This window comes from Acanthopagrus latus, chromosome 3 (genome assembly GCF_904848185.1).
Source record: "Acanthopagrus latus isolate v.2019 chromosome 3, fAcaLat1.1, whole genome shotgun sequence".
NCBI classification, from domain to species: domain Eukaryota; kingdom Metazoa; phylum Chordata; class Actinopteri; order Spariformes; family Sparidae; genus Acanthopagrus; species Acanthopagrus latus.
The window spans coordinates 1,742,128-1,884,696 of NC_051041.1; the positions used below are offsets into that span (position 1 = coordinate 1,742,128).

The 142,569-nt window shown below is 43.3% G+C and overlaps 6 protein-coding genes and 2 long non-coding RNA genes across 14 annotated transcripts in view; 6 read left to right on the forward strand and 2 right to left on the reverse strand.

The window, feature by feature from the left end:
- Positions 1–3,034, reverse strand: part of LOC119017450 (DEP domain-containing mTOR-interacting protein-like) — a 5,779-nt gene extending 2,745 nt beyond the window's left edge. Inside the window, exons 1-3 of the mRNA XM_037094183.1 lie at positions 2,707–3,034; positions 161–283; positions 1–56 (exon numbers count right to left, since the gene is read on the reverse strand). The exon at positions 1–56 is cut by the window's left edge and continues 15 nt beyond it. Coding sequence (XP_036950078.1) covers positions 1–56; positions 161–283; positions 2,707–2,725 — 198 coding nt within the window. The 5' untranslated portion in view covers positions 2,726–3,034. The remainder of the gene's footprint in view (positions 57–160; positions 284–2,706) is intronic.
- Positions 3,035–12,124: 9,090 nt separating this feature from the next.
- LOC119017197 (ectonucleotide pyrophosphatase/phosphodiesterase family member 2) lies at positions 12,125–41,935 on the forward strand. 2 transcript variants are annotated; one of them, XM_037093702.1, is made up of 26 exons: positions 12,169–12,260; positions 12,310–12,454; positions 15,075–15,177; positions 15,645–15,794; positions 16,418–16,543; positions 16,640–16,700; positions 16,872–16,969; positions 17,065–17,144; positions 17,230–17,349; positions 17,782–17,837; positions 18,863–18,928; positions 20,002–20,074; positions 20,151–20,259; positions 20,605–20,730; positions 20,820–20,851; positions 20,932–21,059; positions 21,242–21,320; positions 21,465–21,552; positions 22,097–22,269; positions 22,351–22,411; positions 22,546–22,685; positions 24,330–24,471; positions 24,585–24,662; positions 26,634–26,766; positions 27,008–27,164; positions 41,283–41,935. In XM_037093702.1, the coding sequence occupies exons 1-26, from the start codon at positions 12,184–12,186 to the stop codon at positions 41,451–41,453; spliced, it is 2,772 nt and encodes a 923-aa protein (XP_036949597.1). In that variant the 5' UTR covers positions 12,169–12,183; the 3' UTR covers positions 41,454–41,935. The 2 variants fall into 2 exon arrangements, with proteins under 2 accessions (XP_036949596.1, XP_036949597.1); XM_037093701.1 differs by having other exon boundaries at positions 12,125–12,459.
- A 3,223-nt stretch (positions 41,936–45,158) lies between these two features.
- Positions 45,159–78,568, forward strand: LOC119016472 (venom phosphodiesterase 1). 2 transcript variants are annotated; one of them, XM_037092289.1, is made up of 25 exons: positions 45,159–45,314; positions 46,589–46,658; positions 49,914–50,069; positions 50,159–50,284; positions 50,659–50,719; positions 51,289–51,386; positions 52,441–52,520; positions 53,004–53,123; positions 53,895–54,004; positions 55,835–55,900; positions 55,988–56,060; positions 59,012–59,120; positions 63,009–63,131; positions 64,143–64,174; positions 64,308–64,435; positions 65,160–65,229; positions 65,874–65,961; positions 66,042–66,217; positions 71,634–71,679; positions 71,819–71,973; positions 72,569–72,704; positions 74,535–74,612; positions 74,693–74,825; positions 76,449–76,605; positions 77,706–78,568. In XM_037092289.1, exons 1-25 carry the CDS (start codon positions 45,276–45,278, stop codon positions 77,877–77,879), a joined length of 2,604 nt encoding a protein of 867 aa, XP_036948184.1. In that variant the 5' UTR covers positions 45,159–45,275; the 3' UTR covers positions 77,880–78,568. The 2 variants fall into 2 exon arrangements, 1 of the variants encoding a protein (XP_036948184.1); XR_005074169.1 differs by lacking the exons at positions 45,159–45,314; positions 46,589–46,658; positions 49,914–50,069; ... (18 more) ...; positions 76,449–76,605; positions 77,706–78,568 and having other exon boundaries at positions 59,134–63,131; positions 64,143–64,169.
- A 4,129-nt stretch (positions 78,569–82,697) lies between these two features.
- On the forward strand, positions 82,698–84,705 carry LOC119016474. Its single transcript, XR_005074170.1, has 3 exons — positions 82,698–82,803; positions 83,408–83,835; positions 83,979–84,705. It is a non-coding gene; the product is annotated as an uncharacterized LOC119016474 (long non-coding RNA).
- A 4,871-nt stretch (positions 84,706–89,576) lies between these two features.
- On the forward strand, positions 89,577–93,932 carry LOC119016473 (tumor necrosis factor receptor superfamily member 6B-like). Of its 2 annotated transcripts, none has more exons than XM_037092290.1 (4): positions 89,577–89,722; positions 90,083–90,488; positions 91,937–92,110; positions 92,905–93,932. In XM_037092290.1, exons 1-4 carry the CDS (start codon positions 89,717–89,719, stop codon positions 93,252–93,254), a joined length of 936 nt encoding a protein of 311 aa, XP_036948185.1. In that variant the 5' UTR covers positions 89,577–89,716; the 3' UTR covers positions 93,255–93,932. The 2 variants fall into 2 exon arrangements, with proteins under 2 accessions (XP_036948185.1, XP_036948186.1); XM_037092291.1 differs by lacking the exon at positions 89,577–89,722 and adding an exon at positions 89,754–89,968.
- An 18,685-nt stretch (positions 93,933–112,617) lies between these two features.
- Positions 112,618–139,185, forward strand: LOC119016714 (F-actin-uncapping protein LRRC16A). 4 transcript variants are annotated; one of them, XM_037092876.1, is made up of 38 exons: positions 112,618–112,913; positions 116,858–116,955; positions 121,227–121,277; positions 125,941–126,000; positions 126,375–126,496; positions 126,599–126,696; positions 126,778–126,848; positions 127,144–127,217; positions 127,341–127,416; positions 127,621–127,709; positions 128,016–128,110; positions 128,472–128,558; positions 128,643–128,746; positions 128,851–128,928; positions 129,374–129,450; positions 129,636–129,740; positions 129,950–130,019; positions 130,157–130,238; positions 130,331–130,430; positions 130,508–130,562; positions 130,725–130,897; positions 131,110–131,178; positions 131,269–131,362; positions 131,485–131,583; positions 131,836–131,964; positions 132,136–132,258; positions 132,368–132,543; positions 133,623–133,710; positions 133,801–133,944; positions 134,061–134,127; positions 134,327–134,580; positions 134,883–134,998; positions 135,260–135,740; positions 135,891–135,933; positions 136,140–136,346; positions 136,525–136,653; positions 137,705–137,860; positions 138,342–139,185. In XM_037092876.1, the coding sequence occupies exons 1-38, from the start codon at positions 112,877–112,879 to the stop codon at positions 138,464–138,466; spliced, it is 4,302 nt and encodes a 1,433-aa protein (XP_036948771.1). In that variant the 5' UTR covers positions 112,618–112,876; the 3' UTR covers positions 138,467–139,185. The 4 variants fall into 4 exon arrangements, with proteins under 4 accessions (XP_036948771.1, XP_036948772.1, XP_036948773.1 ...); XM_037092877.1 differs by lacking the exons at positions 112,618–112,913; positions 116,858–116,955; positions 121,227–121,277 and adding an exon at positions 121,546–121,572; XM_037092878.1 differs by lacking the exons at positions 112,618–112,913; positions 116,858–116,955; positions 121,227–121,277; positions 125,941–126,000 and having other exon boundaries at positions 126,386–126,500.
- On the reverse strand, positions 128,200–128,846 carry LOC119016716. The gene is made up of 2 exons (XR_005074243.1): positions 128,705–128,846; positions 128,200–128,552 (listed from the first exon to the last, which is right to left on the reverse strand). It is a non-coding gene; the product is annotated as an uncharacterized LOC119016716 (long non-coding RNA).
- Positions 139,186–141,155: 1,970 nt separating the features above from the next.
- Positions 141,156–142,569, forward strand: part of LOC119016856 (secretagogin-like) — a 4,070-nt gene continuing 2,656 nt past the window's right edge. The window contains exons 1-2 of the mRNA XM_037093177.1: positions 141,156–141,406; positions 142,560–142,569. The exon at positions 142,560–142,569 is cut by the window's right edge and continues 61 nt beyond it. Coding sequence (XP_036949072.1) covers positions 141,337–141,406; positions 142,560–142,569 — 80 coding nt within the window. The 5' untranslated portion in view covers positions 141,156–141,336. The remainder of the gene's footprint in view (positions 141,407–142,559) is intronic.

Here is a 142,569-nt window from a genome sequence, read left to right on the forward strand (position 1 = left end):
GATGTAGGGTCCTCCGGGTCGCTGCAGCTCCTCGGTGCTCACCGGTCTCTTCAAGACTGAATATCAAAACAAAGGTGCGATAAGGAGTTAGACTGAGAATGAACCAGACGAAAAGATATTTGCATCTGTTTCCCTCCCTGTACAGACATTTGTGTTTCACCTGATTTTGGGTTGGACAGCATGGGCGAGGAGGAGGAGTTGTCTCTCCTGCTGTATCTGCTGCCGTCGCTGCAGCTCCTCAGTCGGCCTCCTGCGGCCGACTTCACCTCCTTCGAATGAGCCACTGACGGAGAGAGACGACAGTGTTTGTGTTTGCTGATGTGATTATAAGGTGCTCCATTACAGTAATCAACATCAGCACTGACCCAGATTTGTGTCCAACTTCCTCAATTCAGCTTCCAACAAGTCTGTTTAAACACTGCTCGATAAGAGCGGCGCTTCCTTAAACAGCAGAGATAAAGACGACACTGAGGTCACGGTGTCAAGTGAAGTCCCTCTTTCATTCTGTTATATTATCTTCCTGAATGTCCTGGAGAACCAGCTTGACCAGAACCAGAACTTTCCTAATCCCAACTCCAGCCATATCTTAATCCTGACCTTCACCACTGAGCCCAAAGTAACTGCTCTTGAATCTGAACAATGTTCCTGAAACAAGACTGAGTGAGAAACACACAGACAGACATGAATCTCCACCGGCAGGCCTGATTTCATATCTCCAGTGTAAACACAGCAGCAGCTGATAAGATGATTAAATGTGTGTTCAACGTAAGTAAATATGAACATCTTCAGCTGCTTCTGAGAAACCAGCAGCAGCTCGTGTCATCGCTCAGAGGGAAGAAACACTACCAAGAAACATCCCGTCGATTCCAATAAAGTCTGGATGCTGTAAAACAAATACAACAGAGCAAAGAACAAAACCTTCATAGATTTTTCTGTAAATATACGCTCATTCTGATTTAACACAATTGGAACAAGTTTGGACCGGAGCGACAACAGCCTGCGAAAGTTGTGAAATGATCCAGAAACATCTGTTTGTGTCGGTCCACAGGTTCACCGGTGAACAGGTGTAAGTGTCCTGACTGAAAGACTCAGTTACAGCTGAGGATGGAGCGAGGGTCCACACTTTGAGAAACACTTTGATCAGATAAAGGACGTTACTACGTGAGCTCAGGAATATCTGTCTCCTCCCAACTTATTTACATTTTACTCAGCGTCACAAAATGATCTCTTGAGAAGAAAGAAACAGTAACAAATCTGCCAAACTGCTCACTGGTTTCCAATTTTTAAAAGAAAATGTAAGAATTTAACGTTTCTGCCAACCCATACGTCCAAGGCTGACGTTTGTACCAAATCATGTTCACATCATATGTTTATCAGATGACTTTCACATCAGGACGTGGAGGAGATGAAGGTGGAGTTGTTTCAGCCAACAAGGCTGCCAAACAGCCGGCTGCAGGTTGAGTCACAGCAGTGGAAATTTTTAAGGACGCCTGGAGACTTTTACAACGTCAAAACGTTTGTTTTTTACAGGAAGTCAGACTGTCCTGAACTGTGGTTGTGGCGACCAAAACAAGAATTTTAAGCCAAACCAGGATGTGTTTTTGTGCCTAAACCCAACCAGGTCACTGATAGGAGGAGAGTAGAGAATTGAATGTAAACTCATGTAGTTTTGCAGAATAAGTTGTTTTTTGCAGTTTTGCCAACTCATTAGCTAACAACGACACTGGTGATCAGGTCACTTGCTCTGTCTCTTCTGTTGACAGTAGATCTACATGTTTGTAGATAATGTGTGTGTATGTGTGTGGGTGTGTGTGTGTGTGTGTGTGTGTGTGTGTGTGTGTGTGTGTGTGTGTGTGGTTGTGTATCTCCTCTACACACACATCATTATATGGCTCATATTCTAACAGAATGACACAGTGACTCAGAGACCTCTGACACACACCCAGGTAAGAAAATAATGATAAAATGATAACGTTCATTTTGTTTACTGTGGGATGAAACATGTCACGGCCTTTGTCTCATCGTAAAAATAAAAACACTTCCTATTCGGGATAATAATTAATCCACTGCTTCCTCTCGCAGCCGTGACGACTGTACCTGCTCGATCCCCTCACCTCCCTGTATGACACTTATTCCAGGCATTTTTACATTTTATATTTTTTCGGCCATTTATGAGACACTTTTGTCCATGGCATGGCTGCCATGCACGGTGCCGACCAGCACATCAGGAGCAGCTTGGGGTTTAGTATCTTCAACATGCAGACCAGGGGAATCAAACCAGTGACCTTCCAATAAGAAGACGCTGGATTTTACCCCTGAGCCCATATGAATCTATCTGTGTGTCTTCAGGACACTGTGATCACAGCAGATGAGCTGTGTGGAGCCATTTTCATATTTATTTGGTTGTTTCTCTGTTTTAAATCAAGTCTCAGCTGCTTCAGTTATTTAGCTGAACGCTGCAACTCTGTTTTGCTGTGAAGCTCCAGAACTGTTCTGTGGACTACGACACTTCACCTGAGTTTATATCAGCGTGGAGATAAAGACGGAATCCTCATTTTTAGGTGAGTGATTTTTAGGTAGTCACATTTAACTATTTGAATATCTGTAGAGTGCACACAGGCTGTGAGCCCTGAGATTCTGGTGATGCTGATAATCTGCACTGAAGCATTTCTAGCGGTCAGGATGTAAAACTGAAGCAGCTCTTACCTGCTGTTCGAGGTCCCATCTCTCCTCAGTCGCCTATCCAGTCACTAAAGAAGAAAAGCTGCTGAGGTTGAATCCTTTAAGTGCTCATACAACAGACAAAGAGACAGACTCTGTCCCTCTGACAGCTACTGTACCAACGTTGTCTTCATCAGCTGCTCAGTTAAATCTGTCGGTGTTGACAGATCTGAAAGCGAGCGTAGTTGTCCGCTGAACAAAAAGAAAGGTGAGTGTGTGAGCTAAATATTAAACCCCTGAACAAACAGAGTGACCCTCAGCAGGAGGGAGGAGGAGACACGTCAAACACATTTCTTTCTTCTCTTAAATAGCCGAGTAACATGAACATTACGCCACAGTATGTGCAACACTTTTTCAAACAAGAATTAATAAAGTGTTTCAAAACTCGACTTGTGTGAACTGAGCTTTATTTAACGGACAGTCAGCCTTTGCTTTCATGGTCAAACCAAAAGATGCTGCATGTGAGAAATCATTTGTCGAGACTGTAAAGGACTGTAGGGTTTATAAAGTAACATTCAAAAACTGTTTTTAATGAATTGCTTGCAAAAAGAATGGTGCATAATAAAGACTCAAAGTTCAACCAGTCCTCCAGGCTGTTAGTTCGACTTGCAAAACCATTTCCTCACTTTCAACTGTGAAGCAAGACAACGAGTCGAGGATGTTTCTATTTTTAACATATGAACAAGAACTGACTGTTCAGACGAGGCTGAATCGTATCAATAATATCTGTGTTTGACATTCTGCTCCATCAGTTTCTGTGAGCTACAGTCTGTGATTCCTGCTGATAAGACAGGTTTACAGATTTCTCCATAAAAATCTTGCATTGAGCAACCAAATGTTTGAGTACACAGGTGAACGTGTTAAGTCTGAAGGAGAGCTGCTGGTTCTGAATGTACCTGAGCGGCTGCCTGGTTGCCATGCAGGCTGTAGGAGGCTGCAGGTGGAGAGGAAAAGGAAGCACAAAGATCGTTTCTGCTCCAACGGATGAAGAGAAATCAGGATAAAGAGCAGCGGAGATTTCCACCAGTCAATACGCTGCAGATATATGAGTACATCTGTTTTAAAAGCCTCATGTTCAGTCAGAAAGTTCCAGATGTTAAGGAAAGGTGTTCAAAGAAGAAAAGCGTACTCTGGGTCTATTAAATATATGATATACAGTGTTTTGATGCATGTCTGAACCGTCAGCTGAGTCATCTGGACGACGTGGCTGAGAATGACAACAACAACAACAACAGCAGCAGCGGCACACTCATGGATCCACATTCTGTTCTGTCTGCAGGATGAACATTCCTGAGCCGTTACATCAGAGCTGATCAGGGATCAATCAGTGCTGCTGTTTCAGGTCCTGATCATGAGTCAGGCTGTCAACATGGCCTCTTCAAACTGAAGATAACAGCACAGAGATACAAAGACAGACGACGACAACAGGATCCAGGAACTAGACAAAGAACCACAACAGTTCTTAGTTCTCACCGACGCCAACAAACAGCTACACATTGTTCATCATTGAGTGTCTGTGTTCATATATCAGGAGTCTTTAACATGAGAGAGTCTGGGTCATGATCAATTCAACCAACAGACCACAGTTCAAACAAACTGCAGTCTTCACCTTTGACACAGTGATCCCAGAGCTCTGGAGGTCGCGTGACACACCAGCTCCTCAGAGCCAGCTCGTATATTTGTTTGCTTGCCTCTGAGAAGCAGTTATAAACTGTATGACTTTATAACAGGTGCTGCAATTATTGTCATCAATAAACTGAATGTGTTTCTGTCAGGAGGTGACATCTTCCCTGCTTGGACACCCTGCTGCTTAAACTGCATCAAGTCTTTTTCACATGATTCACATTTTTCTTGTCATTAAATAAAAAGAAAGTATCCTCCTGTTGAACAATTCTGCTGGCTTATCGCCAAAGCTCGATAGATCATACTCAAGTGAAAGGTAAAGGTGTTCAGGTTGAGGTGGTAGATGATTGAGTGCCAGGGATCATGCCAGCTGCATGTGTTGGGGCACCAGCACACAGTTACAAACCCTGGTTACAGTTTGATTATGTGACAGACCTAGTATTATTATGACACCTCTGGAATAAAAACACCCAGGAAACTATTTACTATCTGACCATTTTAAATCACGGCTGGAGTTTTGGATTATGTCCATTGTGTCCCGGTCTTTAGAGCCAGAAGTGACCATATTTGGACGAGAAGGCGGAGACGAGGTGGACGTCCTAATCAGATCTGACTGACAACCAGACGACATTACCATGATATCCAACACATTCACCCCTCTAGCGTGTGTTTTTCAAATGACCTGAAACTAGAGACTCAGACCATGAACACATTATGAAACATTTAACTGAGGTAATAAATCGGGTGGGAAGCAGGGTCACTAATTAATCACCAGATTAATTGTTTTATTACCTGGTCATATAAAGTTTATTGAGCTGAACTGAGCTAAAGCTGTTAACCTTCCAGTAGAGCTGCTACTTCAACAAGATATCTGATCCACGGCTGACAGTGAAGTCGGAGTGATTCTGAGGATTTGCTCGAACACTTTTAATCACTGATGATGTCAGATTTTTCTTGGTTTGATGGTGTCTCATTGATTTCATGGATCAATGAGCTCACAGGCAGCTGGACAGTGAGCAGCACAGTCAATACACACAGCATTAAACTGAACCTTCAAAATGATCTCTGTGTTTCATCATCGATTGGGTGTTTTTGTTTAATACACCTGGATGTCTTCAGTAGTACGTTATGAAGTCATAAGTTACAGTTGTTTAAAGACATGTATGAACTCTGAAAGCTTTCTGTTACTTCTGTAAACTTTAATTTTGTTCCTGACTCGTCTTCTCCAGCTCTCACTCCCTGATTACTGTTACAGAGAAGATACTACCCTCTGCTGGAGTAAAGCTGCTGTCACATTCAATGTTGAGATTTTGTCTTTCCTCCCAAACTTTGTCGTCTGGTTCTTCGGTCAGTTTGTCTTCCAGAACTTTAACACAAATGTAACTGTGGTGCAGGAATTTAAAAAAGCAATCGTAAACTTGTGTGATACTAGAATATGTAAACTTCTTGGAAGTTAAAGCTGTTTAAAGACATGTATGACCTCTGAAAGCTCTCTGGTTCCTCTGTAAACTTTTGTCATGCTCATGAATCTTCATCTCCAGCTCTCACTTCCTGTTTACTGTAACAGAGATGATGCTGCCCTCTGCAGGAGTAAAGCTGCTGTCACAGTCAATGTTGAGAGTTTGTCTGTCCTCACAAACTTCTTGTTCTTCAGTCAGTTTGTCTTCCAGAGCTTTAACACAAATGTAACTGTGGTGCAGGAATTTAAAAAAACAATCATGTACTTGTCTGATACTAGAATATGTGAACTCCCTGGAAGTTATAGCTGTCTAAACACATGTATGAACTCTGAAACCTTTCTGTTGAATCTTCATCCTCAGCTCTCACTTCTTGTTTACTGTAACAGAGAAGATGCTGCCCTCTGCTGGAGTAAAGCTGCTGTCACACTCAATGTTGAGACTTTGTCTTTCCTCACAAACTTCTTTTTCCTTGGTCAGTTTGTCTCTAGAGCTTTAATACAAATGTAACAGTGGTGCAAAAATTGAAACAGCAATCATAAACCTGTGTGATACTAGAATATGTGAGCTCCCTGGATGGAGAGATATCAGTGGTTACTGCAGAGCCAAACAACAGACCCCAGAGGAGGAAGTCTGGAAGATAGAAACACTGAAACAATATCATATAATCACTGACCATATATCAACAGGCAGTCAGACTGTTGTGAAGTTTTAGTACCGGTGGTTACCAACAGGAAGCGCCAGTGTTCAGGTGGTCAAATGGCCTTTTTGTGCTCCAGATAAAAGTTCATCAACTGTACCTTCAGTGTTTGTGACTGTGAGGTCAGCCCACCTACTGTATACTGATGCACCAAGATAAGATTCACCACGAAGGACTTATCTAAGACATTAAAGTTCTGCTGGGCTTAATAGATAAAAGTTGAGCTTTTTTCATGTTCTCCACATGAAGGTCAAGAACAACTTCTTCGTTCTTTCCTGAACCAGGCTTCTCTATGAAGGCAGACAGCGCTTGCAGCAAGAGATTGTACATCCTGCGTCACCCGTCCACTCCCTTCATCAAGGACAAAAGACAAGAGGAATCAAAACAGTGATAAGACGTAACACAACACAACAGAAACCTTGAAGGAGATTCTACTCAGTCCCTCTGTGAGCAGAGAGCAGAGACAAGAGAGGGATTCTCCACCCAACGCGATAACTGTGAGGACTTTCCTTCTTTCTCCTTGATCCTCACTAGAATAAATACAAGACATGAAAGTTACTATACATTCTCATTACATTTCTATGAGTTGATTATCATGCCAGAAGGACGAAACCGCTGTTTGAGACTGAGTTTCAGCATCTCTAAGCATAAATCACCAGATATGCCAGATCAAGCCGAGATCTGGACTGAACATTTCTTTGCGTTGCGACTTTATGGTTTTCATGGTTTGGATTAAAATGCCTGTCGGTCGCCACTCTAAAGGGTCGAGATGCTCCAACTTCCTGTGAAAGTATAGCCGGTTTTGGTTGCCACAAAAAGAGAATGAGAATGTCTCTTAATGTGTTGAGACTAGTTGCATAGTTGATTCCCAAACCAGGTTGGTTTCAGGGTTAGAAATGAGAGGACTTGTTTTTTTGGTATTTTATTGAAGAGTTGAGACAAAATCAAAACAAATGATCTGAAATTAAAAAATGTATTTTGTAGAAAATTTCATCATGTGCACAAATGTTTCACTGTGTGGGAGATTAATGTTAATTGAGACACGTGAACACAGGAACACGCTGTCCGTGTGTGTGTGTGTGTGTGTGTGTGTGTGTGTGTGTGTGTGTGTGTGTGGTGTGTGTCAGTGTGTGTCATTGTGGGTGTGTGTGTGAGTGTGGGTGTGTGTTTGAGACAAATATTAACTTTGTCCAAAGTACATTACAGCTCCTGAATTACGATGCACAAATGTCAGCAGAGTTAATGTACTTGAGCGTTATCCTACTCTGAACTTCAAACTGTCTGCAGGAGAATGTGCGTATGTGTGTGTGTGTGTGTGTGTAATACCATCTGGAGCAACAATCAGCGTTGTTAAAGGCACATTTCACGGCAGAATTCTGCATTTATCAGGTTGTGCGTGAGAGAATCTGACTGAAACAGTTTACTGGTGGAGGCAGAGAGAATAATGGACGTACGCTCATCAGACATATGAAGATGTTTCCTTCTTACTGCTTGTGGGGTTTTTGCACAGTTTCTACACCGTTTATTTTAAATCAGAGACCCAACATTTCTTTTCAACACACTTTCGATCTGATGATTCAACTTTAATTTGAACCATAGCGGGTTTCAAGAGAACTGCCCCTGAAACTGTCGTAACAGTAAGAAGAAAAGGAGGAACCAGATGGTTTTATTTCACAACACTGCCTGAAAAATACAACGCTAGATACTCTGGAAAAGGGAAGGAACTTTGTAAAAATACTTGATGGTGACTGATTAAGTAAAAAGTCTCCCTCTGAAGGACATTTGTGGTCAAAGCTAACTGAAGCTCACGTCATATTAATAGAATTCAATGCCTATTAAAGTTAAAGGTAGAATCAGCAGGATTTGTCCCAGCTGTTCCTGAACGCACCACAGGACGTCAAATAGACACATGTTGGGTTGGTAAAGCGTCCCGAGCAGCAACAAAGAGAGAAAATCAGAAACTCTCTGCAGATACGAGACACTAACACGCCTTTTCTCCACATTCCAGCCTCCCTCTCTGTCTGTTTACGGCTTCTTACGTCTTTTACGTCTTTGTCTCGTCTCGCTGCATCTGCCGGGCGTGATGAGCTCTGATTGGCCGATGTCAGCCTGATGACATTCAAACGCATCAAACTAAAGTAACGAGACTGTTTGGAAGCTGTGAGGAGGAGAAAGTTCAGATATTCGTGTCCGGTGTAGAAAGGGAAAGTCACAGATACCTGAAACATCTACTGACCATCTGTTACTGAATAACTTCAACCAATCAGATGGACAGTATGAGAGCTCCACCACCAGCAGATGGTTAATCAAACTCTTACCGAAGTCAGGTGACAAATGAGCCAAAACACCTTTTCCATCGAGAGGGAGACAATCGCTGCTCATCTTTTATCGAGCAGGTTTGTTGCTGGTTCAGTACAAAACTCTGCACATGTAAGCACTCAGCAGCCGCCTGTCAGTTATTACATCATTGTTGTTTCTGCTTTTTTACAGGCTTTCGAGGTTTCATCAGGAAGTAACAAACTGTACGGTGAGCTGACGAAGGGGAATTTCATCCAGGGAGGGAAAAGATCAACACAAAACATTTGTGATTTCGTCAGAGACACAAATGCGTCGCCACAGTTCAGTGATTTAGTGCTAAGATTTGTTTGTTTGTGCAAAACACGACACTGGGCACACGTTGTACTTCAATCCAGTAAAACTACAGAGAACAACTTGTTTGTATCCTTGTAAAAACTGAGTAAAGATGTTTTTTTTTCCCCAGGCTGCTTCAGGATTTCTAAAATCTCCTTTTGCCAAGTTTTCACCGGCCAAAAACTGAGCTGTTGTGATGTCAGCCTGGTCTGGAGGCTTAGCGTCTGTGTAAGCTCATCCTCCGGCGCTGAAGCTTGAATCTGCTCGGTGTCGAGACTTTGATCCACCATCAGGTCATCGTGATAGACAGAGTGTGAACAAAGCAACATGAAACACAAACTGACAACAAAACCACGTCTCCATACAGCCCCTCAAGTCTCCAGGATCCCTGAGGTCTGATTTAAAAATACCTTATTTACACTCTTTTAAAGCCAAAAACTATCTGCGAGCTTTAAGCTTCAGCTTACTAAACCTGCACGTCTGGACACTTGACAAGCTGTCTGGAGCCATTTTATGTTTGTTGTTTCATATTTTAAAACAAGTTGGCATCAGCTTCACTTGTTTAGGAGGATGACACAACTTCACCCAGCTCACAAGCCAACAAGCTTCCAAACAGCCGGCTGCAGTTTGAGTCCGCTGGATATTTTCTTTAAGGACCTGTGGGGACAAATCAAACTGTAGAGGCTCTGATCGTCTCCAAAACGGGTATTTGAAGACAAACCTTGATGTTTTTCTAACACTAACCAGGTGGTTTTCAGCCTGAACTTGATCAGAGCAGAAGCACAGCGTTGTAACGACAAATTTGCAACATAAATATAGAGAAATAGAGAGAAATTTCATTTCGGTGGTCGGGTCGGACTCTCCACAGACGTGGATGTGAGTGGATGATGTCTGGATTTAGATTTTGGGGGTGAAGTTATCCTTTAGAGAGTGAAACTGCTGGTGAACGTTACCTGTCCACAGAGTCCAGGTGCGCTGAAACTCAAGCCGCAGCCCGACTTCCTGCCAGGATCAGTCGGCTAAGCGTGGCCTCAGGTGATGAGGGGGCACGCCGGCCAATCAGATTGTTTTGTGGCTTATGCAAGGTAATCTGTGCCAGGGGCGGTGTGTGTGTGTGTGTGTGTGTGTGTGTGTGTGTGTGTGTGCAGCCCAATGAATCTCTTGAAATCTCTTGTGTTTTGTGCTCGTGTCTATGAATACACTCCGTCCTGTGTGCGTGAGTGTAGCCTGACACATGTGAATGTTTATATACGTGTGTGGTCTTTGAAAGACGAGGATGTTTCCCGAGGTGATGGATGTACAGATCACTTTCAAAGCTCAGAGATTTGTCCACTCCCCCCTCCTGCACCAACCCCCCATGAACAAAATGTTCCCGGCAGAGCGCAGCCTTTCAGAAAAACCCTGATGTGTTTTGATAACAGCGCTGAGAAAAGAAGCTGTGGCTTTCAGCAGTGTTCACCCAAAATCACAGAGAAGACAAACATGAATGGAGGACTGATAGCCGCCTCGCGGAGAGCTCTCACTGATGTATTTATGTGCTGCAGAGACAACTTTGAACAGGAGAGCTCTGCTCGCAGCGGGACGTCTTTGTCTCCGTGTCGACGGAGGAAAACAGAGCGATGTTCACATGTGTCTCACAGCTCGGCTCACTGAGCGCTCGCAGCAGGCTGCAGGTATCGTTCACCTCAGAGAAGTTACAGAGTGTTTTCAGTGATTTCACGCCCTACTAACCTGCAGCTCTACCTTTTTTTTCTTTGTTCCATTTCCGCTCTTGTCTCTGAACTTCCCGTCCCACAACACAGTACAATAGTGTCACCAGAATAAGTGGTGGCACAGAGAAGCTGCAGTTTCTGATTGTGCTCTGATTACAGTCGTGCATAAAACCCACTTGGTTCTGGTTCTGAAAACATCGTGGTTTGGCTGAAAATGCTTCTGTTGGTCACCACAGACTTGGCTGGAGACGACCAGATGTCCACTGGAAAATATCTGGTTTTGGTTGCAGAAAACGAGGCCTGCGTAAAATCCAGTTAATGTTCCTGCAAACCACAGACACGTAACAGGTTGACATGTGCACCAAACATGTTGTATCAGGTTCACATCATGCGATTATTAGTTGACGTTCACATCTGAAGGTGGAGGAGACAGTGGTGGTGTTTCAGAAACCTCCTCTGGTCAGACTTCCTGTGAGAATCCAGTTTTACTGTCTGTGGACACGACTGGAACTGTCCCGAGGTCGTCTTAAAGACACCAGGTATTGTTGCCACACAGACGGTTGAAACGTCCTCAGCTGCTGTAAGAAAATCCAGAGATGTGACGCTTACAAATGCCACAGTTGGAAACTGCAGTCCGAGTCTCGATGCTGGATGTGTTTTGAGGACATCTGGAGACATTTCCAGCCAGAACTGGGCATTTTTCAAGGGCAGTCAGAACATCTCCACCTGTGATCATGGCGATGTGACGAGAGAGAAACACGAAATCCACCGAAAAGAAACAGATTTCTAATCTGTGGTTCTGCAGGAAAGTACCTAGCTAGCATTTATTCTTGCGATGCGTTTGAACATTTTCTCTGGATCGTCTGTTTTTCTGCAGCGTCAGTCATCAGTGTTGCATCAGAGAGCGTACGGCCCGGTTCTGTCAGCGCTGACGCTCACTGCCGCTGCAACGTTCCTCGGAAACAATTAAAAACAGTTCTTGTGATGAAATGTTCTGACATCTTTGCTCAATATCAGATGTGTGTGTTTGTGTGTGTGTGTGTGCAGAGTTTCAGTTTTGCATTTTGCTCATAAACACATCAAACCTTTACAACACTCAGAGGTCAGTGTGTTCTGATGGTTCTGGACAAGTTTCCCCCAAAATGCTCCTTTAAGACAGGCTGAACATTGGACATTATACAACCCCTCTGCTCCCTCACAGAGCCCCTCTCCTCCCCTCTCCTCCCCCCTCTCTCCCCCTCTGGGTGAGCGGTTCAGTGCTGCTGACTGTGTTGGACTCCGGAGCGTCACCCCGACCCGACGCACTCTTGTACCAGAGCGCAGCTGTCACCATTACTTCATGCGTATTGGCCCGAGACCGAGAGAGGCAGAGGCAAAGCAAAGGCAAACAACTGGAGAGGGAGAGAGAGAGAGAGAGTGTGGGATAGAGAGAGAGAGAGAGAGAGAGAGAGAGAGAGAGAGAGAGTTGGACCCGCTGCTCCATCGATCCGCAGAGGCGCACAGCGGAGACTCTACCGGACGTTTTGGCCACAATTTCTGCGCTTTCGGTTTTTTTCAGGTGGAATGCCAAAAGTGGATTCGCTGCTTGGAACATGCAACTGGGAAATTTGGTACGGTAAGACCGCGGTGTTGTGTCTCTGGTGTGTTTTTTATCCCCTCCTGTCTCTCTCGTGTCGCTTTTAGCGATCATTTTGGTGTTTCCCAGCTCTCCCCCTCTTCCTCCCCCTCCTCCTCCTCCTCTTGCAGAATAGGTGTATCGACCTGTGAGGGAGAGAAAACTGCACTTTGACTCGCATCAATACGAGTCACGAAATCTGGAAGCTTTACCTTCTTAAGAGAGAGAGAGAGAGAGAGAGAGAGAGAGGGAGAGAGAGAGAGAGAGGGAGAGAGATTACATAAGACTGTGTGAATTATAGAGGAAGATGATGATGATGATGATGATGATGATGAAGATGATGATTCACACTCAGGTTTGTTTACCTGGGGGAGTTGAAGGGAAGCAAAAGGTTGTAGGTCAATGCTCACACTGTCATCATCATCATCATCATCATCATCATCATCATCATCACACCTGTCTGTCACCTCTGATAAATCAAATGTTTAATGTCGTCATCATCCAAAAGTCTCCATGATTCATCTCTAAATTTATATCCAGTCATCGTCTCCACATCCGAGCAGCGCAGCAGGATTCTGCTGAGCATCTGGAGAAGCTGGAGACTTGATTTAAAACGTGTCCAGATCGCTTCTGATCTCAAACTGATTTTATAAAAGACGTTATTCACACCCTCAACACTTTTATCTCCACAGCTACAGTCGAGATTTAAGCTTTAAAAAAGGTGTAAATGACGTCTTTTTGAATGAGACTTGGATTAAACCAGTTTGGGTTTTTGCTCAGTGTTTTATATACATTATTAAAGTTACTCGAGTCGTTTAGCAGAATGTGAAGCTCCACAAATGTTTTATGGACGACGAGACTTCACCTGACCTGAGATAATGCCTGAATTTTCATTTTTGGGTGAAGTGTCCCTTTAAAGCTGGAGGCTGAAGCTTTTTTATCACGAAGACATTATTAGGACATTTATCTCCGTGGCCTCGATGATACAGAGCAGCAGACCGGCGCTCTGCTGCAGCTGATCAGGACGGTGATGATGCTCAGAGTGTCACCAAAACATTTCAGGGTGAACTTCTCCTTTAATACGACAGTGGCTGCAGTGAACATGCAGCTTTCTGGACCCAGAATCATGTAAAAGTTAAACCTTCATGTCAGAATGTTTCTCACCGAGATGTTCAGAAACAAAACCTTCAGATTACAGATTAAAACTGAAGGTTTGCAGCATGTAGGAGCTGCAGGAGCAGAGATGTCTGACTCATTTTGAGCAAATAAAGATAATTATCGCAAAGTTTAGACTAAAAATGTTGAACAGGAAAAAAAGTCTAACTTTAAAATACCACCGTGAAACTTTTGCATCACAAGTTATCTGATATTTTACGTTTAAATCTAATTATATATATCAGTAAATTGTCATAAATGTCCACAACAAAAACCTAAATGTCTTATTCTTTTTGGGACGACGACGACTTCTTTCTGCAGAGTCTGAAAGGAAACGAGTTACGGAAGCAAAATGTTAAAGTCTTTAGTCTGTGGCAAACAAATACGTGAGCAGCTACAAAGGAACCAGTTAATGAAGTGTTAATTAGCACTTCCTGAATCTCTGTGATTAAAGAGCTGAAGCAGATAACGACGAGTCTTCTCCTCCATCACGAGTGTTTGTGAATGGCGGTGAAGTGATCATGATGCACTGAGGGAACTACTCAGTATGATGTGTGACAACAACAAGAGGAACTAATGATTAACTGTGAGTCAAGCAAACTAGTAACGACTCATTCATTTATAATTACTTCATCAGGAGCGACTTGTGAAGAACGTGGCGGATATTTATCGTGTAACCAGCCGGTTTGATCTCATCGTGCTCGGCATCACAAACAGCTTCATCTACTTTAACTCAAGAGAAAGAAACTTGATCTTCATCTCTTAAGTTGTTTTTCAAGCTCAAATGTCCAAAGTTTTCAGCTTGTCTCTGTTTCATTTACTTGTAAATTGAACTTCTTTTATTAATTTGATATCTTGCTGTACATGAGAAACATTAAACTGAAAAAGAAAACTATGAAGTTCACCTGCGATGAACTTCTGCCTCCGTCAGGACTCGCTGTGAGCTCAGCTGCAGATCATCTCTGATTTCTGTTCGATCGCATCCTTGAATGTGTAGAAAGGTTCAGATTCAGCCGTCGGATCTGAACATGTGACTCTGTGAGGCTGGAAATCTTTGTTACTGATTAAATCGGATTATTTTCCACTTTCTTCTGATCTCTTCTACATGTGACGTCGACCTCAGAAACGATTCTTCCTGATTTTTGCGTACAGGTTTGTTTCTGTGTCGCAGCTCTGTGCAGCACGTGTTGTGCGACCTGAACGTTAATCTGCAGTCGGATCATGGCGAGATATAAAAGAGACGCGACACACTCGGGTCCTGCTGACCTCTGACCTCTCTGCTGAGATGGGAACATGAATGTGTCCTTGTTAGGGCAGCACAGCGTCGTAGTTGTTCTGGTCAGACTGACGCTGTCCTCGCCTCAGAGCTGCTGCTGAGCCCGACCTTCGACCTGCAGAGGATTTATGGATCCTTAAACAGAGACGATAGATATTCTTTAACGCGTGTTTCTGTCCTGCAGGTAGTGCTTGTGTTCTGTCTGTGGAGTACTGATGTCAGCAGAGCTTATGTTTTTCAAGCCAGTCGACCAGACGGAGGAGACAACCCACCGGTTCACACCAAAGGTGAGATCAGACGCATTTTCTCTTGTCTTGTTGGTTCTGACCCGAACGCCTGGAAGCATCTGTCGTTGCTGTGGTAATAAACGTCCAAACCTCTTTAAAGAAAGTGAGAAGTGGAACAGTTTCTTCTCTGTGTGCACAAAATGCTGATGAATGTCATGATCCAGGCCATGATGTCGGTTTTGTTCCGGTCACTGTTTGAACTATAATCTGCAGAGACTCTGAACCATCACGGTGACATTTAGATGTTTTATTTAATGATCTTATCATCACATGTGAGCAGGAACCATGTTAATGTATTCACAAGTGCTCTGAGGTCTCAGGATGAAGAGTATCTGACAGAAAACTTCATCATTAGTGAGACATGTTGACTGAATGTGGTTGTGTCACGTGTTGAACCAGCAGTGAACTCTGAACGTCGTCTTGCAGTTGTGAGTTTTGTCTGACTGCGGCTCTCTCCTCCCCTGCAGTCGTCTCAGAGTGGGTCAGCTCAGCGGGCTCCTGCAAGGGGAGGTGCTTCGAGCTGGAGGAGGCCAAACCTCCAGGATGCAGGTGTGACAATCTGTGCAAAACCTACTACAGCTGCTGCTCCGACTTCGACGAGCACTGCCTGAAAACAGGTCAGTGTGACGTCGGCCTGCGTCTCTTCTCCTGGTTTCATGTGATTATCTAACTAAAAGCTGCATTTTCTGTCCTTGAAAATGTCTTTAGTGGATCAGAAGGGACAATTTGTGACTATTTTCACGCTCATTTACACATTTTGTCCGTGTATTACTGCTGTCACTCTGGATATATCAGTAACAGTAATCAGCCGCAGAGTTATATATCGTTTATTTATTTTATCTGGCGCTGTACACAGCAGCAGTAGCTTCAAAAACCTCGAGGGTGAACTTTACGACACGATAATGGCTTTCTGCTGGAGCACAGATGCCTCAGAGGCAAAATGCTGATTTCCATCTGATGCTGATTTAGACCTTGGCCCGGCTGAAGAGAGCGCAGTCGCAGCTTCAGCTTGAAAACATTAAGCAAAGAACACCGGGACATTATCCAAAGTCTGATGAGTGTAGATCATGAGCGCTGCCACCGGGAGCTGCTCCAAGGATTATTTTACAAGGTCGGGACAGACTGTAGGGGCCGGCCGTGTTTAGAGATATCAGTTCCTGATGTTTTCATGTTGTTGCCAGCCTCATTAACAGGTTTTTCTTACTGAATTAAACTGATAAATTCTCCTGCGTGTGGTCAGCGGGAGGCTTTGAGTGCACTCAGGATCGCTGTGGGGAGGAGAGGAACGATGACCACGCCTGCCACTGCTCAGAGGACTGCCTGGAGAGAGGAGACTGCTGCTCCAACTACAAGTCGCTCTGCAAAGGTGCTTATCCTTTTATTCTGTATTACACAACAATCAGACGTGGAGAATGAACGTGGAGCGTTACGTAACACCTGTGTGCTGCTGTCTCCACGTCAGGTGAGACGTCATGGGTGCAGGGAGACTGTGAGGAGATCCAGAGCGCCGAGTGTCCTGCAGGGTGAGTCTGAAACCAACAACCTGCCAACAACACCAGTGTGAAGGAAATCTCCAGTCGTTTCATGCTTACAAATGTTGAAACACAGCTGTGAACAGTGGTCAGTGGCTTCGACATCGCCAACCCTCGACGTGAACGTGACTCGATGTGTGTTTTTGATATCTGATCTCGCAGCTTCATCCGTCCTCCTCTCATCATGCTGTCAGTCGACGGCTTCAGAGCCTCCTACCTGAAGAAGGGCAAGTCCGTCATCCCCAACATACATAAACTCAGTACGTCTTCTTTACCTTCTCTTCTCTTTTATTCCCTAAATTCAGTTGTTATGGTCCTGATCTGTGTTGTGACGTCTGATCTTGTTTCCTCTCAGGAACGTGTGGTACGTCCGCTCCGTACATGCGACCCGTCTACCCGACAAAGACCTTCCCAAACTTGTACACACTCGCCACAGTAAGTGATCAACGACGCTGTTTATATGTTTCTCACCACTGCAGAGGGAATAACCGGAGGGATGTTGCTCTCTCTCTCCCTGCAGGGTCTGTACCCGGAGTCCCATGGGATTGTGGGTAACACCATGCACGACCCGGTGTTCAACGCCACCTTCAGCCTGCGAACCAGAGAGAAGCTGAACCATCGCTGGTGGGGCGGACAGCCTGTGAGTCCACTGACCCGTCGCATCCTGACATTAAGCTTATCTTTTCAAAAAATGCTCTTATCTCACATCTTTCTCAGTGGCATTGTGGGTAATGTAGGCATCGACTGTATTGAATAAAACAGTTGATATCTCTGTATTGATTCTGATCATCTGTTCATAATGAGTCCAACAATGCTGCTCTGCCTACATTACCCACAATGCAACTTTTCCAATAGATGATATCACTTTTTTCACACCTGCTTCACTTTTAACCCTCCAAAGTTGCAGTTTTCCATCAGTTTCAGCTCATTATTGCATCATTTCCTGTCACAACAGTAAAGAATATGTCGTCGGCAACAGTATGACCTCAGGAGCAAAGGTGAAGCGTTGCATTGTGGGATCTTGTGTGCCACCGTCTACTTGTGATGACGTTGCTTCTCTCCTGTGTTTCAGATCTGGGTCACAGCGGAGGAACAAGGAGTGAAAGCTGCCACTTTCTTCTGGCCTTGGTACTTAAGTTAGTACTGGAATATTTCTCATTAGCTTCAGACACTGAACGCAGCGCAGCGGTAACTTCAGATGCCTGTGAGGCCGAGCGGAGACCATGAAGGCAACAATCAGGGTCACTGTGTGTTTGTGTTGCTGGTTGTTTGGGTCAAACGTTTGTATGACAACTTGTATGATAAATCCTGACGACACGTGAGCTTAACATTCAAACAGTCAGAGATTGTAAGTGTTACACAGACGATCACAGAATTCAGGACAAAATTCAGACTAAACTGACCAACGTACGGGAGCTACACGCGTCTTTAACTTCACTCTGTGTGTTTGTAAAACAGACGTACAGCTGCGAGAGACAAACTAAACTTCAGGTCATGTTTACACTGACGAGGCCGAGTTGGACAAATGTTCCAGTTTTCAGTCCACTGAAGCGTTTTCAGGCTGTTCTGTGAAATCTGAAACAACAAATAGAAAACTTCAAACATATCTGATGAAAATCTATATCATGTACAACAAAATATTCATTAAGATCCGTAATTTATCTGATCTTATTATCACAGAATCATTTTAAAGATTTGGATTTAACTGGCAGACGGATCAGTTTCAGCAAACATCTGCACGTCCATGACATAATGATCACGAGTGGAAAGAGAGGCTGAGCGCTCGTCACATCCTGAGACTGACTGACAATGGCCTCACACACACACACACACACACACACACACACACACACACACACACACACACACAGAAGACAATAGGCCGACACACTCGGTCAGAACAGAGAGCATTGACAACTCACAGCGGCTGAAACTCCGACCTGAGCATGAAAATATTTAAATAGAGAAACAAAATCTTTATAAACTGATTTCTTGATTCTGATTGGTTTATATTGTGAGTTAAATATGTTGAACACACACACACACGGTCAGCTTTACGTTCTCAGGTGGTTCTTTTAACCCAGAAATGAATTATTTGTGTCGTGCAGCTCATTTCCATTCCTCCGTCTTGAATGATGCTGTTGTGTTTCCAGGGTGATTCCTCTGGAGAGGAGGATTCTGACCATCCTGCGCTGGCTGCACCTGCCCGACGCCGAGAGGTGAGTCTTTCTCTTCAGACGTTTCCTGACAGGCAGGAACTTTGACTTTTAGTCGCAGGGATGAGTTTCTCTTACAGAGCATCAAAGTCGCTCAGGTTCATCTTCCTCCTCCTCTGCTGCTTTATTTTCTTCGAGGTCACCTGAGGCCTCCTTCATCCTCTGACAGGTGACTGAAGTGTTGTGACAGTTGAGTTTGAACAGGTGAGAAGTGAGTGAGACCAGTTAGTGATCAGCGTGCAGCAGTTTGAGGGTTTCTCCAGTTGAGCAAAGCGTCTCAGAGTTTTGCAGAAATGTGATTTATAGTTTTGTTTTTGTTCTGTGTGAGTGGTTCTAGTGTTTGTGTGCACACTGTGGAGAAAACCTGGAAATATCAGATTACATTAAATATCATCGATGTAGAGAAATGAAACTTGAATCCAGACGTAGTTTAACTTTTCATACGTTGCTGAGAACTTATTTTCTGGACTGTCGGACTCGTGAGGAGGTCTCAGTGACTTCTGAGAGCTGCGATGTCTCGATGCATCCACACGTTCATGTCTCCTGCAGCTTTAACTTAAATTATACTGTCACTCCTGCATGGGCTTGTAAGAAGCTCCGTGTGTTTAATATTTAGTCTGTGAGCTGGTTGAGAGTCTCTTGAGGACTTGGAGATAAAAGCTGTTTTTAGTGCTGAGCAGCAGCCGGGTCAGTGAAGGGGTCACGAGCTGATAAGTGTTTTTACAGAGAAGCTCGGAAGCTTTTTAACATTCCTCAGTTCTCTGTGGGTCGAAGTGAGACGCTCTCTGCCCGAAACAACAAACTCAGCTGAGGGTTTCATCATCATGATGACCTCAAAATGCTCCCAAACCTGACGGATCAGAGGAGACTCGACAGGGGAAATGTACATTTTGCTGGTCTGTCTTCTGTCCTTGTTCAGATTTCTGTTCTGGACGTTCAGCAAATCAGAGCAATTTTTAATTACACACCCTCATAAAATATCAGAAAATGTTCTGTCTTAATGATCAGCTGATAATTATAAGTGAAATGTTATATTCAGCTGTACTTTCTCTGTCCTCGTTGGCGTCTGTCTTCAGGCCGTACGTCTACGCTGTCCACTCAGAGCAGCCCGACACCTTCGGACATCGTCTGGGACCTCTCAGCAGTGAGGTGAGTGTGAGGACGTCCTTCATCACGTCAGCCAGTCGTTCATGTTTCCTGATGTTTCTCGTCCTTCTGTCTGCAGCTGGACAACCCGCTGAGGGAGATCGATAACATCATCGGTCAGCTGATGAACGGTCTGAAGCAGATGAACCTGCATCGCTGCATCAACGTCATCATCGTAGGAGACCACGGTACGACCGCCGTATACTCCGTAACGCTTTGTGTTTCCTTTAGTTAGATATGGCCACAAACCAACAAAGAGACAAACAACATAACCTCTTTAAAAGACGACAAGTGTTTATCTGTGTGCAGTTGACGCTCTGTTGAGACTCAGTTAAGACTGTGGACGACGTTGAAGAAGTCGCTGGTTTAGTTTGACGTTATAAAACACGACGACAGACATTTGAAGATTTGTTGAATTGTGTAACTGATGAGTGAAGAGTTAGTGATGGATCACATAAAGAGAAAGATTTGTCTCAGGTCTGACATGAGTTTAGTTGGCTGTAGTTTCAGATGCTGTGCTTTGTGTCTGTCAGGTATGGAGGAGGCTCACTGTGATCGGACCGAGTTTCTCAGCAACTACCCGCTCAACATCGACGAGATCACACTGATCCCCGGATCGCTGGGCAGAATACGACCCCGCGACCCAAAATCCACCACATGTAAGACGAGACTGACAACAGCGACTGTGTCTGATGATTTAAAAAAACATCCGACCGGCTTCATGTTGATGTTATATTTTCTTTTACAGACGACCCAAAAGTCGTGGTGGCGAACCTCACTGTGAGTACGACAACAGAACCATTGTGTTGTGTCTGTGTGTTGTCAGATCAGGTGATTCACCTTTAAACCCCTTGTTGCAGTGTAAAATGCCGACTCAGCACTTCAAGCCGTACCTGAAGCAGCATTTACCCAAGAGGCTTCACTACGCCAACAACCGCAGGATCGAGGACGTCCACCTGCTGACGGAGAGGAAGTGGCACATCGCAAAGTAACCGTCACGACCCCACACGTTTCCTACCTTCACGTCCCAGTTCAAGCTCCAGTTTTCTTTTTATTTTTCACATTTCGTCTCATAAAAGCTCTTGTTTTTATATTCTTTAATAAATGAAGGATGCTGAAACATTAAATAGTCTTCAGTTGTTGATGTTTGTTTCTTTGTGTTTGCTTCAGGAAAATGCCGGAGAAGCTGAGGACTCGCTGCGGTTTCTTTGGCGACCACGGCTTTGACAACAAGATAACCAGCATGAGGGTACCGTCCAGTTTTTAAAGTTTCGATAACTGTGATCTGATTTGTCTGTATCTGCAAACTGAGACACTTCTGAGGCGACAGGATTAAAATATTTCACCTGTATATGTATCTAATGTGTGCTTTTCCTTTTTTCTCTTCATACAGACCATATTCATGGGTCACGGACCGAGCTTCAAGTTTAAGAAAAGAGTGCCAGAATTTGAAAATATAGAATTATACAACGTCATGTGTGGTGAGAATATTATTATTTGTCTTTTTTATGCTAACATTGTCTGACGTGGTTTAAAGAGACAGTTCCCACCTGCAGTGTTATTGATCAGTCAAGATTGTTTGGTGAGTTGTTGAGTTTTGTGAAACTAGATTGGCTTGCTTATAAATATATTTCTCTTTCTGGAAATCATGGCTCGAATAGCTCAGATGATACACTGACCTTGTTATGAGTGGTTTCATTTAGAATATATTATTTAGACAAGGACGTGAGGCTAGTTAATTAAGCTAACGTTGTAGCTGAGCTGTGGAGGAAGTTGTCCTTCTGAGAAATTAATAAGTAGTATTTTGGTGGAAAGAAAATATTTCCTCCTTCCTGCTTTGAGCACCACATGTCAAACATTTCTTTGTTTTGGGGTGAACTTTTCCTTTTAATGTAAAAAAACACCAGATTTAAGTAACCAGCCATATTCTCATGTGTCAGCAGAGATCTAAACCTTTTCTGTACATCAACATAACAAACTGTACCTCATCAATACATTTCTGATTGTTCCTCCTTCTCGTCTCAGACCTGTTGGGCTTGAAGCCGGCCCCGAACAACGGGACGTACGGCAGTTTGAACGCCATGCTCAAAGAGCCGCCGCACCAGCCCAGCATGCCAGAGGAAGTGACATCACCGTCACCGGCGTCCGACTCTGATGCCGCTCTGACACACGACCTGGGCTGCAGCTGTGATGACGAGGTCAGAGGAGGATGGTGATAAAAAGAAAAACTGAGCTTTGTAGATGGTATTCATCCATCAGAATGTGTGTTTGTGTTACAGAACAAAGTGGAGGAGATCATCGAAGCCTTCAGTCCTGCACCTGATGGGATCTACGGCTACAGTACGTTTCTCTAAAGAGATGTTTGTCGATAACAGCTGAAGAAGATTTGTCCAAATGATTCCACTTTAGAAGCTGCAGCAGTAGGTGTTGTTGTGACTTAACTGGTGTGTGTGTGTGTGTGTGTGTGTGTGCAGACAATACACACCTCCCGTTCGGTCGTCCGGCCGTGATGTTCGACACTCAGTACAGTTTGCTTCATCACGTGGAGTTCATCAGCGGCTACAGCAAAGAGCTCGCCATGCCTCTGTGGACGGCATACACACTGCCACGACAGGTACACACACACGCACGCCTAGTGTACCATCAGAGGACTATGATGCTACACTTACCAACTTAGGACCTCTGATCCATTTTAAAATACTTTATAAATTTGTTAATATTTAAACTTTTTGCTGTGCTGCAAATATCACAGTAACAATCTGTAGCACATTAATTGAGATTAAACAATGTTTTGTGCAAATCACAAGTAACTTTGCGTCATGCATGATTATCAAGGACTTCAGAATTAACAACAATTAGGAACATAACTATAAATTTCACAGTATTACGATATTAATATTTGCAATACCATAGTTGTACTGTGACAACATCTACCACTGTATGTGGCCATTTTGCTAAAGTAAACTTTAAGTAAAGTTCCATGGAAGGAACTCGTCAGTTTTGGTGTAGATAAAATAAATTAGTTTTTTTGAGATTTAATACATTTTCTTTATGAGCTCAAAGGCGTTTTGATTAACAGTAGAAATACAGTGCACATGCTGGTAATTTGCTTTTTTATGATGTTATTTCTTGGAGAATCATGAAATCTTCAATATGCTCACAACTATAGAGTACACTTTTATCAAAATTACAAAAATACACCATGATAAAAACTACTGTTTCTCTTAAATCGTGTTCTGACAGATTAGCTGTAGAGCTATCAACCTGCCTCTCTGCTCTCCTGTTTCCACCACGTTTTGCAACTTGCGTCACGTAACGTCTCAACGTCATTATGCACGACAACGTGATGAGGTGGAAGATGGAAGTCTTCAAAGAAAAACAAACGCTCTTGATATTTGGTTTTAGATCAGTCATTAGGTGGAGCTCCATTTAAAAAAGGGTGAAAAGCTCACGATTACTCGTTTTCACAGTTTGAATTTTTAACAGTGGTCTTTGAATGCACATGTGCTCCACATTCACACTTGCTGTAAACACTCACCATCTGTTTTTTGTCTACGATCGCACAGATTCAATCAGCGTCCATTCACTACAAACTGTGTCTAATGACTCTGCAGTAGTCACGGGTGTTTAACAGCTCCAGCTCCAATCGGCTGTGATGGAAAAATAAAATGTGTTACGATGCTCTTCAGGCTGTTGGGGCGTAAATAGTTTCCATGTGTTTCTGATCAAGCAGCACTAAACATCAATCAGTTGCAGATGAGTTTATCATCACCAGTCTACAGCCAGTTTCCCCCGACCTCATTCAGCTCCCGACGATTACATGTATTTAAACTGTGTGTCAGGTTGTAAAACTGAGATGCAGGCGCCTGTTAATGAAGGTGAGCGGCCGCATGTTGGTGTCAAGTCAGAACATGACTGAGGTGCACAAACACGCAAACACAAACAAAAACATGTCTGACAACAGCGGCGAACACACAGACTGTGTGTCTGAACACGCGTGTGTCAGATGTTTTGCAGGATCCGGCTGCAGGTTTACGAGGTGCAGCTGCTCAACGGCACACCGTCATCAGCAAATACCTGCACATGAACACACACAGCATGTAAACACCTCCTTCTTTTTGTCCGCTTCAGAACGATACACTGCTCTCTTTATGTTTGTGTTTTTACTAACCCTCCTTCACCCACATCCGCTCCGGTCTATTTAGGATTCAGGTTGTATATAAAGCCAGAATATATCAGATATGTTTTTCTCTCTCAGGAGGACTTGACCCCTGTTCCAGATGTTTCTACCGGTGCTCAGTGTATCCGAGTCGACTCCAGAGTGTCAGCTGATCACAGTCAGAGCTGCACCACCTACAGCCAGAACAACCAGCTCACCTACGGCTTCCTGTTCCCTCCAGGTACACCTGCAGGACGACCAGTAGAGGAAACATCACAACATTTAACATGATTACCGATGTGTAAACTCAGTGAATGATAAGAGTTTCTGTTAATCCTGTGGTTGTATTGACAGAGCTGGCGTCATCTTCAGAGTCCAGATACGACGCTTCGCTCATTACCAACATCGTCCCCATGTACCCGGCCTTCAAGAGTGAGTCACACACTTTCACACTCACTCAACAAACACACAAAAATAACTGTGTTTTCAGCTTGAGTGTGTTGCATCCATCTGCTATCAAACAAGAAATATCATTTATCTAGTCACACAGGAGGCTATAAAACACTTTACAGCAACACGTTGGGACAAACTGACAGTCAGTTTTATACAAAGAAAGAACCCATTGTTTTAAATTTGCCAAATTTACAACAGATGATAAAGAATTCCTCATAGACAATGTTTAACAAAGATTATTAAGTTTCCTCTAACTCAGAAACTCACAAATTTCTGTGATTTCTTAAAAGGAGTCTGGTGCTGATTCGCCCAGACTGTTGAATCGTTACCGCTGACATCTGAATTCAAAGAGAAAGTCTTATTTCCTGTGGGACATTCGTCTTGTCTTTTCAAGTTATTTCTGCCTCATTCAGCCGCCTGCGATCATCTGACTTATGTGTCCCTCCTCTCTTCCTGTACATCACCCGTGTCACATGAGACAAAGGACGGATCGGTGGTGATGTCAGGTCTGAGCGAGGACGGCCTGATACCCATTGTTAGTGTCAGGAGAGAGGACTTATCAGGACAGAGCACACTCTCTGTCTGAATCGCTGTCTCACGCAGATACACAGAAGTCATCATTGTCGTCAGCTCTGAGGACGCACTGTGTGTCCGCAGACGTTTGGTTTTAATTTATGAAGACTGATGAACGGACAGGTTACAGCAGGATTGCAGGTTGTAGTGACAGACTGAACGTTTGATCTGATTTTGATCTTGTGATCTGAGATACTGCAGAAGAAGCCTCGGCTGATCATAATCTCTGATGTGTAACAAAGATTATTAAGACACGTTTTATGACACATTTTGTGATGATCAACGTCTCCGTTAAATCTGGTTTGATTGTTCCTTGAAGTCACTTTTTACTCCTGCTGTTATCTACCTTAAAAGAAAAAGCAAGTAGTGAATTAATTCAAACATTTAATGGAATTAAATAACTATTGTCGTGCAGTAATCAAGCAGGTCTTTCAAAGCCAAGCTGTTAAATTCAAGTAAGCTAAATCTATCTGGGGAATTCTTATGAGAGGAAACATTTTTATTAGTTTCCCCTGGAGATTAATACCAAAGCGAGCTGCAAATTGTTTCAGAGGTACGTTAATCTGTGATCAGTCTCTGGATATAAAACTCAACCTTCTGGGGAAAGTAGCTCAATAAATCTACTCCAGAATCGGAAGTTCAATATTGAGGATCTTGTTCTTTACTTGAGCGTGTTCTTTTTGTGCTATTTGAGGAAGAATGCACTTTTTATGATCCCTGAGCTTTCAGCGGCTTCTCACAGTCAGTTTATTTAGAAATGATAGTCTGCTTTAGTTGAGCTCTTTTTGTGCAAAAATAATAGAAATGTGTTCATTTTAATGCCGTCATACATTTGAGTGGTCAAACATCACTGTGATGACATTTTATATCCATAACGTCAACTTCACTGTGACTTCATTGTATTCTGTTCTGGACTGTTCAGGTTTCCACTTTGAACAAATTGATTTAATGTTCATTGAAAGTAAAATGTGATGTTTCAGTTTGTACCTGAATCTGTCTGAGATCTGCTCCAGGTGTGACGGCAGACATTTTGGCTCATCGAAGTAGAAAAAGGTGCAGGTGTGACTGATAGTGTTAACGATGGCATCAATCTATTAAGTGCCCTCAGTTAGTCGTGTCATTGAGTGAGCATGTGCAGCATCAGAGTCCTGGAATGAGCTCAGCTAAAGTTCCCAGTCCTGCTTTGAGTCAACATGTCTGTCGTGAAAAGGTTGTTCTGCATGCGCTGACAGGCACAGCAGGTGTAAATGAGGGTGAATTGTTCAGGAAGAAACCTCCATCTTATCAGAGGTTGATGACACTGACCCAGTTACACCTGATCCTTATCAGACAGTTAATATTTGCAGAGTTGTTTCTAATCCTGGTCTTTGCCTGCAGGGATTTGGAGCTACCTGCAGGGGACGCTGCTGAGGCGTTACGCCGAGGAAAACAACGGCATCAACATCCTCGCTGGGCCCATCTTTGACCTCAACTACGACGGCCTCCGAGACACCACAGAGAAGATAAAAGAGTAAGAAGGCCTGAGTGTCGTGGTGGAAGTAACAGAATCTGACCTGATCCAGCAGGTGTAGTCGGCCTCCAGTCGCCTCAGAGTTGATAGTAAATCCTGTTGTTTTAGGAAGGACGACTATGAGTGACGTTTTTAAAAGACTCAAAGAAGAGTAAAGAAAAGTATTCAAAAAGGAACTGCAGCTCAAGAAAAAAGTGTTCCATATCCAGCCTCTGACCTCCGTCCTCTGTCCTCTGTCCAGGTTCACGGCCGACGGCGACCTGCCCGTCCCGACCCACTTCTACACGGTGGTGACGAGCTGCCAGGAGCAGAACCAGACGGTGGAGGAGTGTGACGGAGCTCTCAGGGTCTTCACCTTCCTGCTGCCACACAGAGCGGACAACAGCGAGGCCTGCAATGTGAGTACAGAGAATGTCCAGCAGGGGGCGGCGCTGTCTCAGCTGTCAGTCATCACCAGAGACAGAAGTGTAACTAAGTACATTTACTTTACATTTAATTTACTTGTGCTTTAATTGAGAATTTCCTTTTTTTTTTTTTTTTTTTTACCACTTTATACTTCAACTTCACTTTGGCAGCAAGTATTGTACTTACACTCCATTACATTTATTCATTAACATTAGTAACTAGTTGCTTTTGTGGAATTTGTGCAGCAAATTTATTTCATCAGCATCTAGATCATTAAAAGAAATGTTGAATATCAAGTCTTGTAAACGTAAAAACACAATTATATGAACAACTTTTATTTCTCCACAATATTTTTACTTACTCCGTACTCCAGTTCTGGGTACTTTTCACTGCACTGCTCGCTACAAATTCAAGGTTCTACTTGCGTAGTTTCCATTTTGTGACACTTTTATCTGAAAGCAGCCTTACAAATTAAAATTGTATAAACAAAACATATAAAGAAATGATCCAATTTGAGTCAATAAGAAAGTTAAAAGTGAAAATTAATCTGCAAATGTTTCAATAATAAAATACAAGTTTATCTTAACATGGAAACGCAAAGACGAAAACTGTGCACTAACATGACAATATCGTTGGAAGATACTTTATCGTGAGATTAACACAGAACAAAGACGGTTTCACAGCTCATATGGGATTTTTTAGAGCATTTTTTGGGAGTTACAGCCATAAGTTTCTATCAAGTTGTATGCAATGATGGACCCAAACCCAAGATATGATCAGAAGCAGGCAGGTAGAGGAATAAAAAAGTGCTTTAACTCTGATTTTAAAAAAAGTCCAAGTAACAAAAGGGCAGGCGAGGGAAAGAGGACAGTGCACAGAAGACACGTGGACCAAAACAACAGACAAACCCCAAAAAATACAAGAAAATAAAAACTGACAACAACAGGACACAGGAGGGTAAAATTACACAATAAAAGAGGAAGAAACAAACCAAAAACCAAAACCATGACGAACTACGTGAAATACAAACACACAGTCACACGCTTGCAGATGTCATCCATGATTACACAATGAAATCAATCAGCTGTTGGTGACCACGACAGTTTGGAATAATTGTTTTGTTGTGAGACGTTGATGCAAACTTTTAGAAAACAGAAGTACACTCAATACTTTTAATGTCAGGCAAATCTGTGCTGCTGTACTTCAACATAATGATGGAGACATGGAGAGATTTAAGTTTATAACATTTAATATTGAGTACTTTTTACTTACAGCAAATTTTTCTTATAAAACTTTCTAACTAAGTATCAATGTCAGTGCCGGACTTCTGATCTCTGTGACATTATTCTGTGGTGAAATTTGGAGTTTTCCCAGCTCCACGTTTGAAATTCAGATTTGACACCTCATCACTATCAAAGTAAAACCAGGTCGTGGGTCAAGATTTCTGTCCCTGTGGTGAGACAGTGATTCACCTCATGGGTTAGCTTGTGATGTGACTTTGGACTTGGACCAAAGGACTCGACGTCTGGTGGAAACTAAGATATAACTTAAAATTATCAAGATAATTTCTGGACTTTTTCAGAACTCCCATTAGTGTGGCATCGCTAGACCAATTCTCAATGTGTAAAGTGCAAAAAAAATGACTGAATTAATAAAAAGAAATTAATATCTTTGCCACAGAAAGACAGGAAAACACAGCTAGTTAATCTCAGGAGCTTCAGAACCCTGCTTTAGTTTTGAAATCCGTCGGGCAGTGCGGGTCACATGGGCCCCCAAAGACCTGAAAACAAAAGCTTAGTGTGTTTCCGACCAAAACGCCTCTGGATAGATCGACAACCAATCAGTGCAACAAAGTGTGTGACGTAATGACTGGACTGTTTGTGTTCCAGCTTCAAGCAGTAAAATCATACGACAAAAGTTTGGAAATTACAGCTAAATAGTTTCAAATTTAATTGTCAGAAACTGAAATATGTTTCTCATCGCAGTTGACGCAAGAAAAAGGACAATGCAGTCTGGACCAGTGACGTTACCCTCAGTTAGTCAACATATCAAACCTGCTGCGTTTTACAGAAGTGGTTTTGGTTTGTGGTCAGACCTCACTCTGGTCTACATGGACACGTAACAAAGGAACAAAGTGTTTTAAGACAAAGAAAGAAACAAATTCATGTAGAACATCTGCTGAATTTACAAGAAGGCCCAAATAACTAAGTATTTGTCAAAAAGACCGTTTCTCAAAGTTTATAAAGTGTCTCCTCACGCAAAAACCGATAAAATGAGTGATTTTCTAATCCAGTCTGGGGAGTTTCTCTCCCAGCTGTCGCTGACTGTGCAGGCTGCAGCATGTTCATCTTTACATTTTCCGTCTGCTGTCGTGGAAAACATTCTCAAGCTGTTGTGAATTGTTGTTAACAACTGATTATAATAGATTTACTTGGTTATTAAAATGCATTTATCCCCTCAATTTGCTGCAATACTTCAAGGAGCCACTTGGTGGAATAATTGCTTCAGTGCAGCTTTTAAATGAAGGGGAGCTCAAATATAAAATCACACAGGTGACACACACAGAAATGTATTTAATACCAATAATTATACCAGAAAAGAAGAACAAAAACAGAACCACCAGACATTAAAATCAAAAATGCACTTAGTTCAACTCAGCGTTATTCTTACCTCGTTGATCTGAAAGATTTATTTCGAAAAGCAACATTTGGTCGAGCGAGTGTTGATCGGACAATATCAAGTTCTGTTTCTCTCATGTGAGTTTAAGATGCAACACTCATCTAAGTTTACATACGGAAAATGTTTCCACTCAGGCTGCATGGAAACAGCAGGATTCTGCAAAAAGAAAGGCGACAACTGCATCACGTTTTTTTTTTTTTTGAGAATTGCCATGAATTGCCTGCTGCGCATCAACCCAAACACGATAAACTTTTTATCAAAGCATCATCGTGGTGTCGATTCAGATTATTACAACTATATAAAACAGCAACATTGACAGGATGTGTCGGCAGGCATGCAAACACACAGAGAGTTAAATGTCTTGTCTTGCGTGGAGACTAATTAGGATCATAACCTGAACTTTTTATTGTTACTCATTTTCTTTTTATGACTCTGCTAATCGACCTCGAAGAATTCTTGATGGTTAACAGGCGTCTGTTTTGGCTCAGAGAGTTAAAAAAAAAACCCCCACAGAGGTCCATTCTGCTGCAAAGACGCTCAGTGTTTACGCTACACTCCATCTATTTTCAAGGGTGAGCAATTACATGTAGTAAACACATGAACCAGCCACCATACTTACTACTCTGTTGGCTCATCTGTGTGGAATCTTGTTGTTTCTCTCGGCAGGACATTGGTTCATCTGCGTTTCTGCCTTTTTATTTACGTTGCAGCTACATTTCTGTTTCAATTCAATATCTTCAGGCCATAACAATCGTACGATGCAGAATATAAACATGCTGTGTGGTGTCAGGGTTTTTTTTAGTGCATTCTCTGGAAGACTAAAATTAGCTCCTTGTTGCCAGGTTTGATAACAAGGCTTTGTGCTTCATGACAACATAATTATGTAAGTGATATCATGTGATTGTGTGTATAAAATTAAGGGGAACTCCCTCTCCACCACTCCAGCTTTATTTCACAACAGAGGCATCTAGCTTCCCAGTTTTGAGGTCACTACAGTTTGTTTCAAACCGAGAATAGGAAGCATTACTTTTCTTGTCATTTTGGTGTTACAGCCCTGTGCTTATGGTCTGGAAAAGTTGAGGCCCATATTCCACTTGATTAGGGTGAGAAAGTGTTCACGTTTTGGTCTAAAATATCTGACTTTGTTGCCAGAGAGACGGTTGAAAGCGATGGTCTTGACTTGTATCCTCGAGCTCGGCAGTGGTCTCACCGGCATCGTTCCTTCTCAGCTCACAAACACGCCATCTGAACTTGACGTGACACACACTGTGAAAAATGTTCAGGACATTAAATAAACATGCTGTTTTCAATACGTACAGTGCCAACATTTTATCCTGGTGACTGGGCTGCGAGCAAAACTCTGAGGTTGTGATTTATAAGGCTCTACACAATGAGTCTTTGTGGGTTTTACCTGGCGCATTTTTAGAATTAGTTTCACAAAAAGAGAAAGCAGAAGGAGATTAGTGGTCTGGTTTTGCTCATTAAGAGCAGTATCAGGAAATCCCCTCTGAGTCATTCTGAAGGAGGAGGTCATACGACTGAGACGGGTCAAAACAAACATCAAGGACCAATTAATCATGACGCAGATCGACTGGAAACCCAGCAGTCTGATTCTCACCACAGAAACGGCAGAAACTACTTTTTTAAAGTAGAAACCCGGTGCAGGTCTCTGCTTTCTTATCGTGACCTCAGCAGGATGGATTTGTCACCGCTTTGTTGGGATTTTGTGTCAGGGAAGGGTTAAAAAGGGAAAACTATGGAAGGGGAGGTGGACCCAAATGCAGTTACCGGAGGCCAGATCAAGAAAACAAATGGCGAGCTTTATTGAAAAGCTGAGTGCAAAAACATGAGAAGACAAAACAGGACAAAGTAGCAACACAAAATCAACAAGGCAAAGTAACAACAAAACATCCAAACAAAGTAGCAAAATGAAGCAGTTCGACAAAGTGTAAAAGAAAAAGGCAAAGTATAAATCAAACATGAAAATCTTGAAACCAAAAACATACCAAACGGGACAGGAGCACGAACAAGAGCATGGACAGGAGCACGAACAAGAGCATGGACAAGAGCATGGACAGGAGCGTGGACAAGAGACAGAAAACAGCAAACAATGACCAGACAAAGAGTGAGGGGAAACACAGAGACTAAATACACAGACACTAATGACATGACGAGGAACAGGTGAGGAGAGAGGAGGAAGGAAGCCAGGTGTGATAATGAGGGGAGGAGCACAGAGGAACAGACCAGGAGGGAACAAGACAACAGACAGAGGGAGCCAGAGGGGAGAACATAGGAGAAACTTAAAGGACACATGAGGGCATGGAAAATCAAACACATGACACACAAGACATAATACAAGGATGTAAATCATAAACAAGAAACCAAAAACCAGACACAAGAACACCACAAACAGGAGACATGACATTTTGTGATTGTCTAGCTCACAGTAGGGATGCTTTACATGCCCAAACATGGAGCGATTGTTGCAGATGTCGGTTGCAGTAGTTTGTGTTAAAGTCTGTTTAAAATGATTCACCCGGCTTAGAAATATTCCAGGGAAGAATATTTATAGCAGTGAGATTTAGTGTACTTGTGTCTCTTATTAGGTGATGCGTGTGCTGGCCTGTTCTCTGCCTCACGTCCAGTCAGTCAGCTGCTTCAGATTAGCATCTAACTCGGCTTGTTATGCAACCTTGAACTGGCTGTAGGCATCATTCAGATATCATGAGGTAGACACTGACACCGTTAGCTACCCTGACAAAATTAATCGGCATCAGTTTGGTGGTGGTTGCGAGGTTATGGTGGCTGAGGGAGGAGAGAGAAGCGATGAAAAGGATGAAAATGATGAAAAGGATGAAAAGGATGACGACCCTGTGGTGAAAAGAAACAGCACTTCTGCTACATGGACTTAGTTTAGATTCAGGAGAGACGACGTGTTACAGGTACTGTGTAAAACATGCCGAGCAGTTGTTGCAAATTCTAGAGGAAACACAACTGACCTCCATCACCAGCTGCAATACAACCATAAAGACCTCCACCAACAATTCAAAACGAACATCAGCCATCATTAACTGTGTAGTTAATAATATGCAAACTTCAATATTTGTTTATTTATCACAAGTTACATCATTATCACAATATTGAACAGTGTTATCTCACATATAACTCCAGTTATCCCAACACTAAACTAAGCTATGTATCGATCATCTCATCTCACGCTCTGATTGATCAGGTTGATGTCAATCCTCACTGTCCTTAAAAAGAAAGAAACAGAAGTGTAGATCTACAATTCACATACATGTACTGAAACGACTGCATCTTTAGTTCAATCTTAAAGGGTTTCCCTGTGCAAAACAAAGAAAGCAGCAGTATTGTTTGAGTATCTGGCACATCAGCTGACTGTGGAGGGAATCCTGTCGCTCTTGTAAACAACGCGGCAGCATGTCGAGGCTTGTGGGACGCCAACGCAGCATCTCCCCCACAATGTCACTGTGATACTACCATTTATCACAAACAAGGATCTGCCAGAGACTCGGGATCAGTTTTGGTGACATTTGAGAACAAAATGTACCTGCGTGTGAGAGGCGGCGTGTCACAGGGTTCATTGATGCTGTGTCACAATGCCTGCAGCTGGAAGTTCCTTTTATTAGGTGTCGCCCACGCACCTGTTATTCAGAGCAACCTCTTAGACATTTAGTCGGCATGGGTTGCAGGATTAAGGTTTATACTTCTTTGTTTCATCATTAAAAGTTGGACAAAAATACCTTTTTAAGTATTCAAACTGTTATTTGTGCTTTAGTGTCAAAACCAGATGTTGTGTCCTGTAGAGTTCAGCTCATTCCACCAGATCATCGTAGATTATCTGAAGCCCAAGGTCATGAAGTTCAGCGTGGGAGCAGTCGCGTCTGCCTCCGTTCAGATTAAAACAAAGCTGGGTTCCTGATAATACGACAAACGGAACAATTCAGTTCTGATCAGTTATGTGTGAACCGGAGCAGCAGAGCAGATCCAGTACCTGCAGATGTTTAGTCATAGAAAACACAGGGCTGAAAAAAACATGTGGCAAAGATCAGGAAAAATTCATGCTTTGTCTAAAAAAAGTCTTAGTTCTGGCACCACAAACACGGCAGGAAAGTGTCCAGTGGTTTCATGCTGATGGATGAAACGTAGTCTTGAACAGTGGTCTCTGGCTTGGCAGCCTTCTTGCTGCAGTGAGAGAAGAATCAGGTCCGGTCACTGATTTTAACGTCTTTGATTCTGTTTAAGAGGAACTCCTCGTCTGAGCTTGTGAGACGCTGAATGATGTAGAAAGCTGAACAGCATTTAACTGACCGCTGTGGTTTCAGTTTCATCTTATTGCATAAAAAACTTTAGGATAAATTTACAAAACACAGAACATTGTGTGAAGTCGACTCGTCGGCCTTTTCAGCTGCGACACCTGATAGATTAGTGAAGAAAGAAAAGTTTGCAAACGTTGCACAGAAGAACGTCTTTATTCTTTCCTGAGGTCAAGTTTGTTTATTCGACTCAAGTTCAAAAGTTCATTTTGATTGTTTTCTCTTGACTAAACATGTGTGATGGAAAAATTCCTTTTCATTATGGGTTGATGAATTTTGAACTATTTTGTTGAGAAAAATTTCCACCACACATGTGTTATGTCAGAAATATGGAGAGCATCAGGAGGGGGAGAGACTTTCCAAATCATTTTGCATCTCTTAATCACACTATCTGTGTAGAAAATAACTGATACTATGCAGATAAAAATCTCCTCAGCTAATGTGTGGGGGAGTTGAAAGATGTCTCCTGGTGAGCTGGTGCTGTGAGCGTGAGAATGCTGGTACTACAAGTTGATTCTTGTCAGGAAACAACATCATGACATGAAATCCCACCACCAGTAGTTACACAGAGGCAAGAGTCACAATACAAATCAGCAACACAGCCGACAGATGTCAACAGTTTACGTTGATGTGTCGAGAGTGTGTTCAAGCTGAACGTTATGAAATCTCTTGAAATAAAACAGGTCTGTGTATGTTGATAAAAACAAAAAATGTGGTTGCTAAAACACGAAATATTTGAGAAATTAAAATCAAAATGTGTAAAAGAAGCGAAAGCAGCAAATCGTCAGTTTATTCAGGAAGTCAGCTGACCTCATTAGACCTAAACCTGACCAACTGAATCAGCCTCAGATCAGAACTCTCATCAGACCACGTGACCTCTCTCCAGAGATTATGCTCCCCAGATTATTGAAGCTCTGCGTTGATTCTTTACCGTCTGATTTCACCAAACTCTCCCTCCAGGTTTCAGTGATGTGTTGGACAGTTCTGTTGCAGTAGATTCAGCATCTCTTTAGTTGTTTTCTTTGCTTGATGCAGGTCAATAATTTGACTCCTCTGAAACAGAGAAACATCCTAACCTGGACCACAGGAAGTGTCTTCAGACGTGATTGCTAACTATTTGCTTGGTTGTTTAAAATGGATTTAAAAATACGTTATTTATGCCTGTGAGAAGTGTCTGAGCGTCGGCCTTCAGCACGAGAGATAACTAATTAATCATGATACTTGGGTGAACTGTTCCTTTAATGTCTTCATGTCTGTGAAATATATAAATATATGTTATTAGAGCAGCACATATTTATATTTGAGTCGATAAGTAATTTGGTTTAAAACATTATTCATTTAGTAAACTGTCTGTCAACATGTTTTGCAGATCATCTTCCGACTAATCTCTCCATCTATATTTATTAGTCTCACTTCTCATTCCTATATTGCACAAAGCAGTTGAGTGTTAGTCATCGACAGCTCGGCACTATCTGACCTCCAGGCCACTCCACCGGCACACGGTTCTGCAGAAGGGTTCTGGTGAGGAGCTTCCAGGAAGGGAAGCAGCTGTAAGTTGCATCGCTCTATCACGAGGAAGTGAAAGCTAGTGAGGCCACATTCATCCACATTCCTCTCTAAACAAGCGTAACTGCTGGGGATTTCTCCGAACCTGCCTGTGCACTTAAGGTGAATCTGAGACGTTAATCCTCAGTGTCCACGCGTTCATTCAAAACATTTACGAGTCACGACCTTAAATGTACGCGTGTGCTCAGCATTTTAACAGCTCTGCACTCAGATACACTCAGCACATCTCCTGATGACACACTGATTCAAAAAGGCAAACAGCGTTAAAGACAAATCCCAGACGGTTGGGCCGTTGATCGCAGGGCTTCCCTGAAAACAGCAGTAATGAAACACAAACAGTCTTGACAGTTGGCATTTTGTTAAATATCACTTTCATTTAACTTTCATTTGTCGGCTGTGAGTCACTCACGATGTGAGTCATGATGAGTCGTCTGACATCTTCGACATGTCATAAAATGCAGCTCAGCAGTATTTTGCTGCAGAGTGAGTTGGTGTTGCTCTCTGGAATATGATGTTATTACTCAACTGTTGGCCTGTTAAGAAAATGTCAAAGTCAGCGTGTGTGGAGAAGTCGTTGTCTTCTCACGGTGTGTGTTAAAATTTGTGGGATTAAGTGTTAAAGGGAGAAACCTCCCCAGTTTGTTAACCTTCATGAAGGATATTATTGTTCAACGCCTACTTATGTTCTGCTTGGGTGTCGCACTTATGGATGAGAAAATCCGCTGGTCTTCTTAAGAAACGACTGGCTGAAATGTCTTCGGGTGTCCTTGAAAATATGCAGCAGTGTGACTCAGATGGTGTTCGTGCACCTGGAAAGTTAAATCACGGGGTGCACACAGCAATGAGTGTGAAACAGATGCACCATTAAACAATATTAAACGTTGTCAAGTGAAAATCATCTGACAGTGATAACACTGAGGGCTGTCATGAGCTAGAGGGAGAGAGACACAACGTCTGTTGAACACTGACGTCCTGAACGACGGCGTTAGAACCGCTGCTGCTTTCACTTGCAGCTGTGCACAGCTGGACGGTCGCGAGCGCAGCAGCTCAGCTGAAACCGGAAGCAAAAAACTGAACCTGACACTCCCCGGAAATCACAACAAAACTGTTCCACGTGTCTCATCTGTGCAGGTGTGTGTGGGCATGTGACTGCTCGTGGAGCCTCGAGCTGTTTTAATCAAGAGCTTCATTAAAGTTCACGGTGGCTCACAGACATGATGAAGCCACATGTGCTGGAAGAACACTTGTGGTTGGTATTTTACCTTTCAAAGTTCACAGACGGCGTCATCCTCCTGCAACATCGGATGACTAACAGCCGACCTACAAAACAATTAAAGCATTAATGTTAAAAACATTTTCTGACTCGCAGAGAGCTCACTCTTCATCATCTTGCTTGCTTGCTGTTTCTTTCACCATTAAACAAAAAACAAAAAAAACAGGCACATGTCGTCATAAAGGTCCTTTTAAGATAAGTAAAGGCAAAGACATTGTAGCAAAGTCTTATTTATCTTTTAAAAATGTGAATAATTTGTTCGATGAATTTACATTTTAGCCTGAGCTCACTGGCGTCGTCACCTTGCTGGAAGCGCTGATGGAAGACTTTGTTGAGAAATGTGACACAGTGAGTTTGTGTGTTGGTGTTTGTTTCTTCATGCTGACCTTTAGGCCCAGTTGTTTGTATTTTTTACTGTAGCATATCTCACGCAACGCCACATTTTCTTAAGAGGGACTTTGTCATCATGGAAAATACTTCATCAGTGGGTGGTAAGGTGCTTTCAGCAGCATGACTGGCTATGTTCGAAGCAGGGGGTTGCACAGGAAAACAGGTTGTGGGTCTGATCTGATTACACCTGTGGCTTGTGGGCCAGTGTCAACACAACATGACACAGACATTGAGGTTGTATCAGATTTTCCACCAGCAGAATTAAGCCTTTTTTTTCTCCTGTCCCCTTTGTAGTTTCCTTATCTTCCAAGCCCGACTTTTTGTTCTGCATACCAAAGCTGTACACAACCTAAAAAATGCAGCTGTGTTAAGGATGTTATCTTAAAAATACTGAAGAAAACACGCTGTTGAATGTCCAAAATGATGATATAATTGGATAATATCTGAGCAAGATACACATAAAATGGGGGAGCCACCACTGACTGTATACAGAGGGTGATTGAATTGGTTTCCAAAAGAAATGTGTGCCTCAGTTGCTAGTTTCAAGACTTCTTCAGCACAAAATGATGATAATTTTGTATCTTTTGGTCCCATTTACAGTAAAAGCTCACAGATCAAATGTTTAAAATGACTGAACGCAGCCTCTCTAATCGCACGTGTGTTTTGAACCTGCTTTTGTAGTGTAGATGCATCTTAATGCACCTTCAAAATAACAATAACACTATAAGAAACACTGCAATTGACTTCAGACCAGGTTTTTGTTTGTCTACGGCCTGACTGAAGGTGTTTATGTGCATGATTACTTCTTGTATTACAGATGAGAAACTAGATGTTCTACTGGGCATCGACTTCACATGATTTTTATGCTGAGGTCACTTTCATTCCAGAGAAATCTACCTCTAATTGAAGTGAGGTCAGGATTATGTGCAGCAGATGCATTAGACATGATGGATCTGGTCTGTCTTTTCAGGAATAACTCATTGCTAACGAGGCCAAGTCACTGCAGTTCTGACGGATGGAAAACAAAAATAACGGCGGTGATTAAATGTCTTCTTCGTGTGTATTGTTGTAACTTTGGATGACTGCGAGGTAATAAGAAGAACATGCATGAGTGGGTTTTTCCCCGGAGTTGTTTTGAGTTTTCCTGCTCCGTGTTCCTGATTGGTGGAGATAAATCTCCATCTTGGTTAACAACGAGTACATGTTTAGATTAATGTCACCAGCAAATTAAAGTCTTGGGATATAACACAAATGTAAGAGCTATAAAGACTGTTTGAAGTGCCGTTTCTTCCTCCACTGAAGGGTAAACAGCATGTGACAGCTGCGTGCATTACAAAACCATTTAACCATAAAAGATAGTGCCTTCAGATCCTTGATGGGAGCTTTGTGATGTTGGGACAGTTCAATTGTAGAGCTCATGCTGAAAGTACATTAAGAAAAGGTTTTTTGGGGAAAAAAAAGCACATCAACACTGATCTGAAGTCTGGGAACGATCTGTGATAGTTGGATCATATTTCAGGGCTAACATTCAATCTTAATATTAGAGTCGTATTGCAGCACACATGCAATGTTTTTTCAGTTTCAATGTTATTAGCCACGGGGCTGTGGCTGAGGAGGCAGAGCAGGATGTCCATTTTTGGTTTTAGTTTGGTCGGTTTCCAAGCTCTTCATCTACCTTAAGTTTATAAAAACATTGCGGTTTGGCTCTGTTCTGGCTATCGCATGCCTACACACACTTGCCAACCTTGAGATGTCAACAATACGGAGGATTTTGAAAACCAAAGCAGGAACACTGCAACAGAAACGCCATCTTATATGATATCAATTTGACTTTTACTTCCCAGGAAACAATGCAGAATGATTCTTCCCTGTGTGGTGAAGCCGTGAGACGGGGCAGGGGCAAAATGCTGCAACAAAAGAAAAGAAAAAACTCAAACTGAACCACAGCAGTGAAAAAACAATCTGTGCTGTAGGCTGTAACCATGTAGAGGAAGCAGCCAAGCACGGTCCATTCCCATGAAGCATGGTTTAGCGTAATGTACTGGATGATCTGGACTGTTAGCAGAAAGCAGTTTATCTTGTTTTATTTTGTTTTCAGTCCGCCCAAACCCTTGAGCAGCACGCAGAGAAATCTGTCTGCTTGCAAACTGACTAATAATTGTCGATGTGGTAACAGAGGATGTGCATGGTTTTAAAAAAACAGGTTCCCACTGTGAAGGAACAGTTCAACATTTTGGATGACTTCTGTGTCTTTCTAACCTTGCCAGAGCTCGATTCAGTGAGACTGACTGAGTGTTGCGTTCATTAGAAGCACACAGCTGTTTGGTCTTTGACTGGATCTGCAGAGGATTCTGAGTAAATCTGGAGTTAAAACCCAACCAAGTTTCAAACCTTCATCTTGCACCAGCATGTATCTTGTTTCTTCTATTGGAAATTCTATGTTTTACCAAAGAAATTCAGCGATCAGTGACTCATCAGCATATACAATTGCTCAATCCAGTATCATCAGTTGTTAATTGGAAATGCAGCTGTCCGTTGCCAAAGAGCAGGGCGGCTTAGAATTGAGCCATTCCTGTGCATCAGTGTAATTCACAGTAAAACAGTCTCAAGTGCACCACACACACACACACACACACACACACACACACACACACACGGCGCCTTCCACTCTGCCAGTGTCCTGTTTCCAAGCAATGATCAGAGGAAATAGTTTGTTGCATTTCGGGGAGCTCTCACGCTGCCAGTTTAGTCTGAATCTGGTAACAAGAACGCTTCAAGACGCCACAGAGGTCAATAAAGTGTTAGAAATCTCTGTCGAGTTCAATCAACAGTCTGCAGTCATATTGTAATCTGTGCCCTCTAGATGACTTCACATCCTTTAACAGTTTCATTTAACGCCTCAGAGATTTGTAGAGATTGTGCAAAGTTCTTCCCAATTAAGATGATTTGGATCCTATTCTGATTTAATCCAGAGCCACAGTTAGATCAACACTTCACTTTGTCCAATAGCTGCAGAACTTACAACATTCCCAGAATCCTGAGCTTCACTTTGTGTTATTGTGAAAATGAAGTTACTGTAGGAATTCCAAAAACTGGAGGTCTTGCGAAGGAGTTGGGAGATTTCCATAATCAATGCGTCAGTGTGTGCGTCCACCACATTACACTGCAGACACACAAAGGCAACTTCCATGTAGAAAGATTAGGACTGTCAGCAGTTGTGCTGGGCTGCTTGTATCCAAGATGCCTCCAGCTGATCAGGAGATCAGAGAAGAGAGCCAAATCCACGAGGTTTAGAAATCTGTTTCCACAGTTTACAAATCCTGAATCACACCTGGGAGCTTTGTTTAATTTACCTGGTAACATGAAACATCATTTGTTGCCAGATGATTACATAATGCCCTCTCTGTTTCGTCGGTGCCTCTGAAAGTTTCCATTACCCACATTGTAAATCTGTGCGCATCAATATTCCAAGGTATACAAAAAAAGTCTGGTATTAAGAAACAAGTTCATTCCTTTATTTTGCCAAAGTTAAACAGTGTGTGAGTCATGTGTTGTTGTGCAATCCTGCATTCTGCAGACGAACTGACCCGTTGCCTTCAGTTAAGTCAAGTTGTTTTCTTTAATTGTTAATAAGAAGGTCTCAGCTCCTCCCTGCCTGCTCCACATGCACCAGTCTCCTCCTTGTTTTGACTCACTAAGCAAAAAAAACTTATAAAGAGTGTCAATTACTTGCTACTTCATTATCTTCAGTCCTACATTTCATCCTGTTCATTGCTGCATGAAGACATGACAAAAAACATAAATCAAACACTAACTTTAATGAACGAGGTGATGATGATAACGACTTTCTGTCTGTGTGCCTTCAGAATGCAGAGGAAGAGTCACAGTGGGTCGAAGACCTGCTGAAGCTCCATACGGCCCGAGTCCGAGACGTGGAGATCCTGACGGGCCTGGACCTGTACCGGTCTACCAACCTCACCTACACCAGCACCCTGAGCCTAAAAACCTACCTGCACACCTTCGAGAGTGATGACTAGACGCACAGAGACAGACACACACATACAGGATGTAGCCCTTTGTAGAAGTTCTGCATTTTCACCGCATGCTCGCTGGACAGCCGACGCATCGTTGTTCCACTCCTGAGGAACTGACCGAGAAGAGCTTGGAAAGGGGGGACACATTTTTTTTTTTTTTTTTTTTTTTGGGGGGGGGATTGAGAAGATTAAAAGAATGGTTTGGCAAGTAGTTGTTTAGAAGATTACAACAGGGACATTTAATGATATTCAACAAATGTGGGAAAGAGAAAGCTAGCACAGGAATGATGCAGGATGTGGGACTACACATATAAATCCATCCGTACATCCTCCTGCCAACATCATGGACCATATCGTTGTTGTAGCCTCTTAACTGTCAACAGTGTATACTTTGTATTCCTACTGACCATCCATTGCATGCTATAGAATTTAAACATTTTTTGATGGTGTATTATCTTAAACATAAAAAAAAATCACTGATCACAGTCTCTGTTATTTTTTTGTCAACACTTTAATTTCATTGTGAGGTTACATCTGGAGGTCCACTGAACTCAGTTTGACTCCGCCTGAAGGTCTGCAGCATGATTTTCTAATGAGTCTGCAGTAATGTGAAGCATTTACAGGTAATTAGCTAAAATGTCCAAAACCGCAGGAGTGGTTCTGTGAAGTAGTAGTCTGACGATTTTGGGAAATGTACTCATTCTCTTTCCTGAAAGTTAGATGAGAAGATTGATGCAACTGATGCTGAGCAGCCGTTTGACTTGAAACCAACCCAGTCAGTGGAATCATGGTTAGCTAAGTAATCTTCCTGCAAAACCACAGATTGGCATAAACAGGAAACTTCTTTGTGTTGCAACTTTAAATCTCCTGAAGAATAGATGGTCCCCAAAAAGAAATCCACTTTTGATGGCTGGAAATATCAAACTGCGGTCGCTGCTCACCAAACTTTTTGGCTTCTAACAACTCCACTTTCGTCCCCTCTGCCTCCTGATATGAAACTCAGCTAATACACATTTAAAGGTGAACCTGAAATGACACGTTTGGTACAGGTGTCGACCTCGGATCTATGTGTGGTTTGCAGAATCACTACCTGCAGACATTTGATCCTGGAGACTGAGCTGAGAACACACAGAATCCGTCTCTCAGCACCTCTGAAGCTTGTTGGTTTACTTTCCCAAAATGTCAAACCAGTCCTCACGTGTACGTCATGGCCAGAAAGTTCCCAGAGACCTTCAAATGTTTTTGGCATTAAACACGCAAGAAAAACTAAACTGAGCCCCTTTTCTGTGGTTCACCTCCTTGCATGACTACTAAGAATGATTTCCACATAAACATGATGTTTCTTTTTCTGTGGTTGACCAAAAGATTTGATTGTTTCACTTAGAGTGAAAAGAGTTTTCTTGATGAAGTGCTGCTCCATCAGCTCCCTCTTGTTTGTCAGAGCCTGCTGATGGTTTACATTAGTCGGTGGGATTATTTGGTACAAACTGAACTCACCAGTAAGTTTCATTAAAGGGTCGAGGCCACATTACACCAACACAGCTGCGAATATTGTGTCTGTTTTCACGTCTCATCTCTCTTTCCTCTCTTTGTCTCAGCTGATCATCCATCCTTATTTATTACATCGAATAGCAGCAGCACCCAGTGTTGCAGTGTTAAACCAGAGTAATAAGGTGGAACTAGATGACTGATGCTTTTATAACGGCGGTGACAACACTGATTTTTGATTTAAAAAGAAATGGTCAGCATACTTTTGGTTTAAAACGTTCCACAGGGGTTTTACGACATCAGTCTGTCCAGTTTCACACAGCAGCTGGAGGTGAAATCGATGGCAAACATACTGTAAATGATTATAATGAACATTATAGTTGATATCCAACTATGTTCTGCAAAACCTGCAGGTTTATGCGTCTTTGCAACTAAAAGTCCAAATGTCCGACAGGTTGATCAGCCGTCCAACAATCCAAGTTTAATTTTCAGTTTGTCACCTCGTCTCTTTAGTCACCTTCTAATGATGCACTAACCCTGCATTCACAAGAAGTCAGTCAGAACCGGTCAAATGGAAAAAAACATCACGAACGTCGCTCCACTCAGTTGAATGATTATTACTTCTGCAAATGACTGGAGTGCTGATGGATCTGTGTATATTCAACATCTGCAGAGGGCCTGCGGTTGCTCAACCTTACTGCCACGTTCAATCAAATGTCTATTGTCTGCCGCGAAAACGAATCTCACCCGCTTCCAATTAGCAATGATGTGTTTTCATGAGCTCAGCTTCAGTTCGCTACGTTTCATCTAGATGTTTGTGGTTCTCAGGTCCAACAGACTTCATGCCTTTGTGCTCTGTATATTTCCACGTGACATCAGCTGCACGATAGAACAGCGACACTGAAGAAGTGTAGACGGACATTTTCAAACAATGCTCAGACTTTGCGTGCTCTTGTTCTGTGTGTGGTTCTGTGATATCATTGAGGTTGTGTAATGTTTACCAGCACATCATGACCAAAGGCTTTAATCTCGCATTCACCAAGAATCCAAGTTGGGAAAACCAATTTATTATGCAGCTCTTGGTACTTACGATGACCCTGCAGTTGAGAATCAGACACAGATTCTGTAGTATTCCACTTCTAACAGAATACAAAAGGTTTAAGGGTTCATTCGTTCATCGCTCGACAACTCAGGGTTGTGCAAGTAAATTAGTTTGGTTCGGCTGGACGTTCTATCGCTGGTACTGTTATGTGCTTCACTGTTAAAGGTGGACAAATGAGGAATAAAAACAGAAATTTTAGGGGGAAGTTTGGAAAAGAGGCCGGTCGCCACATCTGCATCCTAAACAACTGGATCCATGTGGAAGCTGCTGTTTAAATCTCCTGGATGATTTAGATCATCCACCACATTTCTGCCAAGCTTCAGGGGAATTTTATACTCTCAGAAAAGCACTTAAATAACTGAAAATGTTTGATCACATGCAGACTCTTCTTGATGTGCTATTCATTTACAAATGACAGCCAGACCACAGAGAAACATATGCGATTTCTGTAGAATTGACTAAAACGTCCTGGAAAAACAAACCGCATGGCTTACCACCAAAACACATTTAAATGCACAAGATTGCACATAATGAACTGTGAGATTAATTTATCTTACAGACATGTCCTGAAGGGCCCACGACACGATTGGCTGGGTCTAGTAAATCGCTGGATGAAAATGTTTTGTGGCTGAGGGCCGATCAGGCTGCGAGTCAAGAGCTGCACGTTGACTTTAACATTAGCGTCTTAGCTGAATTAGCTTGTTGGCTAGTTACCAAGCTAACAGTATGTTCAGGTCAACAAAGTTGCCTGTAAAGTTCCGCGAGCGCCTGTTTACTGGAAGCAATCATCATTTCGACATCATTAATAATCCATTACTGGCTGCAATATCTGTGATTAATCTGGATGACTCTCTAATAAACCAATAAATATGTCCAAGTTATAATCTGTTATTGATGAACCACAGCAATCAGAGCGCGTCACACCATCTGTTGGTGTCGTCTCCTGGTCGTTAGCTAATCATTCTCCACACTTACCCTTTTCATCTCGCACGTATCAGGTGAAATCTGGAGTCAGAAAGGTGTCAAACGTATCGTCATCTGCTGGTTTGACAGATGGAAAACACTGAAACGTGAGCTTATCTTCGCAGTCTGGTAATCAGTCACTTACCTTCAGTAACTTCAGTCCAGAGGTCACTGCTGCGATGTGTCTCTGATCCTCAGATACAGGAAAGTGTTTCTCTCTGTGCGTCTGTATTTCTGTCTGAGAGCGTTCGACTGCCACGTCAGGAGCCACCATGGGTTTGGGGAAGGAGTCGCGGAAGAAGAAGTTCATCGTGAGTATCTTTAGTTCTGAATCCTTGTTTTTTTTTACTGTTTACAGGTTTTCAACCTCTGCGCTCGTACAGATATCAGATGTCACATGCAGCTGTGGTGTCGTGGGTTCAAACGGGAGTCAAACCTCCTGGAAGAGTGATTGTGTCTGTTCAGCTTCAAATGCCAACAAACAAACGGTCGCTAACGTGTGTTAACGAGAGTTCAGAGGTCGTCGGGGACATTAAGTGTCACTAGTCCGTCTTCACAGGCCGATTTCTAGTTACTAACTGCTCGAACACAATGATCAATGTAGAGTAAAGTATGTATAGAATTTGCTGTAGGAGGTTTAATGTAGTTAAAGAGCTTTTTCCTTTGGGTAACTTCATTTACACACAAAAAACTATAAACACGTTTTTTTTGTGAACATTTGGTTGCTGAAGGAAACTTGATTGTCTCATGAACTCATGTTTTTCCTCACAGAGATTATTTTCCTGCAATAATCCAAAATCCAACGGAAAAAATCCCATTTTAACATCAGGTTTCACCTTTAATACTGACCGTAACTTTGTCATCTGTGAAACAGTTCTGCAGAACTGTTCCCACCTCTGACGGTTAATCTTTGCCGTCACAGTTTGATTGTCTCTCTGACTCTGATGCAGGATCGTCATCAGGTGCAGATGAGTTCATTTGTTCCCAGATGTGAAAACAATCTGCCTCTCTTTGTTTCTGCTGGAAATAGTGAATACAGATTTATTGCCAGGCACTTATCTCAGCAATTAATTTTACTGAGGCAAAAACAATCTCGTCACAGACACTGTTATTGTATTGAAATCAAGTTTCTGGACGGGTCAATAACTCGGGGCATTTATAGCGTAATCTGAACTGAGATCTGGTAAAATGTTCAGAATGTTTATTCAAACGATTGTTCTCAAGTGCTCAACAAGCAGCTGAAAATAATTACATCTTCAAATCAAATATTCAGAGAGTCGTACGGTTTCATTAGCCGCGGACTGAGTTTAAACTTCGTGACACTGTCAGAGCATCGGACGAGTTTCCGTGTGTCGGTTATGAAGTGAAGTGAAGTGAAGTGCAGCGGTGACGTGTTGGAACAGAACAGGAATGTTACGGACCGATCGAATGAGAACGTTGCTGTGTCTTATAATTACTACTTTGGCTGTCGTTCAATAAACTCCTCCTCTTGTTAACAGTTTGACCTTTGCATCACTTTGGTTGTTGTTTGGCATCAAACCTGTCTCGTCCTGTCAGGTAACCACGTGTTCGCGTCTCTCCACAGATCGGAGCCTTGGCAGTGTCGATCGTGACCGTCGTCCTCGGTCTTGGACTCGGTCTCGGACTGAAGAAAGGTGAGACGCAAACACACACTGAGACGCATGAACGTGCTTTCACCTCCTCGGTCAGACTCTTTGTAGCAGCGCTTGTTTATCCCAGCTACAGTGAAGCTAACCTTCCCCTCCGCTCCTGAGTCCACTTAACTGTAATAATAAAGTCTTTCATCTTCTTATCTCATTTATAATCCAAACTGTCAAACTTAAGACGCCCTTCAGTGGTTCCAGTATTGCTGATTGAAGCCAGCTGTTGCCAGCAAACCTCAACGAGCCACTTTAACCCCATCAAGCGTGTTAGATCTGCCAGATCCTGATTTGTATTTGGGTCCACAAGAAATTCTACTAGTCCATTGATAATAACCAGATTTCGTAAATCAAAATCAGTGCAGTATTCTTGGAGAAACCAAAGAAAGTGTAGAAAAACGTCAACGATATGGTCACTGAGCAAGACACTGGACCACAGCAGGTCGTAAAGAAATTCAAATATAATTAATAAAGGTGGAAATTTAAACATATGAGTCAAAGTGCGTTTGAAGCACAACAACATTTGAGTCATTCTGCAAACAATGAGGTCTGAAAACAAAAGAAAATCAAAGTGTCTTCTTCCTTTTTCCATCTTGCAGAAACAATGAAGATATTTTATTACGTGGCCTGTCAGTGGCTTTTATTGTGAAAGGTACAAACACAGAAGAGTGTCTGTATGCGCCGCAGCTGTGAGCAGAATAAAATACAGAACCTTGTGTTATTATCATGATTATTATAAGTACAGACAATAAGACCCTCAGCTACGATATCTCTGAACATGATGTTGTAGTTTCTGACCTCTTCTGCACAAACAGCACTCAGAGATCAACTCTCAGGTTGGATCGGTCCCTCTATTTGGATCTGAACCAAACTTTAATGGGTCGAGACGCATCTTTCATCCAAATGCAGCATTCTTTAATCCAGCTGAAAACCCTGAACAACAGCAGCCATCAATATCTTCAGATCACCTTCAGATGAACGATAGAAACACTGACCACCAATTAAAACCTTCTGCCATCACAGGGAGATCAATAAAGGACGTTTACCTGTAAATTAATGTATCAGGAGTGATTTTAATTTCAATTTCATGACATTAGGGAACACTTTCAGATTGTCTTCTCTAAAGACTACATCTTGGTTATTTGTAGAACCGATTAAACGTTGATTCAGCGTCTCTGAGGTTGGTTCTGTCATTCTCACATGGACTGATGACCCGAATCCTTCTGCAGCAGGTGTTTGGCACCGCTGGTTACAGAATCGTTGTGGATCTCGTTCTTCGTGCGGACGGCCTGTTTGAGACTTCGACTGTGGACGTTTTAAGATTTGCAGCCTCGAGACCGAACGACCCAAAACCGCTCTGAAATACTCATCATCCTAAAACCAACGGGATGATGCTTTAGTGTCCCGGAGCTGCCACTAGATGTAAATATAGAGTCATCCTTCACTCGTCATATTGATCAGTCAGAAGCTTGTGAGAGATGAACATCTGCCAACGAACTTGGTCAGATGTTCTTGCTGGTGTGAGCCGCACGCCTCCGCTCATGTCGCCATCTGGCTGCGGTTAAGCGACAGCTCAGTTTTCTGCATATTCATCGGCTGTTCACTCACACACCGTCACACACAGGAGAATCAGATGAACAGCATACAGAAGAATGCGCTCAGAAACAAACCTTACCATTTATGTGTCTGCGCTCCGGTCGGTCCACACGCTGCATCAACACAAACACTGCCAGTTTGGCTCGGGATGCACTTCTGAATGACTCAGCAGCTCGCAGCAGGCACTTTGGCACCATTGATCGTTTTTGGAATCACAAACCTCGGAGAATAATCTTCACTGAGTACTTGCTTATATGCTCACACGTCCTGAATCCTGAGTCAACTTCCACTGGACAACTTTGAGTTTGGCTGCACATTGAGGGCAGTCATGCTCAGGTTTCCTGGACGTGCTGATGAATAAAGGCTTGGAAAGTAAGTACGAGCCAAATGCAAAACACACAGTCCACAGCACGTGTTCTGTTACTGAGGTGTCTTCATCGGTTAATCCGTCACATAACACTAATCCCCTGACAACAGCGTTGAGTCTGCGGGTACTTTCAGGGACTTGTGTGATAATATTACGGAAATACTGAATGAGGCGATTGCTGCCATATTCTCTTTGCCTCCATCTAAATCTGTCTGCTTGTCTGACTGGTCTTTAAGCAGTTTATACGTTTTGTGTTTGTGACAGAACTCAGCTGTCAGTGAAATGTTGCACTTCTTGAAAACGTCTCGTCTGGTAGCAGGTCATGAGTCACCACATCTGCTTCGTCATCATGAGTAGATATCGTCCCTCGTCCACGAGCGGGAGTGAAACACCTTGACGTCGCATGTGAATCTCACGTGAGAGTCCCGTGACAAAGTCAGGCTCATTAACACGTCTTCCTGTGAAATCATGTGAAACTGTAAACTTCCAACAGAGAACAGAAGTCAGTTAAGTCGAGATAAAGTCTGTCATGTTCTAAATCTAACTTATTTTGTAAGAAACATCTAAACTGAGAGAGTAAAACTGAAAATTAAATACATGAAAGTCACATTTCAGACTTATTCTACATTTTTAGAAATATTCTGATATTATTTTGAGAATATTTGGTAAGTTATTTTATGAAAAACATTTTGACGCAGACGATTTGAGAAGAAAAATTAAAGTGCAATTTTGAGGAATAACATGAAAACGAAGTTGTAATAATGTGAGATTATTCCACCTACTGTACAATATTACATTATATTGATACTTTTAATTCACATATATATTAAAATGTGTTTTTCCGATGATAATCAGATCAGATCTTTATCTTCCTGTCAGCTGTGACGCCTGTGTGTCTGAACCAGGTGACAGACGAGACAAAACACGATTTATCACCGGAAACTCCTGGAGGGACTCGTCTGTCTGCACGCCATCACCTGATGCGTTCACTGCTCTACGTTACTTATGGTTATGGCCGGGTGCAGAAAACAATACGGCGATATAAAGTTTTGTTGGTGTATCAGAACCTGGCAGATCTTCTCTGAGTCATGGAGAAATAAATCTGCTACGGATAAAATCACTGTTTCCTCCTGTTTGTTTAATAAAACGTGCAGCGAGTAGCTTTTTGTTTTTAAAGAATGACTGAGCCTTTAAAACATGTTTAATTAGCACCACCTGAGAAGTCTGGAAGTACTCACAGATGAACTAATGGAGGGCTGTTGTTGAACTGTCTGTGATGTTTGCAGACGGTTGTCCTCCTGATCCAGTCGTCCCTCACACGTCCTGCAGGAATCGTTGCTACGAGCCGTACGACGGCGACGTCCCCGGCTGCAGATGTGACCAGAACTGTGAGAGCACCAACAGCTGCTGCTTCGACTTCAACGACACCTGCACCCTCCCGAGTAAGACTGCACGCCTGGATGTTTCAATCTGTTTCTGCAGCCGTCTCCATCAGTGATCTCTCTGAGCTGTACACGATTCCTCTGCACAGGTGAGCAGTGGGAGTGCACCCGGATTCGCTGTGGAGAGAAGCGGCTCGAGAAGAGTAACTGTCACTGCTCCGACGACTGTCTGTCTGCAGGAGACTGCTGCACAAACTACAAACATGTCTGCCACGGTGAGAGTGCGAGCACAGGACGAGAGACATCAGATCCAGACAGGATGTAAATATGTACATACAGCTCGTAGGTTATTCAGGTAAACACGCGACTTTCTGTTGACGTGAATATTTTGATTTTAAGTGAAGAGGAGCCGACAGACGAGGAGACTCACTCGTCTGATTTCAACACTGATAGACGCTCGGAAGACTTTGTTTGTTCAGAATTCCTTTCAGCGTCAAGTGGCTCTCGAGATTCTGAATCACAGTTTAGATGCGAGAGGTTCTTTAGGAGATCTGGGATCTCTCAGGCAGAGGAGGAGGTTTGTGTCAGATGTCACGTTGGTTTAATAATGACACATTGAATCACACTGTGCCTGTTACACCTGCTGCAGGTGAGAGACAGTGGGTGGAGGACGAGTGTGAGGACCTGTCAGCACCAGCATGTCCAGCAAGGTGAGAACTGATCTGTTTAACATGCACTGACTAGTAGTGAAGCACTCACAACCATTACTGCAGATGAAAACTAATGAAACCTGCAACTAATGATTATTGTAACATCTGATCAAATCATTTACTAGTTTAATTGATCAATCGTTTCCGTCAGAGAAGTCTCAGAGTCCAGTTTGAAGTCTTTTCACTTTAATATGACATAAAACTGGAGAAAGCAGATAATCTTCTGATGATTCAGCATGAACGGGACCTGAAATGTTACTGTGACGGATTGTTTTTCTGTCGTCGATCAATTATCATCCAGACCTGTAACCTTAACAGTGCTCGCCTCAGTGTTTCTGCTGTTTGACGATGAAGTGAGGAAAATGGCGTCCGCAGTATCTATTTGTGTCACATAATTGAATCTGCGGTGCATGAAGGTCAAGACGTAACATGAATTTTATCTCATTGACATTTTGGTTTTGACGTAAGCGGCTCGTCTGCTGGACTCTGGACCTCATCACTGGACGTTGAGTCTGTGTTTAATCGAATCTTTTCTCTTCCTGATTATATTTTTTCCCGTCCTGTCGTAGCTTTGAAAGACAGCCGCTGCTCCTCGTCTCTCTGGATGGACTTCGGGCCGAGTATCTGCAGAAATGGAGCCGAGTCATCCCGGTTCTGGACAGACTCAGTGAGTGTCGACCACGTGATGCTGCTGTCATACGTCTAATGTCCAGAGGGGAGGCCGGATCCCTTTCATCGCTCAGACTCCATTCATAAAAACAGTCATCTCACCTGGCAGATCAGAGGAACTGCTGATGTATTGTTGTTCGTGTTAGTGTGTAATTTTGGCGTTTTTAAAGCTCAGATTCACCCCAAAGTCACATCGGACCAGTGAAAGATCGGCAGCTGTGTCGAGCTTGAACAGCTGTTTTTCTCTCGTTAGTCTGGTGTGTTCGCGATATCAGATGAAGGTTTTCTAAATATGCAGCTGCTGAAACTAATATTAATTTCTTTATGTGGCAACAACTCGTCACAGCAACACTAAACTGAAGCTGTGCAACCTCGTTTTTTAAAACAAAAAGCAGAACTATCCCTTTTAGCACTTGATGATGATGGATTTTTCATTTCCAGCTCATCATGTACTGACGCGTCGGGATGGCAGCTGACCTACAATCCTGAGTGTTGGATCTGCATCCTCCTTCCAAACTGTAGCCAGGCCGGTTTTGAAGATTGCCGAAGGATATTTAGATTTTCAGCCAATGAAGAGTTTATATTTCAGATTTCCTTCCTTTCAGGCAGCTTCCTCAGTCTCAGTGATTCAGCCGATGGCGTCTTTATACAAGCACGAGGTCAGAAGCAGATTATCTTGCGATCTTGTTACTTTGTCCGCGAGCGTGTTTGACTTCTACAGAAGCTGCTGAACCATTCCTGAGCCAATCGATGAGACGAAAGAACAAAACGTCCGCATGACAAAACAAGTCCAGCTGCTTGAGAATGAGAAATTCTAATGAATTTTGATATTTGCTAAAATCCAGAACCAAACCAGCGTTCACTGTTCTCTAACAAACCTGAGGCTGCAGTCAAATTTGAGTGGTTCAGGAATCGTTGTGCGTCAGTCGCCTCCACAGTGTGTTTTTTGGGGCCCACATGGAAAGTTTTGGCGTGCACATGCTCCTTCATGGTGAAGTCCTCAGCCTCTGGCCCAGCTGACCTGTTTCCTCTCCTGTTTCTTTCCATCACAGAGACGTGTGGAACCTCCACGCCGTACATGCAGGCGGCGTTTCCCAGCAAGACGTTCCCCAATCACTACACCATTGTTACGGTAACACAAAGAAACTCGTGTACACAAGCAGGCAATCAGAGTGTTGTGCCCGTGTGCACGCTTCACATTCATGTCTGGTTATCGTCCGTGCAATCATTTGACAATTTACAGATGGAAAGTAAAATGATTAACTGTTGTTATGAAAGGATTGTTGCCCCGGTGTTGGAAACTGTTGACAGGACACGTCAAACTGCAAATAAGGTCGATTGTGACTCGTTTTTCATCACCAGCTGCTTGTGAACTTCAGAGACCTGCCATGAAAACCTCCGTCTGCTGCAGGCGTCCATGTTTCCCCGAGCAAATGCACTGTGGTGCTTTTAGATTTGACGTTGGGATACTGACTTGGAAAAATTGATTCTCAACCTGTAACGTAATGAAACGTGTGCAGCACGCGGGCCGAGCGTGACCACGGAACCAGGATGTAAACCTGGAAACCAGAAACAACGACGTGGTGTTAATCTGCGATGTCTCTCCTCCTCTCAGGGTCTCTATCCAGAGTCCAATGGTTTAATCGACAACGTCATGTACGACCCGGTGATGGATGCCTCCTTCAGTCTGTCCGGTCCGGAGAAAGACAACCCCGACTGGTACCTGGGACAGCCTGTGAGTCTCTATATAACTCTGTTTCTGCACATGTGAGCCTCAGCGGGCTCTGTGCTATCTCAACATCCGCTGAAAACAAAAGGCACAAGGTTTCCAAAGCGAGCTGGAGGCAATGTTCAAGTAGAAAAGACAAAACCAGACCTTCATACCGCAGCACACACGAGATTATTAACTAGAAACAGCAGCTCAGACCAGAATCTCCTCTTTACAAAACACAGCTCAGCTCCCAGCAGCCTCTCCCTCCTACATGCAAACCGTCCTGTTTCCTTTCTAGATCATAACGAAACAATCTTTTTGATAGGAACACAAAAAAGATGGAGGAAACCTCAGGAGGAGCCACAGAGGAGGGACGGTCAGGTTACAGTGGTTCTGATCAGAACTTGTGGGCTTGTTCGCCTGATAGCATGAAACCGGTTCAAGAACCAGAGCCGGTTTTGGAGGAAACGGGGTGTCTGGGTACAAAATCAACCTGTGGGGAGATGATGTCATCCAGTGATTCCAGACAGAGAGATGTAATAAAATATATCAGGATGATGAAAAATACATGAAAAATGATGATGAAAAATACATGAAGAATGTTTTCTTCAGTAACACATGAAAGGATGTTCTGGTACTGAACTCTTGATGTAAAGGTTCTGTGTGTGGTTAGAACCATTTTGCAGATCAGCAGAGGATTTGAGTTCCAGCTGACAGCTTGTTGATGATGTCACAGGTTCTAATCAGCCCGGCCCGCGTTTCACTGAAGATCATCCGTCCTGATTGTCTTTGTAGATCTGGCACACGGCTCGGTACCAGGGGTTGAAGTCAGGAACTTTCTTCTGGCCCGGATCAGACGTCAACGTCAACGGAAGCTTCCCCGACATCTACAAACCTTACGACGGGTAAGACTCTCTGTTCTGGTTCTGGTTGTGCACCGTCACTCACCAATAGCCAGCGTACCGTCCGACACAGTGCAGAGAAACTGGTACAGATTGATTCAGACGTGTGGAGATGAGATTTTTGTGCTCATTCAGACGCTGACATCGTGTTATGGTTCGTCACATGCTCTCCAGAACTTTTTAAAAAATCCATACAGCTGCACATTTCCCTCCTGGAGATCAATATGGAGAAACCGAAGCGTTCTGTGGTCTGCTGACAGTCTCCTGACTTCAAGAAAAACAGCCTGTGACGGTAAAACTATGCATCTGCATGATATGACTCAGAAAAAAAAAAGTGCTGCATAAGTAAATGTCTGAAATATTTCTCTGTCCTGGAGAACACGTGAGAGACTTTGACTCAACAATCAGAGTCACGTTGACGCTGAAAAATCAGAAGCTAAGTTTGGAAACGACAAGTGGAAGTTCAGATGTCTTCACTTCTGTATTTTTCATCAGCATCAGCCGCCGTCCTCACCACACAAACACGTTTCTCCACGGGGAACATCTAATGTGGTCGGAATAAAACTTCAGCACATTTGAACAGTCCTGGGACGGCTGATAATACAGAATGCTGCAGAAAGTCTCATTAAAGTGATAATAAACAGCTGTGACAGGACCCCAGCTCATAAAGTCGTCTACCTGCTGAGCAGTCAGGAGGGTTTTCTGCCAGCGTGCGTGGGACGGTACATGTTCAGTTTCTGAGGAAGGTGTTCATTAACTTTACAAGCCCTAAAACTGTTGACTGACCTTCCAGTTAAAGGCCTGTTTGTATCTCTGTTCTGTTGAACTGCTGCATTTACACCCTGTTGCTCCACGTCAGCATCTGTTCATGCGTCCACGTCTCTCAGCAATCGCAGAACGATCAGCTCATCAAACTCAGAGGAAAAGAGCCCGTGATTACCTGAGACACGCCGGAGGAAATGGCTTTTTCCAGTGGCGGACCGCTAGCGTTTCAACAGATGGGAGTTTTTGCCTCCATCACACCCGTCACACTTCAGGAAGCATGGCAAGATGTTCCCGTCCCAGATATGATATGAAGTGTTATTTCTTTCTAACCAGCCTTCCTTAGAAGGGTTTGGAAGATGCCAAACTAAACCCACACACTTCTACTGTAAATCACCTCAGCAGGCTGCAGACGGCTGGTTAGTCCAAATTAAACAATACGTACTGCTCACACATACATTAGCATCACCAGGTGGGACGGCGAGGCTGGAGAGTCTGGCATTGTTCTCTTTGTTTGGCCGAAGTCGGTCGTCTTGCATCAAGCGCTCCGTTACGATCTGTGTGATCCAACTGCAAAATTAGCCTCCAGTCCAGAGCTGCTGTAATACTGGTGCTGCCACAAGTCAAAACATGTTGAAACTGAATATTTAGCATGGCGTCAGTTCTCTCTGCAGAAAAAAATGTGCGCTAAAAACAAACGATTTTTAATGTTGGAGACATTTTCCAGCGTCTTTAATCGAGCGCTCGTTGTATTGATGAGGAAGATTCATTTCCAGCACGTTTGTTAAGAAGCTGGAAGCTGTAACGCTTCACGTGTCCGTCTAGAGTCGGTCGCTAATGTGTTTTATGTAAAACACCTTCCTGGTAAAGGTCAGATAAAATGACCGACGTGCTTTATTCTGTGTGGTAAAATAACAAGCGTAGGTCACACACAGGGCATCGCTCTGACTTTAAACACCTGCCTCACAGCGTGGGTGAGTCCGGTGTGACTGGTCGGCTACAGGAAAGCCTCCTCCTCTTCTCCTTTAACAGAAACAATGTTCACTGACTGTCTTCCATGTCTGTTTTCAGTAAAGTGCCTTTTGAAGAGCGAGTGTTCACGGTGCTGAAGTGGCTGCAGCTGCCTGATGACGAGAGGTCGGTTGTTCACGTGTTTCCACGTTAGCAGCGTAGATGAAACGTTAAGTCTTGTTTGGTGAATGCCACGTTTTCTCCCCCCTGCAGACCAGATTTCTACACGCTGTACCTGGAGGAACCGGATAAATCTGGACACAGCTACGGTCCTGACAGCGGCGGGGTGAGTTCACGGCAGATAACGCTCGTTATAGCACAATTAAAGAGTCTGAAGTCCGGATGAACCGTCTCCATAAATGTTGATCGCTAATCAAACATCTACATCCACATCAGCAGAGTGTTGACACTTTATGAGCGTTCATGAATATCGACGGTTGTTTATCGAGCTGACTCACCATCATAACAGTTATCTGGAAAAACAGACTCCCACATTTGATCCGGGTATTTATCACGTGTTCTCGTTGCATTGGTTCTTCTGGCGCTGTGATCAGATTGCAACACTCTTGTTTGTGAGATGGAGCTCCTCGCCTCCAGCCGGCGTGTCCCAGGTGTGAACTAACTGTACCTGTGCAGAGGAAGTGCTCACCTGCAGGTGTTCACAGGGCAGGAAGAGGAAGCGTGAGATGATCACGCCCAACAGTCATGACTGGAGACGCTCTCTCAATGAATATTAGTCATGTACGCTTCTGCACATCCGCAAACAAGTTCAAACTGAATGATTCTTTATGTCCCAACTTTTAGTTTGTTTGGATTTAATTTTTCTCCGTCTCTCTCGTCACAGCTCTGTGTCTATGCTCAGTTTGGATTTAAGCACAAAAACTACTTGGTTAGAGTCAGAAAACATCATTATTGATGTAAGTTTCAGTCACTCACGCTGTTATTTTGCACAGAATCAACGTTTACTGTGGGTAAAACTGTTTGCACCACCGGACAGATCAGGACAGTCTCCACCAACTTTATTTATATTTTTACAGTTTGACTTGGCAATAAAAGCGATTCTGATTGTGATTAACACTCCGGGCTTTGACACCACGGGAACAGATGAGGACGTCTTCACGTATCTTTAAAGATGTCTGGCAGTGTGACGGCCGTGTGGCTGAAATCAGATGTTTTAAAAAAAAAAGACAAACAACCCCAAATTGCCCGAGAACCACCAACAGCCAACAAGACCTCTGTGTGTTTGGAAGGTAACGAAGGTGGCAGACGACTCCTGTACTTGTTCTTCATTACAAGAGGACAACAAGTAGCATGAGTTCAATGCAACCAGAGCTTCAGAGTCTGGGATGAACCGAACATGTTATGGTGGTCAGAGGTCAGAGGTCACTGTGACGTCATGTCCGACTCGTTCTTGTGTATGTCAGGAAAACGTGGCCGTGTGTCTGACGTATCTGTAACTCCGTACGTACAGATCAGAGACACGGCGTCACATTGAAAGACTCTGCAGATAACAGAGGCCACACAGATGTTTGATCTATGTCGTCTGATTCAGCCTCTTCTCAGTACAGCGTGAGCATCGACAGACTGATCTATGATGCCTGACTAACAAGGCGTCAAAGCTGCGATCAGGATTAACCACAGCGATCAAACGATAACAAGCGACGGCATGTTTTTGTTTCTTGTTGCAAGGAATCACTGGTGTTCTTCCTGTGATCCACAAGGTAATCAATCATTATATTAATAATTCACGTCATTCAGTTTCAGGCTGACGCAACTTTAAATGTTCTCTGTGTGGCTGTCGTCCAGCGAGACATCATCCAGATGTTCTCTGTGAGGGAAACAACCTACAAACTCTTCAGAGCTTCGTCTCCAGACGCTCAGCGTTTGTTGCTCAGTTTAAATGTTTCATGTGTCTGTGGGAGCGCAGAATATATTCTGTAGAATATATTCTGTAGAATACACACGAGTGAAAAATGAAGTAAAACAAGACGAGTCTGGACCTGAGCTGCAGTAATAAAGCCGTCTGTCAACCATTGATGAGATCTTATCAGCGGACGAGTAGTATCTGTCACCTTGGCAACATTAAACATGGAGATTGTTGACTTGCCTGAACTCTGAGTGTTCACGTGCGAAGGAGTGACTCACACACAAACAACGCAGCTAATTGGTGTGAAGGAGGACATTTCCAGCTATCAACATCTGCTGTAAGACTGAATAAGAGGCTGTAAATAGAATGCCTGCAGTTCAGAGCAAACTCGGAAATGATCTCTTGTAAACGGCCGTGACTAAGATGGCAAACATGGTGAACATACCGGATTATGAACAGCATGTTTGTCATTGTTGCTGTTATTGTGTTAGCATGTAGCACTGTAGTACAGAGGCCACTTGGTTCGGGTCAGGAAAACATCACAGTTTGGCTGCTGAACGGTCAAACATGATTTGTAGGCTGTGATACATGTGGCACATCAAACTGTGGAGGTTTTGATGGTTGCAGAAACGTTGTGACTGGGCTGCACCTCTAAATCTGTTCACCTCACTCTCTGGACGCTTGATCTCAGCTCTGTCATTAATCTGTTGCTCCGTCTCTGACGGGCCTTAATGTTCATCTGTGCCTGTCCTGTTGGCAGCAGGACACAAAGACAATATCTTCGTCTTGAAGCAGCAGGGAAACCTCACGTCCTCGTCCTCGTCTCTGGTTACACACTGAAACTGTCTGCCAGAGATTATTTTACCTCTGACATGCTCGTATCCACCCTGACACATCTCATTTTCATCCGTCAAACAAAAACTCTGCTCGCTCGTGTCCTCCCATTTCATCTACAGCTACACATTTAACCAAATGAGTTTCTTGAAATCCATCCTGCATCTCTTGGCAAATGCTACCAGCAGCTTTTTTTCAGCAGCGTTGCTAAGAGCTGCGGATGTGGCTGCCGGCGTTTCTCAGAGATGGATTGTTCTATCCATTTCTGAGAAACGCTAGAAACTTTTGATTGGCATCACATATTAAATCTGTTCATCACACAATGTACCAAAACACGTCTCTACCCTGCCGCACCTCCTCTTAGCGGCAAACTATCATGACATGAAGTGAACCCATCCTGAGTTGGGTTTCTGTTGGGATTGATCCAATCTGTCAGACAGGCCGACATGTTCAACCAAACCACCTGCTGATTCAGATTAGTATCTTGATTTCATCCAGCTGTTGACCGTTTGTCTGCTTCACCTGATGTCCTGCAGCTGGTTCAGTCCATCCAGGGTGTAGATAAGATCGTCGGCCAGCTCATGAACGGCCTGAAGCAGCTCGGCCTCCACCGCTGCGTCAACATCATCATCTTGGCGGATCACGGTAACACAACACATGACACGGCTTTGGGAATATTTTGTCTAAATATTGGTGTAGTTGCTTTCAGGGCCCTCCCACGTCAGGAGAACCACAACAAAGAGTAACAGTCGCACAAACTCGATCCTGATAAAAAGGACATTTGGCAGCGAATGAATGCCGACTGTAATCTCACACTGTTAACTGCTGAGGAAGTTTCAGTCTCCTTTCAGACTCTGAGTTTACTGAACTTGTGTGTCCGATTGTATCATGATTACGTAATTTGATCAGACATGCAAATACAATATAATATCACAGTTTGACAACAAATACACCAATAACTTCAGCACAGAGACATTTATTAGATTAGATCTGTGGAAAGTGGGACAGACGCACATTTATGCCATTTTCTGTGACCTGCTTTTGACAACTGACCATTTGAACGGACTACACAACACTCGCAGTTGTCACAGCGCTGTCGTTGTCAGCCAGGATTATTCTGCACTGACTGCCCGTATTGTTGTTACACCTACTCAACATTTCAAGTGTCTGTGAATTGATTTTCCGTGTGATAAATATATTTGGCTTCCTGGTTAGAAACTCATCTCATGGATACTCAAACTCAGGAAAAATTACATAATCTAGAAAAGGACTTGAGTAAACTAGAGAGACAACACAAAAAAGATACCCAACTAGATATTACTAAAAAAATTGGTGAAATTAAAAGCCAGATAAAAGAAATCTATGAGACAGATATTCAGAAGAAATTAACATTTTTGAAACAGAGGTACTATGAAGCGGGCAGTAAAGCAGCAAAAAACTTAGCATACAAACTAAGAAAACAACAAGCAGAGAGAGCTGTGCATGAAATTAAAGACCCAACAACCAAACAAGTGAAGCATGACTTCCAGGAAATTTGTAGCTGTTTTGAAGAGTATTATAAGAACCTATACTCCCAGACGGTCCATGAAGGGGATAAATCACCTGATTCTATGCTTGCTTCACTCAACCTACCAACAGTTACTGAAGATCAGAATAGAATCTTAACATCTAAAGTGACCATGGGGGAACTACAAAAGGCAATCTCAAGGCTCAAACCAGATAAGTCCCCAGGTTCAGATGGGTTCACCTCAGGCTGGTACAAAACATTTAGTGACTGTTTATCCCCAGTATTATTGAGAACACTCAATTGGGTCTTAGAGAAAGGAGAGATGCCCCCCTCCTGGAAGGAAGCAATTATCACCGTAATTCCAAAAGAAGGAAAAGATAAGACTGATTGCTCTAATTTCCGCCCTATTAGTCTTTTGAATCAGGATTACAAAATCTTCACATCAATTTTAGCAAAACGTCTAGAAAACATACTCCCAGATATTATACAGCTAGATCAAACAGGTTTTATCAGACAAAGGCAAACACAGGATAATGTAAGGAGGACATTACACATAATTAACTATATAAATAAATACAACTTGGAAGCTGTCTTGGTGGGGTTGGATGCGGAAAAGGCATTCGACTCAGTCAATTGGTCTTTCCTTTACAAGGCATTAGAAAGATTTCAATTCCATAAAAAATTTGTGAAGATAATACAAACTATATACGACAAACCATGTGCTAGAATACGGATTAATGGAGGACTATCAAATTCTTTTAAACTAGGAAGGGGATGTCGACAGGGCTGCCCTGTTTCCCCGCTCTTATTTGCTATTTTTATAGAGCCCCTCAGTCAGTGGATAAGACAGAACGAGAAGATAAGGGGGATCAGAGTGGCTCATGTAGAGCACAAAATTGCCCTATTCGCAGACGACATTTTGATATACTTGGGACACCCATCCACTTCTTTTCAAGAACTACTCTCGACCCTGCGGGAATATGGACTATTCTCAGGATATAAACTCAACACCCATAAATCTCAAATTTTGACATTTAATTATTCTCCTAGTCAAAAAATTAGAGCGGAATTCGATGTTAACTGGGAATTAAAATTAATCAGGTATCTAGGTGTGAATATTCCAAAAGATCTACACATGATTGTATCAAAAAACTATGACCCCCTAATTTCTAAAATTAAATCTGATGTGACTAGATGGGACCTAGTGCCATTCTTAGGGTTGGGACAGAGGGTGGAAGCAATAAAAAAGAATGTGCTTCCTAGATTACTCTATCTATTCCAAAATGTACCTGCAGAAATTCCAAGGGGAAAATTCCAGGAAGTAGACAAATTAATATCACGTTTTGTTTGGCAGGGGAAGAGGCCAAGAATTCGCTTCTCAACTCTCCAACTAGTCAAAGACAAAGGGGGCCTCTCTCTCCCGAACATCCACAATTACTACCGAGCAGCACAAATTAAAGTTCTGGTTGACATTTGTAATCCGTCTTATAATGCCAGGTGGAAAGAGATAGAACTACAAATTTCCAGTGACATACCGCTACAAGCAATTATAGTGGACAGTGGACTGGTTTGTCATCTTAAAGACACTAATCCGTGGCTAAGGATATCAACTAACATTTTGCACAAAATAATTAGGGAAAATAAAGCTAAAGAACCATATTGGATCTTGAGATGGATAGGATACGATTCTGAATTCATACCAAATACACTAGACACAGGTTTCAAAAAGTGGGCAGACAAAGGGTTAACAAAATACAATGACCTTTATGAGGGAGGCACACTGCGACAATTCCAAGACCTTAAAAATTGTTTTGGTTTAACCAATCAGGACTTTTATAAATTTTTACAACTTAGGCATTATGTACAGAAAAAAATGAATAGACAAGAGTGGCAAACAACCAAATGGGGTATTCTGAAGATTTTTCTACTCAGTTTTAGGTCGGACCCTGGTCGTGGAAACATATCAAAGATATACAAGGTGTTACAAGAGTTAGTGGGGGCGGACACTGCATACATAAAGGAGAAATGGGAGAAAGAGAGTAGTATAACAATACACCCGGAGACATGGGAAAAAATATTTGTACAACAATGGAAAAGTACCTCTTCAATCTCTTGGAGAGAATTTGGGTGGAAAAACACAGTTCGTTTTTTTAGAGCTCCAGCTCAAATGATCTCTCAAAATACATCATGTTGGAGACTCTGTGGCAACAACAAGGCAACTCATTTCCACATGTTCTGGGACTGCCCTACAATTTCAAAATATTGGCAAGACACCAAGACTATCATGGAAAAAGTCTTGAGAGTAGCGATCCCCCTAGAGTTTGAGACCTTATATTTGGGGACAAGACCAGACACTGTAAAGGGTTGGAGAATAAATACATGTATAATATTCTTCTACTTGCTAGTAAGAAAGCAATTACAAGGAGATGGCTGACAAAAGATCCACCTTCAGCCAAGGACTGGATCAAGGTGGTCCAAGATATTTATGACATGGAGAAGCTAACATTCATTCTTAGACTTGAAAAAGACAAGTTTGAGAGTCTATGGAAAACCTGGACAAACTACATTAGGGATCACTTGGAAAATAATGGGTAAAAAAAAAAAAAAAAAAAAAAAAATCTCGGACTCCACTCACAGTTGTTTTTGTGTTTTTTTTTTTTGTTTGTTTTCTGGTATTTGTTTTCTTTTCTTATGTTTTTTTTTTTTTTTATGCCTTTTCATACTTGCACAAAATGTGTACTGACATTATAATTAATATGTCCGCAGATTGATACCTTTGTTATCTTACTTATACATCATTATTTAAAATATCTTAAAGCTGAGGTGTCTTCCTGCCATGCGGCCTAATTGTTTCCATTTGAATGACTTTTAAGTAAGAATGTATATATGCCTTTCTCTTCTTTCTGTTTGTCAGGTATACAAAAGTGCAATATGTATTTTTGTTCTGTTTTTTTTCTCATGTTCTTTTAAATGAATAAAAAGTTTAATATCAAACTCATGGATGTCACAGCTGCGTACCGTTGCAGGTATGGAGGAGACGAGCTGCCAAAGGAAGGAGGTGATGCAGGACCTGGTGGGAGACGTCAGCAGATACTGGGTCACCGAGGGACCGTTTGGACGCATCAGAGCCAGAAACAAAGACACAGTCAGTGAGTGAACCTGCAGCAGGATCCAGATTAATCTGCGATTTCACTGGAGCTCAGTCGAGTTTGATGATCTGAGCGGTTACACATGAGATCATGAGAACAATGTGTGTGTGGTGTTAGCTCCCTGTGACACACAGCAGGATGGCTGAGTGGGGAAGCCGATCTAGATATATTAGGAATCAAACTGCACGGTAGAGTAACGTTATATAAAGTGTGCTGGGTGTTTTGCGGCTGTGTCATGGCGCCAGATGCTCTTTCCTGTCAGTTAGGATCAACGACAACTCACACATTCCCAGCCTGTGACACACAGATCGAGGACGTGTCATGGAAAGATGTTGTTCTCATGCCTCCAGGGAGCGAAAATATCCTGTTGTCTTTTGTTTTCTCCTTTGATGAGTCGATCATACGACGACAAGCATCCAGGAGGCTTTTATAACAATGTGTAGGAATCTGTGATATCTGGATAAAAACTGACAAAAGCTGAACTTCTTTGTAGTTTATACTCAACGTCATCTGTTTATCTGTTGGCGCCTGCATGTCCAAGAGTTGTGGCTATTCGCAGGATTAGGAGTTTTGTTAGGAACTGGATTTAACCGTCGCTTTGTTCAGTGAAATCTACTGGGAGATCTTGACCTCCCCAACAATGGCAGCTTGGTTTTCAGGTACGCCGACTGACAGAAAACATCCACTGAAAATCACGTTCCAGTTAGAGTTAAACTAGAATGAACAGGATGTGTTGTCAAGCGGACCGTTCGGTACAAAGCAGGCGACCTGCTGACTCGAGGATGGATGTCGGGTTTGAATCGAACTCATGGCCCTTTTCCACCACTCACTCTGTAAAGCTGTCCTGTCATCAAAATCCCTCCAAAAAATAAACCCAAATTCTTGTCTTTTCATTTTGAATGTTTTGAATGTAATCTAGACGCACCAATAATTCCCCATTAGTCTCGTCATTCTTACATTTGGGAGCAAACATTCGGGTGTTGATGTCGTTATTTCTCTCCCCTACAACAGTTGACCCACCTGGACTTGTTGCCAACATGACTGTAAGTATTCAGCGATCGCTCCACCGCCCACAATAAGTTAATGTCATCAAAGTGTACACGAACAACAAACTCTTGTTCGAAAATGTGAGGATTTAAAACTAAGATAAGTGTCCCGTGTTTTTGGTGATTTCAGTGTAAGAAGCCCGACCAGAAGATCAAACCGTACCTGAAGGCCGACCTACCGAAGCGCCTCCACTTTGCCAACAGCCGTCGCATTGAAGACGTAAACGTCCTGGTGGACCTGAAGTGGCTGTTTGAGAGGTAATCCATCACACACCTGGAGTTCATCTGCAGATCACTGTTTTTTGGGCTGTTTCTTAAATGCAGTTATCGCCTGGCGTTGTAGAACTTGAGGAGTTATCACCAACAGTTCTGAGCTAAACTAACCAAAAAACAAACCAAGGATCCTTAAAAAAGGGAAAGACGAGTCTTCATGTCAGTGGATTTCACTTTGGTGCAGCTTGAAGTCTACAGGAGATGCATGAAGAAACACACTCCACCCAAACATATGACATATGACTTGTGTGTTTCATGATGTGTTTTTCCTTTCTGGAGGTGTTCGTTCATCAGGAGTCACAGGAGAAGGAAACATCGGGTTTTAGCTGAGTGAGATTCGCGGATGTCGTGACTGTTTCTTCTTTATTAGGCTCAATTTAACAAACAAGGATACACGTTAATTTGAGGTAAACTCCTCTGGAGGTGGAACAGACCACCAGATGGAGAGTGTGCAGCGTGGATGACCTCATGATCTTCATTAAGAGAGCAGTCATCATGCAGTCTGCTCATTAGTCACTCTTTTCAAGAACTTAATGCTTTAATCTTCCAACCACAATGAGGGTGAGCTCATTCTCTGCAGGGGGTTTACACAGATTTGACTTTGGTCTACTGTTAATTCCTTTACGCCCTTCAAGCTCTGCACGCTCAGCCTTCCAACATGTTTCATGCTGATCTGATTTGTTTTATATCATCGTGTGTTTTTCCACAGGAGTCCAGGATCGCTCACATTCTGCGCTGGTGGGACTCACGGCTACGATAACGATGCTGGGAGCATGCATGTGAGCACTGAAGGTTCCTGCGCCGCTCTGCTGTACGAGTCGGCCTGTAATGTCCTCTAGAGCCGCGACGATCGATCGAGAAACTACTTATTAGTGGATTCATTGGTTTGAGGCCATTATTTTCTGGTTTCTTTCCTCCTCTATGAGAGTAAACAAGCTGTTTTCACCATTTTCTGACATTTTAAATGCCGAACAACAACCAAGAATAATTGACAGTTGTTAGCTGCAGCACTCATGTCTTCTGCTGCCTCTGAAGTGTTGAGAAAACATCTTTAAAATATTCAAATATGAACTAAAACCATCAACAGAAGGTGAAGAAATAACTCGTTTGACATCTTTGTATTGTGTTGCAGGGTTTCTGTTCAAGTTAGCATGCTAACCAGCTAGCGCCTCGCCATCTTGTACCTCAAGAATCCCCGCGGTGCTCCCAGCTCACGACCCAGACAGCTAATAAAACTACTGGCTGAATAATTAAAAGAGGCTAAACACAGAAATAACAGGACCAACGTTAAACTGTCATATGTTGCTCCAACATATGATTTGAACTCTGTGTGTCATTTCTTCCGTACTGCACCTTTAAGATTTAACCAACCTGTCCACCATCGCCCGTTTCATCACCTGTCCTACTTCCTCTCGTCCTGCAGGCCATGTTTCTCAGCTACGGACCCAAGTTTCATTACAAAACAGAAGTCGAACCCTTCTCCAACATCGAGCTGTACAATCTCATGTGTGGTGAGTTTCTGTGTCTCGGCACCGTTAACAGTAACCACACTGATACATCCTGAAAACTAAACGCTCATCCTTCCACGCAGACTTGCTGGAGATTTCACCCACTGACAACAACGGGACTCACGGCAGTATGAACCACATCCTGAGGGTCCCGTTCCACAAACCCACCTTCCCCCCGGAGCAGAGCTCGCCTGGCAGCTGCCCGCTGGAGAGCCTGGACCCCCCTGCAGACGGCCTGGGCTGCTCCTGTCCAGGCCTGGTGGGTACAACTACTCTTACTTACCTTTGAAATCTGAAAGAAAACAAAACTGCTTTAAGACAAACAAAGAAAATAAGTCATTATGAAAAACACCCCAACAGCCCAAACTACACGTGTCGTGATATCAGACTTTCGCTTCAAGATTATCGGAGCTGACAGAAGTCAAGATAAAGTTACTATCAGAGTATCTGTCAACTCAAATCAAATCAGATCAATCTTTATTTATACGGCGCTTTTCATACAGAAAAAAGTACCTCAAAGTGCCTCACAGAAATAAACAAACAACAGAACACCGCCACAGAGACCACCCCAACCCGGGCAGACAGGAGGCCCCACACCAAGGTGCAGAGCCCTCTGGTCACCCGGGCCGGAGCGTCCATGGGACAGCACCCCCCGCAGCCAGACCAGAGACCACCCCCAGCCCGGCAGGCCCCCAGGAGGAAACACTGGAGATTAAAAACTGACAGACTAAAACAGTAAAATAAAGCAAAAAGCATAGAAGCTGAAAACACGAGGGACTAAAACATAAAAGTATGAAGGCTAAAAGCACGAGGGACTAAAGGGTAAAATATGAGAGATTAAAACAGTAAAAGAAAAAAAAAATCAATAAATGAAATAAAATAAAATAAAATAAAAAGGATTTAAATAAATAAATGAATGAATAAGTAAATAAATAAATAAAAGTGCTCTGATTAGTGCGGCATAAAGGAATTAAGAAGAATTTAAGCTTCAATTAAAAGCCTGGTTAAAAAGGGAGACAGCATCAGCACGGCGTCAAGTTGACGCCGTGCTGATGCTGTTTCACTAAATGTGTCACGAACCACAATAGAAATTCACACTATTTAGCTGTGAATTATGTCTGAACTCAGATGATGAATCACACACTTAAGATGTGCTCAGATATCACACGATATCAGGCGCTTGGTCGTACGTGCAGGAACACGGAGCCGGTTCTGCATGATGCTCACCTGCACTGAGGTTTGATATGAACAGTGGTGATGATGATGATGGTGATGATATCACTTGAAATGTGGCGTGTTTCACGCACTCCAAAAGGCAAAAAAGCGTGCAGGAGTGCTCTGGAAACATAACCGTGAGACTCTTGGAAATTTAAGCTGCTGGAAAGCAACAGGCAACAGTTTTTTTCCACTTCGTCAATGAAAAGGTTTCCGGCTCTGTTTCCTAGAAAATGTGATAAACAGTTCAAAATGGCCAATTATTCAAGTACTTCGTCATGGAAACAAACAGATCATTTTACTTCTGATCTCTCAGCTCATGAAAATATGATCCGAGCTCCGAAGATACGAGGAATATTACGTCATCTTTTTCTGGCTTCTTGGAATGTTCTTGGCCTGTCAAGCGCTTCCACTCCAGATACTGCTTTTCACACGAGCAGTGAACGCAGCATTAAATGGTTTTACTGTGTTTCAGCCCGGCAAAGTGTTTTTATATGATGTAAATCATGGTGTGTTGGAAACAAACTAAACAAAAATGCAGTAACACAACAAGCACATAGAACACTGAGTACAGAAGTGATAAATCACCAGATGTTGGCTTGTAATAAAATGAGTTTTACCGCAAATAAATCAAAAAATGAAAACAGTATTTCGTCTACATAGAACATCCAGAATGTTCTGTACCAGTCGGGGTGGCGCTTGGATTTGTTTGGCAGTCTTACAGTAAGACGGACGGCTGGGAACAAACTAAATGTTATTACAGATGAAGAGGGAACTGAAATATGCTTCTGAGAACATCTGAGAAGAGAAACAGACATCGAACAGGATCAGATCACAGATATTAGACGTTTCTTTTTCATTAATCACCTGACAACAACGCAGGTCACACAAACTGGGGTAAAGTGCTACGACACCAGCGCCTGCTGTCGTAAAGATCTTTGTGCTGGTTTTTTCCAGCAGGATCTTGCTGTATGAAGTAAAGTCACAGAAAGTGAAGGCAGACGATCATCTGACTGAACTCTGTGTGTCCCTGGATGTGATACAAACACAACCCGTGGTGGAGATCTTCCCAACGTTAGTTTGCAGCAGCTCTGATGATTAACACTTTGCTATCTCTTGAGCTGAATGTCAAAAAAACAAACCTGTAGATTCAGATTCACTGCGGTAGACTGAGTCCACCTGCTGCAGTCTGTGTGGAGGCCGGATGCTAATCAGTGATCAATAGCAGCTTGAGGATTTCCCCTCAGAGCCAGTCAGGGAGGGACGACGCCCCCTTTAAGAAGGCTGAAGAGAGGAGGGGGACGACACAGCCTGCTGGTTCTGGTTCTGGTTCTGGTTCTGTCCCCGACTCAGTGCAGACTGCATCCAAGCTGACTCAGCCAGAATCTGTGCTCTGTTTAGGCCCCTTCAGATTCTTGTTTGTTCTGATTGAAAGACACATTCTGCAAAACCTTAAAAACAGAAAGAAATAAAGAGAGAAAAACATTTTCCGAGGCTTCGCCTGAGCACAGTAGCTGCTGTTCATCGCGCTCGCGCCACTGGGACAAACTTTAAAGGCTGGTGAAAGGAAAGAAATGCATTTCTTTTCCATTTCCCTTCATGTGGATTTGCGGCTGGTTCTCAGGGATTCCTGCCACCACTTTTCCTCCACTTTGGTCAAGTGACGAGACAGAAAGTAAAAACTGCACAGTTAGAATTTCCAGCCAAGAAAAAAGCAGTCACCCTGAGCAGCTTCAGTGTGAGAGCGCGTCTCGTGTTAGTTCTGTATTTATATTTAACTCGGAGGGGATTGTAAAAAGATACTGGCATGATGCATCTTCCCACAGAAGCTTCCTCCAATTCTACTGTAATCTATTTGAAGTTAATCTCTCATATGCCAGTTTTCTTGGCAGTGATTCACGGCTGCTCTCTCCAGCTGACTGGACAAATGTGAGGTCTTTGCTTTCGTTTCCTGGAACAGAGGGATTTAGCGCTGGTCTGTTCTCTCTGGTCAGATTAGAGGCTCTGGCTGCACACACAGACTCTGAGATGATGTCGTGCACCTTCATGTTCCAAAACAATGACAAGGAGCGAGTTTCACAATGACGAACTCTAACAATCACTTGGTTACGACACGGTCAGTAGAAGTCTCCATCAGCTGCGGAGCGGTGAGGGCGCGCAGATACTCTCGTAATTTGGAATTCCATCTGCGTGACGTTGGGGAAACGTTGGGGAAACGCGGGGGCAACGAGGGTCAAGACAGCCTTGGCTTCGAGTCCCGAGTGTGAGCAACGCTTCAGAAATGCAGCATCCTCCAATACTTTTCTAATTATAATACGCAACACAATAGCATGTTTCTCCAGGGCCACATTCAGAGAGACGTTCACGTACGACTCGGGTGAAAGTGAACGTCACATACATACATACAACATTCTCTTCTGTTTATCTGATTGCTGTTAAGATAATTTACTTAACAATGAATATTTCTGTGGCTCTGATGATGCAAACAGTCTGCAAAGTTGTCTCGCACAGCTGGTTGAGAAAAAAAATGCTTGTCCACGAGTAAATAATCCTAAATAATAATAATTATAATAATAATAATGATAATAAGTAAACAGCTGTTGCAGGTCAAATTCTGCTGCACACATGTGAAAAACCACCACATGCTCTGATAAAGAGACGGACGCTGCAGCAGATTTATTCCTGCCAGGATGTTACAGACTGCAGCTGCTTCTGGATGCTTCTGCAGAATCCCAGTAGAGATAAACACATCACTGTGTCTATAAATCAATTCACAGAACACTCTGCTGATGCGGTCGGTGCAGACTGAAGCTGCTGCCGTTCTGCATCATCAGCACATGGTGACTGCTGAGTGGGTGATGCTCAGGAAACACTGCGTTCACTGGAAAACGATGGCTAGATATGATTCAGGTTCAGGAAAATGAAACACAAAAGGTGAACAGTAACTTCAAGTCTGTGAAGGAGCCCAACACGCTCTGGTTCTGCAGGAAAGTTTGATGGTTTAGATCATTACATTGTTCTGGAAAACATCATGGATTGGCTTAAAATTTGGCATTTTGTCAACACGAAACATGGAAGAAAACTTCTCAAGGTCTCATCAAAAACACCCGCCTCCGTCCCCAGCAACACATCTGGAGATGACCCCACTTCCTTCAGAGCTGGTTTCGTTTATCACAACCGTGGCTGGTGACGGCACAACTTGCAGTGGCACAACGTCCAACAAGTCTGTCTCTGCTTTCTCTGTGTCACTTTCTGTGGAACCCTGTGGAGACAGCACAGCTGATGGGATAATCTCCTCCAGGTCTGTGAGATTCCTGCCATGAGATGGGTTGGTGGGAACAGACAGATGTTGTGGCAGATGTTCCACAGAACAACTAGTGAGACACTGAGATATGTTGCTGTAAACCAGCTGGTGATAGTGACTGAGCTGACACCTGAACCCTGCAGCATGTTCGCCCTCCGGCCTGTCCTGTCCTGATCAGACACACAGTCAAAGGAGTGAAGCTAAAACTGGCTTAATGTTTTAGCTGAACTTCTCTCTTTAACCAGAGAAAACGCCCTCGCTGATCACAGGATCAGCGCTCAGACTCTTGAGGCTGACTGGGATCAAACCTGCCAGCCAGCGGTCAGCATCTGGTGGACAGACTGAGAGGTGGAAGCTGTTACTGCAGAAGATCTCCTGTGACTTACTGGAGGTTATTTAGACAACATGTCAGAGGTCACAGGACAGTTTCTTATCTCACCCACCAAGGAATCACAGTAAGCCTGAGCTGATGCACGCGGACGTAACAGGAAAAACTATTTATCGTGACGTCTTTCTCCAGCTCGGTTCCCCCCCGTTCTTTCTCAGGAAAGGATGACGGAGATCATCCCTCCGCTTCGGCCCACTTCCAAGTACTTCCACTTGTTTTCTCGCCCTTTTGACCTCATCGACCTGACGGTCTGACTTTCTGGAATAATGACTTATCATGGCTTCATTACTGACGGACTGTGTGCTGGAGTGCGTAGAGACGGCAGGGGAGTCAGTCATGGACTTCAGCTCTCACCTCCTGCACCAGACTGTGAAGTCTCCAGCAGCATGAAAGTCTCCAGCTTTTCTTTTGATTTTCTGTTTATCTTCATGCATTTTTTTTTCTGATTCTTTTTCTCCTGTTCTGTTGCAGCTCAAGCTGTTGTAACAAGAACATTTCTCCATTATGGAACAAATAAAGCCAATCTTAACAGCTGTGACACTCCTCAGGAAGGATTCAGGACAGTGTTGGGTTAAATTTGACTCGACTATTTGAAATATTTCCACGGAAAAAGAGTGCCGAGGTCAGGGCTTCTTCATATTGATCATGAGGGATGGAAGCTGGGCAGGGACAAACTTGTCAATGTTGGGTAAAAAACAACCAAACAAAATGATCACAACTTGAACTTTCACTGATCTCCTTTAACAGCATATTTTTCTTTCTCTTTAGAACGTTAATGTGATGAACAGCCGTCTGAATCTGACAGCGGAGGAAGGTGAGGACGGTTCATTTGGATCGACTTTGTAACAACGTCACTGCAGCATTTGTTGTGCAGGATGGTAATGATGCTCTTCTTCTTCTTCTTCTTCTTCTTCTTCTTCTTCTTCTTCTTCTTCTTCTTCTTCTTCTCTCAGTGTCGGCTGCAGAGAAGAAGCACCTGCTGTTCGGTCGCCCTCGGGTGCTGCAGCCCGAGCAGACGTACTGCGTCCTCCACCAGGAGGGATACATCATGGGCTACAGCCACGACGCCCTGATGCCTCTGTGGAGCTCCTTCACCATCGACCAGCCTGTAAGTGTTTAAAATCACGCATATATATCAGACGTCAGAACAACATCATCAAACATTCATTCAAACATCAGAGCTCCTGCACGCTGCTCAGCACACGAAGCCCAAACAAAATAATCACATTCTGTCTGACTCTCGGATCAGTTGTGCTTCTCATAAATCAGGGCATTACCTCAGGCTGCGCAGAGAACAGACAGCTTCACACGAACTCTCAAAATCTTTTGTGGAATAATAAATCTGTTGATGCTGTTGTGAAACAGACAGTTAGAAGCTGCCCACACACGGGTGTTTGTGGCCTGAACAGTTAAAAACAATAGATTGTATCCAAACTGTGGCTTCAGGGTGTCGGCAACCGCGCATATTAAAACTGTATTATTCAAAGAACCAGTTCTGATTAAAACAAGAGATGAATAACCGTTCGTCTTACTCACCCGCCTGGCGCCTGGCTACACTTTAGTTTTCACACAGTCTCGATCAGACATCGTGATTGGAACCTTATTATGTACAATCAATTTTTTTTCTTTTTAATGACTTAGAGTTCAACTGATCTGAGGTCTGATTCTGATTCTGATGTAAAATGATTTTCTCCTTCCTGTAGACGAACTTGGACCCGCTGCCGCCGGTGACGCTGGACTGTTTAAGAGCTGATGTCAGAGTCCCGTCTACCAAGACACCCAGATGTGACCAGTATGAGAGTGCTGGGAACCTGACGCACGCCTTCCTGTTCCCACCCAGTACGCATCATCACCTGACACAGAGCCGACACCCAAACACACCACCCAGACTCTCACAATCACACATGTATAGATATTTAAATCCTCCGCACTTCCTCCATCACAGCTGCCCGCCTGGCTGCACCAGATGTGTCTTGAACCAATAATGCGCTTGTCTCCATCCTCACAGTGTTATCAAGGATCCCCCCGTGATCACACATTTAATTCACTCTTACTTCTTCACAATAAAAGCCTGACGTTATTTAGCCATTAAAAAGCTTTTATTGTGAAGCAGCCTCACAGGAACCATTGTGTTTTCAGTAACGCGACTCCTGAAGCGGCTCAAAGTGATCACAATGAATCAGTGAGACAGCAGCAGATGTTTGAACGAACATCAGAGAGATTCAGAGTCTCACTGGTTTCCTGCACAGACGTGAGTTCAGAATGGACCTGACGAGGAGACGGGCGCTCGTTGTTACGTTAGAAAAACTGCCGATGGAAAAGCAGCTCGGCGGCACTCCATTGGTGGTAAAATGGCACAAGTGTTTAAAGGATGTGAGCATCTCTCGACCTGCTGCGCTCACTTCCCCTGACAAAACAGCCTCTGTCTTGTGTTTTGGCTTCTTTTCAACAAGACACTGTCACAGCTTCCTCCTGACTCGGGGCTTCCACACGCTTCCACTGAACTTCAACAGACGCGTTTGTATAATGACGATGATTCTCTGTCATCTCTTGCTGTTCTTTTCTTGAATTGTTTTCCCTTTCACTTCCCCTCGTCTTTTCCTCTACACTCTCTCCTCTCTGTGGAATCGTGTTACCGTGTTTTTTACAGAATGAACTGTTAGATGTTTGGAAACTTTGACAAACGTGCTCCAAGAAAACATTTCCCGACGACACATTCAGAGTCGGAGTCGACCGTTTTTGTGTCGATCGACCGGCTGATATCTGCAGCCGATCTTCATTTGCAGTAAAAAAAAGAAAGTAGTATCAAAATTTTCATCAGCTACAATTTTAAGAGTACTTTTGTTGAGTATTTCCTGTTTCTGCCTCTCTGCTACATCTACTGTGGGCAGCATCTGAATATCACTCCTGGCAATCAGTCCTTCCCTGATCCTGAGTGCTGCCGAGGGTTCATGAGTCCTCGTGTGTTATCCAGCATCACACTGTGTTCCTGCTGCTGCCTGCAGCATGCAGAAAAGTACTGGTGTGGTCAACTTGAGGTTTTTGGTTACGCTGAAATGAACAGTAAATTTTGACTCACAAAGTCATGAATTGAAAGTGTGTGTGTGTGTGTGTGTGTGTGTGTATGTGTGTGTTCCCCTCCCTGGAAAACACACTCTCACTTCCTGATGCCATCTCCACTGTGAGGAGTGAAAGTGGCCTCCTCTTCTCCAGAACTGACGTCCGCGTCTCCATTGATTTCAAGAAGCAGGGGTGTTTTTCCAGCTCAGTCACTTTTGATGGAGCATCCCATTGTGCTCACAGCTGCACAGTGTTGGAACAGTGACAGTCTTTGTTGTCATTTGGTAAATCTTATTCAGGGACATTGTGATTCATTTTTTGGTGAATACAGCCTATTCATTGCAGCTGAATAGGGGATTGTCCACAGTTTGGTGTAAAATATCTGTTTTGGTTTGCGTGATGATCATGAGTGAATATTGTCCGATTTCCAGAGGAAAATAGCTGCTTACGGTCATCATAAAAAAAGCAGGAAATATCCTGATATGACAAAGATGTTTGGAAGTGTCGCCTCTGAGCTCGAAACAGAAAATCTCCTGAAGGCGGTTTAGTGATGTGTCTTGTAGATGTGTCATATTCAGTGAGGTTCGTCCAAAATGTGTTTTCTTGCAGATCTGAACTCGACGGTGGACGAACAGTTCGACGCCCTGCTGATGAGCAACGTCGTGCCGATGTACCCAGAGTTTAAGAGTGAGTCATTGGATCACAGCAAAAACCTCACGGCTAAACTTTCCTTTGTTGCTTTGATTGAATCGTTTCTCCTCTTTCAGAGATCTGGGACTACTTCCACAGCTCCCTATTAAAGAAATACGCCTCCATCTACAACGGAGTGAACGTCGTGACAGGTCCGGTGTTTGATTACAACTATGACGGCCGGTACGACTCTCCGGAGCAGATCCAGCAGTAAGTTTCATTTCCTTGTAGAGGTTTTACTTCATCCACAAGGTTCAAACATCAAGTGATGTTAATGTTTGATGAGTCTTTGTCTCAGTATCCGTCATCGTGAGATAAAACACAGCTACGTCCAGAATCTCTTGAAACATTGCATGAAACAGCACATCCTGTGTCAAGCATTTCAACACTTTCACGCCGCAGGAATAACAGAATTCAACAATAGGAATGTTGTGACAGCTGTTTTTTTTTTTTTTCCTTTTTACTCTTCCACACAAAGAGATAATGAGAAGTGGCATATATTTGCTGCTTATTTCAAGCAGCAAAAATATGCCACAGACAGAGTCGAGACAAAGTCAGCAGCTGAAATAGCTGCTGACCTCGTCTCGACTCTGTCTGTGGTCTGGAACAACATCATTAATTTCTAGCTTACACTGTGAGTGCACATCATCATGTTTTGTTTTCTGTGCTGTCAGTTCACATTAGAGTCGGTATCTGTAGCGCTGCTTCACTTAGCAGTCGCCTCAGTCCTGCGTATGAGACATGTGAATCACGAATCGCCTGCGGGAAGATCGAACGAGAGAATCCGCCTGTTCCAACTGTGAATATTGGTAATTTAAAGGTTGTTGGTCCCGATCCGGAGAGGTCCGGGTCTGGGGGTCAGAGAAGTGATGATGTGCACGAGATGTAACCGCTCAGAGCCGCTTTACAAGACTAACCAGATTCACACATTCGTACACCGATGGTGGAGGCTGCCATGCAAGGCAAACTGCACATCAGGAGCAATCTGGACACTTCATGATGCAGCTAGGAGGAGCCAGGATTGGAACCAGCAACCTTCCGATTACAAGACGACCCGCTCTACTAAAAAACACAGGAGGCATCAACACTGACACACCACAGCGACTGAAACAGGACGAGAGTAATGGAAATACAGTACATACGGTCTGAGAGTTTATCCTCCCTGTTGTTTTCTCTCGCCTGTGTTCAGGGACCCCACACGTCGCTTTAAGGAAGTACGTTCATGAATCACAGGAGAGGGAAAACCATTAATGAAAAAAACATCTCATCCAGCAACACAAAATAGCTAAATTCTCACCAGCCTTTGTTGTGTTGTGTGGTTGCCCTTGGCGTTTATCAAGTATTGGCAGCGCCGGCTTGGTTCACTGCGTGTCTCTTTCTCTGGAAGGGGATGCCTTGCATCTGCACAATTTCACATGAATGTTATCTTTATTGTTTTTGCTGCCACGTATCAAATACAAATGGATTTGGCACTATAAATAAGCAATTCTCCCTTGGCTCCGTTGACAGTGAGTTATGGCAGGCTTGGTTGGGAAAGTCCTTACCTGGAGGACTTCTTTGGAAGTTTGATGTGTTGGCACTGCACCATGGCTGCCTCTGCAGACTGGTCACTGTCCAGAACAGGTGAACAGGTGAACAGGTTGACCTCACAGTCCTGATCTCATAAAGGAAGGGTGAAAATGAGATGGGGGAATCTCTGCAGCAGGTTTAACAAGGACAGCAGTAGCATCCATAGTTTCACACTCACGTTTAACAACCGTATTTGTTGTACTTGCGGTGACTTTTGAGGATGAACGATCTGTTTTCTTTCCTTTTGCGTTTGTGTGATTACAGATTTGTGTCTGGCACAAACATCCCCATCCCCACACATTACTTTGTGGTGTTGACCAGCTGCAAAGACTCAGTCGTACCAGCGAGCGCCTGCCCGGGGGAGCTGCAGACCGTCTCCTTCCTGCTGCCTCACAGAGCCAGCAACACGGAAAGCTGCAAAGTAAGATATTGCAATGACAACATTTACCCATCCTGACACACACAGTCATCCTCCTCTGGTAACACACACCAAACATCTTGAAACTGACTCCCTACTGGCAGCTTTCCATGCTGACTGGTCAGTGATAACATTCCCATTTACTGACACACGGTTGAGGGGAAGAAAAAGGTAAGGAAAATAAATATTCAGATTTTTTTCCCATTAAACATCCTTTAAATAAAGGAATGCTGTAGGAGTGAGTTGTAAAACAAGGAAAAAAGTCATTGTTACACTTTCAGTTCCCTCGTCTTGGTTAAATGTCTGAAAGAAGGTCTGTGGCCAACACAAGCTTGAGAGATATTACTAAAGTAAAAAATGGTGGTTGCTAACGAGTGTCTACCTGAGACTGGATCTTCATCACAGCGAACACAGAGACTCATCGACTCACTAGAGTGATCAATTTATAGATTAAGTGTGTGTATAGTAATTGTGACATAAGGTGCTTACCCCCAGTTTCTACCCGACTTGTCATGGCCACGTTATTGCCGCCTGATGGTGGCCGTTCTGGACGACGCTGGTGTTTCTATCAGCTGCACCACGGACAGTTTCAGAGTCGGAGAACACGCAGCGAGTCAAGATGAAATCTCCGGTATTGACTCGGGCGCTAAACCACAACAAAGTTGGAAATATTCAGCATAAACACAATTGAAACAGACAGATAACTTGACAATTTAACTAAAAGCCGACCGAACTGCAGGGGAGGCATAAATAAAACGGACTAATTAATCACAGTAGACCACAGTGTCGTCTGTGTATAGACGAACATTTACTTTTTTACTTCGATTACCTCGATGAACACGTGTGGCTGTCTTCACTGTCCGCTTGTTGTTGTAGCAGCAAGCTACTAACTGTCACTACTTTCAAATTAAAAGCACCCTGCTAAGAACCCAGTTCTAAACTCCAGTGGGGTGCAATGTAAAGCTCTTATTTTGAAGACAAATCTGACCCGCTGCACTGTTCATGCCCAACTTCCTGCTTCACATCACGTCACATGTTTACGCCTGCACCAGTGGCGACTTTTTGGAACATTGCGTCACCTTTTTTTTGTGTTACATCGACAGAGTTCACAACCGGAAGCTCAGTGGGTCGAAGATCACATGTGGTTCCATCAGTCACGAGTCAGAGACGTCGAATGGGTCACAGGATTGGACTTCTACCAGGACAGCGGCCGACCAATCCCAGAGCTGCTGAAGATGAAGACCCGCCCCACCGCCGCCACTCAAAGGCAACAATAAGATGCTCATCTTCTTAACAAGAAGAATCGCCGAGATTGATATTATTAATGTTCAGTGTCTGTAAAATATCGAGTTAGTCGTCTTTGATTGTCAACACTGAACTGAAGGTTCGATTATCCGTCACAGTTGTATTTATTTAGTGTGAAATTTTAAACTTGTTGATTTTATTTTTGTATTATTTAATCGTATTATATTCCCGTCGTCGTGATTTGTGTCCGAGTGATTCATCATAATTATGTCAGTCTTTTTTTTAAACACAGTAACAGATGATCACATGCAACTTAGGAGAATATTGAATATTGTTTTTGGGCCGTTTGTGAATACCAAGAATTTAAAAAAAAAACAACTCTGTCCATTAAAGTCAGTGTTGCTGTTTGAACTCTTTTGAACTTTTCCATAATCATCCGTCATTAATGTGACGGAGACGCAGAGGCAAACTTAATTACATATGTTTTCCAGGATGATGATGATTCACACGGGACGGGTCAAGTTTGTGTTTTTGTGTAAACACAGTTTGTGTCAGTGTCTTGTGTCAGCTGATTCACATCCTTATTTAGGCCGATCGCTGCCTGTGGTCTGCTGATAAAAGACTCACTGTTAACATAATTTGAATAATGATGTTGTTCTGGGGAAAAAAGATCACTTTTATAGGAATAAAGAAAGATGAGCCGGGACAGGTTCAAAGATTGTGTCAAGTCTTGTTTGTTTGGATGTGTCATCTAAGTTAAAATCACCAGGTATCATTCTTAAACCTTGAGTTTGTACTGTAGTGAGGAGTAATTTCCAAGTTTCAGTGCTCTGATGTCATTTTAGACAGTACAGCTTATTATTAAACTCAATGATTCTGCCTCTGTTGCACAAAAATGTGTGGAAATCGCCCGATAGATCGAGTATTGGTCGAAATAGGTTTTGCATTCAGAAGTAGAACAGATCCACTAACAGCATGTCAAAAATAGAAAAACAACCTTTTTAGGTGTTTATTAAGATAACATACAATTGCCAATATATAGCCAATGTTTGGTAATGATCACTACAGCCACGAGAGGTCGCTGGCTTACAACACACATCGATATGTGTCGTAAAAAGAAAAATCACTACAAAGAAGAAATCAAATGAATGATGGAAATGACAGTCTTACACACACAAAGGCCTTACTGAGTGAGATCTTGTCAGTCATCAGTTTTTTTCTGGTTTGTGCAATTCCAAACTTTACTGCAAACTAATTACACTGCTGTGGTGAAGCAGGTTTATGGTTATTACACAACAGTTTACTGCGAGCGCAGCGGGGAACAGAACTGAGTTGCTAAAAAAAACAAAAAACAAAAACATCCTGGCAGCCTGTCGAGTGTCGGCACTGTTAAACCAAACTCCATTCAAAAAACAGGTGTTTTAAAGCCGGGTCATATTTCTTTCCTGGTAAGAACTGTAGTCATCATCAAACTCATGACTCTGATTCACTTTGACTTACGAGCACAATCAGTGCACACCATTTACTCAGTAACCTCGTTAACTTTCCTGTAATAAAGTGTGATCTTGTTTAAACATTTGGATGAGCTCAGCGTTCACAGTTCGCCAATTTAAATCTCTCTGCAGACGACGTGAAGCCACAGATCTCTTCTCTTGCTGTCCTCTGTTCTGGAAGGGAGTAAAGAAAATATGAATTGGTGCTTTTTCTTGTTTGACGAGCAGAATGCAACACAGCGAGTTGTGTTTGGTTCGGCACCAGCGTTATTACGAAGCTTGACTTCACCTGTAAACGTGGCTTGGCCCCTCTGGCGACAGGAAGGTGACTGATGCCTGCGCTTATCTATTTTTATGATGCGTATGGATAGAAATAGACTTGAGCCGATGGGATTTCTGCAGCAACCCATTTGTTGATGAGGCCCATGAAATGAGCTGTTGTGGCAAGTCAGTGGACACATTCCCAGTTAAGGTGCTTTTCCAGTGGAATGGAAGGTTTCCATGCAGGGTACGCCCATGTTCTCTCACTTAAAGCGTATTGAATGACTTGGAAAGACATACATAGGTGGATTTTACATCATGACAGAGAGAGTAACAACCTACCTGAAGTGGATTATTTTAGACATGAGGCAGGCTTCCAGCATGAAGTCACACTGCTCTCTGTTTTCTGGCGTGCTGTCAAGCGTCAGCTTAGGAAATAAAAAGCATCCTGCAGGTGCCGCCTGGTAATCTTTCCTCTGAAAGGTAAAAACAAAGTGAAACATCTTTTCAAACAGAGGCCACAGTCTTGGCATGCCAGACTTTAACTTTCTGCAAGTCTCAAACTGAAACTCCATTCATGCTGACCGGTGAAGTCTGTTAAAGGTTGACATACTGGCTCCCATTCAGTGAACCAGCCAGGCTGAAACAACGCTGGGTACTGTTGGATGGCCAGCACATTTGGAACAGATGTTCATGTTGCACTTTAAAAAGATTCTTGGCAGGTGATAAGACGAACAATCAGCCAGTCAGATCAACAGTAGCACACATGCATCTTACCGAGGAAAAAGGAAGTTGTGTTGGAAAGACGATGGGATCACACGCCAGCTGTGACCTCGAGGTCACTGTGTGCGGTGTCGTCTAATCCGTGACATGAAACCTGATTTGCTGTATGAATGTGCAGATGTTTTGGGGTCGGTTAGGGTAAGCAGTCGGCACGCGTCAGTTAGTGAACGACTGGAACTGACATGTGGACCGGGGTCGTCACGTTGGGGAGGGTTACCCTAACCCTAACCCACCTCCTCCACCTCCTCTGTTCCAGCTTCTGGAGCAGAAACACTCCCACCACCGCTCTGGTTTGTGATTCAGTTGGTTGCCTTTGTCATGATCAAGAGGGTTACAATGGCTTTTTTCAGTGGTTGTGTGAATCAGACAGCAAGTGAAAACAAAACCAGGCAGCAACTGTCTGCTCTCCTGAATCTTCACTGTGAGACGCTCCGGTTTTCCCCCCGTTCGACGGCCTAAATGGAGGATGAGCTGTCAGGAAAGAGCCAGCCGCAGGTGTAAACCACTGATGACCACACAGCGATGTCATCCCTTCATCGTCACCATTTTTACCACAGGGTAAGTCCACCAAGTATTCCACCCACACAGGTCATGGAGAGTGCTGCTGTCATTATCAAACATGTAGTCACAATTTCTTTAAACTGTAAAACGTCAAGAACTAAATAGTATTTAATCCATAACAATATAAAACAGAGAAATGCAACATATTCTCTGTAAAATGTATTTTTGATTGATAAAATACTTAAATGACTATTTGACACAATTTGGGCAAATTAACTGACTAATCATTTTATCTTCTTTTTTATAATTCCTCTCATTTATTTTCAAATTACTCTCTGAAATGATTTTCTTCCTTAATTCACGTGACTTTTTTTTTGTGGATCTGACAAACAACAACAACAACAAAATTCATGTTATTTATTTATTTTTTTGTTCCTCTTTGGGCCTCCATACTCTCTACCACCTCTCCTACTATCTGATGTTACCTCACACACTGGTGTTTTTTTAAACTCTGACTTCATTTTCTCCATGTCACTCGTACGGGTCAGACTTCACTGATCACACAATGTCTGGTAAACACACACACACACACACACACACACACACACACACACACACACACACGCTGCGTGCACGGCTGCTATAAAGATTCAAACACGCAATCTGTAATTACGCAGTGAGGTCAAGTGCAGACGAGTGGTGAATACTCACATCACCTCTGTTTTATTTATGTGAGGCTCCACTTGCCTGCTGTTTGTTTTGGAGAGGATGTCAGACTTTTTAATCTCTTGAGTTCACCTTTATATAAATACAAATCTTTCCGTGTGCGTACACAAACCTTTCAGTGACATCAGCAGGTGTTTCTCCTGTTTACTCGGAGGCTTTTACCGGCCCGGAAACTGAGTTTTTTGTTTTTTTTTTTTTACGGTACGAATATGAGCAGCAGCTGTAAACTGTGACCATAAAAACACAGCTGTTAAATCTGTGGCATCAGCAGGTCTGTGATTCTTCTCCATGGTAGACCGATGTGAGAGTGTTGGTGCCAGGAGAGAGAAGAACAACGAGAAGAAGACGTTTATTTTGACATTAACAGAGTCGAGATGTCGAGTATGAAGTAAGCTCATCTGGTGCATCAGGTCCAGTGAGAGGAGACGCCGACGTCATCCGTAACATAACCGTGAAGTTATTACAGACTAAATATAATTCAAGTCATCGAGCAGCCGCTGAAGCAGAAGCAGCCGGCTAAAACTGTGAGACACAACTGCTGACTTCATTCACAAAACTGTATTTCAGCGTTTTCTGTGCTATCAACTGAATCAAACTGCGTCTGATGACAGAAGTCTGGACTTTTCATGAGCGTTTTGGAAGTAAGATGTTTAGGCTTTTATATTTCAACAATCTTTGGGAAATTCCCATCAAGCCTGGTCCAAGATATTTAAGACCAGGAAGTTCTGGTTTACATACATGATGGATCACAGTGACATCCTGTTGGTGGCCCTCGTACTCACAGGAAGACGTGAGTCTCTTTTGGGTTTGTGGACAGTTTTCACCACCGAGCGACTCCAGACGGCTTGACCCGATACGAGAGTGGTGATTCAGTGTGAGTGCAGAGAGTGAAAGTTTCAAGGAGGACGTGACGGCAAACAAATCACCCAGATTTACATTCTCTTCTCAGCAATGAGTGTCTGTCAGTAAACACAAATCACGTCTTTTTATCCGAGAGTAAAACAAAAGCGGTTGCCCTGGTGACGGGGAGTCTCAGGTAGCCGAGCCAACTGAAAAAATAAATAAAAAACACGTCACCACATTTCTCAGCGCTGCCAGAGGGAACTCTTCAGACGTCACGGAGGCCCCTCGGACGCCGCTTGTTTTTGGATCCCGCCTCTCCGTTACTGCGGCAACCGCTGCTCTTCTCCAGGTCACAGATGGTTTTATTAGACAGATGTGTAGATGACTGATGCTCTACCTCATACAGAACAGAACACATCACATACCACCAACGAAGACGTGTAGTGCTGGTACTGGTCCAGTTTTTTTTATTGGATCGCTTCACAACTGAGGCATCTTAATCCGACTCCTCCTTGTGTCATCGCTCTGGGCGCTCCTTAAAAATGATTACCCAAGTGTTGAAACTTTTATGTTTCAAAACAAAATTTAAAACTGCCTAAAACTGTCCTGATGTTTAAAGATTTACTGCTGAACACCGGCCCGATCCGTCGCTCGGTCTTCCTGTAGTGCTGTTTCTCTGCAGAGTGAGGTGTGTGTGTGTGTGTGTGTGTGTGTGTGTGTGTGTGTGGTCAGCCAGCTGAGAGATCTGTTTCAGCTGCTGGAGCAGAACCAAACAGAACTGTAACACTGGAACATCTGTGCTTCTGGGTCAGTTCTCCATCGTGTCTCTTGCTGTGAGACTGAGTCAGTGCCAGAACTCTGTTGTTCTGTGTTCTGTTCTCTTGATCATTTATTTTATTTATTTGAGCAAGAAGTAACTTGTTAATAATCCCGCGAGCTTGTTTGCGCAGCAGGAACCTTTGGAATAACTCGTTTCCAAGGGACCAAATCGAACTCCTGGTTGAAGGACTCGCTGCTCTGGAGACGCGTGTCGTACTGGTTGTCTGTTCTCGTCCTCTTTCCAGGGGAGCTGCAGGAGGCGATCTTCTGGTTTCGGTATTTGGGGTCGGGGTTTTTGCAGCGCTTGTGGCCTTAATTTCACAGTCAGCATTTAAAAGAAAAACTGCAGCCACAAACCAGTTTTAATTTGTCTATTGTGCCTCGACACGTCAGTCAGGATTTACAGTACACACCACAGATGGACAGACGATGACGTCCGGGCCGTATTGACGCCTGAAGACAGAATCGTAACTCAGCGGGATCATTTGAACGATCTTCTTGGTGATGCAGACGGAAGCAAAATGTAAAAAAGTCGTTCCTGGAGTCTAAAGTTCGGCTGGAGGTGACGTGTTTCTCTCTTTTCGGGTCTTATCAGGTCATTTTTACGACATGTCGTCATCTTGGGTTGTGTTTTCTTTGTGTCACTGTTTGTTTTGCTTCACCTCCTGTTTTATTTTGTGTTAATGAACGCTCCTCTCGTTTCAGAGCTCCACTTCCTACCTTTGTGACAGTCGGCTCCACCCAGATGAGTTTCCGGTCTGTGCGCTGCGAGTTCTTTGTGCCACGCCGTGTTTGGTCCTCGTGGTTCCTTCCCTGCTGGTGTTTCTGACCCAAACCCTCTTTCTGGATTGTTGCCTGGCAGGCCGTCTTCCTCTGAACCGAATGTATTTTGGTTGTAAACGATTTTATCAGACTGTCACTGAGTCACGCGCTCTTGAGTCCGACCTTCCTGTGTTTCGGTTCTCGTCACATGCGACCTGAATGAAACGAACCCTGACATCAGCTCAGTCTGTGTAATGAGTGAGGTGCAGCGTCTTCCTGTTGTGGAGATTCTGAATGCAGGATTTTTATTTGTTTGTTGCTGAGTTTTCTTGGAGCTCCTGACGGTCTGCTGAGGCTTCCACCTGCAGCCTGCAGCTTCCTGTTCCACCTCAAATCTTTCATCCGTAACTTTGCTTTGCTCATTTTTCAGATCTGTACTTCAGTAGATATTTTCCTGACAGCTTCTGGCTTCTTCTCTTTACATCTGAACTTCCTCCTCCTCACATTTCCAAAGCAGACTCGTTACTTCAGTTCGTTACATCAGCAGACTGACGTCGACCTATCAGAGCACATCACACATGGCAGCGAGACGAGACAAAGACGTAAAAGACGTAAGAATCCGTAAACAGACAGAGAGGGAGGCTGGAATGTGGAGAAAAGGCGTGTTAGTGTCTCGTATCTGCAGAGAGTTTCTGATTTTCTCTCTTTGTTGCTGCTCGGGACGCTTTACCAACCCAACATGTGTCTATTTGACGTCCTGGGAATGAGACTCAACAATCAACTGTCTTTGTGGTGCGTTCAGGAACAGCTGGGACAAATCCTGCTGATTCTACCTTTAACTTTAATAGTCTTAGACTTTTTACTCTGATACTCTGAGTCCATGTCAGAGCCTGAACTCTGTTACTGTGCTGGAGGAAACAAACTGGATCAGAACTTCTACTTTTACCCACAAGTCTCTGAACTTCTACTGGGAGGAACAATGTGGACTTTTCTCTCGTCCGTCCTGTTTGAGTTTCTGTTCACTTTCACTCGATGTTTCACTTTGACGGGTCCTTCGGCCTCTTGTGTTTTCCTCACATACTTTTCATTAAAATGTGTTTGTGTTGTCTGTTGTTAACACAGTTGGTTTGTGGTGGCTGCCAGCACGACGCCCAATCGTCACCCACACTTCCTATGGTGCTGGGAGAGAAACTTGGCGCTGAAACATAGTTCTGTTTATAGTTCTTGTGGTGTGGTCCAATAAAAATGGTCTGAAACATTTACATTTGGTTTTCTTCTCACTTTTCTTTCAATTCTCACAATGTAGTTGAATCTCTCTCATCAGCACACTGGATCCAAAAGAAAGTCGTCTAATTTTGGGTTTCTAAAAGTTACCTTAAATCACCTGAGTTAGTTTTAATTGTTGTGGAATGATCCATCTTCTCTGATGATGTCCACCGTTTCCCCTTCCTGTTTAGTCATCTGAGCATCTTGTGACAAGTCACAAAGAAAAAATCTGTAGTTTTACACAATTCAAGTGTGACAGATTAGTCAGGCTGGCAATCTGGATTCTGATCCACACCCCATCTTCTCCAAATCAAGAACATATTTCTGCCTCGCACGCTTTGATGAAACTCTAAAACATCTCTCATCTCAACCCTCCGTGTGCTGGCACGGCTGATTATATGATACTTTCTTTCCCAGAAGAGGTGACGGTGCTTGTTTTCGACTCTGAACACCAGGTCTGTGCTCGCAGTCACCCGACCTTCAACTCCTCAGTGCTGAGTGGATGAAAACACTTCTTGTCGAGCAGCCAGAAGCTTTCAGGATCAGGAGGAGACAAACTGCAGCTAACGAAGCTTCGTCTTATTTACAAAAAGGGTCAGTCAAAGTAGAGCCGAGGTGATCGGGTCCAGTCCACAGAACCAGGACACAAGTACGACAACGACAACAAGATTTAAATGTGTAGAATTTCATGCTTTACACCGAGTTTCCTCTTTTCTTCAGCAGAAGAATTTTAACCAAGTTTAAGATCCAACCCGCTGACGGTCTTATATATCAGACAGCTATTAATGCAAATGTTCACCTGAAAATAACTTGTTTTAACACTACGGAAGCCCAGAGGTCCAAACATGATTTGAAAAGATGTTATTTATATGAAACAGGCGTACGAGCGCCGCCGTTTTGTGTTTCTTGGTTATTTTTGATATTCTAAAACACGTCTAGAGCTTCAACGGTTGTTTAGGAGAACGCTGAAGAAAGAGGAGAGGACGACTGAGTTTTCATTTCTGGGTGAACTGTTTTTTTTTTTTGGTGTGTTTCAGGTGTTTTATCTAGTTTTACCAGACTCACCAACAACAGAGCTGAAGCTTGTCTGTCGATCTGCTGATCTTCTCTCGTGAAACACTGAACAACCCTTCAGTCACGGCTACTGATCACCGATAAACTCGTCAGTCAAAAAAAGGGAACAGGAAATCAAAAGATGACGGCTGTTGGCACCTTTAGAGCAGGAGACCCACTTCAGTTATTTTATAATGGACTGAAGTTATTGAAGAAGCAGTGGTGTCGCTTGTCCACTAGATGTCAGAAACTGAACATTAACAGACGTGCAGAATGTGGCTGGTGGTTCATAAAAAGGATCAGTGAGCGAGTTCGAGCTGCTTTGGACCAAATGGAGACGCGACGTGCTGCCGTGCATGGACGGATGCTGAGAGGAGGAAAAACACTGCAGCAACAAGAGAATGACGACAGGAACGTCCAATAAAATGAAGTTGTTCAGAGTCCCACCTGTTGTTTGGTGCTTTTTAAAAAAGTGACAAAGACAAACATGTCATGTCATTATCCATAACCACTTATCCCTCTCCATGGGGTCACGGGGTGTTCCTGCTGGAGCCAATCCCAGCCTTGTCTCGGGGCGAGGGCAGGGTGCTCCCTGGACAAGTCGCCAGCTCATCGCAGGGCCTCACTTTCAATCACTAGTCGACCTGCTCTACCCGCTGAGCTACAGCCGCCCACAAAGACAAACATGTTTTTTCTTTTTGTCCATGTTGGAAGACGGCGAGCAGATTCCACGTTCCAGAGTGAGAATGTTGTGCAACACATGAATAAAAAACACGATCAGATCCTTTTCTTTGTTCAGAATTTGGTTTACAGGTAAAAGGTGATCGTGTGATGCTCAGTCACACACATGAAGACATGGGCGAGGTTCGCCATTTTGTGAAACACATGGTTGCATGAAGGATATTTGTTTAGTCTTTCTTTCTGCTCTGTAACTGTTCAACTGTGACGCTCCACCCTCACCTGACTTCCCATCAGCATTTAGGTTGACGAGGCCGACCGCCATCCCAAAAAATCTGCTTTTCTTACAAACAGCACCTTTAAAACGGCCAAATAAGACAGCTACAGGGTGTTAATAGCAACACTTCATATAGTGAGAGCACTTTTAGAGACCTAGAATACAGATTAAAGTCAAAAGAATGATTGTCCGTCTTAGATTTTATGATTAAAAACAGTTAAACCAATGAGAGTTTGTAAGAAAGTACACATAAAAGAACAAATCAAACATTTTATTAACTTGTATACATCATTTATAAAACTGTCCTGGAAAACATATAAATATATATATCTCGAACGTCTCTATTCAGAAATGATTAATCAGTCTAGAATTGATTGTTGGACTGGAGTGCTTTTTATCCAGTCGAGTCCGTGTGTTGGTTTGTCGGCAGCATTACACAAAAACTACGGAGCAGATTTTCACCACACTCGGATGGAGGTTGGGTCTCGACCCAGAATAGACCCCGCTGACTTTTGGTGTGTATCCTGATAAAGTTCCTTTAACTCTGCGAGATGACTCATGCGGCTCTTAATGGAAAACGGTTAGGGATTTGCTTCCTCTTCCCACAAACGTTATGTGAAAACAGTGAAGGGATGTTGGAAGAGCTTCAGGTCGTTGTTGTTTCGGTGTTACTCCATCACTACGTCACCTTCATATTCCAGAACAACATGTCATAACTTTTAACCTCTGCCTTGATAAGACACCTCCCTGTCACACCCAGCCTGATCTCATCTGGGGTCCATGATTCTGATATTTCTAAAGAACAACAGTCAGAGTGACCTTTATGATAACCCCGACCCAGTGCTCTGAAAAACCCAAATAAATAAGGTGTTTTTTTGTGTTATGAATAAGAGACACACGCAGCCGACACACAATCTTGAAACCATGAGTAATTATGCTAATGGGTGCAGCTGCAGGTTTGACTCGGATGTAAGAAACTATGAGCGTGCGACGGTTCATTTAAAAGCAGGAATAACCTAAAAATCCTGTTTCACAACCTGACAGAGCATTTTTTCCTTTCATTTCTTTACATTGCAAGTCAAAGTGCAACAGAAAGGAGCTGTGACAGAATGAACGGGAAGCTTCTCTTATGTGATCCAAACAGTCACAATAAGAGATGTGAGAAGGAACGAAAGTAGGTCAACAAGATACAATGACAGGACAAACACATGGCTACACAACACCATGAAAACAAACACAGGACAAAGAAAATCATTCATTCGTGTTTAATGTTTGCCGAATGAACAAACAGCCCCAAATAATTAAGACTGTGACGTAGACAGCCTTCACAACGTTAACACGCTCACATTTGAGCGTTTTTTCTTAAGGGGGTCCAGCTGATCACGTAACAGGCTCTCAGAGCGATGCCGCGAACAAACTGACACATTTTACAAAGAAAGCAGCATCTGAATATTTTGTGCTTCATGCCGAAGCTACAAGAAGGCAGGCACGAGTTAAAATCTGTTCACCAAGTTGATCAGTTTCTTCCCTCATGATGCGTCAATCGTCAATCACTGGATTTGTGAAGGGAGTCTGGCTGCTGCCGTTACTTCTGACACTCATCAGTGAGTTATGCGGTCTATACTCATGACTTTCTCTCACAAACGCACACACACGCACGCACACACATGCGCACATCTGCACACACGCACGCACACACACAGCAGCGCTCTTCTTGCACCAATTGTGGGAAATTGATCACAATTTTATATTTAACAATATTTATGTCATTAAAATCCTTCATGTGTGATTAAAATAACGGTGTCGGATCACAGATCTGTGATTTTACTGCTTTAATGGGAAACCTGGATTCCAGCACCTGCACCAGATCAGCTGCTCCGGTCAGAGGGAGAATCCACTGTCATCACAGCCAGCGAGCAAACAGTAATTAGAGTTTTGTTTTGTTTTGTTTTGTTTTGAAATATTGCATCATATCTGCTCAACATCCCACTTTTCATCAGCAAATCTTCCTCCTAACAAGAGACTGTTGCTATCTGACATGTCAGCTGAAAATATTAAAATCTCCTCTTTAGTTTAATTTGCTGAGTTTTGGTCCAAAATTCTCATTTTTTTCCCAAGATACCCTCCCAGCGGGGGGCCACGCAGCTGCTGTGTGAGCCTCGCTGGGGAATCCTCCACTTGACTGACTGACTGAACGGTCTCAGCCCCCTCAAGTGTTTTTTGGAAACAGTCCAGTTACAATAAGGAGGATGACTCCTCAAATACCACATACGTGCGTCAAGGGCACTCACGCTTCTTGTTCTCGATAGAGATGAACAGAGGGGGCGTTGATAATAAATAGAGGAGAGGAGGTGCAGAGCGCTCCATCCTCCTGACGGACCGCTGCAGCTGCAGACGCAACAGACTGATGATGGTAGGTGGGGAGGAGGGAGGGAGGGAGACGCAGAGAGACGCGTCTCCCTGAAGCAGCTCAGGTTGACTGAGCGCTTCCACGTCCTCCAGCTTCTTAGATTGTTTTGTTTCTTTTTGGGGAGATGATGGGAACATCCGACTGGTTCTGGAGGATTGTTGAGTTGATTTTAACTTAATAAAATGAGAGAAATGTAGCTCCAGACGTTCAGGAGCAGATGGATTAAGAGCTCAGACTCACCTGCTCCAGGTGCGCCTCCAGCTGCGCGCACGTCCTGGTTGTTTTCCAGTATTTCCTCGTCCTTCTTCCTTCTGGCTCATCCTCCTTCCTTATCGTCCTCTCCTGTTTCCTCCTTCCTTCCAGATGTCGCTGTCTCTCCTCCCGGTCCTGCTGCTGACTCTGCGCGCGGCTCTGGTGGACGGTGTGGCCGCCGCCGCGCCTCGCACTTTCGCGGACACCGACCCGATCACCGGCGCGCCCCTGGAGTGTGAGCGCTGTCCGCCGGGCACGTACCTCCGTGCGAGCTGCACGTCGACGCAGAGGAGCAAGTGCGAGCCGTGTCCCTCGGGCTCCTTCACCGAGCTGTGGAACTACATTGGGAAATGTCTGAGGTGCGGAGTTTGTGGACAGAATCAGGTGGAGAAGACGTCCTGCTCCGCCAGCAGCGACTGTCAGTGCGAGTGCAAACAGGGATATTACTACAAGCAGAAGTACGACATGTGCCTCCCGCACAGCGCCTGTCAGTCCGGCCTGGGAGTCCTGACGACAGGTAAGATGCTGCTGCTGCTGGTCCAGGTGCTGGTCCAGGTCCAGGTGCTGGTCCAGGTGCTGGTCCAGGTCCAGGTGCTGGTCCAGGTCCAGGCGCGGGTCATGTTGTCAAGGAGCCATTCACACACACTCAGTCCAACAGGACACCTGACATAAGTCACTTTTTAAACATATCTGACACCAAACACTCCGTCAGCTGTGTGTCAAAAACGTGAGTAACACTTGAGTAAAAGACTTGAAGTATCTAATAAAGTACACATGGAAGTAATCTGTACATTTATTTAACCGATTATCGGATCAGAACTTTTCCTGAAAGCTGATTTAAGGTTTTTATTTAGTCTTTTATCCAATAAAACAGTTTAAAATCGTTCTGGCTCGACTCTGTAAAGTAACTAGTGACTAAAGTAATCCAGTTGTAAGCAGGAGAACTCAAGTAAAGCTCCTCAAAACTGCACTTGAGTAAATATACTTAGTTACTTTAGTGAAGGAGAATGTCTGCTTGTCAATAGTAACTGAGTACAACACTTGTGCTTCAGTATCAGAAGTAAATGATAAGTTCAGTGTAACTTTTCCCACTGAAATAAATTCATTTAAACATGCAGAAGTAACTAGAAACTGATGTTCACATATCAAACAAATGTAGTGGAGTAAAAATACAATATTCCCCTCTAGAATACAGACGAACAGATGTATGAAATCAAAGTAACTAAAGTTGTCAAAAAGTACAAATTGCCTCCAAATTGTAGCAGAGTGGGAGAATAAAGTAGCTTATAACGGAAAAATACTCAGTAAAGTACAAGTATCTTAAAAACTGTAGTTAAGTACTTGAGTAAATGTACTCAGTTACATCCCGTCACTGCCCACATGTGAGGATGCAAAGGTCAGAGAAGGCAGAGCAGCTTGTAGACATGTCAGGACAGTGCACTCTGTAGGCAAACAACACAGGACTCCAGTACCCATAATGCCTTGCAGGAGGAGTCTCTCATCCTCTGGCATCCTCTCAGCGCTGCATGTGTCTCACAGGTGTCTCTGATCTGCCTCACATTCAAATTAAACAGAAACATGCAGATAAAGTCGCTGTGTAAACTGACCTCAGATCAGCCTCGTTAATGCTGTACTGTTGCCGTGGCGACATGCTGTACTGTTGCCGTGGCGACAGCATCACAGCCCCCCCCCCAGCCTCAGACAGGCTCGTTAGCCCTTCTTATTATGAGTCACTGGTGTAACTGTGGGAGAACCACATGCTGAGCTGAGCAGCAGGATGAAGTTAGACTGCAGGTGACTGCCCCCTGAAGGAGCGCCGCCGCAACTGCACCCATATTTACACTGATGACATGTTCTGTTGACATGATGCTCCGTCCTGAGACAGCAGACCTCTAACCTGCTCCTCTCTCCCATCAGTACGAACGTTGTGTTGTGGTTTGTAACAGTCCTCTCTGTGTCCACCAGGATCCCCCGAGGAGGACACGGTGTGCTACGCCTGTCCCAACGGCACCTTCTCTGACGTCATCTCGGCTCAGCAGAACTGCACGGAGCACAAAACCTGCGGCGCCGCCGGCCAGCAGCTGCTGCTGAAGGGCTCCAGCTGGCACGACAGCGTGTGCACGAGCTGCCAGTCAACAGGTGAGATCACCGGTCACCAGCACCTGATGTTTGACCTGTTTCCAACCTTAAAGGAAGCAGCTGATTTATATTATAGTTGTTGGTGGTATCTTTTGTTTCTGCACTGGTCAGTTGTGTGATATTGGGATATCAGAGTGAAACACAAAGGTCTTCAGCCTCCAGGTGAGAGTCGGAGCACACCTGCAGTCATCTGGGAGTTTGTTCCGTGACGTGAGCTGCGTAACAACTGAACGCTGCTCCAAAACCATCCAGCGCTCCGATGACTGGAGAGATGTGAACTGCTTTTTTTTTTCTTTTTTGGTTCTCGTTTGGACGCGAGCAGCATTTTTTCCAAGTCGTTTTTTATGTGTGTGGTTTTTTTCGACTCTGACCCAGAAATTTCTCCTTCAGCAGCACCAAACTTTCCACTTTTGTTCCTAATTACAGAAACTGAGTGTATATTTAAAACACTTCATAAAACTTGTAATGCAAAAAAAATGATCATCTTAATGTCAGTAACCAACTGGGAAAAGATTCCTGATACTTGTTAGTTGTCAAAGTGAAATCCAATATGTAGTTTTCTGTACGACGACCCAGAAATAATCTTTTACATCTGATAGTTTAAACATGTTGTTTACAGGGTCCAGGGGGAAAAATCACCCGTCTGACATCCATGATTTGAAAGTCAGCTGTCTGCTGCTGTGTTGAACCTTTACAAATCTGCTCCAGGCCAAACTCAAAGTTTCACCTGAAGGTGCTGTTACCGCCACGCTCTTCCTTCTAAGCTCCTGACTCATCTTCTTCCTGTCTTGCAGACGGAGCCGACTACCTCAAAGAAATCGTCCCGGCCTTCTTCGTTCACCAGAAAGTGCACAGCAGGCGACTGCGTCAAATCCTGAACCGGCTCCCGTCTGAGGACGGCAGAAGAGTCGGAGCGTCGGCGGGCCTCAGTGCCTCCGATCTTCAGGAACGGATCAACAGCTGGGTCTCCGCTGCCACAGCCAGCCAAATGCGGCAGCTTCCGGCCATGCTGAAAAGAGCGGGAGCAGCCGGCGCTGCAGACAAACTACAGAGCAAACTGCAAAGACTCGACAACCATCTGACCGAGAGGTGTCTGGGGAACGAGGTGGAGGCAGTTTTAATGTCAGTAGTGAGTGAGTATTGACCTGTTCAGGAGACACTGTCAGCACACCCTGCATTAATTAAAGGACAATACCGCCACAATTAGAGTAATAGTTCATTTACTTCTGTCTACATCTAGCTAGCTCATTAGATCATGTGTCAGTACATTTCAGTTCTTGTTGTCTTTTCTCTTAAAATAATGCCCAAACAATCCGAAGGTTGTGTCCCCCAGCTGTCCTGTCTAGCTTAAATCTAAGAAGAAATAAAATGTTATAATAAAACTATGCAACATGATATGAGGACACTTCATTTACACAGGAATAAAATAATCTAATCTAATATGAAGAAACATTAGAGAGCAGTTTATAATCCTCGTAGAGATCACAGCGATCATGTGTGAACCTTTTTGTATATATTTGTGCTCTTGGCTGCACAACTGACGCTTAAAACGAAAGAAGACGAAAGCCAGAGGAAACGACAGGTGTTTCCCTTTCTAGTATAAAGAAGTGTTAGCCTGCAGTATATCTACCTCTTCCTATGTCTGCATTTCACACTGAGAGTTTAATTTATTTCACTATTTATAAGAGGGTAAGTTCCTGAGGATCAGTGCATATGTTTGGCATGTTTTATACATAAAGATTGAATATTGTTTTATGCAAAAGTTTTTGCATGTGTGGCTGCTTTGAATGACCCTCAAATAAAAGAAGATCGCAAAATGTAATCGATGGTCGTCGTGTTTCTTTATTAAGATCATCAAACTGAAGCAAAAGGGACACAGAAATACCCAAAGAAGCATTAATCAGTAACCATCTTTGTAAGAAGCGAGGGAGGATTTCTGTTTTTTGCCACCACTATTCCAAACTTTGAGGTGTTTTACTGAAGTTTATTGTCACTGCAGCTGTAGAAAATGCAGCAGAGGTGAAAGATGTTTGAGCTGAAGGCACAAAAAAACATGAAATAAGTATCCTGATGAAGCCAAACTGTTGTTTCCCAAAAAGGACATATACTGCAGTATACGCCTCCAACGAGAAACCAACATCAAAAAGCCACAAACAATGCTCAGAACAGCACCAAACTTCAGCAACAGTACAAAATGGGGAAGCCCTGATGAGTCGATTACCGAGTGCAGCACAAGGATGAAAATGTGTGATTATTACTCCATGGAAATTAAATCAAAGTTCATATGTGTCTTGCCTGCCAGTTTATAACAGTTATTATCGAGAGCGGACAGGGAAAAGAACGGAACTGATCATTTCTAACTGCACTCGGTAATCGACTCGTCAGGACTTCCCCACAACAGGAAGCTGCTGCAGGAGAGTGGTGAGCTGTGTTCACTTTACAGTAGAAATCCGGCTAAACTAGCAGATGTTTGATGCCTTGAACTATGTGCTGGGACTCTATTTGTACTGTTGCTGAAGTTTGGTGCTGTTCTGAACATTATTTGTGGCTTTTTGATGTTGGTTTCTTGTTGGAGGCGTAAACTGCAGTGTGTTGTTATCGTGTGGTCATTTCTGAGGTTGCTAAAACTACTTAAACTAGCGATCTGCTAACCTGATCTCTCTGGGGGGATTAAACTTACACCGGAATATCCCTTTAAGAAGCAGTGTTTAGTGACAAGCTTGATCAAGGAGCATAAAAGCGACCGGTACAGCGTGAAAACCGCCGAAGAGCTTCAGTCTGTTCAGCCTGTGGCTGGATGTAGCGACCTGGGTCGAACCGTATGATATACAGCGTCTCTTTGGGCCAGAACAATCAGTCCGACCTTGGTTTCCACAAACAAAGCGGCCTGTTTACGTCAGTCTTATCAAAGACAGCTGCGCTCAGTCGACAGACACAGAACAGAAAACGCCACTTCTTCCTTCACGGTGACTGGTTTTAAAAACTGTGGGACAAAAAAACACAAAACGACTCCATGTGCAGCCCATCTGTGGTCTTGGCGACAGATGTAAGTATTTAAAGGTGAAACTGTGATGCTTTCTAACCCGAGCGTGAGGACAGCGCTGTGACCGGAGAGAAAAAGAAAATTCAACGCAAACAAACTTGCGACACAAAGAAACATTGTGTCGTCGTGCAGCTCGTCTGGTGGTCTGTATGGAGCCCAGAGGCCCTAAACTGATTTGTTAAAGCTTTATTCATACACTAGCTGCTAGGCTAAAGGTGTTAGCATGCTTCCTGTCTGATGTAGGTGAGCGAGCTCGACCGCGTGTCAACAGTGTGAAGCTCCACAGCAGAACTGGATGGGACGGGCAGAATAAAGATGTTAATGACTGGATGACTAACCCTGCTGTGAAACATCACACATCATCCTGATGTATCTGTGGTTCCTCCCTGAGTGCAGCTATGGAATCAAGCTGCTGACATGTTTCTTCCTCTTTCCTCTTCGGTTTCTCACAGAGGTGCTCTCATGGAATAAGGAACGTTTTAAAGCCACATGGTGCAGGAACGACATTTCCATGGAGCTCTTTTTTCAGCTCCTCCGACATCGATGAGTTGTTTGCGTTGAAACGAGAACTAGGACTTAAACATCTATGACCGAACACAAGGGTGGCAGCAGAGACGTCTCTGTTACTGACCAGCGTGAGATATCGAGAGTCTTTTCTCTGATTATTTCATGTCTGGCTTCTCCTCACCTCGCCTGGAGGTTAGGAAACTTGTTAAAGAGGAAACCAGCACCTCCAGCTGAACGATCACAGGCTTTAATCACGAGCCAGGACGCTGCTGAGAACATCTGGAGCGACTGAGCTCACAGACGGCTGTGTAATGACGGTGAAGGAAAATGAGAACAGCAGCAGAAGCCCCGGCTGGAGTCGTTCTCCAGCGTTTAATAAGATCATAGTTGTAAAGTTTAGTTGGTACGCGTCTCTCTGTCTGGTTCCTGTTTCCCTCCCTGCACTGCGTCTTATCTGAGCCTCTTTCTCACCTGGGTTGATCGGATGAACATCTGGAGCTGCTCTCTGCGCCGCCTGCCAGCCGTTCCTCCGGGACGCATGAAGTGCAGAGAACAAGTTTCACTTTTAAATGTGAAAGAATAAAGATTGTAGAGGCTGCAGCGTTCACGACAGGAGCAAAGTAGGAAGTCCACGTTGTTATAGAGCGTATAAAGTACCATAGAGAAGAGGTGGATGAGTCGGAGTGACTCACTGTTTACACAGTAAATGTCGATTCTGATCATTAACCCGTCCTTAACCACATTGTTATTTTTCCAGGAAGTTACCTTACTTTAACAAAGAAGTCATATGAAAGCGAACTGTGATGTTTTTCCAGCCTGATCAGGTCGCGTTCGTGTCGTAATATCAGCGACGATGTTACGACACAAACGCGACCTGAACAGATGATGATGTGCTGGAAGCAGAAAAAGACGCAGGTCGGGAACAAGGTCCGTCGCGTCTGTCAGAGCGGGACTGTTGGACGATCTGGGGAAGAGACGTCACTAAGACGGATAGTTGGAAGAAGGCACGCTGGCCGACGCAGAAATGTTCTGCTTGTTTCTTTTTGTTACCATCAAAATGTCAGAATTATTGTGATGTTGAAATGAAATTAAAAAGTGACACTCACAATGTTTCTGGATCCAGACTGAAACAGAGCGGATCGAGTTACAGAGAGGATTATTTGGCTTGTGGACAGATCCAAATGATCCAAAATATAATTGATAGTTTCCATTTTTGGGTGAACTGCTCCTTTAGAATCAGTGTTTCAGTGTTTCACAGCAGCCTGGCTTTTAACAGATCGTATCACTGACGCTTATCTTCACCAAGTGGCAAATTAGCTTCCTCTCGTCACAGGAGAACGAAGGAGACACGTTCGTAAAAGGTGGAGTAACACAACTCTGAGACTGGAAAGTACAGTAGAATTATGTTTCTATAGTATGGAGAGTCATGGGGAGTATCTGCTGACACCTGACCATGACGACCACTTCCTCATAATATCTGGAAAACACACCACAGATCGTGTTTATTATACAACTCTCACAAAGCAAACAAGGAAGATAATTGTGTTTCTACGTACGGGACCTTCTGACCTTTCTTCTGAATCCAAAGCCACTGACCTTTATCCTCATGTGAGTGTCAGTCAAGCATGTGGTATTTAATATAAATGTCAAGAGGAACTATGTATCATCTGAACATAAAGTGGAAGCATGTGCTGTCATGAGAGTTCAGCTTCAGGGGAGATCTGGACGCAGCAACCTGATCTGAAAGTGCTGGAACCACGTCTCACCCATCAAACACATTTTCAGGTCCTGTTGGGCTCAAGTGTGGGCAGGTTACAGGTACGATCTTTGTTTCGATGAGCCAAACAATTAACCGACAGGACGTCATACCTGAATGACTAAACACGTCCACTGCTGACGTGACGGTTGCAGCTGTTATCCCCCCTGATAAATACCACCTAGAATCACATAAGCAAATACGCAAGAGACATCCATCTGGATAGAACTGCAATGACTAGTATGTCTGGAAAAGATGTTGCTCCTTCAGAAGAGTCAAATTATTGGCCAATTATTGGATCAAGCAGAGAAAGAGATGCAGAAACTGTCCAACACATTATTAAAACCTGGAATGAAGGTTGTTAAGTGAAATCACAGAACACGTCCACATGCACAGCGGAAAGAAAACCGAAGGGACTGGGCTCATCAATGAGGCTGATCAGCTTCAGTCTGCTGAGGAGCGATGGAGACACGTGGTCCGACGAGCCCAGATTAATAGAGGCGAATGTGCAGAGAGGTGAATGGAGTCCGGCCCTCCAGCCGTCCTGCATCCAGACTGCGGTGGTGTGGCTGCATGTACAGTTCTTCACCAACACCACGGCGTCCTGTGAGATCTGCCACCCGTGATCCTGGATCCCTCCCAACACGAGCTCCTGCCTGTCTGCCTGATATAAATCTCTGCGATGGTTACCTGAAGAGAGAATACAATGAGGGTGCTTAAGGATGGTGATGACGGTGGTAAGTTTCTCTCTCAGCCAAACCAATAAGCATCAGCTGCAGAACATCAGGAGAGCAACACGTTAAGGAACGAGCTCCTTAGTCCATGATTATCTGGCCCGGGTCCTGATTCCCATCTGTGGTGAGATTTGCAGGTTTTCTGTGATCTTTCTCCAACCTCAACAAAGTGCTGCTGATGTCGGATAATGACGTCTTCACAAGCAGATACTCTTTTGCAAGATCAGACAATATATTCACCCGGTCGGCGCCACATTCCTTCCTTCCCACTGGGAGCGTGTTGGTTGGATGAATGTCATTCCAGGGAGACAAAATGTCAAGAACTTGTTATCTGACCTTGTGGCCTTTAATGTTACATTTTTAGAGAGGGAGACGAGATTCGGGAACTGACATAAATGACACGTCAGTCTTTACATCATTTCTCTGAAGCGTTATAATGAGGCATTCTGGAAAACAGGAAACAGGAAACTAGACGTATAGAAGAACCAAACGTTGAACAGCCTCAGGGTGAAAACAAACTGTCCAGCTCTGTCTTTTAATTATTTCCACTGCACTGACCCGCGTCAAGGAGCGAGAACAATAACTGGAACCGTGAAGATGAATATATCACTCAGGAGTTTCAGGGCCGGTTCCTCCCGGTTCCTCCCGGTTCCTCCCCTCCCTCCCTCGTCTCCTCGGTCAGCCAGCATGTCTCATTATGTGCGAGATGTGTTTGCTTCGCTGCAGATGGAGGACGGGAGGAGGAGAGTCTCGCTGACTTCTCATCTGTTGTGTTTCTCCTGCTTTTCCTGCCCTGTTTCTGTCCACACCTGTGTTTCATCAGTCAGTCAGTCCTGCTGTTTTCCCCCTTCGCTCTTTACTGCTTTGTCTGTTTTGTATTTGTATTCCTGCTCCTGTCTTATCATCTTGTTCATTTGCATTTGCTGGCTTCGCTGTGGTTTGTCTGCTTTCATTAAATATTAATTTTAGATTTCAGCTGTCATCATGTGGCCTCCTTTTGTTTTTTGCACCGACTGAAGCAACTGACTTTATCCGTGTTTATTCCAAACTTCTGACTATATTAATCATTGACAACCAATAAGTCTTGGTTATCTACACAGCTTACAAAAGGTCATATTAGGCTGCAACATACGACCGAACAGTCTCTGAGCTTCGTCTTGTTTTTACTGTCCTCTCAGCCGATCGTCAGGATAATTAATGTGGACGTCTCTCTCGTAACAGTGTCTGAACCTCCTAAATCCTCATGTGGAAGAAGAAATTATGTAGAAACCTCCGACTAAAATATCCCTCTGGGCTCTTCTTTGTTGTGTCTGTGTATCATGTTACATCCGTAACAGGTCGTTATCTATTTTTACAACAGCTGCTCACAAGACGCGCGCCTGCTGCCACCGATTACATAATGTTATCATTCATCGACATGGATTCTCAAATCGACACTGATTTCTCGAGGAGGGAATCACAGAGCGGCTTACATGATTCTCAATACGTGACGTACGTTGAGGACAGCAGCGCGATACGGCAATTCTGCGATAACAAGTGCAGGAATTATGTGTTTACTGTGTTCTGGTGTCAGTCTCACACAGTTACACATGAACTGATATAAAGCAAAGTAGAAAAAGAGTCTGAGAGTCTTTATAACACACTGACTGCAGCATCTTTATTTATAAAGCTCAGAGTCATAAGGCAGCGCGTCAGAAGGGTCGGGCCTCTGAACCATCCTTCACTGGAACTGGTCTTCTTACATTCAGATGTTCTTGTGTTTGTAATTTGGTTGCCTCATCGCAGCACGTTGCCAGGCAGGTCAGGTCAGTGATGTCAGATGAGTGAACCAGTTCCTGTTCCAGCCATGACTTGACCTGTCCTGCAGTCTGAGCCTTCTCTGCAGAATGAGCCGTGAGGATAATGACTCAGTGAATCAACTTATAACCACAGTGTTATGACATCGTTCCTTGTTGGCAGCTCAGCAAGAAGTAGTAGATTATGATTGCTGGCAGCGGAGGAACAGGAAGCGTTTGTGTAATTTGTCTTCTGCGCACACATGGACTCTGATGTCTGAGGTTTTGGGTGGATTCCCATCCCATGACCCGTCCCATGCGTTGTTGTCGATGTTTTTATCTTGACTTTGACTTTCTGTTTCACTGAAGAAAGTGTTTTCGTCTCAGCGTCGACCTGTGCGGTCAGGATCACACGCTTATCAAAAGGTTCCGGTTAATCTCAACCGTTTCACTTCACTCAGGTCGTCCCCCCACGCTGCTGTGACAACCTCATAATATTGTTATGATGGAGTTAAAAACTCCAGCTCTGTTTTCAGTTCTGTTTTCAACCATGAACTGATTTCTGTGTAAGTGAAAGTCTTTTTATCATATTTAAAGTTTTAAAGGAACAGGCCTCTAAAAATGAGAAGGGCCGGGACAAACCATAAATACATTTCCTGTCATCTCTGCATGCTGCGTCAGCGTCTGTAAACTTTATTTACACAGACTGAAAGGAACTGACTTGTAGTTGTATCCTTCCTTTAAAACTCTTCTGCTTTCTGACAGTTTATGAATATTACTCTGTCATTCAGATTAACTTCACGATGACGTTACCCTCAGCTCACGGTGCTTCCTCATCTTTCGTTAGTCCACTTTAACAGCACCAGTCATTGTGACATGTTCGACCACACATACATCCAAGGTTGACATTTGTACCAAACGTGTCATCTCCTGTTTTACTAGGAAGTTTTGCCGTCATGTGTCATGCGTTGCTTTTCATTTCCTCGTGTCCATCTGTGTCATGTTCATCAGTCAGCACAGTGTGTCTTGATGATGTCTGCGCCAGTTTGTCCTTTTTAGGGTTTGTATGGTTTCTGGCTTTTCAATAAAGTGTCATATCACCTTCATGATAATGTGCTTCTGAGCTGACTGTCATGTCAGCAGGTGGAGGGGGGGAGGGTGACGTAGTTGAAGCGCTTCTTGGACGGTTGCATTTCCCAAGTTGCGAAGTCGTTCTTCAGAACGTGGGAGCTGATTTGCATTTTATCTCTCAGAGTGTTGCAACAACAGGTCGACAGATGATTGAATGACGAGGAAACACAGCGTTACCTTTCGTCCGCCATGTTTCAGCAACTCGTGCACCAAGTTGTTCTCAGACTTTCTGAGGTTGTTGTTCCGACTTGAGAACTGTCTGGATGGAATTGAGCCAAATTCTTCATATTAGGAGGCAAAAACTTCAACCACTGCTCTATGACTCAAGGTTAATAATACATCGCTTGTGACACGCCGTGTGTTACTGCTTACCCTTGTGTTAATTATTCATTTCAACACAAGACAATTTAAAATATAAGTTTGGTTTCTGTTAAATGACTAAAACAGTGTTGAAACAAGAGATTATGTGTCATGCAGGATTTCAACGTGACAAACTGAGCAGATCAGCTGTGTGATTCCACGTCTTCATGAGCATCCAGGACACTGTGCCACTGGGTCCTTTCCTGCTTTTAGATGATAAAAACTAGGTGAAACTAGGTGTTTCATATTTTTGAAGTCTCATGGGATCAGACATCCTAATTCTTCCCTGAAGGCCAGATGACAGATTTACCCAGTAGAGCTGCCCATGCAACACCACTTGAGCAACACGGGCAATACCAGCCTTACTCAACTTGGGAGGATTATACCTGATTAAACTTACCAACTTATCCTCCCATCCTTGGGAGGATGTAGATAAAATATCTTAAGGAAGTATGTGCTCAACTAAGGCTGATCTAAGGTTGCATGCTGTGATGACTCCAAACAAACCAGTCACTGCTGACAGGCAGAACATATCTTAGGAGGCTACAGTACAACAATCCAACACAGGAGCTCAGCTCAAGCTTTAGCTGTAAGTGTTTGCAGTTGTTGGGTAGTTAGCTCTGTTAGCTGTGCAGTAAATCACGCTATGCAGGGTGGAGGTGAAGTCTGGAGTTGGTTCCAAAGGAGCCAAAACAGAGAAGAGTTGCAACTTTGCTGAGCGGGGTTTGATTTTCTCTCAGCGATGGCGGTACCAGCTGCTCAGCTGATGTAGCGCGTGTGGCCTGACCAGTGTTTGGAGGTAGACGCCCAGGTTCCTCATCTTTCAACCCGCTGGAGGTACAAAGTGGTATAACACGACCGGACGGACCAGGGTAGTTACAAGATAGAAGACGTCTTTGGCGTAATGTCAACAATGTTGTTTCTGTCCTGTTGATGATGTAATGCTTACATCAGTATGACATAATCATAATGAATTGAATTTTCTGCTGAACCTTGGATGTCCTCTTTCTCTGTACGCGATCGATTCTATGTTCCAGTGCGAAGATAATTTCACGGATGCTCCAGGAAGCTGCTTATCGATCGCTTACAGGAAATGCAGCCTTTAATTTGAAGTGTGACACTTTGAGGAGTCTCTGCTGAGAAGTACACCGACCGGTACTGGAAGCACTCGACTTTCAAGGATGTTTGTGAACCTGCTGAAGCGGCTCCACCTGCCTATTTCATAACCATCCACGCAGTTATCCACCCATGCTCAAAGTAGAATCCAACGCTTAATGTTCATGGTGCGCCACCAAATTATAGCTTCTCAAATCACAGAGGATCAAGTTCAGCCCTGTGACTGTAATAACACCGTTTACAGGAAAAAGACCTGCAGACGTGGACAAATGTAGAACAAGCTGCAGAAAGATGCTGAGTAAGAAAGGTAAAAAGTGGAGAGAAAAGCATCTGTTGTACAGAATAAAACAATTTCTGTTAGTCAAGCTGTATTCTGGGAAGTAGACGTCAATGCGTTCAATGGAAAAACCAACAGATGTTGTGAGAAAAGATCCCGGATAGGCACAATTTATCTGTCGGTAAAAAAAAAAAAAAAAATGTAGACAAACTGAGCACGATCAGTCAGTCACAGTTTACAGATCGACTCTGACGTACTCACATTGTGAGTGCTCAGTTTCCTGTGAGCAGCAGCTTTTGTTTTTGAACACCTTGTATGAGCAGCGGACGATTTTGACCTATTGTGAAAATGTTTGCAGCGGTCATCATAATGATCAAACCCAAATGTGTTTAACTGAGGATGGAGGGCCTCGTTCAAAGATGACTAAACACTGGCCTCCTACTATCCAGCCTCCGTGATCCAAAGAGAAGCACGAATTTGTAATGTAGTCGTTTGCATTTGATATGACGACATTTTAGCCGTCTTCATGTTGCGACCACCTCGTGATGGTTTGGAGAAAGAGGTTTTGACTATCTCTCATCAGAATAATCTGCTGTTGTTGGCACTGGCACAGCTGGAGAAAGTCTACATGTCTCACTGTAAATATCTGGTTAACATGGCTGGAAAAAGTCCCCACGTCTCATCAAAGTACCAGCTTCTTGTTTCTTTGTCCAGTCATCAACCTGGTTTTGTTGCCACGGATATACTTGAAAAAGTCCAGATGTCTTATAATAAATATGCAGTTTTGTTGCCACTGGCTTGAGATTTGGCAGCTCTGTGGATTTAATTTAATGTTTCGTCTCAAAGTTAAAAGTAATACTGTATTATTTGTGCTAGGACCTACAGTAAATGACCTTGCTGCAGCCTTTTATTTTGAAACTGAACACACACAGAGGATTAGGCCAGTTGGATGCATCACAAGTCTGTCACAATAAGGCGAATGTTCACCCTTCAGTCATTCTCTATTCCTGTAAATTGTCTCGGGGGAAGATAATTTGTTTTTGTTCCTGTGACATGTCACAGGAATATTAAGATGTCCAGCAGCTGACTTGGAAATTCCAGATTTATAAAAACAGTATGAGAAATGGTCAGTGACCTCAGGAGGTCTGGTGTAGACATTCCAGTAAATCCAGACAACGGTATGTAACAAACAAGAGCGTGGCAGAGCAGCCTGACTTGTTTATTTGCAGAAACATTCATTGTGTCATTGTGAATACAGACATAGAGATCGACACCACAGGAAGCTGAATGTTGACTGATTTCATGTTTTTCTTGTCTGTTCCTGAGTGTGGATGGTGAAGTTCTGGGTCCAGCAGTGCACTGTGTGTGGCTCATCCAGACCTCCTCCATGTTTTTGTAACAAATTACATTACGTGGAGGAAAGAGTCCCTTCTTGTTTAATGTGTCATTATGTTGTTCCTTGGTCTTTTTTTTGGTTTGGTTCTTTTCATCTCTCTGGACACCGACTTGGTCAGGGTTAGGAAAACATGGTGGTTTGGCTCAAATACGCCCACGCGTTGCCACAAAAAAACCAGTCAGTCCACCTGCTGATGTTAAAGATAACTAATAAGCTTATAGTGTGATGAGTGCTAACAATATATATCCTGGAGCCTGGACTTTAAAGTTAACAGCTCTGCATGACCAAGCGCAGACCCCAGAGGCCTGAGCTCTGGCTTTCATCCGCAAAATGTCCCTGAAAGACCACGCTGTGCTGGACACAGACATGCAAACACAATATCAAGCATAGGAGCTGTTCTGATGAAACATGTCAAACCCACTTCCCGTTGACAGCAGCCTTATCTCCATGATTATAAAACCAAATATTCGTCTGGAGCACACCGTACTTTCCACTGAAGCTGAATGTTTATTTTTATTAGAGAGAGCCAGTGACTGTGTTACTCCAAATATATCATGAACTAAACATCTGTCAGAGATTAATAACACCGTCATTCACTGTTTTATTTATGTAATTCTGAGGTAGTTTCACTTTTACTACACCACACAGTAATAAAGTAAAAGTGATGTCTAGCTTTAGAGTGGAAACACACGCAAATCTGATATCCTGACGTTTACAGCTTAATCTTATTTGCAATGCTTCTTCCCCATTAAACTACCACATAACAAGCACTTTGTGTGTTTTAACTGTCACCTGTTTCATATTCAAGCTTTTTTTTTTGTTTGTATTTTATGGTGCAAGTTTTGCTAGTAAAGTTTTTTGTTGGTACGTGATATTTGCAGAAAATGTCTTGACATCCTGACAGCAGTCAGTAAATCTGTAGACCGTCACAGGCCTCTGAAAGCACATCATCACCTCATTCAGCTTGTGTGAGATAATAGCTTGACAGAGGTGAGTTCTAACACAACCATGTTTCCACAACCCTTGAGCAATTAATGTCAACACAAAGCACACAGTCCCTGAGCCAAAAGAGAGAACCGCTGCAGCAGCAACACGCTCTTGTTTCAGCTAACGGTAGCACAAAGCACACTGTCTCTGAGCCATAAAAACAGAGTCACTGTAATGGTAACACCTTCCTATTGCTGCTAACACAAAGCACACAATCCCTGATCCATAAAACAGAACTGCTGCTGCAGTAAGTTACACACTTCTTTAGTGACTAATTTGAGCACAAAGCACACAACCTCTGAGTCAAAAAAGAGAGCCACTGCATCAGTAACACACTAACTAACTAACCTTAGCACAAAGCACACAGCCCCTGAGCCACAAAAACAGGGTCACTGTAGTACTAACACACTCTTGTAGCGGCTAACCTTTGCACAAAGCACACAGTCTCTGAGCCATAACACAGCTGCTGCATCAGGAATACACTTCTTTAGCGGCTAACCTTAGCACAAAGCACACAAACTCTGAGTCAAAAAAGAGAGTCACTCCATCCGGAACGTACTTCTTTAGCAGTTAACCTTAGCACAAAGCACACAACCCCTGAGCCACAGAACTAGAGCTGCTGCTGCAGTAACACACTGTCTCATAAGGGAGACTTTCAGACTTTCAGCTACTTTGTGTTTTATGTGATTTCGATAAGTCTAAAAAAGCAAAGAGAGCTTGAGGAACGTAGTGAACCTGCAGGCAGACTGTGGTGTAGTCGGGCAGTGGCTTGGAAGGACAGCTGGAGGGAGGAGGTGGGATTTCTTCAGCTGGATACTTTGTATATTGAGCTTCCATCTTGCCAGCCATGACTTTGTGTGCATTTGCCTTGATTAACCCCTATTTACATGTCTGATAAAAAGGTAGATAAAGAGCTGCGTCTCATTTGCCTGTTTCCACATGGCGTGGCTGTGGGAACATTATCAGAGCTGCAGATCTTGTAGAAGCTGTTTGACAGCTGTTCAGTAACCCCTCTGGCACGGTTGACTAGTTTGGCATGTTCTAGTTTCTTCTGTCGTCATTCAGCTGAGGAAATCTAGAGAATCCACTCCGTCATCATGAACAAGGAGCAGCAGATTGAATAGGTCGATATGAGCACTTTGTTATTTTTTCAGTTAAAGGTCAGTGAGTCAGACACCCACCAAACTGAACCTTTGTGTTGGATGACTCTGCAAAAATGCTGATAAGATGTACCAAAGTCTTTTTTTACCCCTGTAATCCAGTAAATGTTTTTGAATTCACAAGAGTTATTGGATTGTAGCAGTGACCTTGTTTTAATATGTAAACAGGAACACTAACCAGTGACGTCAGGCTGATGTCCACACTCACAGCTCACAACAGACCACGCTGAACAAAAACTTTTTGTTCAACATCTTTTGATGATTAATTTTTGTGCCAGCAACATTTCTTTCTTTCTTTGGGTTTTGAAAACGTCCCAGATCATTAAAAATGGGCCATGTGTCTTAAGTTTACAGAGTCAGTAATGAAGGCAACAGGAACAGAGCGGCACACGACAACACAAGCATTTGTGCTCGTGTGGTGTCATGTGGTTGGTAGCTGCTCTTTTCTTAAATGCTTTTCAAGTGACTGTTTTTCCAGCGTCTGTGTCCTCAGAGCTCTGATTAGACTTCCTATCGTCCCAGTGAGCTCTGATAATTATCATTAACTTTGAGGTAAATACACTGATCTTTTACTATCAGGATTATTTTCCACACATTTGCATCTTTTGATTGATTAAGTTCTTTTAAAGCAGAGAACCACCCTGCTAGTATCTTTCTCCATTTTGAAACAGCAACTACAGCTGCTGATCATCTTGTTTCCTCCAGCACAGTAACAGAGTTCAGGCTCTGACATGGACTCAGAGTATCAGAGTAAAAAGTCTCCCTCTGAAGGACATTTGAGCTCACGTCATATTAATAGAATTCAAAGACTATTAAAGTTAAAGAATCAGTAGGATTTGTCCCAGCTGTTCCTGAACGCACCACAAAGACAGTTGATTGTTGAGTCTCATTCCCAGGACGTCAAATAGACACATGTTGGGTTGGTAAAGCGTCCCGAGCAGCAACAAAGAGAGAAAATCAGAAACTCTCTGCAGATACGAGACACTAACACGCCTTTTCTCCACATTCCAGCCTCCCTCTCTGTCTGTTTACGGATTCTTACGGCTTTTTCTCTTTTTCTGCGTCTGAAATCAGTCTTGTGAAATCAAAATAATCCGTAATTACCCTTAAACGCATCAAACTGTGGTAACACGCCAGTTTTTGAAAATGTGCGAAAAGTTCAAATAATTGTGTTCAGATGTCAGAAGTCAGAAACTGTCTGGAAATTAAACACTGCAGCCTAAAATTTGTGTCCATGTAGACAAATCCTGCAGATTATATTTCATGCCATGATGGTTTGTGTGGGCACCACTAAATGTACATGAGACAAGAAACTTGCCCGCAGCATTAGTGAGGAAGTGTGTTTATGAAAAGGCAGCTCTGAATTTAATCAGTTATCCTGGAAAGAAGCACCATCTGGCTCAAACTCTGCATTTATACATGATGAACTAGTCACAGACCTGTGACTGATGCAGAGCCTGCAGGTCCCACAAACAAGCAAGTTTCTGTAACAATGCTAATACAGTCTAATATCGAGGAGAAAGAACATTCTGTTGAAACCAAACCAGACTCTTGACGTAGTTCTGCAGGGTTTTAACATAATTAAACCAGCAGGCTTTAGTCAAGCTGGTGAATATGGTCCCTATTAAATGTTTTCCGGATTGAATGCTGTTTCCGGGAGCTTCATGAGGACAGAACATTCAGTCAAGATGATGAGTGAATGTAGCTTAGATCACTCAGATGTGAGCTGACTTTCTCATCAGGATGAGGAGGAGGAGATGGTGATGGTGATGGCAGGAAAAAGATGCGCAAAGCATTTTACAAGAATAATGCACTAATAATTATTCCAGGAAGCAGATTTTACCTGAGGTGAAACTTGAATCAGCATCTGTATTCAATGAAACAAAGACTCTGTTCAGTCGGGCCTGGAGCACCTGCACAGTTTCCCACCATCTGACTCCAGTTCTGCAGAATCTGGAAAAAACGGTGTTCTTCCCTCTCGTCGTGTTTGCCTTTCCTTTCGTGTGGACCATGTTTGCCTTGTATCATCCTGTACGTGAGGTAACGCCACACCTGCCTTTTCACAATGCATCAATCCCTGAGATACAACAAGCTTAATATTAGATTAGCAGTAATTGCAGGCAGCCCATCTGCTCAGCTGCCTTATCAGAGCGTTGAACCACCCACTGAGCCAAGCCAGGCGTGCACACAATTAATCACCTCGATGTCATCCCCACTTTAGCAGTGCATTTGTTCAACTTCCTCCTTTGATAATTCCTGTGATTGTGCTGTGGTGAGTTTCTAATTTTCAGCAAGTATATTAGTTTAAAAGTTTAATCCATTAATTCACAGAGTAAGATGAAAATCTTCTGTCTCTACGCATCATTTGGCTGGACTGTATATCGCCTCTGTATGTATCCTCAAATTGACCTCTGTTGGATCATCTGTTGAAAGGATACAGACCTTTTATATTCCTGGGAATCCTCATATCCGAGGAACTCTCCTGGTCGGCCAGCAACACTGCAACCGCGAGAAAAGCACAGCAGAGACTCCACTTCCTGAGACTTCTGCACTCTAGAGAGAGAGAGCACGCTAACATACCACATCTCAGTATGCAGGTTGCTCTGCTGCAGACAAAACATCTCTAAATCATGTCACATCACACCGTCAGAGAGCCTGCATGGCTCGGTCGCCCACCTTTTTTGAATTGTTGCGCTCTGGCAGGCGCTACAAGTCTGATTCTTTCTGAGCGGACATCCAAACTGAAGACAAAACAGCTGAGACTCTTTTATCTCAAACATGCTGCTCTCTCAAACCTCGTGTAAATGCCGATCCCTCACATTTACACTGATATTTCATATGTTATTTGTTGTTTTTATTCTATAAACCTGTGATGTGGCACCCAGCAGTTCACCTCCCTGTAGGTGGTGTCCAGGATTGATTGCAGACGGGCCTGGTCCAGCTGAACCACGTTGAGGTCAGACTCCACTCAGCTAATAGCGCCACTTAGCTCTGCGGCTAATTGAGCTCCACGCTACAATGATTCTGGTATCATTCATATATATCTCAAACATATGCATTAGTTTCCATCTCATTCACAACATCCACAGTTTCCATATCACTGAAATATCTGCTGCTGACTTCCTGTACCACTCAGGAGCGAACAGTACCAGCGAACCTCTGTCACTTCTTCCCTGACTGGTTTTCAGTATTCACCTCCCCAGCACAGTGTAATTCCTCTGGGATGAGTGTGGTGACAGGAGAGGAAGCTGAGGGATAGTTTTGCTCATAATGCATAATGATGAAAAATAATGATTCACTTAGAGACTCAGCTGGAATATCCACCATCTCTTACGAGGGAATGTGCACATCATCCTGCTCACAGTGACGGATCACAGTTCCTGCTTATGCCAACAAATGAGGACTGTAAATGAAGCAACACTTTTCAGAGTACCCAAAATTTCACAAACATGATTATTGAAGCCATGAAACACGTCATTTCCTCAATTTTTCCAGTGATTACGACTTAAATTGTATTTGTTTTGTGGTGATCACAAGTTATTAATGTCATTATCACAGAAAGACAATCAGAAAAATAATTTGATAACTTTCCAGATGAAAAAAGCTTTTCTGTCCCGAGATAATGACATGAATAAATCTGTTATCAAAAGAAAACAAACGACTGTTCTCTCGTATTCCTTATAGCTTCATGTTTATTAGCTCAGCAGTGTCATGCCAGTGTAGATATGAGGGGGGCTTCTTTCTCACGATAAATGATCTTGTTACTCGAGATCCAAACATACTCGAGAAATAGACTTGTGCACTCAGCTCCTATGACCCTTCACCCAGAAAGCTAATGTTATGCTTGTACAATCCAAAGTCAATAATACTGTGTCTCTTTCTAATGCATTATTCTGTCTACCACCCAGGGATCAAAGGTGGAAAATCTGCAGTTCCTTCTTCCTTCTTCCTGGTAGATAACATGTTTCTTCCCTGTCGCTGCCTCCTGGACTCTGTGCACACACGCCACCCGAAAGATAATCTAGAAATGTGTCAGGAAGTTAACCACAGTCAGCAGCACAGGAGATAAAAGTGTGCTTGTTTTAACCTGCTTTGCATGAACAAACACATTTGTGTCAATAATAGCATCAACCTCCTCCCTGTAATGTTTCCAGTCAGTAAATTCAGCAGTTTTTCCTCGTCAGTACAATGCAGATGATTTGTTGGGGGAAAACCCCCCTGAGGTTTTGGCTTCTCGAACAGGATGTTGATTCTCAGCAGCCGCTGTGTTCGCCTGAGGTTGTTTCAGCACCTCGGACAGGTCATCTCCGACCACACCCACCGACCTCACTGAATACTCTAATGCAGTGACTTTTCATTTCCCATTTCTCTAGGTGGGTGATATTTCCATCTCTTGGACAGACGAGGCATTACAGCATTTAAAGACAGGAGGGAAAATTGCTTACATTGATTTTATCTGAAAACTCAACATCAACAAGGAAACAAAGAAATGTAAAGAAAATGAGAACAAGAAATTCACAAAAGTATCTTTAAAAATATTGATAAGACATATCTTCTAACAGGATTGTTGCTGCTGAATCCAAGAGAATTAAACCAGCAGATGGGTCCTTTTTATAGCACTGATGGGTTTTTGTCTCCATCTAGTGGTTTAATCAGATTAACACACTGACTCGCTCAATCCATGCAGTTTTCAACAGACATGCAGAGATGAAGTGCAGTCAGTTATTACCAGCAGACTGTTCAATAACACACACACACACTGACACACTGATAACAGCTGCGTGCCACCAGAGACAAACGACAGAACATAAAACCATGTATTAATACTGACTCTGTGCCTTTACAAACACTGGAACATCAGTTTGAACTTTGCAGAACTTCTTAGTTTACTGCCGACTGAATCAAATCAAGCAGAGTTTATTTATTTAACACCACTCACACAAAATCGAACCAGTACAGGAAGACATTTCAGCACTGATTTTGATTGCAAGCTACTGAAGAAACTGTAGAGTATATATGGAACCTAATAACAGCAATGTTCATTCTTCATTCATAATATGAATATAAAGTATATAAAGCAGTCAAATCACTTGTAAAGAGGCGAGTCTCATTCTAGCAGTATAGGAAGATTATTCAGCATTGATTTTTGGTCAAAAATGCTGCTTTTTCAATTAAAATGTAAAATTAAGAGGTGTGTCTCATTCAACAATCATAGGAAGATAATTCGGCATTAATTTGGAGTTAATATCTCAGGTGAGCTATTGGAAGCTATTGAACAAATTGTTAAGTACACATGGAACTTAATGAGAGAAATGCTGCTTTTTCATTAAAAATACAATAAAAAGAATAAGTTACAACATCAAATATAAAGAGGTGTGTCTCATTCAACAAGTATAGAAAGATAATTCGGCACTGATTTTGAGTCAGTGGGTCACATCATCTGGACAGTATTGAAAAAAATCGTGAGCATACATGAAATCTAATGACCAAAATGCAGCTTTTTCATTAAAAATACAATAAAAAGGAGAATAAGAAGTAAAGTTAAATGGAAAGAGGCACGTCTCATTCAACAATCATAGGAAGATAATTCGGCATTAATTTGGCGTTAATAAGTCTCATGAGCTGGAAGCTCTTGAACAAACTGCTGAGTATAAATGGATTCTAATGAAATCAAATGCAGATTTTTCATTAAAAATCAAACAAAAACAGAGTGAGTTGTAAAAATCAAATGTCAAGAGGTGTGTCTCATCCAACCAGTACAGGAAGACAGTTCGGCACTGATTTTGAGTCGATGGGTCACATGACCTGGAAGTTATTGAAAAAACTGCTGAGTATACATGGAACCTAATGACAAAAATGCTGCTTTTTAATTCAAAATTTTTATAAAAAAACATGTTAAGCAGTCAGATCAAATTTTAAGAGACATGCCTCATTCGACAATCATAGGAAGATAATTCGGCACTGATTTGGAGTTAATAGGTCACATGACCTGGACGCGGTGTGGTGATTTGTCACTGTGTTTTAACATACAGTACGTTCCTGTACACGTAAATGGCCACCAGGTGGCGCAGTTCTCCCAGGTAAACTTGGCTCAACAAACTTCTCCGGACCTGTGGAGCGAAGCAGAGGAGGGATCACTGAAGTGTGTGTAAGTGAAGAAATGTTGTGTCACACACACACACACACACACACACACACCGACCGTCCTCGCCTTTGGATCCATGTTTCATCCTGATTTCAGCTCTGATAACAGTCCGCGCTCCTCCTGTCACTCACGGCCCGTGGAGCGCGGGAGTAACGTGTGCGCGCGTGTGTGTAACGTTACCGACATGTAGGATGGTCACCGCTCGGTCAGCAGGGTGTCGACAGGTAACCGACGCTAACTGAGGAAGAAGAAGAAGAAAAAACAAAACAAAACACGGGACTACACCTTGACTGCTTCTGGTCGCATCCTCCTGGTTGAGCAGCCGCTTCTCCTGTCCTCCCCACCGGACTGCACCCCGGTGTTTACCTCGGCGGAAGACATGGAGGAGAAGACGGACATTCCCAACGAGCTGCTCGGTAAGAGAACGTTCACGTCAGCGGGCTAACGGTTACCAACGGTCGAGGTTAGCTTAACTTTAGCTAACTCTCTCACACGGAGCAACTCGGTTAACAGCGCTGAAAAGTTAGCTCACTGATTTATCCTGTTAAAGCGTCTGTAAGTGTCTGAAACCACGAGATAAACTCGTTGATAAATCACCTTGCATCAGGTTTAACTGAGTCATTTAACCTCAAATCACATCAGGATTATAATAAAGAGGGTTTCATTTCATTTTATCCACAGACATGCCAACATGAGGCAGCATAGTGGGGATAGTGTGGGAAATAAGACTCACTGGGGAGGTTAATATACCATAAAGTGTTCATATATTACTAGTTAATCTAGTTTCTCTTTGTGGTATTGAAAAAAGTAAAAAAAAAAAAATAAGTCCAATAACACATGCATGTATGTGACTGTAACGGGAGTATACTTCTGATTTAACTTGTATAACACGGTGTATCTGTCACAGTTCAATATTTAGACGTATTTTCAGTAGAATATGTTGTTTTCCTGCCCTGAGGGCTCGGCTGGCTACCTGAGAGTCTCTCCTCCACTGCCACTTCCTTATCTGCAGTGGGGGAGAGGGGAGGCTGTGGAGGCTGTGGGGTGTGTCCTGTGAAATTCCTTTGGATTGTGAGATATTATCAACACAGCCTGCCTGGATGACTGAGTGTCAGAGAGGAAAAAGAGCTGCAAATCACTGCAATTAGCCTGGAGAAAGTGGTCTCAACTGTTGACTTTAAATCTGACAAGCCACCGGCTGCTATAAAGAAATAATCTGTGCAGACTCGGTGAGTTGAGGCGAGTTGGAGTTTGACCTACATTGACTTCTGGACGGTGATATTTTTGGACTGAAGCCGTTGGCATCTGGTGTTTCGGGCCGACGTCCAGTGTCTTGATATTTGAGTACTTTAATGGACCAAATTGTACAAATGACAACAGTATGTAAAGGCTGTGAGGTTATACATCTGTTTAGCACCCTAAAAACATTCTATAACACACAAAGTAATAATCAGCCAATCAATCAATCAATCAATCAATCAATCAATCAAACCCCTCTTCAAACAAATCATAATGCAATTCAAAGTGCTTGTAAAACATGGTATATTATAACTAACAGGTTTAGAAACTGATGCAATCAGAAAAAGAACAGATGAACCAGTTTAATTTGATTTTAGATGATCTTTTAACTTTAGGGATTAAAAAGTGGATTTATGTTCGCTCCTGTTTATCAACCTGACTGCAGCAGTGATTCGGGTGTTTATGTTCTGTAATGTTGGCTGCTGACTGCAGCTGGACGGGAAATGTACCTGACATGACCCGGCTACAAACATTCGCAAACAACGTCTTTGTCACCTGAAGTTCAGTCATGTTGCTGACATCCCTGGAAGTAACGACAGGCGAGTAAACTTGTGGATTTCTCTGGACTAAACGTGTTGCAAACATTTGGGATAATGTATGTATGAAACTCAGCAACATATATAACAAAGGTCTTGTAGTTTGAAGACTTTTTAATTCCTTGAGATCTTTGGAAGTAAGAGATGAATCCCAGGACTGCTGCTCTTGTTATCATACTGTCATTATGAATCAAAAAAGAAACCCGGAGCTGGTTGGTGGTGAGGCTGACTCACAAACCCCGTGCTCTCTGTTAACGGTGTCTACAGCCCAATCTCACGCTGTATGTCACTGGACTGACTGATGAATGGGGCTTTTTGTTGCCAGCTCCCGCGGTTGGTTTTAATAGGTCGGACCGACCTGATGCTGCTCATCAGCAGCACTTTCAAAGGTTATCAGAGGCTGAGCGGGGAATGAAAGTGAAGACTGTCAGAGAGAGGTGTGCCTTTGAGTCTGACCTTTGGCAGATATTGACTGAAGGGACTGACGCAACTCACGCTGATGCCAAAGAACAGTGAGTCGATCATCAGTCGCCATCATCTGATTAATATTGAATTTGTTGACTGGAGAGTTGCAATGATTATTTGATCGGTTATCAATTGTTGATGAAGTCCAAATTCTCTGATTCCATCTCCTTCAATGTGAATGTTTTCTGGTTTCTTTCCTCCTCAGTGACATGAAACTGAATGTCTTTTAGCTGTGGACTAAGAAAGACATTTGAGGGTTTCATGGTTGGCTTTAGGAAGAGTGCATACTTCAGTCCTCTTTAATTCCATCAATCCTAATCCAATGTCAGACTCAGCAGATGTATATTTGAAACCACCCATAATGTCTTAACCATGATTTAAGTAGATGTTGTTTGGTTTAAGATTCAAAAAGTTTTCAAGCTTTCATCTGCAGAGTGTCGTCTCCTTTTCTCTCCCTGCTGATCTGGATCCGTCAATCTGTTCATTAATCTGTTTGGATTAATTTAAACTATGAAATACATGTTCAAAATGTTGCTGTATCTATGAATCACCATCATCTCAGCTGTTGGTGCTAGTTGCAGGTTTCTATCCCTTTTCGTTACCATACAGCAGCTGAAAAAAAGACTCCCGACTTTTTATTAGGATCTGCATCAAAGTGTACTGATTTAGATCTATGAAGACGCCTAAATACGCCTGATTTTTGGTCTTTTTAGAGCAAGATCCATGCATTAGTCCCAGATCTATCACTGAACATCTATTACTGCAGCTAAAGAGCTAAAGGTCAGGAGGAGGTCTGAAGAACCTCAGCTGTTTTTTCATTTTGAAGCTGTGGGAAAATCCAGGGACTGATGGAGAACGAGGAGGGTGAAGAAGTCAGTTATGAGGCTTAAAGAACAAAGAGAGGGAGAGACAGGCAGCTAGAAGGCGTTACGATGGAGGAGGAGGCAGAGTGAGGGTGAAAATATAGAAACACAGTGTGAGAGTGTGTGTGGACAGCAGAAAGAGAGTATTAATGTGTACGAGAGCTTGGCCCGCCTTCATGACATCATGCCGCCCTCCTCCTCCTCCTCCTCCTCCTCGCTGTGCCCAGACACATGATGAGGTCATGAGGAGGATGAAAACATTACAGCAGCGTGCAGGCTGATCAGAACCACATGGACCGCTTGCTCCATCCAACACACTCATGTAAAAACAAGGAGTTCCCAGCCGACTAATTACTTCACAGTAACGACCTGCGTCAGGTTCCTCATAAAGTCTGTTCCTCTTCCCCGTCTGACTGCTTGAACACTCTCCATGTACTGTAAAGTGGAATATTCAGCATCTGGAGTGTTTTAATGGCCCCTGTCATTGCACCTCCAGGGATATTAAGGAGAATTGATACTACTGTTGAATTAAACGTTGTTTTTTCTCGTACAGTACTGTTTGTGATGATGACCTACTGTTCTGAAATAGTGTTGAAACACTAGACTACATATTTGTCTTCTGTTTTATTCCTCTTGTTTGTCATGTTCATCATCATAAACACGCTGGAAAAACAGAGTAAAGTAGAACAGAGCTCCTCAGTCGACATCCAGAAGAAGTTAAACTTATTTTAAAAAGTCTTCATCCATAATGTTTTGAATTAAACACACAGTGTCTTTCTGGAGATGGTTACGCTTCTTTCTCATCTCAGCTGTGAGCTGCACATGCACTCTTTTGATCAGCTGACAGGGATCTGGTACTGATGGGGAGCAGTTGTACAGTTTTAATATCTTGTACTTCAGTTTCTCTATTAAAAAGCGAGATGGATGAAAAGATATCAACAAACCCGGGGCCTTGACTTCAACGTGTTTGTTGTCTTTGTCCAACCTACTGTGACTTGTCCTTCTCCAAAAATAATACAAGGAATAATTCCACATCTGAAAAAGTTGGTGGTTTCTATAGATTTGTATTGATAAGCGTAGTAAATGTGGCAACACGTCACATCATTTCCTCTTTAATGGTGATTTGATCCTTCCAGCTGCGGTGGTGTTCATTGTCAGGTGTCGTGTAACCTTGTTCCCACCTCCTGTCTGTTGTAGAGAGCGTGCGGGAGGCGGTGGGTCGCCGGGTGAAGCTGATCCTGAGGCACAAAGTCCAGCTGGAGGTCAAAGGTGACAAAGTGGAGAACAGAGTGCTGGTAAGTGACATCTGTTCACTTCTGTACAGTTTTGTGTTTCGCCTAAATGTTAAAATTGCAGGGCTTGACATGTATGTAAACTGTTTGTTAACTCCTTTTAAAGGTTTATTAGTCAGTCCAGACAACATTAAACTTGTTTACAGCTCCCTGAAATGTTTTCCTCTCTGAGAAGCCTTTTTGAAAAATGATCAGCCTGTAGTTTAACCGCTCAGCTTCATCAAAGTTGGTCATGAATGAATAATTTCATTGCTCCTTGAGGGAAAGAAATTTAAGGAGCTGCGTAGGTGTGGGCGTGTTGCTACAAGTACAGGCTGAAAGATAAAAATGTACCAGGAAGTGAAGGTGGATCAAACACACCAGACACCTCAGGACAGAATATACAGTCCTCCTGTTTACCACTGCAGCAGGGGTTTTTTTGTCAGTCTCATTGCTAACACAGTGATCTCAGAATCAGCACACGGCTACTCTGTACTCACTTCAAGGTATTTACATGTACTTGCATGTGTGTGATTGGCCAACACACTGTAATGTAACAGCACCCTTTGCTGACACCCCTGCTCTTGTTGAAATACACATTCTTCCCTGACTCAGTTAATTGTCTTCCTGCTGGCTCACTGCACACATGAATGAAAATGTTACACTAGACACATCTTTAAGACTTTTCAAGTTCTTCTGCTGTGTTTGACCACAGTGGCAACTCGTTAAAAACATTCCTGACCACTTCTTGCAGGATGTAAAAGCGTTCTGACTTGTACTGAATCAGTATTGATCGGACTCTCTGTTGTGATGTGTTCCCTGTGACTTCTGCTGAGTTTCTGGTGAACCTGCAGAACGGCAGCATGTGGTTGTTAAATACTTTGAATGACTGTGGCTGCAGTAGCTCAGTCTGAGATGTGCTGCTGCTGTGAGTCATGATCTGATGGTCGGTGTCTGTCCGTGTGTCAGACCACTGCTTCCCTGTTTTCCTCTGCAGCTGTACAAAGATGAAGCACCACTAATAGACTAACTGAGGCACGGGATCAGCAATGTCTTCACTCGAGCTACAACGAGTAATCGATTAATTCTTATGTTGTTCATTAAATCACAACTGTACAGGTGCACCCAGTTTTGACGGTGTGTCTTGCATTGTTCAAATCTTAGGAGATGTTGAAGAAACTGGCCCCTGGTTCATCCTGACGGTGTTGGATGGAGCTGAGGTCAGGTTTCTGTTCAGGCCAGTCCAGTTCTTCAACACAATTTTGTATGAAGCTGGCTTGGTGCGTCGGGGCATTGTCAAGTTGAAACAGGAGAGAGACTTCCCCAGACAGTCGCCAGAAAGTTAAAACCACATGATACTTTGGAACGTGATGAAGATTTCTTTATTGTATTAAGGACCTGACAGATCTGCAGTACAGAAGGTTATCTCAACCACTCTGGGGACTTCCTCTTTGTCAGCCAAACCTCTAAATAATGCCACAGCTTCATCTATCCTGAGTGTTCCTCTGTGTGTGAATCATGAACACGATCATAGACTCCCTGACTAAGACAAGCTGCACTGAAATCAGGAAGTGATGTGTAAATTTAGACTGATCTCTTGACTGGTCAGGACCTGCCAGGAATCGTCCTGCGAGGAACAAAGTTTTACTGTAATTTAAAGACAACGTTACAGGTACATTTGACTGTATGTGTGTATCTCCTGTATGAGTTGTTGAGAAACACTGGGCCTGATGCAGAGGCAGAGGTTGAGAAAGAGCTGGGTGTCTCTGTGGCAGGGTATTTGGTTTCATGTAACTGCAGGTATGTGAACTCACCTCAGCTCTGTGTGTGTGTGTGTGGGGGGGAAAAACTAAAACTTCACGAAAAGCCTTAAAGATGACCCTCTGTTTACAGCACGCACAACCATCCTGACATCTTCACACCAGGAGGAGCATTACACTTATTTTATATTTCATCTTGTTTCACATTTATCTTCCTTTGACCACAAATACCACGACTCTGCAGAGACTCCAACTCCTGTCAGGACTTGACTGAACCCACTCACAGCCATGGGGTGTTGGGACACACACACACACACACACACACACACACACACACACACACACACACACACACACACACACACACACACACACACACACACACACCACATTCCACAGCTGTAGACCAGCAGATTATAAAAACCTATGCTGTAATTTCTTGAAATGAGGCAAAACTCTCTAAATGCTTCATGGTGCTGTGTCAGGCACATTTGTTTTCATTTGTTTAAAGCAAAATCAAACACAGATTGTTTCCTGAACCACATCACAAGAAACAACAAACCAGAGAGTCTGTCGAAGGAAGGCAAACAGACGAAAAAGAAAGTCAAAGGCAAACCCTGACTGTAAACACCCATTACACAAGTTGAATTTGAGGCCGTGTGGCTTGTTTTTTGTCCCACAAACCGACAAAAAGCCAAAAACATTCAATTCTCAATCGTGTAAAACAGAGAAGCTGCAAACAGGTCTAACGTTACACTACCAGAACAGCAGCAGTGCAGAAATTAGTTTTAACATTGGGACAGTGAAGAAACTCAGAAACACTTTGTTATGTCGAACACTTCATGATTTCTCTGCTCTGAGAGAAACACAGGACAGGGCTGTCTGCAAACATTGATGTCTTAAACAAAACACTCCAGGATGCTTTTGTGTCGTTGTCCATGCAGAGCAGTTGTACTGCTGTGATGATAAACCATTTCCAATCTGCAGAGCTTATCGAGCTACACGTTGTTGAGTTTAAAATAGTCCCACACTTTGGGTGATCACGGGCAACACTAAACTGCAGCTTCTTCTCTGGGGTCATCTGAGTTTTGACCAAAGCCATACTTTGTTACACTGATGTACACAGTACATGCAAATCAACAAGTGTCAGTATTTGATGAGGGTGTTAAGTTGCCCCAGCCCTAATTACTTCTGATTAATTGTTGGAGTTTGGTAAAGTAATGTTCTGTCTAAGGCCCAGAGGATGATACGACTTGTAGCTTCATCTCTGACACTGACCTTTAATACACGTGAAGAAGCAAACAAAGAACCGCTTGCATCAACATGGTGATAAACAGTAAAGACAAGTAAACACACGGCTGCTTCACATGGAAAATAATTCTGTAGCATTTCTGCCAAGAATTAATTTTGTAGTTTATAAAATTTCTGTTTTATCAGCAAAACATCTTCACAACCTGCTGCTGTTTTATTATCATCTGTTTTACTGTCTGCATTTAACTACCTTGATTTATCATGATGGTTGCTGTAAGCTCTGCACCCTTTTTTCTGAAATATTTACTTCTAGCACAAACATTTGACAAACATGTTGATGAGCAGTAAACCTGAAGTTCCAGCTTTAGAGAGTGTCTTCAGAAACCTCGAGGTGACACAACAAACACATCACCTCTGTAATCCTGCAGTTCATGATGTCCAGCATGATTATTACATCGCCTCTATCAAGGAAATCTGCATTTTTCATCATGTAACATCAGACGCTGCCAGCAGTGCATCATGGTCCAGAGATCTCACCGAGTCCCATCTCGGCCTGTTTGGACTCACCTGCTCACTCACATGAATCAGTCCGGTGTCACATCTTTAAAACATCTGAACCAGGATGTTTCTAGACTTCATAAACTCAACACAGATCACCACGGTCGTGTCAGAGAGGAGCTCGTATCTTATTGGCTGGTGTCTGACCTGTCGATGTGACCTGGTGTAACCTCTCTGCTGTTGATGGTTACTGTACACACCACAGCTGGCTCGGCCTCCTGTCAACCGCTGCTCGCTTTACCTCCATCCCTCTCTCGCGCTCTCTCTCCTCCTTAAAGTCTGGCTGCAGTGAAAATCTGCTGACATGGATCATTTCATCCGCAACATTACAGGCCATAACTCAACAAAGGCTGCGTGAATTTTCTCGAGACAGACTGGCATTGGTTGAGCGAGTGGCTAAAATGTGCAGTCAGAGTCTGCCAGGACAGAAGTTCAACACGTGGTGAGAGATGATATATAGTATCATCCCACTGTGAGACAAAACCCTCTCCAGAGGCCTCGGCCAGCTGCTCTGTTCTGCTAGTGAACTTCTTTTATTTAGTTTTATATTGTGGCATGTAGGATCCTCTGACATCAACGCTGTTCAGTCTCTATGTAAAAATAAATAGTCTTCAGGGTCCATGGGTCGACAGGATAATGTCTTCAACACTTAACTCCTAAAATTTGTGACTCAACTCCAAGTCTCAGTCAACGGTCTGTCTCATTTGTCTCTGTTTCTATCCTCAGGCCTTGGCATCACATCGAGCCTATCTGCTGACAGCACGGGTCCCTTCCAAGGTTAGTAAATCTGTGCATGTGTGTGTGTCATCATGGCAAAAGTGGTGCTGGCGACGCCTTTTGAATCGGGAGCTACCACAGAAATATTTTCCAAGGTTTTGATATATCCGTCTGTCTGTGGATAGATTTTTGTCAACCCAGTACCGTTGCATCGTCCAAGATGCAGCCGTGAATCCTTACAGGTGTGTAGCTGAGATCAAAATGAAGGTTTGAAGTTAGCTGTGGTCTGAGTGCAGGTGATGGAAGTGGGAAATCATTCACATCCAGTCTGTAAGATGCAGTCATGGAACTACAGGTGTGTTCAGAACAAAATGAATAGAATAGAATAAAGAGTGTGATTGTGTTCTCATGTAATAATGTAGAAATCACTCCTTATCAGTTATCATTCCCTCCTTGTCTTCCTCCCCCTTCTCCTCTTTCTCCTCTCTGCTTCTTGAGGATTGTTTCTTGTTTGGTCATTCAGACATGCTGCTGCTTGTTCCTCCACAGATGTTTTTTTTCTCTGTTTTTGTTTTAAATTCTTCATAGAGGCCACAACAAGTCCTGACACCTGACTCTGTCTGTGTTGCAGACCAAATATCAGCAGACTTAGAACATATTTAACCTTCTACCTCTCTTTGATTGTCTGCATTTTAACTTCTTACGGTCCTTTTTACCAAAGCTTTCATTCCTCACAGTCGTTCTTTAGTGAAACATCTGTATTAATCTTCCACCTCTTCTTCCCAGTTCTCCATTTATCTGACTGTATAATGTTGCTTCTCTTTCCCCTCCCTCCTCTCTCCCTCGTGCTCATGCTCTCCACCATCCCACCATATGGAGACATCTGATAGTTTTACCCACAATGCAGCTGTGAGAACACAGCCTGTGGGAAAGGAAAACAGTGAGAGGAAGAAAAGTTCAACCTGGAGGGCGATGGACGGAGAGAAAAAACAACATGACAGTCTATCTTTTTAAAGTTAATAGAAACAAAGAGCTACAATTGAAACACTCTGGAGTAACTTTTAACTATTTTGTACAAGACAGTACTTAATTTTCTCATAAAATCCTTTTTACGTTTAGACTGAAGCCTGAACTTGTGACCTTCCCCGTTTTAAGCTTCAGAAAGTGTCACTGGACTCCTGTATTATTAAAAGAGAAGTGAACTCAGGGTTGAACAGGGTTAAGATATTCATGCTCTGTCCTTTTTCTCAGCAGCTGTTTTAATGGTGGTGAGATGAGTGTGAATCAGAGTGAAATTGAGCTCAAGAGTTTGTTCAAACTGAAACTGAATGTTGTGGAGGAGGTTGAAATTTCCCATCCTGCTGAAGCTTGACATGATATTTGAAGTTTTCTGTAAAGGTGGAACTGATCGATGGTCTCATTGATCTGACTGTAGTTCTGATTGGTTCTGAGTTTGAAGCAGGACTCTTCCACAAAACAAGTTTTTGATTGCAGAGATATGTGAAATCAGTTAACTTGTTTATTTCTGTGGTCAGTTTCAGTCCAAACTGTAATTATGTCAAATGTTATAAATACAGTGAAACAGTAACAAATAAAGGCTTTGACGGCTGAGGAGAAAGTCCCAGACTCCCTTTAAAAAACACTCTATTTTAAGACTTGCTGCATTAGGAGAAACTTTCTAAACATAGCGAAATGCTGCTTCTGCAGGAAAGTGAGCTCTGATCACAAGAGATGCCCGGTGTGAATTGACGGGCTTAAAGCTGTTCACCAGTGATTGGATCATTCAGATCTGATACCAACAGCCTCGTTGATATCTACTGCTGTTCAGACTGACTGTTTGTTTTGGGGTAAACTCAAGCTGTCTCTAACCTAAACTAACTCTGTGATTGGTTCTTTAGAAGTAATTGATGAACTTAAACTGTTAAAAATTGCAGTTTCTAATGTTTACAAACTTACTGTATGTTTAAAATAGTTTGATGATACATATATATCGCAGATAATTAAGCTAAAAACAGCAACATGAAACTCAGATAACTAAAATGTGCCAGCTGACCCCTGATCTGTTGTTCCAGAGTGGGCCAGTGGTTTTTCTAACTGTGTGTGTGTGTGTGTGTGTGTGTGTGTGTGTGTGTGAGAGTGAAACAGAGGGTGGTTTGTTCCTCGGTGTCCCGGCAGAGAGAGGCAGCAGAGGGAGAAAAAAAGACAATGGAGGAATTTAACAGCTGGCAAGGAAAAGAGGGGAGGGGGCACTGCTTCTCTGTGCCCCTCGCCCTCCCGCTTCCTCTTACTTTATGTTTCTTGCTTTTGCTGCCTTTACTTCTCTTCCTTTGTAACTTTGCCGCAACTTTTCTTATTAATTTCCCCTTTTGTGTAACTCTCTGAAATAAAAGTCTAGATTTATACCTCCGTCCTCCTCCATCTCCTCTTTCTGCCAGTTTTATAGTATCTCTCTTCTTCTGTTTCCTTGTCCTGTGCCTCTTTTAATTTTAGCCCACACTCTTTTTCCATCTTTCACTTTCTTTTTAATAACTCCCTATTCGCCGTCTCCCCCCTCTGCCTCTCTCTCCCTCCCTGTCTTTGTTTCCCATCCTCCCTTCCTCCCTCCACTTGCTCTCTTGGCAGCGAGTTAAGAATCCACTTTTATTTTTACTTTCTCTCTCTCTCTCTGGATTCAAAGGGAAATGTGTGTGAGGTTGTGACTCGGCTCCAGACATTTGTTCTGCAGACTATTTGGAGCTTGTGTTTTTACATTCCTATAGTCTCGGTGATTTTTTTCTTTTCCCCGGTCTTTGTCCAGCTTCATCAGCCTTATATCAGTGTATGTATCACTGTTTTTGATAAATTAGATTTAAAGACTGTGCAGTTCCATGTACATCACAGTAGTTGTCTTTAACTGAGGAGCATTTGAGAGATTGAGACATCAAAGCTTTTGAAGTGAATGCTCCATTAAGAAAGGCTGGTTTCTAATGGGACATTGTGACACAGGTAATTATCTCATCTTAAGCTGCTAAACTCCAAAACAAGTTGGAGCTTGACGAGAGTCAGCCCAGTCAGTGCTTAGCGAGCTGGCTGCTGGCTCTTTTAGCAATATAGCTGCTGTGATGATTTGATCAGATGTCCACTATCGAGGGGAGAATCAGTCGAGTCAGTTTGAGTAATTCTTGAGGAACAAATGTCCAAATTCTCTAATTGCAGCTTCTCAAATATGTTTAACTTCTGGTTTCTTTACTCCTGTGTGACAGTAACCTGAACTTTAGTTTAGCTCTATTCAGCAAAGACGTTGGTGTGAAGTGAGACTGATTTGAGGAAGGAGACACAACACGTTGTTCCTCCTACAGTCCAGTAAAGTTCAATTCACATTTCTCAATGAAATACTTGTGAATTAATTTCAGTCTGCACGTGTCTCGTCCCCACATCTTTACTGTGTTAGCATGTTGCTGACTCCACGACACTTGTTTATGTGTTGCACAGCATTTATGCATTTACCTTTTATCCTGTAACTGTCAGTTCTGGCCATAGTGAATGCAGTTCAGTAAAAGCTATATACTGTATGTCTGCTCGATCCACAAAATGGCCAAAAGTATGTGGACACCTGAACATTCCAGCCGCATGTGATAGTTGAACACCTCATTCTTAAATCACGGTCATTAATCTGCTGCTGTAAAAGCCTCAGCTCTGCTAGTTTCAGACTTTCCACCAGATGTTGGACCTGGCACCAGAACATCAGTGAGGTCCAACACTGATGTTGGTTTATCAGGTCTGGCTCACAGTCGGCGTTCCAGTTCATCAATCGAGCTGCTTGTCTTTGTCATTTATGACAGTAATGAAGAGTCTCTGGGTTTTAGACTGTTTGTTGGACAGTAGAAGCACTTTAAAGACGTCACTAAGGACTCTGAGGAACTGTGATGACACATTTCTTTGGACATTTTATAGACTAAACAATCAATGATGAAAATTAATCAGTTAAGGAAACACTATTATGCTGTTGCACCGAGATTTCTCTTCAGTGAAACTCAGAACTTCAGACCAGAAGTGCACGAAGTACAAGTGGATGCACATACTGTAAAGTGCACGTCAGAGTCTGCGACCAATCACATGTGCTAACAGAGCAGTCTTGGTTGGCTGCGACCTTTAGGCCCATCTGTTAAATTCAGTTGTTGTTCTGAAAACCAGCTGTGGACTCAAATACAATCTAATCTACATCACATGTCATCCTTCTCTCTCTCTCTCCTCCCAGCTTTTCTTTTCTTCCTGTACTTTCTTTTCTTCCTGTACTTTTATCTCTGAACCCCCAAAAATGAATCAAAAGTTGTGTCTCAGAAGCTCAACGTATGAATGACAACACCTCAGAGTGTGTGTGCCTCACCCACATCTCTCTACACCCACATAATGAAAGAGATTTTTCTGTCTGTGTGTTGTAAACATTTCCTGGAGAAAAAAATCCTCCAGTTCTCATGAAGAATAAGTTCACCAGTTTTAGTTTTCTTTCCTGAGAAGTGTTCCCATTGTGGGAAGTAAAGTTCTCCTCTGGGACGCATGACTTTCCACTTGTGATCTTTTGAAGCAACAAACACTAAAAAGCCAGCAGGCTGTTTTTGTCTTTTCCCAAACCTCACCATGTTGCCCTTTTAATGCCTCGGTAAATAAAATGTCAAAATACAGGATTAACTTGACGTATTTTTACTGCCGCGTTCCATAATCTGTCTCCTCTTGCTTATTGTAGGTCGAGCACTCCTTCAGCTACTTGGACATCCAGGGAATCAGCAGCAACAAGCCCACTCAGGTACACACACACACACACACAAACACAGCTGACCACATCTGGACTGAAGCTTAAAAGTTACACACATAACACAACAACAACAAAACCACTGCTGTGTTTCAACACCACCAACATGTCAGGGAGGATAAGGAGGATAATGAAGATTGATTTATTGGATAAACTTGTACACAAGAGTTTTGGGAGAACACACACACACAAACAAAATCCTCCCAGTGTGTGAACTTGAATCTCTGTCTGTCTGTTTTACTCCGACTTCTCACCTGTTTGATCTATTTCATTGAAACCGAATCTTAAAGACATCACAGCCAGCTGTGATCCCCTCAGCAGCACTCTGACTCTCCATGTTATAATGCTGTGTGTGTCGCCCCCTGCAGCTGGTGGTGGAGTATGAGCGCGGACCGTGGAACCTCCGGCTGAGCTCAGTGGAGGAAGTGGACGAGGTGATCGCTCACATCGGCAGCTGTCTGCACCGGATCCGTCCCGCCAGCTCACCTGTGTAGGTACCAGCACCGAGACAGGGAGAACCTCAGGGGCTGTCAGTGTTTGTCTTTATTTCTTCATCCCTCCTTCTCCTCCCCTCCATCTCTCTGTAAGGAAGAAAGGTGATGAAGAAGTTGAGTCTGAAGCCTCCAGAGAGGATGGCAGCTCTCCAGGCCATCTGGGACGAAAAGGGGTCGACGGATCTGGGCCCGTGCGGTAAATCAGCAGCAAAATGTGAAAAAAACATCCAGTTAAATTGAAAGTATCTGTGCTAAACGGTATCATGACTTGTTGCAGGTGGTTTCTCTCATCAGTACTGGTGTGTGTGTGATTACCTGGGACTGCCATACAGAGAAGAAGTCCAGTGGGTCGGTACTTTACACTGAAATCATCTTTTTTGCTTGCTGATCTTTATTTAATTTATATTTTCTGTTGTTTTCATGTCCTTTGTCCTGTGTTTTCTGCCTTTTTCTGTTGTTCCTTCCTCTTCATCTGCTTAGTTTATGCCTCTTTCTTCTGCTTCAAAATGGATTTATTGTTTTTCTGTTGTCTTTGTTTTGACTTTTCTGATGCTGTTGAGTTAAGCTTTGTGTACCTGATCACTACGTTATGAAGTTATCCTCTCATCTCACCTGTTCTTGCTGTCGTCTTCTCCTCCTTCAGGATGTCGACACCATCTATCTCACCCAGGACACCAGAGAGCTCAACCTGCAGGACTTTGTGCACCTGGAGAACAGGTACATGAGCTGCTCTCGCTCTCTGTTTTTGTGAACACATGCAACCAAATCAAACACTTTGTCTCATAAATTAGATTTATTTTCATTTTCACCGCATGTTTTTTTGTTTTGTTTCCCCTTCAGGGATCTGGTGGCGATCATTGCGGTTCTAGAGCACAACCAGTGGTTCAACAAACTCTCCACCAAAGACTACAAACTGGTAATGTTGATTCAACAAAAAACAGCTGTCGACCTTGTTGTCTGGTGTTTGTCCAAGATTAATGACCTAAATGTGACAGTAGAAACATTTGTTATGGGCAGACAGGATGAGAAATAACCCAATGACTTTTTTTTCTTCTATAAAATGTCACTGATTAATATTAAATAAAAAGTGTGTGTGTGTGTGTCTGTTTCCACCTTCCAGCCGACAGATGTGTGTGACCAGGTCCTCCGAGTGGTGTCTCGATCCAGCCGGCTGGAGGAGCTGGTTCTGGACAACGCTGGGCTCAGAAGGTCAGATAACAGAACACGCATCCTGTTTGTTTGTGTTAACAGTCAGCTTATCAGTGCTGATTAACACTTTTATTATTTTATTTCTCTTTATCTGCTTCCTTGTACAAATAAGAGAGTAGATTGTTTGTGATCCAAAGTCCATTGAGGAATCAAGTGTGTGTGTGTGTGTGTGTGTGTGTGTGTGTGTGCGTGCATGTGTGTTAGTTTGTTGACTCTATGTGATGAGAGCTGAGATCTTATCAAGTGTGTGATGAATCAGCTGAAGTTGCTCGCTGACGGTTTGTTTCTGCTCTCGCTCTTCTTCAGTGACTTCGCTCAGAAGCTGGCCGGCGCTCTGTCACACAACCCGGCCTCCACGCTGCACACACTCAACCTGAGCAACAACTCACTGGAGGACAAAGGTCGAGAGACGTGCACACGCGCACACACACACACACACACACACACACACACACACACACACACACACACACACACACACACACACACATCCTGTTGGTTGTTTATATTAAGTAGACAGGTTTCAGTACGTGTTTAAAAGAAGACTTTCTCCTTGATAAGACAGATTGATTTATAATCAAATATAATTGATTTTCTTGAATTTGCATTAAAAATGAGCTATAACTTTTTAAGTTTGGCTTTCTGAAACAGAGAGCTTCTCAGTTTGGGCGTTTAGGTGACGTCTTGCGCCCTCTAGTGGCCGTGTTGGAGCTCTCTGAAGTCCAGTAACATCAGTGACTGGATGTGTGTTGCTTTCTCCAGGTGTTTCTGCTCTGAGTGCTCAACTGGCAAAACTGCCCATGGGTCTGAAGCACCTGAACCTGTCCAGGACCTCCATGTCTCCTAAAGGTGAACACACAGAAGCACAAAGATGTAAACTCTATTCCTGTTCTGAATTATATTTCATGAGTATATGTTTGTTGTTTCTTGCAGGTGTGAACAGCCTCTGTCAGGCTCTCTGTGCCAACCCGGCTGTGGCCTCCACCCTCACACACCTCGACCTGTCAGGAAACTCGCTCAGAGGAGACGACCTGCCGGTGAGAGCCACCTTCCCTTGTTCTGTCATATCCAACGTCGAGACAAACTGATGTGTTGAGTTTGTTTGTCTAGAAGTCTAATGTGTTTTGTGTTTCCTGCACAGAACCTGCACAGTTTCCTGAGTCACCCAAACTGTCTGGAGACTCTGGATCTGTCCAGCAGCGACTGCTCTCTGGAGCTGGTAAAAGCAGCACAAACACACACAACCTTATACTCGGATACAAATAAAGACTGAAGTAAAAACACAAAATATGCAAATTAGAATAGAAGTAAATAATCCCATATTTATGTTCCTGCTAACTGTGGTTAAAGCATTCTGTAAGACAGTGGTGTCAAACTGATCCAGTAAAGGGCCGCTGTGGCTGCAGGTTTTCATTCCAACCAAGTAAGAACACACCTGATCCAAATCAGGTGTGTTCTTACTTGGTTTTCATTCCAACCAAGTAAGAACACACCTGATCCAAATCAGGTGTGTTCTTACTTGGTTGGAATGAAAACCTGCAGCCACAGCGGCCCTTTACTGGATCAGTTTGACACATGTGCTGTAAGAGGTCAAGTTGAGTTTAGTGGAGTTTTTGTGCAGTTTCGGTCTCTGTTGCTAAAATTCAGTTTTGTGGGTTTTTTAGGTGTGTGCATCTCTGCTCAGAGGATCTTTGAAGCATCTGTCTGTCCTCAACATGTCAAAGACCGTCTTCTCTCACAGGTCAGATATTCAACTCACACCAACGTATGAACTTATCCAATATTATCACAGACCACTACTGACATTAGACTGTCAGGAAGTGTAAGAAATGTCTTTAAGAGCTTCTCCAACATTCGATAGATGTCACTGCTAACTGAACTCCACAGTACTGATTTTGTCTCATGTCTCTCTTCACCTTCACACAGGAAGTGTAAAGAAATCCCTTCGTCCTTTAAGCAGTTCTTCAGCTGCTCTCAGGCTCTGAGCTCAGTCAGTCTGTCGGGAACCAAACTGCCGGTGGACGCTCTGAAGTAAGAAAATATCCACGGAGTCCTGATTTCACAGAGAACGTTTTAGTTTTTATCAGTTGACTTCCTGTAATCCAAACCAGACAGTATTTTGTTTCCTGTTTTACTGTTTAGTTTTATAAAAATCAGATATCAAGCTTGATAAATGAACCTACTTTCATTAAGTTGTTATGAAACTGACTGACAGTCTGAGGTGTCTTTGCTCTCTGCAGATCTCTGTTGTTGGGACTCGGCTGCAACCCGAACCTCAGTGATGTGTCTCTGGATCTCAGCTGCTGTGAGGTAAAACCTCACCCACTGTGTCACTGTTCAGATTCATACAATGGTAGAACATGCAGGAGGCCGTGAATAAGCTGAAAACAAACAGAAACACTGACAGACTGTATTTATATGAAGATCTGACTCTCTCCTGCTCTCAGCTGCGTTCCGCGGGCTCTCAGATCCTGGAGGGTTGTATCGCTGAGATTCCCAACATCTCCAGCCTGGACATCTCTGACAACAGTGAGGACATCTGAGATCTGGAGCATGTATGATTTCACAGGACTGACTTTAGATTGTGCCCCTGTTCATGTTTCTGTGCTGCTTGTGTTCAGGTCTTGACATGGATCTGACCACCCTGCTGGTCTGGCTGGCCAAGAACCGATCCATCAGACACCTTTCACTGGGCAAGAACTTCAACAACATCAAGTCCAAGTGGGTGATGTTTTATTAATGAAAGAGTTGGTATTTATTTATTAGTTAGTTATTATTATTTATTCATCTTTCCACAGGAATGTGGCTCCAGTCCTGGACAACCTGGTTCACATGATCCAAGAGGAGGAATCAGTGAGTGAAACTTTAATCATCACATCATGTTAAGGTGCTTTTTGTAATTAGATTGTGTCTTGGATCCCTGTCTTTGTGTTTCCTCTTTTTTTTGTTACCTCTGAAACATCATCATTTTATTTTCCACTAAATAATGTAAATGTAAAATCTTCTCCCCTGCAGCCGCTGACCTCTCTGTCCCTGGCCGACTCCAAGCTGAAGTCCGACCTCTCCATCGTCCTCAACGCTCTGGGCAGCAACACCTCTCTGACCAAACTGGACATCAGTGGGAATGCCATGGGAGACATGGGGGCCAAGATGCTGGCCAAGGCCCTGCAGATCAACACCAAACTCAGGTGTGCAAGAAAACAAGATCCTCCTGCATTGTTTCAATCATAAAAGTTATGTGTCTATAGGTAACTCTTAGAAAAAAACAAGAGAGGAAAAAACACTAAACACTGATGTGACGTTCGTTCAGCATGAATAAATAACTGATCCTATCAGCAGATTTTTCATTCAAATGAACTGTTTGTCTTTTCGTCTCTCTGGTTTGTGTGTCTGTCTTCAGGACAGTAGTGTGGGACAGAAACAACATCAGTCCTCAGGGTCTTCAGGACGTCGCAGCTGCTCTGGAGAAGTGAGTATGAAGCTGCCAGGGTCAAGGCCACTGTAAGCAGTGACCTGACAATGGAAAATCATGTTTATTTTCTTTTTCTGTCCCAATCAGGAACTACACGATTCGTTTCATGCCTATTCCCATCATGGATGCTGCTCAGGCTCTGAAGGCGAGCCCAGAGAAGACAGAGGACGCCCTCCTGAAGGTTGTTGTCTGTGTTTTTTGAATATGGATCAGTATAAATTAGCACTGTTTGTATTCTCCTCTATGGTACTGAGAAGTAAAAAATGGAACTTGAATTTGTTGGTGTTGTGTTTTATGATGCAGATGGAGCAGTACCTGCTGAGGAACCATGAGACGCGAAAATACCTGCAGGAGCAGGCGTACCGGCTGCAGCAGGGAATAGTCACCACCACCACGCAGCAGGCAGGCACTGCAACACACACACACACACACACACACACACACACACACATTAGAAAAGGTTTCTTAAAGCATTTCAAGGCTGAGCTGACGTGGAAGATGGAAACAACTTCAACTGGAATTTGAAAATAGCGGCAGATTGAACCGTCTCTTCATTGCTTTACGTAGATCTCACATTAATATATCCAACAAACGAATATTGTGTATTTTACATTATTTGGCTGCTGACTGACCTCTGACCTCCCTGTGTTGCAGATGATGGACATGATGTGTGTGAAGGTGCAGGACCACCTGAACTCTCTGAGGTTCACAGAGACCAGCTCGGTCCAGGAGGACATGAAGGTGGCAGAGAACCTCATGAAAGATGCCAGGAACTCGAAGACAGTAAGAAGACTTGACTTACAGAAATATCACTTCAATCTTCTCTCCTGGTCTGAGACACTGAAAACAGATCCTGTCATGTCATGTGCATCTGGTGGTTTAGGCACACATACAAGTAGAAAAACAGATTTTTCAACCTTTCCAATGAGCTCTCTACCTCTCTCTTCCCTCCAGCTGCTCCCCAACCTGTACCACCTGAGGAGTGGAGGGTCCAAGGGAGCTTGTGTGGGAGCCATTCAGGACAAACTGGAGTCGATGGCCGGAGAGGTTGCCAGAGTGATGGACGAACAGCTGCAGGTACTGCGCTCAGTCCAGCGTGACTCTTCTGCAGCTATGTGTGATTCTCCAGACACCGTGAATTCAAACCTGACTGTGATGTGGAGTTTAAACTGTATTAACTCCCCAGACGATGCTGGTGTCCATGGTGGACGCTGCTGAAGGTCTCTGTCCTCATGTGATGAAGAGGAGCAGCCTTCGCCAGGAGCTGCTGAAGGCCGGAGCGGGGAGGATGACCATCCCTCGCAGCTTCATCACCACCACACTGCTGGAGCAGTCCGGGGTCGACATCATCAACAAGATCAGGTCTGATCTGCCTCGTGTGTTAGCATAGCTTAGCTTCAGCTCCGTCAGGTCTTTGGTTATTTATGTTACGGTGATCAGAGAGTCCATGACTGGTATTTCCAGGAGAACAGGGCCAGTGTTCAGAGTTACTGCAGCTGACGTGTGATTTCAAGGTGATAAACGCAAGTTTTCTCACCAGATATTGGTCATGTGCTTCTGTAACAAATGGATTTTCTGTGAGGTCCCCGTGTGCTGATCCTCATTGTACAAAGTGAATGTAGGAAAGAGTGAAACATCTTTAACACAAAAACCTTTTGTGGTGGTCTTAACTCCAGTGGGAGCATCAGCTGCAATCTGTGTGGTTGCAACAGAACTGAGAAAGTGGTTAAAACTTCTGTTTTAAGTCATCACAAATTTTAATCTGTTATGTTTTGCAGCTGGAAAACATCTGATTAAAATGTAAACGTCTTAACAAAAACATGTCAGTCCAGCTGCTTGTTGGTTAGGAATTTTTAAAGAGCTAGACTAAATATCTTTTCTTAATGATGACACGAATTCATGTTTACACAGATTGGATCTGTGTTTCCACCAAATTTGTAAAATGCAACTTAATTTGACACGTATCCATAAACTTCAATGGCTTATCTATATTTGTAGTTAAGGTTTTTCTGTACTGTAAATTCTGTCCTTTGACCTTTCTTGTTATCAGCGTATTTGTCTGATATTTAAAACTTCTTATTGTGAAGCATTTTGTAACTTCTGTCTTGAAAAGTGAGACATAATAAATCTTAGAGTCCTGGAAGAGCAACTGTTATCGTTCAACGTTACGCTGCCATCTGTGTTGAAGCTGTTAAACCAGTTTCTGACTCACAGCAGAGGGAGACAGTAGAGTCAGAACCAGGGTCTGAGACGTGGTTTGGTTCTGGTTGGGTCCTACAGTTTTCTTGGCCGTGGATCCACCTCTTATTAACACTGAAATCACAACAAACAAACCAGTGCCGTCTAACAAAACATTTATGTAGTTTGTCATCTCAGTCAGATGTAGATTTTGAAAACTGTTTTTCTCTTCATGTGCATGTTGTTTCCTCTGTGTGAAACAGTGAAGTGAAGCTGAGCATGGCGTCACTGCTGTCTGATCGTATCGTGGACGACATCCTGGAGTCTCTGTCCAGATCACAGCACACTCTGGTTTGTGTTCTCCTCTTCATATCTGTCTTGTTGTCTGTTTGACTGTTTTCTGTCTAGTCATCCCTTCCTCCTTCTTCCTTTTGTCTCCAGGCTGACCATCTGATCAGGAAGTCTCAGCCTCTGCTGCGTCACGAGCCCCACATGGAGACGGAGGTTCTGGATGAGGTGGTCCTGCAGCCAGAGAACCACGACCAGGACCAGAAACATGAGCTGGAGGAAATGGACACCTGCATGGTGGGAAACGTTTAGCACACATTAATGCTGAAATGAGAACTGTAAAGCCATCACGTCTCCTCCCATCTGGAAAATGTACTTTGTCAAAGAATCAAAAACCTGTGTTTCCTCCTCAGATGACTGCTAAATCCAAGAGGAAGAGTATTCTGGTCCGGATGCTGCGTCCGGTCTCTGTGGCGTTTGGTGAGCCATGAACTTATTTTCATAATCTGTCTGTAAGAACGCTGCTCAAGCTAACTGCAGTGCAATATTGTCAGCCTTTAGAAATCTTGTGTTAGGTTCCTTTGTTTGTCCTGTGTGTCTTGACTCCATGATCAGGTTTTGCTTGATGGGATCCATTTGTAACTGTCTGTCATGGCGTTGTCTTCTGTTTGCCTAACAGAGATGGAGTTTGACCTGGACAAGGCTCTTGAGGAGGTTCCTATCCACGTCGAGGACCCTCCTCTTCCTTCTCCTCCTCCGCAGCCATTGGACAGGATGTCTGCTTACTACGGAGACCTCCCACCTCCTCCTCCTTCACCGGACTCGAAGTCTGTCTGTTTGGGCGAGCTGCCGCCGGTGGAGCACGTGACGCTGGAGCATCGCACCAAATGTCGACCGAAACCCAAGAAGAGGACGAAACCCAGCCGACCACCTGTAGGACTCCATGTTGCTTTGGTTTATCTTTCTGTTTGCTTGTTTCTTCGGTTCAGGACGAACACAAACATGTTCAGTTGTGCCATCAGAATTTATTTTAAAACATCCGCATCATAAAATACTCATGATCTTGAACTTGATGGTATTGTGAGTAGATCGGATTACAAATGATAAAGATGGTGCATGTTATTCTTCAGTGGTGGTCGTTATCATTTCCTCTGTTCAGATTACTCACTAAAAACTAAAATGCAATTAAATGTAATTGAGTTTCTTCTTGCTGTTTCTGTTTTCGGTTCTTTCAGCGGGCAGCCTCCCGCGGCCCGGCGCCACAAGAGGCGGAGCAGAACAGCATCATGGGAAAGCTGGATGAGGGCCTGGAGGACTTCTTCTCCAAGAAAGTCATTAAACTCAGCTTCAAGTGAGAGTCTTTAAAGTGACATCACTGTTTTCTTTAGTTTGTTTCTAGATTTTGACGTGCACACAAAAAGATAAAAGACAGAGTATCTCAGGATTCATCCACCCATCTTTTTACACCCATGTTGAATAAATAATCAATTTAATTTTAAGAGCTGTACAGGCGTGTATCGTCAGCCAACCAGATGCTTTCTCATGTTAGCTTTTAAGGCTTCATGTGAGCATGAAGTTTTCTGATCCTGTCATTATGTTCAATCTCCTCCAGACTTCCGTCAGTGAGAGGTCCATCCTCCAGCCCGCCGGACGGAGCAGATAAAAAACGTGAATCCAGGAAGAGCGGCTTCTTTAACCTCATCAAATCTCGGACGTCCCGCTCAGAGAAGAGCCATGGAGCTTCCTCCATCACTCCACCTGCGCCTGCTTCCTCCTCCACTCCGTCACCGTCTTCTTCTATCAGCCCAGTGACTGAGGAAACACCAGAGACACCACCTTCTCCACCTGCCAGAAACCCTGCCACTGTAGCGGAGCCCCATCAGGAGCTCCACAAGGCTCCGTCCACAGACCAGACAGATTCTGAGATGGAGGCCCCTCCAACCGCCGCTGAACCTGCTGAGGAGGAGAAAGAGGAGGAGAATGTGGAGAAGAAGGAGAACCCCCACATCCCCCGCCATATTGGTGTTCCTGTGATGGGCATGGACCTGATGGCTGAGATGAAGGCCAGGCAGGAGAGAATGGCTGTAAAGAAGGTGGGTGGAGCTCATGGATCAACATGTCTGGCAGCATGTGTGTGTGTGTGTGTGTGTGTGTGGTCTGCTCCAGCTGCAGGTGGTGGTGCTACATGTCCTACACTCAGCATTACCTTTATCATGATAAAAGCTCTTTGTCTCTGTTTTCAGTCTGAGTTGCTCTCCGTGCAGGAGAAGCTGGACGGTGACAAAGGTGAGTTTTTTTATCATGTTTCCTGTGTTGGATTAAATGATTCACCCTCATCATGTACAGCATGTCTGGAAACATGACTCCATGTTCTCACAGTGTGTGATTTAGTTTACAGTAATTAAACTTCAGTGGTGTCATCAGGAAGTAGTAGCTCTTCCAAAATAAGAGCGTGTTATTTTGACTCCTAACTTTCTTTTTTTTTCCTGCAGCCAAGTCAGACGTCCCTCCTGTTGCTCCAGCAGACGCTGATGAGTCCAGACCAGAACCAGCTCCCAGGTCCAAACCACCCACTGTCACACCCAAACCTCCTGTCCAGGCCACCAAACCCCAGCTGGGGCCTCGCTCCTCCGGACCTCTCAGCCCCTCCAGTCCAACCAGTCCAACCAGTCCCAGACCGAGCAGCTCGTACATAACTGGTAGGTGATGAAACAGGAACACGACAGATCGAACCAGTTCACTGTCAGAGTTTTCATGTCAGGTGTGGAGCAACAGAGAGACGTGATCTTCTTCTGCACACCACAAATAGTGGTATAATTCATACAGTCTTTGTGTTGATATGAAATAAAAGCTAATGGCGTTATTGATCTCTGTCAGATGACTCTCCTGAGGCTCCAGCAGTCACCAAAGGACCACTTCCTGCTCCTCGCCTGAAGAGGGCGCCGTCAGAACAGGAGAGAGAGAGCACGAGCAGCAACCCTGCAGCACCCCCGTCTCCACAGGACAGTCAGTATCTGTTTACATTCATAAACAAGGCATTCACACTAACAGTCTGATGTTGGTACTGTTTAAAGAACAGGTTACAGGTTAAAGAATTCAGTGATCATTGAAAGAAATGGACAACAAAGTCAGTTTTCTGATAGTCCAGTAGTAAAATGTGTTATTTCTGGGGTGTTCTGGTGGTTGAGATGCTCATAATTCAGTATAACTGCAACATCCATAGCTTGATTTGACCAACTGCAGCTCTGCTGTGACTCTCACAGGCTGTTTGCATTAGACTATATCTGTCTATCTCAGGGAATCTAAAAGCACCTGCAGGACGATGACAGACAGACTTTTTGGTCGCTGGGATATTTCTCTCTCAATGATGAAGGTTGCATGACTCAGTGCTGCGTCATCGGAGCATAGCTGAAAATATAACACTCAATTTATCAGGTGACATCTTCTTTAATGAATGCTCTGGAGGCCATATCTGACGCCTCCACACACAGTATGCTGAAGCAAAAGGTCCTAGCCTGCACTTGATATGTCCAAGTAACACCCGACTTGTGTAATTAACGCTTACCGGAACTCAGTATTTTTCCTTAAAGCAGCGATTCTTCTCTGTAATCAGAAAGGCAGGTTGTCTTCTGTAAAAACATGTGTTTTTAAAATCAAAGAGACAAGAAGAAAAGCTCTTTGACATGTTTGCAGAGGCGTTTATTACACGCTGCACGCTGACAAACTGTACAGAGTTTATTCAAGCTTATTTAATCCTGCGTCACTTCATTTCCTGAATTAAACATTCAAATGAGACCAAAGATGAACAGACTAAGAGTGTTTTCCAAATCAGGAGGATTCATGTGGTAAAAGACGATTCACTCACTGAAACTGTCACCAAGTCAGTCGAAACATCTTTCCAGCACATTCGTTCATGTTTCTGATGAATTCATTGTTTTATGTTGTAAGCTTCATTTTATTTTTAGCACTTCCAGTCTCAGTTTTGCATCAAACTAATGATCCAGACTGTTTAGAGATGTGGATGTAGATATATCAGTATGTTCTTCTCCGCCTGCAGTCGAGTTTCCTCTGGATGGCGATGCGTTCGAGACACCAGGTGCAGCGGTTGAACCCGGCGCCGGTGGCCGACAGTGGTCGTCTCTGAAGAGTTCAGCCAGTCTTCCTTCTGCGAATGAAGACGAGCGGGAGCGAACCAAGTCCCTCCCCGCCTACGGTTCGATATTTCATATTACATATTGGGGATTCAAGTCCAAACGTCTAATAGCTGACAGGATCTTCGTTTATTTGTCATCATCTGGTGTCTGATAAATACTGAAGGCAAAATTCATCCCACACCTGGAAATACAAGCGTGGCGGCTGTCGGGGAGGTTTCTGTGCAGCGGTGTGAAGAGACCTTTTGAGTTCATACAGAATTGGTTTTCCTTTCCTTTAGGTCCAACTTGAGTTTCCCTTCTTATCAAACATTAGTTTTCATAGTTTCAAGGCTTTGTGTTTCCTGGTTTCAGGATTTAAAGTTCATTAGTCCAATACTTTCACCGTTTCAGTACTTTTACTGTTTTTGGTTTGTAAGTCTCACTTTAGTTTTCCTTCGATGGTCTTAATATAATCTCCTAGAAAACATCTGTCACTGTTTCAGTCCACCTGTTTCTCTTCCTTCATTTATATTCTCTCTCTCTCTCGCTCTCTCTCTTCAGTGAGTCCTCCGTCTCCAGCAGACACTGATCTCAGTCCAGCTGAGGAGGAGATTGAATCTCCGGCTGCTGATCTCAAGTCTGACAACAGATCAGAGGACGACTCGGACGACTCTCCTTCAGTCTGACACCAACCAGATGTTTACAGCCCGTCTGTGCTCAACTGTCAGAGGAACTTTAAGGTCAATCAGACGCAGTGAAAAGCAGAGACGAGGACAATGATTACTCTTTTTTATTATTCCTGGTGAGGGGACACTATAAAGACTTGTGCACACTTCATGCTGTTATCAGATGAGTGAGGTGACCTTGGATCAGTCCCAGCTGTCCCATCAGATGGACACCAGAACAGCTCCATTAGCGTCTCTGTCAACAGCTCTAAAAGGACCATAAAGAGCCGAGCTGATGGGTTTTATCTGGTGCAGAGACAATCTGCAGCTGCTGAGATAACCAGCTGTAAAGAGCTCACTTAGTCCGAAGCACTGAGGAGGAAGAGCGAGTCGCCACAGACCGCTGCAGTTTGCTTTTACTGTTTATTTCTGTTCTGCAGGTTCACTGAGTCAGTGACCTCCACCAGCAGGTCCTCTGGGGACATCAGTCGACATGAAAAACAAGTTTTAATCCTGCAAATGTTCACTCTTGAAAGAGTTAACACAAAGTTAGACAACAGCAGAATGAGGAGCTGATAGAAGGGAAATCCTGCAAAGACCAACAAGAACAACAAAGTGTCAAAACCCACAGAGAGGTCACTCTCTCAGCTGCTGCGCCCACTTCAGATATACAGTATATACATACATGTGTGTGTGTGTGTGTGTGTGTGTGTGTATATATATATGTATATATATATTATATATATATATATATATATATATATATATATATATATATATATATATATATATATATATATATATATATATATATATATATATATATATATATATATATATATATATATATATATATATATATATATATAATATATATATATATATATATATATATAATATATATATTATATATAATATATAATATATATATATATAATATATAATATATATATTATATATAATATATAATCTCTTATTCAAGTTGAAACAAATGAGTCCTAAACTGTTTTAGTTTTCACTGCGTATGATGCTAAACTGATAAAAACTGCTGAAGGTTTAGTTCCATGTCAAAGACACAGAGAAGATGATGCGTCTGGTAAAAATCAGAAACATCAAATCAGTAAATTTTAACATTTCTTGTGTTGTTTCCCTCTGAGTGTTTTCTGCAGCTTTCAACTCCATCACAAGATCTTCATCACCAGAAGTTTGCTCAGTCTTCACAGTGTGAATAATATGAATAATAATACTACTAAGAAGAAGAAGAAGAAGAAGCATAATGATAAATAAACCAATACAAAGATTGTGAGACATGGTTGAAAGCTGTTAAAAAACTCTTGATGGACTTTATGACATGAACAAATCTGAACACGTGCGGTTTTTGCAGCCAACGTTTTCTCCTGGTGATCGGGTTTACGGTGATTAACATTTTCTGACTTGTGAATTCTGTTCATATCCACATGTCAGCAGTAAAAGTTCTAGAGCTTCCTGTAAAGTCTGATGTCGGCACACGTCCGTATTTCAGCCCAGATGAATGAATATGAGGCTTTAATGTGTCGAGTCGTCCGGTGACATTAAAATCCTTTTCACAGCTCTCGTACATCGGACGTGACGTGAACGCAGCAGAAACAATTCATCTAAAACCTGCGATAACATAATGTAGTTTCCTTCCTACATCTTTATTTTCTGCAATCACACTCAGATTGATACTGAACACGCTGCTGTGTTGTCACAACACACAGCTTTTTATTACAGACCGGTCCATTAATCATGTCCTGCTGCACTTACTGATGTTTAAGTATCAGTGTAAATATGTAAATATGTACTAACATTCCTCTGAGTTTGATTTGGTTCTGTGTATAAAATAAATGGGGTTTCTATCAGTTAAATATTATAGTATTAAGAGCAGAGAATCTGATTTATTATCAATGAAACATTGTGTTGAAACGTCTGATTTCCATTCTGTGATTCACGGTGACGGTTTTCATTTTAGCAGAAAATATTTTTTAGAAATCATTTTTTAAAAGAAATTCAGTTGAATGATGTTTTTATTGTTTCTGTGCCTGGAAATGTGACACCTCTGTATTTGTATGTTTATACCAATAAATACTGGTTTATTGTTCACAGCCTCTCTGTCGTCTCCTCCTCCTCCTCCTCCTCCTCCTCCTCCTCCTCCTCTTCCTCCTCCTCCTCCTCCTTCTTCCTCCTCCTCTTCCTCCTCCTCCTCCTCCTCCCTCCTCCTCCTCCTCCTCCTTCTTCCTCCCTCCGCCCTCCTCCTTCTTCCTCCTCCTCCTCCTCCTCCTCCTTCTTCCTCCCTCCTCCTCCTCCTTCTTCCTCCTCCTCCTCCTCCTTCTTCCTCCCTCCTCCCTCCTCCTTCTTCCTCCTCCTCCTCCTTCTTCCTCCTCCCTCCTCCTCCTCCCTCCTCCCTCCTCCTCCTCCTCCCTCCTCCTCCTTCCTCTCCTCCTCCTCCTTCTCTCCTCCCTCCTCCCTCCTCCTCCTCCCTCCTCCTCCCTCCTCCCTCCTCCCTCCTCCTTCTTCCTCCTCCTCCTCCTCCTCTTCCTCCTCCTCCTCCTCCTCCCTCCTCTTCCTCCTCCCTCCTCCTTCTTCCTCCTCCTTCCTCCTCCTCCTCCTCCTCCCTCCTCCTCCTCCTCCTCCTCCTCCTCCTCCCTCCTCCTTCTTCCTCCTCCTCTTCTTATACCAGCTGTTGAATCCGTCTTCAGTCTCATTGGGCAGAATTCAGGATCAGTTGATCATCAGTGGATAACATCATCTCTCTCTCTCGCTCCACGTCTCAGGAAGAATCTTTTCTCTTGTTATTCTACTTTTTCTTCCTGCGTCGTGGTCGGCAGCTCGACCTCTGGATCTCTGGACCTCTGGACTGGTTCTCCAGCACCATGGACCGGGCCTTGGACAGTCTGGACGCCGCTCGATTCTTACAGATCTGGCAACATTTCGACAAACACGGTAAGAAGAGTGATGATGACATGATCTGACATCATATAGATTTAAACTTGAAGGCTTTAACATTATTTAATGTGATTTAGACATTTTATATCTAAAGTGAACAAACTGAACTGCAGTAAAAACCTCCAGCCCAACACAACAATACATACTTGATAATAACCAGTGGAGGAAAGTTTTCATTTCCTGCTATTTTATAGAAACTTTGATCAATTATGATACAAAATATAATCAATGGAAAGCTTCCCCTCTCTGTATAAAGTCATGTAAAAGCACTGCACATTAAAGTGATGAAGACAATGATACACAAACATATGATTAAATATAGAATATAACTATATATCCTGAACTCAAACCATTTTTGGGGACTTTTGGTATTTTTTGTAACACTTTTACTTCAAATGTTGAACAGTTTTCTGCTTCAGCGTATCATTATGAAGTAAATATTGACTGCAGGATGTAATAATTACAGAATATTGAATCCATCTGTGTCCATATAAACCTCGTTATCTCTGTACAGTTTTTCCTGCCACCAGGAAGAGGAAGGTTATCTGGTGATCCGTCTCTATTACAGACGCAGTGATTGAATAAATGATCCAGTTGTCTTAACGCAGCTCGGAAACACCAGAGCAGGGCGGCCCAGCGTGGCCCGGTGTCAGGTTCCATTTGGTCCATCAGATTTATTACATTTATTATAGATTTATCATAATCTGAGCGTGGTGGGCGCAGGAGAGAAAACTGTTTATATATATTTACAGTATTAATGAGGTAATAAAACAAACTTCGATAAGTCAATAAACCAGCTGTTCTCAGAGGAACATAGAGTCCAAGAACACTGTTTGAAGCCAGAGAGGTGGCAGGGTCCGCCACATGTAAACAAAGTGGAACAGCATAAATTGTCCTTTCTTCCTTTAACTTTCAGTTTTGGTTCTTCTCAGAGTTCTTTGTCGCCTGTTTGGTTGTTAGCTTTGTTTGTTAGCTTCACTGGTTAGCCAGAAGCAAAACAACAATTTTGACGTCATTAGTTGTATTCATATATATATTATAAAGACACAAAGCTCTGAAACTCTGGATTTATCAGAATACAGTTTGTCTGTGAGACTAGATTCAGAAGGGAGAGACTCCATTCTGACCAGAAGCCTCGTTGTGTTTGTAGATGACGGTCA

Coding starts and splice junctions, on each gene's coding strand:
- LOC119017197 (XM_037093701.1), top strand. CDS start 12,184: ATGCGTATTGGCCCGAGACCGAGAGAGGCAGAGGCAAAGCAAAGGCAA. Junction 15,795..16,417: donor CGAGCACTGCCTGAAAACAG/GTCAGTGTGACG, acceptor GCGTGTGGTCAG/CGGGAGGCTTTGAGTGCACT. Junction 21,553..22,096: donor ATTATACAACGTCATGTGTG/GTGAGAATATTA, acceptor TTCTCGTCTCAG/ACCTGTTGGGCTTGAAGCCG.
- LOC119016472 (XM_037092289.1), top strand. CDS start 45,276: ATGGGTTTGGGGAAGGAGTCGCGGAAGAAGAAGTTCATC. Junction 63,132..64,142: donor CAGAAACAAAGACACAGTCA/GTGAGTGAACCT, acceptor CCCCTACAACAG/TTGACCCACCTGGACTTGTT. Junction 66,218..71,633: donor GCTGCTCCTGTCCAGGCCTG/GTGGGTACAACT, acceptor CTTTCTCTTTAG/AACGTTAATGTGATGAACAG.
- LOC119016473 (XM_037092290.1), top strand. Junction 90,489..91,936: donor CCTGGGAGTCCTGACGACAG/GTAAGATGCTGC, acceptor TGTGTCCACCAG/GATCCCCCGAGGAGGACACG. Junction 92,111..92,904: donor CACGAGCTGCCAGTCAACAG/GTGAGATCACCG, acceptor CCTGTCTTGCAG/ACGGAGCCGACTACCTCAAA.
- LOC119016714 (XM_037092876.1), top strand. CDS start 112,877: ATGGAGGAGAAGACGGACATTCCCAACGAGCTGCTCG. Junction 127,218..127,340: donor TTTGTGCACCTGGAGAACAG/GTACATGAGCTG, acceptor TTTCCCCTTCAG/GGATCTGGTGGCGATCATTG. Junction 134,999..135,259: donor GTCATTAAACTCAGCTTCAA/GTGAGAGTCTTT, acceptor AATCTCCTCCAG/ACTTCCGTCAGTGAGAGGTC.